Here is a 133071-nt window from a genome sequence, read left to right as displayed (position 1 = left end):
GAGGGGCGGGTTCCCTGTGGTGGAGTTGTGACGGCAACCTTTGATGCACTTGAAATTTACTATTTGCTTCCATTAGAAAAAGAATCAGGCAGCACGGCGACGCAGTGGTTAGCGCATGTGCCGCACAGTTCTAAGGTCTTGGGAATTTCCTGTGTGGGTTCAAATCCAGCTACCGGACTTCCTGCGCAGAGTTTGTATGTTCTCCTCGTGCTTGCATGGGTTTCCTCCGGGCACTCCGCTTTCCTCCCACATTCCAAAGACATGCATTTCAGGTGGATTGGCCGGTGCAAATTGTCCCTAGGTGTGAATCAGCGGGCGAGTTGTCTGTCCCTGTGTGCCCTGCGATTGGCTGGCAACCAGTTCAGGGTGTCCCCTGCCCACTGCCCGATGATTGCTGGGATGGGCTCCAGCACCCCCGCGACCTTACTGAGGATAAGCGGTGCAGCTAATGAGATGAGATGAGAAAAAGAATCGAAATAATAATATGGATCAAGACGAGTTTAGAGCTGGGCTGCGTTTCTTGAGGTGTCCTTCAAAAAGTTAAAAATGTTCTCTATTAATAATGCTGAACCGAGTTCAAAGAGCCCTTATGCTTTATTTTCCACTGTTTCTGTCTGCTTTTATTTTTTTAGCAAAGGTGTTTGGGCTCAACACACAAGGTAGGAGGAATGTTCTGAGGGGAGACATCACGCCGGTGCCACGACCAGAACGGAATCAGGACCCAAATGTGTAGCGTTAACCACAAGTTTAGCGATAGAAAGAGGAAGGGCAGCGCCCACGATCCGGTGCTCGCTGGACGTGGGAAGCAAGGAGCTCACCCAATCGGATCGTGATCCGAATACGGAAGTGGATCTTCCGAAGCGTGAGTCAAGGACGGAAAAACAGGTCGATAGCTGGGACAGGAGAGCAAAAACGTGGTCGGGATCAAAAACGGGTCGTAAGCCGGGACGAGAGAGCAAACGTGGTCGGGATCAAAAACAGATCAGAGCCAGAGACGGGTAGATCAGGAACAGACGGGTGGAAAAACGGGCGCAGAAACGGGACAGGCGGGAGTCCTGGTCAAAATACTTGCCTTGTCACAACAGAGGTTCGCTGACGGACTGACAACCGGAGAGTGACAGGACTGGTCTTAAAAAAGGACAGGGAACCAATCAGGTAGCCCGCAGCGGCTGGCGCCAAATGAGCGGGCACAGGTTATACTAATCAGTAATCATGACAGCCGGTCCCTGTGTTTTTTTTGTTTTTGTTTTGATTCGTTAGCGTTGCATGAAAATGGTGGAAGTAAGAGGAGGCTACTTCAAGTAAAGTCCAAATCCTTACCAGAACCCAAAGAACCAAAAAGTCTAAGGAATGCACGTACTTGCACGCACATCATAAATGAGCTGACTGGGGCTGCAATGATAACGCAAGACAGGAGATGGCGGCAGCGAGGAAAAAGTTCCAAATTCCGTACAGCTCCTATCATTTCTCTTCCCATTCCCTGTGTTTCCAACAGTTGCAAATTTCATCTTTAGCTGTACACAAACAAAGAAAAGCCAACAAGATTTGCACTTTCGGTTTCTCATGCGGAAAACAGACAAGCTGTTTTATTTTGGGTACAAATTGCAAGAAAAGGATACTTAAGTACTGAAAAGTAGTGTCAGTTGTTGGCTGTTTGTATTAAAGCAAATAAATATGTGCATTAATTTTGTTGATTATTCCAACAGTCAAAGCAGTAGTTCTGGTAAAATATTGTAATATGTCCTGTTATCATTATTTAATTAAATTCAGTACAAATAAATTCAATTCAGTTCAGTTCAGTTCAGTTCAGTCCAGTCCAGTCCAGTTCAATTTAGTTCAATTTAATTTAGTTCAGTTCAGTCCAGTCCAGTTCAGTCCAGTCAATTTAATTTAGTTCAATTTAGTTCAATTTAATTTAGTTCAATTTAATTTAGTTCAATTTAGTTAAGTCAAGTCAAGTTTATTTAATCTAATAACTGATTTATTTAAAAATATTGTAATATGTCCTGTTATCATTATTTAATTAATTTCAGTTTAGTTCAATTCAATTCAGTTCAGTTCAGTTCAGTTCAGTTCAGTTCAGTTCAGTCCAGTCCAGTCCAGTCCAGTCCAATTTAGTTTAGTTCAATTTAGTTCAATTTAATTCAAATCAGTTCAGTTCAGTCAAGTCCAGTCCAATTTAATTTAGTTCAGTTTAATTCAATTCAATTTAGTCAAGTCAAGTCAAGTTTATTTGTAACTATGTTTGTTTTAAAGCAAATAAATACGTGCATTAATTTTGTTGATTGTTCCAACAGTCAAAGCAGTAATTCTGGTAAAATATTGTAATATGTCCTGTTATCATTATTTAATTAATTTCAGTTCAGTTCAGTCCAGTCCAGTCCAATTTAGTTTAGTTTAATTTAGTTCAATTTAATTTAGTTCAATTCAATTCAGTTCAGTTCAGTTCAGTTCAGTCCAGTCCAATTTAATTCAGTTCAATTTAATTTAGTTAAATTCAATTCAGTTCAGTGCAGTTCAGTTCAGTTCAGTCCAGTCCAGTCCAATTTAATTTAGTTCAATTTAATTTAGTTCAATTTAATTCAAATCAATTTAGTCAAGTCAAGTTTATTTGTAACTATGTTTGTTTTAAAGCAAATAAATATGTGCATTAATTTTGTTGATTGTTCCAACAGTCAAAGCAGTAGTTCTGGTAAAATATTGTAATATGTCCTGTTATCATTATTTAATTAATTTCAGTTCAGTTAAATTCAATTCAATTCAATTCTTTCCAATTCAATTCAATTCAATTCAATTCAGTCCAGTCTAGTCCAGTCCAGTCCAGTCCAGTCCAGTCCAGTCCAATTTAATTTATTTCAATTTAGTTCAATTTAATTTAGTTCAATTTAATTCAATTCAATTCGGTCTGGTCCGGTCCAGTCCAGTCCAGTCCAGTCTGGTCCAATTTAGTCCAGTTCAATTTAGTCCAGTCCAGTCAGGTTCAATTCAATTCAGTTCAGTTCAGTCCAGTCCAGTCCAGTCCAGTTCAATTAAGTTCAATTAAATTCAATTCAATTAAATTCAAATCAATTAATTGGTCCCTTTAGGAAATTATTTTTCACCGACTTGTATACATTGTCAAGATAATAGTTATATATAATTATGAAATGATTATTAATACCATGCATTTATTAAAAAAGATTTATGCTAGCTCTCTTTTCAATCAGGTTGCAATTTTTACCTACAAATTTGCTCACAATATTCTATATATATAATATGCTTTTAGGTGCCTAATTATTTTAGTACATAAATATACTTTTTGGAGGTGACTGGCAGGCAATCAGTTCAGGGTGTCCCCTGCACACTACCTGGAGACAGCTGAGATGGGCTCCATCACGCCTGCGACCCTACTGAGGATAAGCGGTGCAGGAAATGGATGGATGGATGGATTTGATGGAGGTTAGAGAATAAGACTGTGAACAGGATATACACTGTTCTAAATTTCGACCCGTTTTTATAAACCAGTAAATGAAGAAAGTGATAAATAAAAAAATGACTAAATAAATACCCGAATAAACGAACCAACACGAAGAAAATATAAATTTAAAAAAATGTGTGTTTAAAGTGTGTCACTGCTCGTCAGCCTTACCACAAGAGAAAAAAAAATAATTCACCTTTTGAAGACAGCGACCTCTAGTGGCTCAAAATCCAATGACACTTTGATTTGGTTAAAGTAGAAAATGTTACACCAACAACAAACATTTTCTTCTTTTTCCCCAAAAAAGTTTTAAGTTTTTCACGAATGACTTAGAACTGGTTTACTACATTCGTTTATCTCCAAACCGTCCTTTTCGTTGAAGTTGTAGATTAAGTCTCCGGGCGGATGTCGAAATGAAACGAATATTTTATTTTTCTTCTCAATGATGGACTAATTTTATTGTTGTATCCAAAAAAATGTATGAATATTTTTCTATTTCCCTATTCAATACATACAATACTACATACAAATTCGGTTTTTTATTGTAATTTTTGTGAATGGCATTGTCCCACGGAACTAATCTTGGCGGAACCTTGAAATTACAATTTCCCAGGAGGATCTGTTTTTGTGTAACAAACAACACGAGTACTACAGCGTAAGTAAGTTTTCTCCAGCCTAAATTGTTTTTGTTTAGTTTTATTTATAGGCAAGAAAATGAAAAGCAACATACCTTAGTACTAAATATGAAAACATACCGATTCTAAGCTTGTGTATTACTTGCGAAAAGGGACACAAAAGCTCCCGTTCTATACTCGCCCTTCACTAGCATTAGCATTAGCTTTGTTGAGTTCGAAACTCGATTAAACGTAAACCTCAGAAGTATTCAAATTAATGTGAAAAATATCCTAAATAATTAAGCGTTGGGTGTTTTCTTGTTTCTTTTGAGCGTCTAACTATATATTTAAAATAATAAAACATTTTGTGCACCTACGTGTCAAATACTTGCGCATAAGCACACCCACTTTCATCTTCCAAGATAATTAAATTCTTGCTCCGTGCTTCCCTTCTTTCTTAAAGTAAATTATACGTGCTGGTTCGAACGTTATGGACCTTAAACAAGTTATTTTTCGCATTTTTAGATCGTTGTATCAAAATGTACATTCACATTTTCTTATTCTTATCTCATCTCATCAGCTCCAACACTTATCCTCAGTAGGGTCGCGGGGGTGCTGGAGCCCATCCCGGCAATCATCGGGCAGTGGGCAGGGGACACCCTGAACTGGTTGCCAGCCAATCGCAGGGCTCACAGGGACAGACAACTCGCTCGCTCATTCACACCTAGGGACAATTTGCACCGGCCAATCCACGTGAAATGCATGTCTTTGGAATGTGGGAGGAAACCGGAGTGCCCGGAGGAAACCCACGCAAGCACGGGGAGAACATACAAACTCCGCACAGGAAGTCCGGTAGCTGGATTTGAACCCACACAGGAGGTTCCAAAGACTTCTTATTCTTATATTTTGCAAAATGTTGCTGCAAATTTCATAGAACCATTTTCAATGCACTATAAATATTTCCTATCTTAATATTATTTTTTACATGTTTTTTTATGCTGTTTTACTACATGTTTGTAACCTCTAATCTCGTATACAATGTTCACCATGTTGTTATCAATGGCAATAAAGACCATTCGAATTCTAAGTTCGTTACCTTAATAATAGATTTGATTCTCTACATCAAATTGTGCATCTTTCTTCCTCTATCGAAAAGCTACAAACACCGTGTTTTTCCTAATTGTTGTATTTACTTTACCAACTTTAATTTACCAACATGTTTGTATCAAATTGATTTTATTTTGACCGTCTTGTTTATTATGTGAAATTCATTTTTTTTTTCTTTGGGTTTGACAGTCAACAACTACAAGTGGCCACAACCATCTTGAAAAAACTTCATTCTCGTTTTTTGAAGACTGGGCTCAAACACATGACCAAACTGGAGAACAGGTTGGGGGATGTGAGCGCATCAATTACAATGATAGGTCCGAGCTGATGACATCATGGAGTTAACTGCTCCCACGAGATTATGTTATCAGAGGTTTGCACGAATATAACCTAAAACAAGAGTAACACGTTTTTTGGCCCTATTCTCACAGTTGAGCTGGCTTCTGATAGATTACTACTTGCACACACCATGCAAATCTTTCAAGGTTAGAATTTATTGAAAATAGAAGAGATACCGGGATAATGTTAGCAAAGTTAGATAGGTTGAAACAAAACAATTTATTTCCTTTGCAGAACTTTTAAATGTAATTCATCAAATGCAATAGACATAGGAAATACTCATATTTGGTAAATGTTGAACAATTCTTGTGTAGAATGAAGACACTTTAGGTGTTTCTACTAATGCTATTGAACCAGGTCAGGTCCTTAACATTTTTTTAGAACCACTATATATCATTTTTTTCATTGGTGCGATTGAGTTCTCATGGTGAAGTACATCCACCTGAGAGTCTTCTAGCCCATAATCATGAGTGGCTCTAAGCCGGACATCTTATGGTCGCCCCACCACCCAGACCGCTATGTCATCTGTGACTCGGAGCTGGGCCTGTACCGCATCGGTCCTGCGGGGGCCGCCGATCTCAAGGCCGGGACCCAACCCCTCTCGGGAGAGACGGCTGCCACCTTGCTTGCCATCAATTCGGACACGCCTTATATGAAGTGCGTGGCATGGTACCCCAAACAGGAGCCCGAGTGCCTGCTCGCCGTGGGCCAAGCCAATGGCAGGGTGGTGCTCACCAGCCTGGGTCAGAGCCATAATTCAGCGTGCAGGGAGTTGGTGGGCAAGGAGTTTGTGCCCAAGCACGCCCGCCAATGCAACACGTTGGCCTGGAACCCGGTGGACAGCAACCTACTGGCGGCCGGCTTGGATAAACACCGGGCTGACTTTTCGGTGCTCATCTGGGACATCAGCAGCAAGTTCTCCGCGGAACCCAGCGCCTCAGCCGAGAAGATCCGCTTGTCATCCTCGGACACGGACCCAAGCTCGGTGGTGACCAAGTCGCTTTACGAACTGGGCCAGAATGACGCTTGTTTGTCCCTCTCATGGCTCCTCCGAGACCCAAAGCTTCTCTTGGCTGGCATGCACCGCAACTTGGCGGTTTTTGACCTGAGAAACACCAGCCAGAAGACGTTTGTCAACACAAAAGCCATCCAGGGTGTGACGGTGGATCCCCACTTCCCAGATCGTGTTGCCTCCTTCTTCGAGGGTCAGGTGGCCATTTGGGACCTGAGAAAGTTCGAGAAGCCTGTTCTCACACTCACTGAGCAGCCCAAGCCTCTGACCAAGGTATGGTTATGTCTGGAAATTAATGCAGGTTTTCGTTTGTGACCAAAATTAATGTATTGTTGTTTTTTTGTTTTGTTTTCTAGTAAATACACAAGCTAGGTGGTGTATATAATTAATATGAGCACAGTACTCTTTGCCTCCTCCAGTACTAGGAAGTGTAGAATCTCTCACTTAATAAACCTGTTAAATTTGTAATTTTTACCGTAATTTTACAGACTATAAGCCACGCCTGACCATAAGCCGCACCCAATGATTTTTATTTTTATTTTGCGGTCTTCAATTTACGTCCCGCGGGTCTAATTTGGCCCACCTCCACATTTAGTCCGGCCCCCTGAACAAAACCAGAAAGCATTTAGACAGTTTTTTTTACATAAAAAAAAAAGAACTCTGTCTGTGTGCACATTTATTGTCATAACAGGATTCAAACACTGGGTTGCTGTGCACAGGACAACAGAATTTCTTTTTCAGTGAAGAACTATTTATTTCATGAATAGTGTTATTATATATTTTCTGACTTGCGTTCTGTGAAGACTAGGATTGTTTGATACTGGCTTTCTGGAAAATAACACACTTTTACATTTAAGCATTTGCAGTCGTCACAATTCCTTTTGTTGAAACCGACCCCGGCCCCTCATCAGTAAAGGGAGAAGTTATGTGGCCCCCACAGAAAAAGGATTGGGGACCCCTTCTTTAAGCAATACCCAAAGCTTACCAAAGAACAATACATGATCGCAGGGGATCAATGAATGTATTAAGATGTTGACTGCAGTTTACCTGAAATGTTTTGTTACATTTAAAAAAAAAACTTAACATCAGTTCTTTACTCAACTTGGTCAGGTGGCATGGTGCCCGACTCGCACAGGCCTGCTGGCCACGCTCACCCGCGACAGCAACATCATCCGCCTGTATGATATGCAGCACACGCCAACGCCCATCGGAGATGAGACTGAGCCTACCATCATCGAGCGCAGCGTGCAACCCTGCGACAGCCTTATCGGCACATTTGCCTGGCACCCGTCCAGGCAGAACCGCATGGTTGTGGTGTCGGCCGCCAACCGCGCCATGACCGATTTCACCGTCTTTGAACGCATCTCGCTGGCGTGGAGCTCCACCACCTCCCTCATGTGGGCGTGCGGACGACACCTGTACGAGTGTGCAGAGGACGGGCCCGATGGTGCCCAGGCCGTACTGGAGCAGGACATCGCCACTAAGATGAGGCAGAGGGCGCAGTCCAAGTATGGACATGACACCGTGCAAGTGTGGAGAAACCACCTTCTGGCAGGTGGCAACGATTCCCAGCTGAAGTCCCTGTGGTTTGATCTCTTCTATATCCTTTTTTTAGGTATTGTTACATGATTACAATTCTGTGTCCTATATTGACCAAAAACTACATCTCATTAGCTACATCCGAGTGAGCCTGCTTCTTGGTGACCCAAACTCTACAGCAGGGGTCAGGAACTTATGGCTCTTTTCACGAGGACATCTGTCACGGAGATTAAATTGTGCATGACTATTTCAGTACATGCAAAGCCAAGGTGGCACTGGTAATATCGACAGTTCAGTATATAAAGTGCATAGTCTCACCTACAGTTTACACTTTCTGTGTTACACAAACAGACCCCTTTTTGGCTGTATGGTGCTAAAGAATCCTTTATATGGATGCTCAGTAAACAGTTTGTACACTATTGAGACACTTCATGATGAAACGCCAAGAACAAACTGTAAAGACCCAAAAATTCTGGCAAAGCACTCAGCAATTTGAGTGGGTGAGTAGAAAGGATGGGCGGGGCTATGCATGGTTTCCCTTATGAAGAATTGGCTTTTGTCTGGACGCAGGTTTGGTGGTATTGTTAAATTTTGTCTCAAGATATATGCTGTGGCTCTCAAAATCAAAATATTTTGCTTTCATGGCTGTTTGGCTCGAAAAGGTTCCCAACCCCTGCTCTCTACTGTATGAGCTGATGATGATTCCTATATAAAGATCACATATGAAGCAGTGCTCCGAGGACGTCGAACTGAAGCTACAGGGTAATAAACAGGCTGTCGTCTACTCGGGCATCAAGAACATTGTCAAGACCAGTTCAGGTAAGAAATCCAGCATCTTGATCTTTAATAACTTTCATTGCTTAAACTTGCCTATTTTATTATGGAATTTTCCGGCATGATAAGTGTGCAGTTTTAGTAACGCTTAATGTTAGATGCCACAGAATTAAAATGCGTTATAAGATATTTCAGACAGGGGGTCCCCAAACTTTTAACTTAAATTACAGAACATTTCTCTGTTTGGAAGCATTAACAAGTCTGGGTGGGCGGTCACTGAAATAGGTTAAGTTTGTTTCATTTGTGTTTTTAAAACATTTTTTTCTTATCTCAACCAAAGAGCTTTGCGCTAGTTTTGGGTGCTTGGATGAGCAGAAATTTTGGCAAATAGTTCACGGTTTCCGGCTCTTTTAACCGCATGCATGGGTCATAAGGGAACCACTTCCTGTGGTGTGTCTTGAGCAAGTACGGCCTGGTGGTTTGCATCGCTCTTGATGCGTTTTTTTAGGTTGGAATTTGTGTGAAACACGTAGTACTGGTTTAGATAGTTACCAGTATGAGGAGAACCCTCCTAAATTGTCTCGGATACAGCACCTTCATAATATGGTCGCGGTTAGTTTTGGTGTAAACTCCCCCTCCCTCTTCAAAGATTAACGAGACCCCGGCATTGACGGGCAGCTGCCAAAGAAGATATATCTGCTGCAGCCCATCGCAGCGTGCGTTCCCCCCAAAGCCTTCTGGTGTGTGCGTGACATTACAGATAGTACACTGGCTTAAGGGACTGTGCCAAATAGAATAGTCTGAATAGAATATAATTTACTTTTATTGTCATTCTTTGTAACCATGCACACAGAACGAAATGTCGATATACCTGACCCGTACAGTTAAACTCTAGCGAGCCGATGCAGCCGAACAGGGCGCTGCCATTTTAGACCCAACTGCTGTGTTGGGAATCATTAGGTGACCAAACCCCCCAATTCCAACCCTTAATGCCGAGCGCCAAGCAGGGAGGCAATGAGTACCAATGTTGTAAGTCTCAGGTATGACTCGGCCGAGGCTTGAACCAGCGACCTCCCAGTCTCGGAGCGGGCGCCCTACTATCTAGAGCTGGGTAAAATGTGAAAGCAGGTTGTATTCATCCCACGGGCTGTAGTTTGTTCTGCCATGAAACCTGTGCAAGAATGTTCTGAAAAATGTCAAAATGCAAGTAATAATATTTTGGTACATAATAAAAATGTTTGTTTGAGGGAAACCTAATGCATTATAACAAGGTACGTGTCTCTGGGGACCACCAGGCATCACCGAGAGCCGAAAGTGCTGGAGCGGCTCGGAGCGCCAGACGGAAGCGACGCGGTACCACAGCGAAGAGCGCGGCCTGGCTCTCCGCCTTTGCGGCTGGACGGGCCGTTCGTCTGACATGGACGTGGAGCCTTTCCTGCGGTCTCTGGAGCAGGAGCGCGAATGGGAGCGAGCCGCCGCCGTGGCCCTCTTCAACCTCGACATCCGCAGAGCCATTCAGATTCTGAACAGGGGAGCCATGACAGAGAAGGGTGAGGAAACTACTGTATTTTCCGCATTACAAGACGCAGCCCTAAAAAAAACACTATTTTATACAAATAATTTTTTTTTTTAATTCAAGGCGCACCAGACTATACGGTGCATGGAATTAAAACTGTAGGAACCCTGATCTCATTTCATTTTGATTTTGTTGGTTTTATTTCCTTTTCCTGCCCATACTAATGGGTCGCAAGAATGTTGGTGATAATAGCAATAAAAAGTGGATAGCAGTGACAACATTGATTGAGTCGAAGAAGGAAATTATTGCGAAATACAAAAATGATGTATGAATGTGTGCCATTGAAGCACTCCTGGAAGGTTCAGTAAACTGTTTAGAAGTGTTATTTTTAGCTTTTACCAGCATACTTATCTTTATTAACTACATAATTAAATAATAATTGATTTTTTTTTTTGTTCACGCTTTATAATTTGGATGTGGCTACTGTATTTTAAAGCAGTTTTAGGATGGGTTGCTTAGATGCGATGTCAGCTCATATGCGAATATCTACGGTACTTGAAGTCGTTTTGGTTTTGCTGGAAATTTTGTGAGAAAAAAAGGTGAACATATATTCTACTGTCTCCCTCTGCTTCTAATTTTGCTTTAAACTGCACTATTATTTCATTGGATACATTTGAGAAGTGGAAATGATAAGGGTGAAATGGTGAGTCCTGAAGTCAAACCAGTTGAGAACCAGTGCTCTAGTAGGTAGGATTCTATGCTCTTCCCATTGCATTTGATGTTGTGCAGTTGTGATCAACTATCCATGTCCCCAGTAGCCTGGTGGTTAGGATTTGGTGTTCTTGCAATCGGTATCCTTTTAAATCCTTGTTACCGGCATCACCGACTGATCAATAAGTGCACAAATATGGTTATGCATGTCCAGTTTTGTGCGGATATAATGCGCAACCGGATTATATCGTGCTCGTTCAAATTTCTGGCCAATTTGGGGTTTTTAGGTGCAACTTATAGTCCAGAAAATAAGGTACCATCTATTTCTTTTTTCACTCTCTCAAGGAAGCATAAACAAATAAGACAGAAAGTGTCATTTCGCTGCAGGCATATTTACGTCCCTGGCCCCAGCCATGAGATGCTCTAGTAATTTTTTTGTGTGGAATGAAGTAGCTAGTCATTGTACTATTTCCTTAGCTGTCTGCCCTTGTAGCCACACTTGAAACCACCATCTATAAATAAATGGCCTCTCTTATACCCGAACGCCAAGCAATTGTATTGCTATATCCTGCTGTTTTCGAAGGAAATTGGGCAACTTGCTTTAAACTCCCTCCCCTCCTTGTTGTTGTCAATGTAGGCATGTGAAACAGATTGGCTCAGGACGCGCCCCCATAAATATCCCCCAAAATGCTCAAAATTCAATGAAACGAAGCGCCCGAGGAATGTGTCAAACGCGGCAACACAACAACACTCCATCTGGCCGCATGCTGAGCTGTAATGAAAAATATCGCTCGCTGTCGCTGTGCTTGACTTGCAAACATTTCTGCCATGTGGGTCAGATATTTTTTCTGCTGTGTGCGCTAATAAGCGTTTCCTGAAAGCGGCCGGCAGTCTGCTTCATTAGATAAGACCTGTTAACTTTCGCAGTCTTAAAAGCCTTATTGAATTGTACGTCAGTTTGTTCTCTGTTAGAGCTGGGCTATTAATCTAATTCATTTGATTAATTTGTTAGTGTTGAAAATCATTCATTGGGAAATTTGCTGAATGGTAAAATGAAGAGTAGGAGTTTGATTTGAAATACTCATAGCTGGATTTCCAAACAGAAGTTAGTACCTAGGTGATGGTCATTAGCTCTAGATGATTTGAATCTTTACTTATTGTTAAAACTGAAAGACAATTATTCTTTTTAGAACATATAGCCACGATTTAGTTTTTATTGAAGCTAATGTCTTTAAGAAAATGTTTATCAAGTGAGTTTTATTTAATATTATCGATTACATTTGTAATAGTCCATACTGGAGAGCATATTGGCATTCGTCATCACTGTGTAGTGTGCTGGGTGCAAGGCAGCAGAAAGGAGTCATCAACACAGCCCAGAAAATCTTCAGCTCTCTGCCTTACCTGGAGGACATTTCCGGCGCACTTTCAGACCGATATCAATAAACAAATCTTGGGTAGCCATCAATACCACATACCATTATTATATAAAAATGTTTTGAAGTATGCTAAGCAGCAGGCAGGAGAACCTTACAGAGTCAACATAGCTCAGAAAATCATCGGTTGATATCTGCCCAGTCAAGAGGACATTGCTGGCTCGCTATACCACAGCAGAGCCAATAAAATTAGTGTGGACTCTTCTGACTCATCACCTCTTTGACTGACTGCCCTCTGGCATACGCTACAGGCCCCTATTTTTCCAACAACTATGTATGGAATCATTAATATTCATATTTGTTTTCCTTTTTCATATTTTGTTGTTTTTCTAGTGCAGTCTACAAACACTACCATGTTAATATTGCCTATTTATGAAAATATTATATATTTTTTTAAATTTTAAGTCTTTTATTACATGTTCATCCTAGAGTGCCTTAAAGATTTCTTGTAAACAATAAACATTTGTCACAAAAAATGACAATAAAGACTATTCTATAATCATGATTTTATCTTAGAGGGCCCTATGAACCAGCCCTAATATATATATGGATAAACAAAACACATAACTGAGGATCATGTGATCATTGTTCTCGTAAAAGTCAGTCATTGCCCTCAACATATCACTCTGCAGACAGGCAATTTGCAGATATTTTCCCTTTTCAAATTTTTCTTCCCCCTTGTCAATCCCAGGTGACCTGAACTTGAACGTGGTGGCCATGGCTCTGTCGGGATACACGGACGAAAAGGCATCTCTGTGGCGGGAAATGTGCAGTTCGCTAAGGCTGCAACTCAACAATCCCTACCTCTGCGTTATGTTCGCCTTTCTCACCAGCGAGCCGGGAACTTACGACGGCGTGCTGGTACCCTAATTTAATCATAACTTATAACTTGATTTAAGTTAAGGTTGTTTTTCTGTGCTACATTAAAAACTGTATGGAGTTTGAAGTAAACTTTACAACAAACTGAAGATTACTGCACCAGCTGTTTTTTAAAAATTTCATTTGATTTATTAAACCATTTCAAACTAGATTATTCTGGCATAGAAAATCATGTTTGAAATTTTGTTTACTGCCATTCGGATCACAAGTTCATTTTGTTTTCTAGTAATCCATTAGACAGGGATGTCGAACTCAGTTTGGCTCTGGGGTCAGATCCAGACTTTATGTTCTGAGGTGGGGCAGATCAGTAAAAGAATATCAACCTCAAGGTTTTGGCTTTGTTTTATAGTATTATGATTAATTATTCAGCCTACATTAGAAACCTATCCGACGTATTATAATCACAGATGACCGGGGATGTTTTCTAAACAAATGTATTCACTAACAATGGATATACAAAGATTTTAATGTTTGTCATTTAATGTGTTAACTGGTCAATTTTAAAAGTTGAGGAAATGCAGTTTGACACATGAACCAACTCACCTCACCCTACAAACTAGGCAGTACCCTAAAGCAGCCATAGAAAGCATTTGGTTTGCATTTATTTGAAACAAAATCATAATATTTTTCAGAAATGACCTAAAGAATTTGCTTCTTTTATTGACCTACTTAGAAATGTATGGCTGTATCCAGCCCGGGGTCCATATTTTTTACATTTACGCTCCAATAGCTAAACAAAAGGCCATATAATTGTTGCATTAATGCCAATTAAAAGACATCATGTATTATTTATCGCCTCCCAATGCTTAAAAAACAATATGCAACAATGCATGAACTATCATATGAACATGCATTTTTTTTCAAAACTCGTAGGTCAAGGAATTTTCATTTACCGTATATTCCAGACTGTAAAGCTCACATAAAAACCCCAGAATTTTGAAAGTGTGCCTGATAACACAGTGCGCCTTACAGACCAGGAATACGGTAAATAACATTGGAAATACATAATTACAATGAAATATTTCTACATAGGGTAACCATGAATGGTTCAAGTTGAACTAGTTGTGAACCCAGATTTACGATTATTTATGTGCAATAAAATAATTATTTGTTTTCATTTTCTGATGTTTTTAAATGAAACCCTTGCTTGAACTTTAGTTCGTCTGGAATATACAGTATTTTGCATGAAATGAGGCTCACACTGAGGGAGCTCACACGATTGTCCATGATTGCTGCTACAGGTACCAGCAAAAACCAAAAGGCTGGTTAAGGCTGGGTAAAAAAAAATAAGCTTGTATTATTTTCAGGTGCTTTGTAGCATTCCTTTTCAGTTGCACTACACAATACGAGACGTCTAGTGGCCCTTAAAGCCGAACTAATAAAATCTTCTCTTTTTTTTATTTCCAGTACGAAAACAGTGTGGCGGTGCGCGACCGAATCGCCTTTGCTTGCATGTTTCTCAACGATTCTCAGGTAACATTCCGAAAGTTTCTGTTATTGTGGAGCAGGTTTTAATTTGATGTTTTGTAATTTGGGGGATCTTTGGGGGCAGCTCCCTCGCTATGTTGACAAGCTGACCAATGAAATGAAAGAGGCAGGCAACTTGGAGGGCATCTTGTTGACGGGCCTGACCAAGGATGGCGTTGACCTGATGGAGAGCTATGTGGATCGGACTGGAGACGTCCAAACGGCCAGTTTTTGCATGCTGAAGGTACTGTCCCTCTGTTTAATTATAAACCATCGTTTTAATGTTCACAGCAATTTTGCAAGCCCATATTTGGAGACCTTTAGTCTACTGATTTGGTTTAAATGGAACACAATGCTATCGGTCAAGGTCTTGGAGCATGTAAAATTGTAGGTTTCTCTTGCAGGGTTCTCCAGGTGAGGTCTTGAAGGACCCCAGAGTCCAATGCTGGATAGAAAACTACCGCAATCTGCTGGACGCGTGGAGGTTCTGGCACAAGCGGGCCGAGTTTGACATCCATCGAGGGAAACTCGACCCCACCTCCAAACCTCTTGCGCAGGTGAATCCTTTAAAATAAAGTTATTTATAATTTTTTAACTCCCAATAAGTATTATCCATATTTGCTTTGTTGCTTTATTTATTAACAATAAACACATCTGTCTCTAATCTTAAAAAAATGTGATTTTATTTTGGAATTTGGTTGCTGCTAAATGTTATTGCACTATTTTTCATTGCACTATTCTTACAATGCACTTAGGTCAGTCTCCAATTTATGCATATTTATCCTGGCATTATTTTGATCATATATTTATTTTTTAATATTTGTTGCGTGTTAATCCTTAAGTGCCATGTCTAATCTCCGTGAAAACGGTCTTCAGTAAAAAGACAATTTTAATTCTATTTAAGAAGTGGTTCAGAGAATACAATTTTTGTGAATCACCTTTCCCTTTTAAGAAATAAGACATGTAAAAAATTCCCCATCCAATAGCTGAGCAGCCTGAAAGAATAAAATGAAAGTGGAAATGTTCTAAAATGATTGTGTCCTAACCAGGACTTTTCACTATTGTTTTGTCCTTTCTCATAACTTTTCCCAACTTCTCCTTCCTACCAGAAAACCTTCTAGCTAGTTTCACTTCCTATTCAGAAATATTCGAGTCTTGAATTTGTTGGTTTCGAGCACTAACGGTGAACATATTTCCACATTTCTCCCCAATGTCCATTCAAGGGATCTGCAACTATGGCAATTTAACAGAAACAAACGCAAATAAAATCTTTTTTCAAAAAAATATTTTTCCTTTTTATCATTGGAAATCTAGAATTGCATTCAAATGCATAAAGTTATGTAAAATATACACCAGTATTCTATCACTGTTGTGACCATTTTGGTCAGCAATATACATGGTATTCTCATAAAATATTTTCCTGAAAAATATAATTGTCATTATTCCACTGTAATTTTTTGTTGTTGAAAACTATTATTTTCATGAATATCTTTGCAGCCTAAAAGCACAACACGATTCCAAACCATCAAGCCAACATTACCCTCTAAAACCAGTTTCTTTATTTTCCATTTCTTTTGTTATGTTTTATGCAATACCTCATTGGCACTTCTAGATTAAAGCTCCGCTGCAGCTTCTTTTATGGGACATTACCTTGTAGCCCGTCATAACATCGCTCTACGACAATTACTATTGCGCAGCGGTTAGGATTATGGCAGGATTATCTCCTCCTTATCTATCCTTGGGGCAAAACGTACGCCGGCTGGCCTGCTTGTTGCTCCCTTTCCACCATTCCCCTTATCTCCATGACCTTTGTGTCCCTGCGCAGGTGTTTGTAAGCTGCAACTTCTGCGGCAAGTCCATCTCGTACAGCTGCGCCGCCATGCCCCACCAGGGCCGTGGCTTCAGCCAGTACGGCGTGAGCGGCTCACCCACCAAATCCAAAGTCACAAGCTGCCCGGGATGCCGCAAGCCCCTGCCACGCTGCGCCCTCTGCCTTATGAACATGGGCACGCCAGTTTCCAGCTGCGCCGGTGACCACCGCAGGCACGAACCGGCGGTCGTAGGCCTTGCTGTCATTGTTGACACTGCTTGTGTGTTTGTGTTTTTTCTTTTTTTGGAAGGAACTGGGAAGTCCGACGATAAGGTCGACCTGACAAGGGAAAACAAACTTGCTCAGTTCAACAACTGGTTCACCTGGTGTCATAACTGCCGTCACGGTGGACATGCGGGACACATGCTCAGCTGGTTCAGGTAAATATTACAAAGGTTTTTTTTTTGTATCTGAAGTCTGCATGTCTCACAAAATAGACAAAAAAATGTTCAGTTTAAGAAATGTTACAAAACAAACAAACAAATGAGCCATCGTTATAAAGGTCACCGGCAAGAAAAATCAGTATGTCTACAATATCAAGCTTTAATGCTGCTCTGTGACAGGTCAAGGTGTTCCTACCTGTAGGTATAAGCAGATAGCACCTCACTAGTTTAGCCGTTTGTTGCTCTCTGGCGTGGTGCTTTCTGAACGTCCGCTAGCACTCACTTGGGACTGAATTGCTTTCCCTTCAGCATATTCTACCAGGAGATAATGTTTTAAATGGTGGAATAAGTTTGTCGTGTTGCCAGTCTTGGTTGGCACATGTTGTCGGCAAAGTTTTCTTTTTAATCAGACTCTTGAGTAACCAAAATACAACTAAAATAACTGAAGATGGGGGGGCTCTCTTGTCCATGACCCTTTCAGCATGCTTTGAGTGCTGTGTGTCCTTTATCTCTTTATTGCTTATTTTGACCGCGTTGTCGTCCTTATGGTTACCGCTATTCCTGCAAAATGATTGGCTGGCTGGTCCATGTTACCTTAATTGTTGATATGGAACTTGCATTTTCATTGCATGAGTTCCCCCATTTCTCCAGTGGTCAGGTGATAAGTACGGATTAAATTATTGGCTTTTATCGAACGTTTTTATGATTTATTGCGGGGAAAAAATACATGACGATAATGATTATTGTTTTATTTGTCCAGGCCATATCTAAGGTCCTCATGGAAAAAGATGGTAGTATACAAGCGTTGATTAGATTTTTTAAATTGGAATCTAGCAAGCACGCCACAACAGCTACATATATATGAGGTCAGAACTTTAAATGAATGTTATTTGATTTTTTTAGATAATAACTTTTCCTCTTTGAATATTAAAAGGTAGAGTGCGTCATTTGAGGTGTCCTTTAAAAGTTGAAAGAAGAATATTTTCTCTATTAAGTACTTGTTAATTCCCAACTGAGTTCAAAGAGCCTTTATAATTATTTCCCCGCCGCGCCTCTTCGCTTTTATCCTTTACCAGCAGTGTTCAGTACACGCAATATACTAGGAAGAAGGAAAGGGGTAGGCAGAATGAGGGGTGGAGAGTGATTACATGCTCGTCATCACTATTTTTTTCTTAGCGTAGCGTGAAAATGGCAAAAGTAAGAAAATATCTTTTTCAACTACAGTCCAAACACCAACTCAAAGCCCCAAAAAGATGAAAACAAGTAGAATTCATTCAAGCCTGTCTTAGAAATGCACGTACTCGATGTATAAGCTGCATTCACACGTTTAAGCCAGAAAACGGCAGCAGAGTTAACACATTTTCAAATTCCGGACAGCACCTTTAAAGGTGCAGTGTGACGTTTGACGTGCCGTTAAAAAAAGTTGAACGTTACATGTCCAACTGAAATCACATAGCCTTTATGCTTTTTTTCTCACGCTCCTCTCTACTTTTATTTTACTTTCAGCAAAGCTATTGGGTGCAGAACCAATAGATAAGAGGAATGGGGGAGTCCAGAATGACGTCATTCTCATCCTTTTGTTTTTTTTTGTGTGTTTCTCTTTGTTGGTGAATGATATTACTTGTTCTACATTCGCTTGAGAGATAAGGTATTTTATTACATTAAGCACTAGAAAATAACAAAACACCAATCTGTTAGATAGAAAGGTAGCATTGGCAGTTGTGTACAGTTTAGCAGTTTGGAGTAGAAAAACAATAATTTACTGAAAAACAATATGGCTTCCCCAGATATTTAATTGCTGTAACCACTGCCTAAACGCACATATATGCCAGCACTGCAGTTAGACGTGCATAATTATAATTATTACTCTTGTTATTATTTTGGTGTGCGCACCAATGGCACCGAGCAAAAGTCACACAAAAAAGGGATTTCTTATCAAGAATAGCATTTCCCTTTATTTTTGTGACGAGATATCCTTTAAATTTGCCCCGCTTAATTCCAACTGGCCCTCTAACTCGGTATCAATCCTGCAAGTTACCCAAACGTATCCACAACCATCCCAAGATTCATCAGGTAGCTTCGGACGAAGCCTTTGTCAATTTACCAGATCAATGCATGTTTGGTTGGGCAAGCCAGTCTCACTGTTGCTTTTATTATGATACAAATCCCTCTTTAAGGCATCATCTTTGTGCTCTCACATCCAAGTTTTGTTTTGTTTTTCAATCGGGCTCAAGTGTGTCGATATGCACGATCTTGCTCGCTTGACAGAGGCTGCAATCATGACACAGGTCAGAGGAGACGGTCACAGTTAAAAAGTTCCCAATTCCGTTCAGCTTCTTTAACTCATTCAGTGCCAATTGTGGCTACGGAAGACATTAATTTTTTTCCTGGGCTGCCCCAAAAAATTTACATTGTTAGGACCAAGTATACTCTCTAGTATAGTAAAATATTTCAATTTTTTTTAGAGAAAGTGAGCCTAACCATCTACTTTAAGACAAAATCCATCAAAACTGCTAAACCCTCTCTCCGGACAAAAGCTAATTTTTTAGTGCATTTATTTTCTCTGTGTGACATTAGATGATTTGATCAAATTTATGAAATGATAATAATGCCAGAGCCTGTGTCCCATATCAACAAGTTATCTCCCTACCACTTCATTTGTGTGTGTAAATAATGGTTTCAAAACAAGGTGCAAGCAGCCTTCCTTTGTAAATATGTCACAAAAAATGTAAACAAAGGGTTATGAATGTATTTCCCATCAGTGCAGTGGGCGCATGTGAGAGAGCGCCCACCCCTCCCGCTCACCCAATCAAATTGTTCTGTGTGCTTGGCTAGTGTTTTTGGGTATTTACAGTTTTTTAAGTGGGTTTTTATCAAAGTGTCACAACAGTGAACATACATTATTTAATGAGCTTCCGTATAAAGGATTATAATTATTGTACAGCCAAATCGGGGTCTGTTGGTGTGACACCTTGAGTGTAAACTTTAGGTAAAACTTTGCCCTTTATATAATGGACCGAACAGTCCACATTATTGACATTATTAGCTTTGGCTAGAACACACCAACTTGACATTGAGCATATTAGAATTGGAACACTGCAGATGAAAATTGCACAAGTAGCATTTTATCACCGAGCCATCTTTGACGGGTAAACTGTCCTTCATTACTTTCACATTCATTCTAGTGGGGAAAGATGGACCGGAAAAAAATAAACCTGTATTGACTAAATCCTTTTTTGCTAAAACAACACTCTTCCTTTATTGCAGGGACCACACGGAGTGCCCTGTGTCGGCGTGCACGTGTAAATGCATGCAGCTGGACACTACGGGCAACTCGGACCCCTCGGACAGCAGCTGAAACCCGACCGGCCTTGTCAGCTGTCCGCGATCAAGAAGGGAAAACCAGAGATGCTGCTAGATTGGTCGAGCTCTCAGGACAATCAAGAAACAGGCCGAAACGTGCCTCTCGCAATATAACCTGAATCAGGCTTCATTTAAGAACTTCATATTATTCAAGGTGCCAAATATAATTTTTGAGATTGTTAAGTAATTCATAAATCACAGAAGGTTACATGTAAAATGGCATTTTGCGCCATGAAAAGATTATTTCTTTGAGATCAAAATCATTTTGTAAGTCTTAAGAGGCTATTTCACAGATTTTGCCGTTTAAGCCAATGTGAAAAATATGTGATAGTTTCCCATTAAAACACTATTTGACCACAAAAAGTCTACTTTAGTCGTTTGCTAGTGATTAGTTTAGATATGAAAAACGATCAAAGAAGCCATTTTTTTAGCCTTATTCATAAGGCTTCATCTTAACTTTACATACACTACCATTCAAATGTTTGGGGTCGCTTAGAAATATCCTTATTATAGAGGAAAATCACTGTTTTTTCAATTAATATAACATGAAACTAATCTGAAATACACCACATCCATTTATGATGGTAAATGCCGATTTTACCTGCAAATGTCAGCTTTTTAAAAAAATGTATTTGTATGGGTATATAGAGGCCCCAGCAAACAGCATTGCATTCTCAGGACATTATACATAATATACTATACATTGTGTGAGAAGGCTAAAGGGTGGTTAGAAAACCATTGTGCAATGTTTTTATCACAACCGAAAACAGTTGATCTGGTTTGAGAAGCTGTAAAACTGACCTTCTTCGAGCGGGTCGAGGATCTGAAACATTATATCTGTGGGTGTGATTAAACTATCAGAATAGCCAGAAAAAGAGAACTTTTGTGTTGAACTTGACAGTGTTTTCTTGTTCTAAGAAATGAAGGCTATTCCATGCAAGAAATTAAGAAACTGAAGCCATCTGACAACGGTGTGTACTATTCCCTTTCAGAGAATAACACAAACAGCCTCTAACCAGACTGGAAAAAGAAGTGGCCAGCTGACCAGTACATTAGAGTCTGTAGTTTGAGAAAGTTTGCAGAAGTAAATGGAAGGAGACCAAGAGGAAGGATGGACGTGGATGGATGGTGTTATGGGTGCACTGCAGGAAAGAGGTCTAAATCTAGTGGTTGCTAGAGCTCTTGTTGGTGATAGGAATGAGTGGAGAGGTGCTGTAAAAGGATAATGGGGTTTTTGGACGCGTTCTAAGGGATGAGCAGGGCACCTGTATGATGCGGCAGGGGTAAACCAGTGAAAGCTATCGGGCCCTGCTGTTGAACAGAAGAGTGTGTTGTGTCACCCTGACCCGAGTGCCATGCCGCTTTCTTGTGTGCCGTTTCATCTGGAGGGACGGAAGAGTGACCGACTCGGGTGCCGAGGTGCCTAAATTGTTTGGGTGTTTGGGCATTTGTGTTCGCAATGGTCCAAAAATGTTTGTGTGTGTATTTTGCTATTTTTTGTTTCGTTGTTATTGTGTGTGTTTGTCTTGCTGTCTGTCACCACTCTCGAGGGATATGGCCAAGGTAGATAGATAGATAGATGGATAGATAGTTTGAGAAATAGATGCCTTAAAGGTCTAGTTGAAGAAACTTGGTTTAATAGTAGCCGCAAAACACCAAGTCAACATCTACAGTGAAGAGGCGAGCGACTCCAGGATGCATAGTGATAAAGAAAAAGCCATAACTCAGACTGGCCAACACAAGGAATACATTTATATGGGTAAAATAACACAGACATTAGACAACTGATTAATATAAGTGTGACTTTTTTTAATACAAAACTCTGATTTGTGGGTGACCCCAAAACTTTTGAGCGGTAGTGTATTTTCTCTTGGAAAGATCTTGTAAATGCGAGCATTGTTGGCCCTGAGGATGGTACCCCAGGTGAAGCTCACTTTTATTACTTTATTTAGCATTCTGAACATTTTCCAGGGAGGCTTGTGGGCCTGTTAGGGGGGTGGGTGGGCGCATTAAGCAGCCCACTCCAGGCTTGCGCTCCATGAAAAGAATCTCCTCAGAAAACAGCAGCTGCTCGGCACTCGGACAAGAAGATTGCCCCCCCACTACTTAATACAGAAGCTCAGCTGCCCATTGAGTGAAAAAAAAACCCAATCCTACACTCTCTCTTTCTTTCACACTCTCTCCGATGCCCACATTGCCCCCAGAAAATATGCATCATCAATTCGAGGACGGAGACCGTCTGCTCTGGCATTGTAGCATGTTTTTTTTTTCTCTCTGAAACCAAATCCCAAGCAGGCCAATACTGGATAAATCACTTTAGTCACGGACATGCGGATATTGGGGGTTTCATATCACCGCGTGGCCTTAGCTGAGCGTATTTAGGCCGAAGTAGTTGACAAATAGGCTTTGAAGAGCAACTACTGGTCTGTCACAACCTTTTGTTTTTGAGGGTTGTCACACACTTGCTCTTTTTGATAAATGCAGAAACGTTTTTTTGTGGTTTATCTCGAGTTTAATAATGTGAAACGGATTCAAACGCAAATGAACCACATTAAGGCTGGAATAATGAAGATAGACAAAAGAGGACGATTATAGATATTTTTATAGGCCTCGAACTGATTCTTTGTGTGTTTAACTCACATCACTTTTCTGTATATATATTACAGGACATTTTTACCCATTGTGGCATATATTTATGCGTAAAAATTAGGCTATCACAGTTCATTGATCCTTTAACCACCAGGGTAGTGTGGTGTGTCTTGAGCAAGTGAAGCTTGACTGTACCTATCCCTTTCCATGCCAGTTTTTTGGGGTAAGGGGTTTGCTCCCCCACATGAAACAGATGGTACTTACTGGTTTCCATGATTACAAGCAGGAGAAGCCTCTTGATCTGCCTCAGATACATCTCCTTCATCTGGTTGCCATTGTTTTGCGGCTTAGAGCTTCATCCTGCTCTTCAGAGAGGTGCTGGACCTTGGTATTTAACACGGGGCCTTTAATATATATATTGTCACCAAACATGTGTTTAGTGAGTAGTATACCCAAAAAGGTGGATCTACATAACATTTATTTGTACAGCCCTTATTCACAAAATGTTTCAAAGAACTGCACAGGCCACTATTACACCAGTCCCTGATCTAGAGCCGGCATGAGGGCAAGTAAAAACTCAAAACCTCATGCTGCAAATCTCATTTCATAGCTCCGGGGTCCGAATGGAGAACACTCTCCACCCTTCAGATTTCTTCTTGGCTCTTGGAGTCGTAAGTAAACCAGCATTTTCTGAGCGGAGGTTTCGAACAAGATCTTAGGGGAAATCAAATCAGAGAGACAAGAGGGGGCAAGCCCATTCAAAATTTTTCAAAAAACCTCAAATTTGTCAATGAAAGCTTTACATTTGGTCAATTCTGAATGAAATGTATGACAAAATAAAGCACTAACATGATGACAGGATCATACAATTCTATACTCTCCCTAAAACTGTGTTCAGGATTATATATGTCATACATTGAAGGAAATTGTTAACCAAAATGTTTTTGTGCTGTAAAAATGTAGATACTTTAAGTGTGGATGGTGGAGGGGTGAATTTTAGCAGAGACATGGTATATTTGCCTCATATTTTGTCACAAAAGTGGGATGTTTCCCTAGGGAATCAAATAATTGGCACTACATGCAGTCGACCACCAAAAATGTTAGATCAGGTCTGTGGTTTGCAATAATCTGTAGTCTGTGCAGCCCTTTGAGACTCTGTGATTAAGGGCTGTACAAATAAACATGACTTCACTTTTCATTTATGATTATAACGCTTTTCTACTCCCCAGTATTTTGTCAAAAAAAGGTGGAAAAAGCCCCCCCTAAACGGTCGATCAAATTTATCTTAACCACCAAGTATTTTGTCCCTTATCTGGCTCGATTGTGATATATTTAGCAAAAGAACTGTTTGCTTACAGAGTGTTTAAATAACATCTGCGTGACCAAAGCTATATTTGTAATCGACATTAAAACCAAAAGTTAAACATTTTCCATCGCCCAGACAAGAACAACAGCACTTTACTCGTCGTTAAAACTGTATCCCTATCCGTGATGCCATTGGCTACTTCCACGATCAATAGATAGGCTTAGACCAATCCGCGCCTTTACTGTACATCCTTGTCGTCCAATTGCAAGGCGAGTTTACACTTAGGCCCGCCCCCACCTCACGTCATCTAGTAGTCTCTTTGAAACAAGTCATTTTTAGCAGAGTGGCAGAGATGAACGCCACGCATCTGCAATAGTCTCCCCTAGGCTTTTTAAATAAGTTATGAATACTATTTTAAGATAGTTATGTTATAATTAAAGTTGGAATTTGCTTTTTGAGTAACTTAAAGGTAAGTTTTGTATAAACAGACATCTCTTTGTTGCTGTTATTCTTCGACCGCAAGAGTCGAGTACACACGCACGCGCACTAAAAGAGGAAGCTAATTGTTGTGCTAACTCTTCCTCCACTCCACCAGCTGCTGCCGGTGGCCGCACGTTTTCCAGCCCCTTCCTCGCTCTTAAAAGTCGGCCTTTCGGGGGTAAAACATGTCCGTCCCCGGCAACTCGCTGCAGCAGCCCCGGGTGAGGCGCAGCAATGCTGGCTCTCCCGGTTCTTTCGGCAACAGCGGATGCCGCCTGCACCCTCTCCGCGCCACTGTGCCCTACCAGCTGCTACGAGGCGGCCAGGGCAGCCCGACGCGGCCGCCGCACAGCCTCCACACCACCGCGGGCAGCCGAGGCTCCAGCCCCCCCTCCAGTCCCACTCTACTCATCCCGGGAAGTAAGCAGGGGCTGTCGCCCGAAAACAAAGACGCCTGCTGCCCTCCGGACTCGCCCGTTTCCAGAGGTAAACAACACTCTGCAAAGTATGTCACGCCACGTTGTAAACTCTTTTGTTATGCGGAAAAGTGCAGAATAAGTTAAGGAAATGATGTGAAATGTACAAAAATGGGAAATTATACATCTTATGAAGACTCGGAAAGTGTAAATATTTACTGAAGTAATTCGGTTACTTTAAATCTAGGGATGGGCGAGTACTCTTGTTATTCGTGCCAATAAGCACTTTTTAAAGGGACAGTATTTAATATTTAGTGCCCCCTAGTGGTATAATAACTTTCATTCAGTAAAAAAAACAAATGATTCATTTTAGTATACAAACGACTTGAACTATCGTACCAATGTTACTTTTTTAAATAAAATCATAGGTCGAGAAAAGAATGTCTTTTACACAGTGCAATCCCAATTTAGGTCACTGCCATGTTTGCCCTGTAGGCAGGGTTAGGTAGGGTTACTTTAACTGGATTACTTTCAATTACTTTTGGATTACTCCAATACCAAATATGCTAATAAAAGACAAAATAAATTAAATATGAATAAAATGACTAAATTGTGTGCAGGCTTGGGGAGTAATGGAATACATGGAACGGCAAAAATGATGTTGGCAAGCTGTTTGGCTTTATTTTCGTTTTGTTTCTGTCGCATTTTATGTTAGTTTTGCCAGAGATCAAAGAGATCAAAGCCAGGAGAGAAAGCTTACCACATGTTGTGAGTCATAATTTTATTCATATTTAGGTTCTTATGTCCTTTATTAGCATATTTGGTATTGGAATAATCCAAAAGTAATTGAAAGTAATCCAGTTAAAGTAACCCTACCCAACCCTGCCTGTAGGATGCCGCCACACTGCTCTGAAGGCACTGGCCCCCTGCTGGCACCAGACAACACAGTGCCATCTAGTGGTCAAATATTACACATTGGGGCTTTAAGGTATCAGTACTTGCAATGATAGGCGATACTACAAATGACTTCATTTTAGAAGCAATTTAAAGGGTTACTGTGTATTTTTTGACCCCTAAATGTTGCTGTATTGTGTAGTGCATACAAGTGCAAAAAAAGTACACTGAAGAAGACTTGGTGACCAAACCACATCGTTTTTTTTCTGGGAGTTTTTCAACACTTGTTACAAGTTTTTTTGTTTTCTTTGGGCATGATCGACAATTATGTGAGCTTCCTCTAGGTGAGGCTGAGGGATCCCTTAACCACCAGGGTCATAGGGGCACAACCTCCTGTGGTGTGCCTTTGGCAAGTACAGCCCGGCTGTTCTCATCCTTCTCCAGGCTCATGTTATGTAAAATGAAAGCAAAATTTCTACCTCAAGTATTTAAAAAAGTTTTGATGAGAGTTTGTGTATTTTTGCATGTTTTTAAAACTAATATAAATATTTTAATGAAGTTTTTTTAACCACTAGGTGGCGCTAAATAAAACTCAACTTTCCTTTAAGAATCAGGAACCGTAAATTGAATGAATGACACATCGCCATTAAATAATAAAATGGAATGGAATTGTCTTAATTGTCATTTATTACAGCGTAGTGTACAATGCTGACAAGCCTAGATGGTAGGGCGCCCGCTCCGAGACTGGGAGGTCGCTGGTTCAAGCCTCGGCCGAGTCATACTAAGACTTACAACATTGGTACTCAATGACTCCCAACACAGCAGTTGGGTCTAAAATGGCTGCGCCCTGTTTGGCTGCGGCTGCATCGGCTCGCTACAGTTTATCTGTACGGGTCAGGTGTGTCGACATTTCGTTCTGTGTGCATGGTTACAAAGAATGACAATAAAAGTAAATTCTATTCTATTTCTATTCTAACAAGACTAGATGAGCACATGAACTTTAAAAAAAAAGCTTTTTTGTCTACATAAATTAGGACTGGGTTATATGGCCTGTAAAGTAAAATCACAATTTTAGAATAGAGTAGAATGGAATATTCTTCAAAGTCAGTGTTTTCAACAAATGCATATTGTTGACAAAATTAGACGTGACACTGCTGGATAAACATGTGATAGTAGACTTGGAGGATCTTGAGGTATTGTTGCCATTCTGTGATGTTTCCTTAGTTTTTTAATTTTATTATTGTGCGTCTCTTATGTTGTTTTGTTTTTATGTTATACGGTCACCTAGTATGCTGTGATATTATTGTACATGCCTAAATAGTTTGGTGTTTGTATCCCATGTGACCAAAAGTCAAATTAAGTTTCGGGATTGTCTTGTGACATGCTTGGATAAACATGTAATAGAAAACTTAAAATATTAGAATAAGATGAAAGAAAAATATTTGGATAGATAAGTAATATACACATGGTAGTGGTTGTAGATAGCCCTAAATTGTATGTACATCAGAAAATGGTGCAAAAATTATGACCGTAAATATTTCGTTTCATAGGAGTTATATAAACAGGGAGCTTTAACGCCTACCAGAGGGTAGAAGGTCAAAGAGGTGGTGAGAGAAATCCTTAATAATGTCGTCGACCCTACTGTGGTAGCGTGAGCCGGCAATGTCTTGACTGGGTAGAGATCTGCCAATGATTTTTCCGAGATGTGTTTATGACACTCTCTAAAGTTCTCTCATTTGGTACCTTCTACGTAGCGTAACGGAGATTTGTTTATTGACAAGATAGAAGATGGGATTCGGCTGCTTGGAGTGATCTGAGTTGCAGTAGATAGTTTGGCCGCGAGAGGCTGTTAGAGACCACACAAAAGCAGATGCTTATCCATGTTTTTGGTATTAGTTGATGGTCGCTTGACACAAAACCTAGCTAAAGATACTCGCGGAGGCCTAAAGTACGACGGTGTAAATTTTCACAAAAATCAATTCAGCCGTTTCGGAACCTATAAATCACATACAAACACACGTACACAAATAGGGATTTATAAGGTAATTTAGATTCGGTTTTGTAGATTGAATAGATTTCGGTCTGAAAAAAGTGATTTTGGTTCTTCCAAGTAAAAACTAGTGAGGAAAAATGATTGGGTTTAAATAAAAGACATATGCTGTTATTATTGTTTTCTTTCTTATAAAAATCCCTCGTTAAAACAAAAAAGTTAAAAGAGGGATATACTTACATAGAAAAGTTCGGCCAAGATTTCTGGGAAAATGGACCTTTAAATTTAGAAGTTTCAACATCATCAAAAAAGGCTTGTATCACAACAATGTGGTGACGCAGACGTCAAACAACATGAAGTTCAGTCAAGATATTTGGGAGAAGATGCATGTTGAGATCATCACCACAAAAACAAAAGTGTAATTAAAGCCTCCAAAACTCACAAGTCGGTTTCAGTGAATTGGAAGTTCTAACTATGAACACCCTTGAGAAAAGTGACAAATATGTACCTCAACATTGCAAGACTTAAGACCATATCCACCATTACATTTTTGATAGGACCTGAAACCCCGAGTTAATATTTTGTCAATAACAGCATGAAACAACTCTCCGTAATGACTTCCTGCCTTTGATGACGAATCAGTGTTGGAGCTTTCTGGCTATGTATGGAGCGGTTCATGTTGCTGACCTGATTTCCTTTGTAGTGATGGCAGTACAACACATTTCGCTTAGTAAATCAGTTATGACACTTGTGTCAGGATGTTGGCAATGTATTATTTCACGTAAGTGGCAAGTTTCCTCCCGCTTTGCTTTGGCTCCGCTGCATGATTTGGAGGCACCAAGACTGTGGCTATGTCCCATCGTCTTCCTGCCAGGTTTATGAAATATAATAAAGGGCTTTTAGAAAAGTACCGTAAATTCCGGACTATAAGCCGCTACTTTTTCCCCAAATGTTCGGCTTATTCAGTGAAGCGGCTCATTTATGGAATTTTTCTAACGGCCACCAGCGGCGCTGGAGTATAAAAGGTAAGATTAAGACCAGTAGAATATGTGCGCCAAGTAAGACTGCAACCTCTAAGTTTAAGCATACATTGTCTGTAATGTTAAAGTATATTCCGATAATAAGGAAGACGCCCTTGATGGCTATAATTATGAGGAGGAAGTTGAGGACGATCTTCCGTGAATTTCACAATTACGATTTGCTTTATTTTAACAGGCACGTGTGATACACTGTATATTTTTGTAATGTATTTATTTTAGAGATTTATTCTGTTATGTTTTCCACGAACCAACCAAAAAGGGGCGGAGCAAACGCGGGCTGATGGGAATTGGGGTAAAGCCAAGTTACCGGTAGCTCTGTCTGTTGTCGCAGCGGACAATAGTGGAAATATATTTTTCCCAACCTTAACTTTAGAAATATACATTTTGTTTTCTTGGATTACTTTCAACGGGACCCGGACTTTACAAGTCTGCATCATACGTTAATTACGGGTTATTATTTCCCATATATGATACCTACTGCCATTCCAGATTTGTGCACTATCTATGTGTTTACAATCATGAAACCTACAGCCTGTACTGAGTTAAGCGTGTGATTGAGTCAAAAGAATTGATGCGGGCGTACGCGGCTTATACATGGGTGCGGCTTATACATGGGTGCGGCTTGTGTAAGTACAAAATTGGCAAATCACATTAAAAGTAGTGGGTCCGGCTTATAATCAGGTGCGCTCTATAGTCCGGAATTTACGGTAGTTGTTCACATTGCTGACTCCGTCTTCTGTTATGGTTTGTTCTCAATGCTGGATTCACAGAGGGGATGGTGATGAGAAGCACCGCCTGACCCCCCTTTTTTTTTTTTTTTTTTAGAAATTCTGCGAATGAATGGATCAGATAAGATCAGTGTCGAGTTTTCGGCATTTTAAAACAATTCTGCGAATTAATAAATCGATCGGAGAACTTAAGGGAAACTGTTTTAAGCAGTAAAAATGATGAGTTGACTTCACATAGTAGTTTCAAGTCCCATTGGTTTGGCTCGTGAGTTTGCCACATAATTGGTTGACAGAACAGTGATAGACACAGTCAGTCTCACGGAATTGATTTATGATAGATGTGGATGGTTATTGGCAAGGCAGTTCTCCATATAAATGACTCAATTCCCACTGGTTTAGCATCTATTTCCGCTACTGGGTTTATATGCAAAATACCTATTGCAGTGCATCATATGTTGGACACCTTTGTTGAACTGTTGGCAGTATTCTGTTTCACATCTGCTAGTGTATCTTGCGTTTTCCCTTTAGGATTTATAACTAGTCGTTTTAACTGTGTGGCACCCTTTTTCTGTTATCTTAGGTCAGGGATAGGCAAACTACAGGGCCACATGTGGCCCAGCAGGCTTGTTAATCCGGCACACCGGACGAAAATGGTGAAAATCTAATGACAATACAATTAATGGTATATAAAGTAGTACTAATAATGTTTCCACTCTTAAAATGGAATGATCTGCATTTATATAGCGCTTTTCAAGTCAAGACTTCCCAAAGCGCTTTACAGTGTGCTTCACATTTCGGCTGTGCAGCCATGTAAGGCGCTAACCTGCTTATTGGGGGCATTAGGGGTTCAGTGTCTTACCCAAGGACACTTCGACCTGTAACACGGAGGAGCCGGGATTCGAACTGCGATCTCTTGATCCCAAGACGAGCGCTCTACCTCCTGAGCCACTGCCGCCCTCTTGTCAGCAGTGTCCCTTTGTTTTTTCTTCAAGTATTGCTGAGGTATCGGATTCGAGAATATGTACTGTCAGATACAAAGGTTGTGTAGTTTTTCCACATAGCTCACTTATATCTCATTGGTTTGAGGATTTATTTTTCCAAATGGGATGTTTACTAGATAACAGCTGGACATTTGAGTGCATGGGTGTCAAACTCGTTTTGTTTCTGAGGTCTCATGGTAAAAAAAATACTCTTGCGGAGGGCTGTACTCATAAGAGATTCAAGATTGTCTTTATTGTCATTAACATAAATTGCCAATACATTTTGTTTTTACAGCCTCAGTTTACAGTGTTTACAAAGGGAGTTCAAATCTGCCTTAGCGGTAGGGTTGGGGATCTTTTTAGAGGCTCACAATTGATAGATTATTCAGGTATCTAAGATTTAAAGAACATTTTTTTTCCTCCTCTTCTAATGTTTTTAAACTATGCATTTGTAAAAAAAAACCCCAACAACAATCAAATTAATTTCCAGAATGGTTTATTTAATCCGGGGAAACTCATGTGAGCTGCAAAGTGACGAAAATAGCAATCAAACACTAATTTTATATGCAAATTATTCGGTTGGTTGATCCCTTAACCACTAGGACTGTAGGGGCACTATCTACTGTGGTGTGTCATGAGCAAGTACAGCCTGGTGGTGCCCATCTCTCTCCAGGCCAACATATGTTTTAAAAATCTTTGTTTTTAATGTGTTATATCCAAATATTTGTACCTGCTGCTTCAAATGTTCTCCGGTTGATAAATGATAGTCAGCAAACACAGCTAAAGGGGGTAGTTTATTTTGCAAGTGGTGCTAAGGTTTGGCAACATCCAGTGGACCTATTTAGAACTGCAGGTCATTGTTTGACGTGACGTGGCTCATTTTTCTCTCGTGCTTCTCTCAGCATTATCTCGTGAGCCGGACTCGTCCATTGGCGGGCCTGATCTGACTGGGCTACAGTTTGATTCCCATAACAAAGACGGACGTCACCCATATTGTAGTGAAACTTGTTCATTGGGGTCTTCGGTTACATATCGGTTCACTTAGCTGACTTGGATCAAAATGTAGTGTGACAACCATTAACAGGTCAGTGGTTAACCTATCTGGCTCGTAGTCAGGTGATCAGGGTTTCAAATCATGCTTTCAGTCAGGCGCTCAGCAAAAAATATTAAGAAAGCTCCCTGCATTCCTCTGAACCGAGACAGCAAAACTACCTTGATCAGTGTAGCGTGCGCGGCAGGAAATGAGAAGGGCTCTTGTCTTCTCCTTCCACAACAGGGCGTCCATTTCCCGGCCTGACCGCATGCCGAGCATACCTCGGTCTTCGGAGAGCAGCGACCTCTCACCTCCCGGTTGGCGTGGCGTATCGGCGCCACCTTTTTGTCAAAACACACTCCAGGGGCCGATAATGTCGTTCACATGCATGCTACCGTTAGCTTAGCCCGTGGCCCTCTTTGCTGCAGCTGTTCTCCATTTTCTAAATTGTGCATGGTTTTTTTTTCAGTGTACCGCTGCAACAAAAGCAAGTCTGTTTTGGAACTGAAAACCAAACAGCTCCCCAAAAAGGGAAATGGGTGCCATATTCCGCATGTCGCCGGCACTTCAACTTAGGCGGATGCACTTTTTCGCTGAAACAAAAAGCGTCAACAAAGAGCCAGCTGTGCTGAAAGGCTCACGATTCAATGTACCTCGAAACTGCACAGTTGGCAAATGTGAAAAGGGCAGTCACCAGCTTAAAAAACAGGAGTTTTAAAAATATATATAACATTTTACACGCGATAAAGCGCACAGGATTATAAGGTGCATCCCAGGGATGCACGATTTTGGGGAAAGAACCTAATTGCGAATTTTTAATGTGATATTTTTTATCTGAAAGAAGTACACTTTAAGTACTTAATCATAGTTCATGCTTTAACCTGCCTCTGATTGGCCGGCCCCGTTAAAACCTAAACCTGTTGTCTACACCAGTGTTTTTCAAACTTTTTTGAGCCAGGGCACGGTTTTTTGCATTGGAAAAATTTTGCGGCACACCACTAACCAAAATGTTATAAAATGACACTGAACAGTATGTTTAATTTGAATATAATTTATAATACCCCCAGTTTTTACAGCACAGACACTTGACAATGACATAATATTTGCAGAAAATGATTCATAAATGTTTGGTAAAATTTTAAAAAGTGACATTGGATAATTTCTCATGGCAAACCTGAAGATCTCTCACGGCACACTAGTGTGTCACTGCACAGTAGTTGAAAATCACTGGGCTACACTATATCGCCCTATACCAAAGGGGAAAAAACACGAACGCGAATCTAAAAAATGAAAAAAAAGCGCTATTGCGCTACGTTACAATGCAATATCGATTAGATCTCAGTTGATTGTGAGGCCCTGGTGCATCCCCAAAAATCGTCTTTTGTGATACATTTATCATACTTAAGGCACACCGGACTATAAGGCGCATGAAATTGAGACTACAGTAAAAGCTACCTTATGCTTAAGTTATATAGTAATGCGTATATCGATCAGTAGAAGACTGTCACTGACCAAAATCGTAAAACATTGTATGCAACTGGAATTAAACCTGTGTTATGACGGTGAGAGCGTCAACACTTTACCACGAGACAACAAGTGGTACAGAAGACACAGATGGATGTTAAAGAATGGAGAAAACAGTCTTTCAGCAAAATACTATACAAGCTCTTTTACATATGTATACACATTAAACCACAACCACAATATTGATATACATGTAAAGAAGTGGAAATACTGTTTACCCAATCAGAATGCATTGTACAAATCAGTGTTTCTGGCACCGTGGGACTAATTGTGTGATGATGAGATAATGTCTAATGCCTTTTTGTACGTCATGTGACCTGTTAAACCGTTATGCCAACTTTAGGACGTCTGGTCTCAGGAAGCTAAGCAGGGTTTAGTACTTGGATGTGAGAATACCAGGTGCTGTGGGTTCAAGATCTGCTCCGACAGCACTGACTGTATCCCCCCAGGTAGAGTCCCTCCGAGGGGACCAAACAAATTAAATGATTACATCTGGACCACTGGTGGTTTAGTGGTAATGTGTCAGCGCTGTCACCGCCACTACTTGGGTTCAATTCCTGTTGCATACAATGTTTTGCGATTTAGGTCGGCAATGTCAATCGATGGTCCCTTGTGTCTCAGATACGTTGGTATACCGTAAGACCCTGTATAGTTATGCATATCTACAATTATATATGTACCACAGCCATATCCCCCTAGTGGGAGCTGGCTAGAGTCATTTCGGACTCTTTTTGGGAGATTGATTCAGAGGAGGGGATTCCCAGCCCCCTCGCCCAACCCAACTGAGGTGTTGGGAGTCATTAGGTGACCAAACCCCCCAATTCCAACCCCTAATGCTGAACGCCAAGCAGGGAGGCACAGGTACCAATGTTTAAGTCTTAGGTATGACTCGGCCGAGGCTTGAACCACAACCTCCCAGTCTCGGGGCGGGCGCCATACCCCCAAGGCCACCGAGCTGTACTGTATGAATTTCAAATCTTAGCCACTGTCTTCTGTGGAATATAAAGATCACAGGGTTATCAGGCACACTTCTTTCTGTCCGGATTGGGGTTTTTAGGTGCGTCTTATAGTCTGGAAATTACGGTATATACACCAATTTTTGTTAGCACACCTTTGTTTTTTTGTTTTCTTCATTCAGTGACCGGTGCACACTCACTTGTTTTGTCTTGGGTAAACTTGTGCAACCTTGCTAACAGTGCTAACAAAGTTAGCCGGCTGTTTCCTGACATATGCTGAAGCTCTCTCTCATGGCGGCTGCCAAGTTAAACAATCGGCTCGTCCTTTGTCTTTCGTTTTACATCTTGCGCAGTTTTCAAATTCAGAACCGACTTTATTGGGCCAAACAGGAATTCTATTTTCCTATAAATGGTTGCACCTCTGTAACGAGACCCAAAGTAGTTTTTGTGCATTGATATTCCAAAGGATTTCGAAATAAAGTCTTCAAATAAGAACCACACCCTCACATAAATGAAAAATAATTTCATGACACCAGCTATTGTTGTGCCAATTTTCGGGGTTTTGGCTTGTTAGCTAAAATTTAAGCAGTAAGAGCCAAAAGGCGACAATTTACAAAAGCAGCATGTTTGCAGACGAACTATTAAAATAAAAAAACATCGTTCAATTTTTTTTATCAAACTATTCAAAAAGACTGCCAAAATAAACATAAAATAAACTGAAGTGAGCCTCATGTTTTTTAAATGACTTTATAAAATAATAAACCTGCATCTTATTCCTTATTTTAACTAAATATACCAGTAATTTGATTACCGTATTTTGCGGATTTTAAGTCTCTCCAGAGTATAAGTCGCACCAGCCCAAAAATGCATAATTAACAAGGAAAACACACATATGTTTCGCATTTTTGGGTAAAATTTATTCGATAAAATCCAACACCTAAAACGTGCATGTCATCTTGAAAGGCAATTTAAATAAAAAATAAATGAGAACACAGTATATTAATCTTACATGTGCGTGCCCATATTGGACACGCTCAAATACATCAGTCACAAAGTATCTTATTAATATTCAGGTAACTGTAGCATAAATGACAAGTTTACCAAACCCTCAACTTCACTCTAAATACTATGCAGGTATATCAACTCATTACATTGGGTATTTATGTATTATATTCCCTTTCCTTTATTATTGTTTTATTTTCAACACAAGGATACTGCTGGAAGTGTGAATTTCCCTACGGGGATGAATAAAGTATCTATCTAAATTCAATGAAATCGTAATCATCTGTGTAACTTTTACTGGTAAATGTACTGTAGATGATAAGCCGGCTTCCTCCTTCCGCTTTTACGTCGCGGTCAAGGTGGTAATTATCAACACAGGCCTAGAGAGCCTTCTTGCGATTTAGTGTGAAAATAACATGTGAAGTGATATACAGTACTAGTAATAAAAGTTTAAAACTCAATGGTAAAAAATGTGTTAATAATTTCACCTAAGTCGCACCCCAGGCCAAACTATGAAAAAAAACTGACTTCTAGTCCGGAAAATACTTATTATTTTTCTGTAACTGTAACGGAATACAATTACTTTTTAGGTATTTTAACTATGTAACGCAGTTACATGTATTCCGTTATTCTCCAAGCATGCAATCGGGAGAGATGACTTGAGATTCGATTGAGTTTTGTGATGGACCGCATTGAAATCTCAAATGGACGCCATGTGCTATTTTTCTAATGAATCTGCATGATACTTCTTTGTTTTGCTGATTGGCAACAGTTTAATTTGTTTCACTTTTTGCTCCCCAGTTAATAAACCACTCGCCACCTTGGAAACACGAGTATGACTAATTCCCTATGTCCACTAAAGGGAAAGTTTTATTACATCCCCAGCCCGAAAATAATCACCCATCATCCCCCAAACATCGAGACGCTTTGATCGTCTTGGCCTGAGCTCACCAGGGGGAGATTATTCTGGTCTGGCAAGTGCGGAGACGGTGGAAAATAACCACAATCCCCTGCTCCGAGAGGCCTGGCCTGTATCAATATTGATGGAAATGTAGCCTGCTGTCTTTGTTAGGGGAATTGCACTGTAGCTCAGTCAGCTTACTTAGGCCATACCTTCGGCTGGACGGGCCTGTATGTTCTACCAACAATGGCTGCTTGTGTGTAGGCGACAGAGAACGAGTGGGAAAGGCCTAACGTTTAGGGGATGTGTTTGTGTATACAACGTGTGTACAAAGCAGGGACAGAATGTACAGCCTCTTAACAGTCATTATGAATGTTGTAGTTCAAACATGGCAACCATAATGCTGTACTTGTTGCTAATGTACATTTGTGCAAGCACTGTGTAAATTGTGTCTTTGTCCGTGTGTTTGAACTGTGATCGGCGAGAATATTACACAGTGAGTTTGAAAAAAACATTTGAAATACTTGGTAAAACAACACACTGGGGAAAATTCTTACACCATCGGGCAAAGTGTGGCCCTAGGATGCCGGAAAAACATGGAGCATACTTAAGTGTGGATTTCTCCCTGAAAACAAAAAGGATTCTCGACGCGTTTTTTTTTAAATAAAAATGGTATGATAGTTAATCTATTTTTGCCTAGTATTCAAATATATTTTTTAAAATATTACACACTGTCCCTTTAAGTATTTTAAGATATTCTTAATTCGGTTGTTTGACTCCAAACACAATCAAGTCATAAATAATCCAACTTTCCCCTTTGTTGTTTTGCAGAAATGGACATAAAAAAAAATTTTGTACAAAACAATTCTGTCAAGAATGTTTTTGGTAAAAATGACATCCCTCAAAATTGTTGGATTTTAATCATTCTCTGTTATTCAGTTTAGGACACCGATGTAAAACTCATTTTGGCTTTGGGGCCCGATCCAGACTTTCTGTTCAAGTTAAGTCGAGTCACATTTATTTGTGACGCCCTTAATCACAAAATGTCTCATAGGACTGCACAGGTTACAGCTACACCATCCCTTGATCTTAAAACCAGGCAGGCCGGATCCGTAAAAGAATGTGAACTGCAAATTTTGATCTTTGTTTTTCAGTATCAGGCTTTATACTTCAGCCGACATTAGTAACCTACTCTACATACATATTATAATCACAGTAAGTAACCCCTTTTTTTTCTATTATGCCAAAAGTTGTGGACAATTTGTAGTAGGGCTTGCTTTAAAACGATACCCAACACATTTTGCTTTGTACATAGGTCTCTTCCTTTTCATGTTGAGTTTTTTGAGTTTTTCCTTCCTCTTATGTAGGTTTTAGGTCAGGGGATGGTATAATAATAGTCCGTAGTTAGCAATAATCTGTGGTCTGTGCTGCCGTTTTGATACTCCTTGTGATAGAGGGCTATACAAATTAACTTGACTTGACAGAAAACAAGGGAACCTTGTGAAACACATTTATTCACAAACGATGTACAAAAAATATTTTCATGTTCTAATGTTTTGCATTTTATATAGCGATTTTCAAGTCAATGAAGACCTCCCAAAGCACTTTACAATGTGCTTCACACTTCCCCTTTTACACACACTAACTAAGCGAGAGCAGTGTCAGCCATGCAAGGCAAGTACCTGCTTGCTCAAGGACACTTCGACATATAACACGGAGGAGCCGGGAAATGACTTGATATTGAATGTGTTAACTGGTTTATTCTACCTGTTGAATAAATGCCGTTTTAACTGAACCAACTCACCATGCTACACACACACACACTCAAAATTGCCCCCTAGTGGCCAGATGGAGCATTTGGTGTGCATTTGACATATACAGAAATCCTCCAACGGGCCGGATCTGGCCTGCGGGCCATATGTTTGACATGACGGGTTAAGAACAATCAAAAAAGGGATTAAAATAGGCCTATTTATTTGGTTGGTGCCTATTGTTTTTGTACAGCCCTGAAATTATCAGGCTTGAAATACAACTGTCTACTATAGCAGGTGGCAGATGTTTCGCCATTTTAAGTATTTTTTTTTATCATGTAGAAAATGTTTTTTTCAAATGACAATTATGATCTACCTGCTTCCACGGGTGTGGACAAAACCTTTGAGTCGCGGGCCCCATTGGGTAGACCTATGATTTATTTCTCGATTGCATTTATAGTTAATATACATGCGGACATCTGCATTTGCATTTTATATAGCGCTTTTCAAGTCAATGACTTCCCAAAGCGCTTTACAATGTGCTCCACATTTCCCAATAGCGGCCTTGCAGCCATGTAAAGCGCTAACCTGCTTATTGGGGGTATTAGGGGTTCAGTGTCTTACCCAAGGACACTTCGACATGTAAAACGGGCGAGCAGGGATTCGAACTGGGATCCCTTGATCCCAAGACGAGCGATCTACCTGCTTCCACGGGTGTGGGCAAAACCTTTGAGTCGCGGGCCTCATTGGGTAGACCTATGATGTATTTCTCGATTGCATTTATAATTAATATATATGCGGGCATTTGCATTTTATAAAGCGCTTTTCAAGTCAATGACTTCCCAAAGCGCTTTACAATGTGCTCCACATTTCCCAACAGCGGCTTGCAGCCATGTAAGGCGCTAACCTGCTTATTGGGGGTATTAGGGGTTCAGTGTCTTACCCAAGGACACTTCGACATGTAACACGGGCGAGCCGGGATTCGAACTGGGATCCCTTGATCCTAAGACGAGCTCTACCTCCTGAGCTACTGCCGCCCCTCTACATCTACATCTACATAGACATGTTATTTTTAATTTTATATCTGTTTATCGATCGATTAACTCATCATATTGGTTTTAAAACACTGAATTATTGCAAGGTAATGTTTCATGCCCCTGTTTTTAAGCACTGAACTAGATATTACGCATTACAAAAATCAAAAGGCTAATAAGGTCAGCTCAGAAACTATAAGAGATATTGCAAATACAAAAACATTTAGCCAGCTATTTAAATGTTAGACGTAACTTGTACAACTTTATGAGATTTTTTTTATGGCATGCACAAAGGGACACTGGGGACAAAACTTGCACCAATTAAACTTTTTCTTTATTAGTAGTACTTTTTTGAACATTTTTTTTTATATATTTTGTATAATATTATATTTTTACCATTTTTATGTGGCGGGCCGGATTAAGAAGACTGACGGGCAGCATGTGGGACGCGGGCTGTAGTTTGCATACCCATACATTGAGTTGATTGTGATTTTGCGAGAGAAAGAAGTTGAAAATTCGAAAAAAGTTTTCTCCCAATGAGGTAAGCATTGATCGCATTGCGTACATGATTAAAAATGGACATTTGTTAGAATACTTGGCAAATTCATCTTTTTGAGATTAACTATCCTTTGATCACTAGCCTCTGGCCCACTTGACCAAAACAATTCTAATGAAAAATTAATACAAAAAAAAGCCCAGAAGTAGTTAATGAAAAATTCTCCAAGTAAGTTTGTCTATTCCAACTCAGACCAGCCTAATGCACTTTTTATTGACGGGCTAATGTCCATGTGCACATGCAGTATTAATAATGCACATTGCGCTTATGAGCTCTGATGCGGTTGGCATGACATCATGGAACCGCTTTGGCCTGCCTGTTTGCTTTATGCGAGCGTCATTGCTCAACAGGGTTCTCGGTCCGCGTTGAACTTTGCCGTTTTGTTGCAACGCCAAAACCAAAACTTTGCTCTCTGTGATTGTGTTGCTAAAGATGGCGTGGGAATTTTCGTTGTTTAAATATACTATTTATGAATGCATTTCTACACCGAGGCCTTTGCATGTTTTCATTTTGCAACTTGCAAGACAAATTCCTGCTATGGCTAGAATGAATTGGGGAAAAATTGAGCAATTCGGGTTGTGCGAGGACAAAAGAGATCATTTGCTTTAAGTGGTGCAAAGTCATTTGCAGATTTTTATTAGGTGCTGCTGCAGGCCACAGCTCACCGTGACATGCTCTCATGCAAAATGTAGTCAGTTTTGCGATAAGATTGAACTAAAATACAGTTTTATTGAGTTCTCTTTTGCATGTGTCTTTCAGAAAGGTCCAAGTTGCAGGTGCGGAGCTCCAGTGCTATCCGACGGACGTCTTCCCTAGACGCCATCACCGGGCCCTACCTCACCGGACAGTGGCCCCGGGATGCTCACGGACCCTACCCCTATTGCATGAAAGACAAATCCACTCAGGTATACAGCAACACACATTTCATATCGGTTTTATTGACCTGAATGTTTTCAACATAGAATTCATTTGTATTGTTTTATTTGAGGTGCAGATTTCAGATTAGGAATAAAAGTTGCATTTAAGGTGCAGTGGTTAGCACATTCGCCTAACACGCGAAAGGTCCCTGGTTTGAGACCGGATGGAAACATATGTTGGCCTCGAGGTGGATGGGCGCCACCAGGCGGTACTTTCCCAAGACACACCACAGGAAATGGTGCCCCTATAACCCTAGTGGTTAAGGGATCCAACCAACCATATACATAGTATATAGGTATTTACAAGATATATATTGTAGATTCAGGGTAACCAACCTTTTTGAAGATGAGAAATACTTGTTTGTTATTGATTAGCTCAAAGGGCTACCAGTTTGATACGCATTTCTTTTTTCCTTTCATGACTATATTAAGAAGTCAAGTTAAAACGGGCTCAGTCAACCACAAAAACATTTGCCTCGTATAAGGGCACCGAGTCTCATCTCATCTCATTATCTGCACCGCTTATCCTCAGTAGGGTCGCAGGGGTGCTGGAGCCCATCCCAGCAATCATCGGGCAGTGGGCAGGGGACACCCTGAACTGGTTGCCAGCCAATTGCGGGGCGGGCACCGAGTGATTATAGGCTAATTTAAAAAAATAATTTTGGAAGAAATGATCGTGCCAGTTAAACATCAAAATTCCTGGTAAACTGTTTTCAAAACCGGTCTACAGGCTTCAAGAATCCTACACTAGCTTCCCAAATGACATGTTAAGTATTGTGAATTTAATAGTGCTCTTACTCTTGATATTTCGGCAGGACATATTCCATTGTGTGACGTCATTACGCATTGATTGTACTGTGTTATTGTAGATGGCTGTCGTGTTAGGTTGAATGAGAGCTGTGTTCACGTTGGCGTGTTTTTGGTGAATAAATATGTCAAAAGGCTTTTACTAGAGAAAGTAAAGCAACGTTTTGACCATCAGTAACGGTAACAGCGTTGTAACGGTAGAAACAATAATTAGATTACCCGTTAGGTAACAGCGTTATTTATAATGGTACACTGGTACACATACAATTAATATCACCTTTATAAATCCTTAATAGTAAAATCAAGTCATGTTTATTTGTATAGCTCTTCATCACAAGAAGTCTCAAAGGGCTTCACAGATTGCAGATTATTGCAAATCACAGATGATTATTACACCATCCCCTCATCTAAAACCTACATGAGGGCATGGGAAAACTCAAAACCTCAACGTGAGGTAAATAAACAAACCTTGAAAAGGGACCGCATATGAGGTCATGCCCCTTCCAGGATGACCAGACTGCAATGGATGTTGCAATAACAAATAATACATGTATATCGTCGATATAGGTCAATCATAAGATATAGAATATAAGTGTGTTTTAAGCCTAGATTTGAACTGTTCCACTGAGGTTGCAGATCAAATCTCAGTGGGCAGAGTATTCCACAGCACCGGGCCCGAATGGAGAACGCTCTCAAACCTGCGGATCTCCTTTTGGCTCACTAGTAGACCAGCTTTTTCAGAGCGAAGGCTCCGGACCGGAACATAGGGGGAAATTAAATCCGAAAGATATGTGGGAACAAGTACTTACAGTTATAGGGAATTTTTTCAGAAAAATAAATTGATATATTTAATTTAAAATCTATAGTACTTTATTTTTCAAAAAAAACAATAAAATTGATTAATAATTTTAAAATATATATTTTAAAATGAAGGATTCTTTTGAAGTCTACTTGAAAATTTGCATTTCAGAACCACCTTCCCCTGATATTATTGGAGGATTTGTGAGGCAGTAAACATTTTTATGTAAAGTTTGAACTGTTTTATTGGAAAGTGTAAATGGGTTCTTTGTTGTGTGACTGTATCTGGGAACATGAGTGAGCAGGTTTTATACCAGGGGTGGAGGTGTTTTCAGGGTGTACAAAAGCTTCAGATAGCAAAACAGGACTCTATATAAAACTGAAACAGTTTGGCCGGTTTTTACACCCTTTATTATGCAAACTGTGCTTCTTGAGTGTACTTTTTGTGACTCCTGAACACACCTTTACTCCTGAATTGTGAACTCTGGTTGACAAGCGAACGATCCTGTCGACAATCCTTTAGTAAATAAGCGTACAAACTTCCCCTCCACAATCAGTAGAAGACCACTTCCTGATAACTGTTCACAAAAAAAAGGACTTATGTCTCCCTTTCAATGCCCCTGAGCTATGCTTGTGGTTTGCACCTGTCCCCCAGGGTGAGGACAAATCCCCCTGCTCACCACCTGGCCCTCCTGGGCCTGCGAAACGCCTCCCTTTTGTGCAACAGAGGGCCCATAGACATGCTAATAGCCCCCAGGCGCAACACACAACGTCTTTATGAACATGAGGAACCGCCACACAAAGGCGGACTCATCAAACGACTTTGCTTTTTTTATTTTCTGTCCCTGACACCCAATTAAAAGGTTCGACGACTAAGCCTCGCTGAGGAAATCACAGGTTCAAGAGATGCAAGTGAAATAGGAAAACAATCCCCCAGTACATTCCTCAAATATGAAGGTATCATGCACTTCCTTGCTTAAAGGAAGATCTCGCGTGTAAAAATAGATGTACACCTCATTATAAAACTGCTACTATGAAATCACATATAATCTGAAAGTTCCACAGCTAAGACTCAACATCTGGGGTTACATTCATGCCCATTATCAAACACTGTATAACAGGTTTGCACCTTGCAACTAATATTATAACGTAAAATGTAACAGCTGGTTTGATAAGTTTCCCCTCTTATTTTGCAAGGATCGTACGGCTGCTCGAAATCCTCGAAAATGCTTCAATTTTTCATGTTGTGTTTTCAAGGATTGAAAAGTGCTTGAATTTTGGGTGATGTGCTTGTAAATTCCTGAAAATGTCACCATATTTTTTGACACGTCTGCTTAAAAACGACACCCACACTGCTCTCTGATGGCTTCAGTTTAACATTGCATTTCTTTTTCCCTTGTGAATAACTGCATTTGGCATTAGTTTGTATGGCATTGTCCTATTAAGCGTCATCACCCCATACGGGTTGCGCCCAAAAGGACAGGTGCATGCCTCACTCAAACAGGGAACAATCAATGCGTATTAATGCAAGGATTATATATCAACTGTTGATATTTATCATGGGATATGCAAAAAAATTATAGTGTTTCCCAGTGGTAAATTGTAGAGGTTGACCGATTATCAGTGAACTGATTATCGGCACCAATATTTGGGAATTTTACGGATATCTGTATCTGCATTGTTATTCATTCAACGGGCCAATTATTTAGGCTCAGATGCAACCAAGCCTCTCCCTTTCTTTCCTTCCCTCTGTCTTAAATGCTACCCACCCTGCGCCTTCTGATAAGATAAGCAACTGGGGGCGGAGCCATTGAAGCAGGAAGAATATTGTTTGAGCTAAGTAGACAGCAGCAACACCGCTAACATGCCTGTGAATCAAGACCGCAAATTCTACTGAGGTTTTTGAGTATATTGAGTCCATGATAGAAAAGCGCGTGTGTGATTTAGGGATAGCGTAAAAAGTGTAGTTAACTTGTTTGAAGGAACCACGCTCAGGTTGAGACTGCTATATTAGCTTTTATCATAACATTAGTTCAGCAATCAAGTGTTTGTGATTGAAAAAGAGCAGAAAAAGCATGCTTAAGTGGGAGGCTGAGTGATAAGCTGTTACCATACCATTCGTTTGTCAGTCTGGCTCTTAAACAGGGAGTGCCCACACTTTTCAATCCGAGAGTTCTGTGAAATTTCGACAATCTTATTTGTTTATTCATTTATTTATTTATTACTCAGTAGCCTAGATGGTAAGGCGCCCGCTTTGAGACTGGGAGGTCGCTGGTTCGCGCCTCGGCGGAGTCATTCCTAAGACTTAAAAAGTGGTTGGCGGCGCCCTCTGTTGGCTGCGGCTGCATCGGCTCGCTACAACGGGTCAGATGTAATCGACATTTCGTTCTGTGTACATTGTTACACAGAATGACAATACAAGGAAATTATTTTTATTATTATTATTATTATTGTAGATAGAATTGGGGCGCTATTTAAGTTTTTTTTCTTCCTGCACTGTTGGGTTTGGTTTAGGGTAAAAGCATGGGCGTAACCAGCCCATTTTTGAGGCTGCTCAAACAGGGTCAGGGTAGGCCCCAAACCTAAAATCTCACCTGAGTGATAGATTAGTCATGTTAGTCGTGTTGAAATACCAAATTATTTTCTGTAAAATGTTTCAGAGAGCTTTTAAAGTTTTACTTGAATTTCTAACAAATATTGTTTGTTTCTTTTCGCACTATTAAAAATGTCTTGGGCCAGTTTTTAAGCTTTCACAGCAAAATAAATATTGGCTCCAAGTTTCGGTCGATCATTAGTACATTGTAATAGGAAGAACTTCCTGTAACTGAAAATGAAAGCTACATATTACTGTCATTTGTACAGAACACGTATGTGGGAAGAGATTTGTCTCAAAATATTTATCCATGTATTGTTCAGATAAATGCACTCACGAGATTGAAAATCCCATGGACAAGTCACAGATCGTTTTGTGGCTCTGCATAATACATGAGTTACACCTTCTTTTATGGTAATGGAGAAATTGGAAAAATGGCTTTAAAAGTGCTTGAATTTGGCCACGAAAAAGGTGTACGCACCTTGCTTATCGGAAGAGCTTGCGTGTAAATAATTCTCATTATAAAACAGCCTCTGTGAAATATGAGCACACCTAATCTAAAAGCTTCACAGCTAAGACACAACATCTGGAGTCAGATTCTTCATGTCCTTTATCAAGCACCACAGATTTGCACCATGTTTGCAACTAATATTAAAATCTTACATGCAACAGCTGGTTTAAGTTACCCTCGTATACGCAACTAATACCGAAGCACATTCACTCTTAATTCAAAAACCTGGTCAGACCACATTCACAACTAATACTACATTTGATATAAAACTGGTTTACACCTGGTGATTATGCCCAAACACAAGTAGTATGAAACCTTTTACAGTTTTAGCATAGGGAGGATTATGTTCACACATGGTTATATAATCATCACACCCTGTACTTTTTGATCCAGTACATTTTCACCTGATATTGAACACCTGTACGTCTAATACAGAATCAAATGTATTTCTATTTATATATAAAACACGGTCACAACTGGTTAATTGTACTTTAGATCTAAAATAATTCATATCCACTCCTGGTTATACACGAAACATGTTCAAACCAGGAAACTTTTTGACGCTTATACGGAGCATGCTGACTTCTGCTTTGTTTAAAATCGTTCAATATAGATATGCTCACGCCTGGTTTAACGCCTTTACACCTCATATAATGGGTATTTTTATATGTCAATTTCCAGGCCAGAGGGCTAAATGGGGTCCACGAGGTTTTCTACAGCTTCTGAGAGGATCTTCATTTTTATTGTATCCCATACCAAGAATCGTTGTGTAGTTTTTGTTCTCTGTCCTCGACCAAAGTGTGGTTTTTGGTTAATAGATTTGTTGCACTCCATTCTATTGTATTTCACTCCAATTAAATGTTTAAAATATTTCAGTTAAGTGACTGATAGACACTTGCCATTATTATTTGTGCCTTGTTATTTGGTCACAGCATTAAAAATACATCAACCACTAATTAAGAAACAACAAAAGATTTGCAGAAAAATAGCTACAGTGCCATGAAAAGTATTTGCCCCCTCTTCCTGATTTCTGCATTTTTTTTTGCATATTTCTCACTCACAAAGATTTCAGATGATCACACCAATTTTTATAGCATTCAGAGAGAATCCAAGGCATTACAAAACAGTTTTGAAATGTCAATTCCAATTCTAAAGGCACATAAAAAAAATCAAAACCTATGTGAAAAAGTAATTGACCCCTGAACCTAATAGCGAGGACAACTTTCGGCAGCAATACAATAAATCAAACGTTTACATTTTTACCTTTTGGCACAATACCTCCAAAAACGTATTCATATGTTATTGTGTTGAATGAGTACCGTATTTTCCGCACTATAAGGCGCACCTAAAAGTCTTAATTTTTTTCAAAAGCTGACCATGCGCCTTATAACACAGTGCGCCTTATATATGGCTCAATATTAAATTCGCAAGGTCTCGCAACTTACTCAACAGCCGCCGACTCGATTTTGACCCGAACGTGGAGTAGTCCGCGGTGTATGCTGGGATTTATATACCGGCGTTTCATTGGCTAACCAATGTGTCAATCATCATTTGAATCGATCACTATTGGCTGAAGTCATTCGGAGCCTAGGATTGGCTAGATGGCCAAAACAAACCCTGCAATCGGCCCAGTTTAGCAATGGCGTAGAAAGTCCGCGGTGTATGCTGGGATTTATATACCGGCGTTTCATTGGCTAACCAATGTGTCAATCATCATTTGAATCGATCACTATTGGCTGAAGTTATTCGGAGCCTCGGATTGGCTAGATGGCCAAAACAAACCCTGCAATTGGCCGAAAAAGATGTGTCAATCATCAGTTAAATCGATCGCTACTGGCTGAAGTTATTCAGAGCCTCCGATAGGCTAGATGGCCAAAACAAACCCTGCAATTGGCCGAGTTTAGCAATGGCGTAGCAAGCTTAGCAAGCTTGCTAAAGTACACCATAGAGAAACATGTTTTATTAGTCTGTATTTGCAAATAATTTACTCTCCTGGATTTACTTCACTAACGGTTGTAAGAAGACCATGATTGCGTATCATTATTGAACGTGAGAACTTAGGTGAGTTATGCGGCTTTATATTTTCCCGGTATCTTGTTTTAGAACGATCTTGATGTTGCTGTGATGAGTTGAGTGAATTCAACTCAATTCCAAGTGTTTATTGTCATATGCACAGTAAAGTTGTGAGCGAAAAAGAAAATAGAAACATAGAAATGTTTGGCATTTCTTGAATCCCAAGACTTCAACCTTCCGAATGATATTTGAAATGACGCATTTAAGTGACATCGTACGGACACCGCATCCGCACGTGTCTACGACACGTATTTGCTTCTTTGCAAGCTTTGGGGATGTTAAGGGGGTAATCAGTTTGACTGAATCATCTGACTGTTTTGTCGACGTTCCCATTGTAGCGCCTTATAATCCGGTGCGCCTTATCTATGGAAGATATAGGACCAAAAACTATTTTTTGGGGGTGCGCCCTATAACCCGGTGCGCCCTATAGTGCGGAAAATACGGTAATACACACTTTCGCTTAATAGGCTACTGATGGTGCCTGGATATCAGTCTTCATTCATTTTAATGTTCACGTTAATGTGATTTTTATATCATTGACATTTTTTGTCCCTGTTAAAAATGCAAGCTAACTGAAGGAGCCATCATAAAATATTAGTTTATTTATCTGATCAAATATCTGTGCATTATTTGTTATTGCAACATCCGTTGAAGCCTGGTCATCTTGGAAGAGGGATGATCTCAGGTGCGGTCCTTTCTTAAGGTTTCTTCATCCGCCTCATGTTGAAGTTTTTGAATTTTTCCTTGCCCTCATGTAGGTTTTAGATCAGGGGATGGTGTAGTAATAGTCTGTCGTCTTTGAGATTCCTTGTGATTTGGGCGGCATTAGCTCAGATGTAGAGCGCCCGTCTTGGGATCAAGAGGTCGCAGGTTCGATTCCCGGCTCCTCAGTGTTATATATCGGAGTGTCCTTGGGCAAGACACTGAATTCCTAATGCCCCCGATAGTTGCCTTGCATGGCTGACCCTGCTATCGGCTAGTTACTGTGTAAAAACGGAAATATGTGAAGCAAATTGTAAAGCGCTTTGGGAGGTCTTCATTGACTTGAAAAGTGCTAGATAAATGCAGACCATTTACAATTTACATTTAAGGGTGTCACAAATAAACATGACTTGGAATATATCTGTTAAATTTTCAGCAGGTTTAATTGGGTTAACGAAACTATATGCGCCATTTTCAACAATTTTAACACTCGATCACTCCAGCCTCAGGCTTATCCGTCTCTCCGTCTATTTGACTTTAACACCTGATATGAATCACTCATGCTAAAACACATCCATTGAAAGTCTACATATACATAATCACAAATGTTTGGACCTAAAATAACACTTCATATTTCACACATGTTCACACAAGGACTTATAATTGTTTACACCAAACACAGAACATAATGACACCTAGTGTGTAGTATGTATACTGAATGCATATCATTAATTGGAGACAAAAACATTAAAGCCTAATTCAAAACAAGTCCATGTGTAATGATTTCTATATTTATAAACTACATTCACATCTGGTATGAAACAAAAACTCCCTTTTCTCATTTCTGAATATCAGTCCAGATGTTAGCGTACCCTGAGAAACGCTTCTGTTCTTTTTATTTACGTTGAACTCGTACACTTACTCCGATGGGGTTAGAAACGAGACCTCCCACAGGCAAACCAAACGGACCCGGTTTTCGACCCCTGTCGTACGGTGGATATGCTCGCAGGTTTTCAGACACGGGCTAGCGATGTGCATGTCCCGGCGTGCAATCCAAACAATCTGAATTCCACTTTGGAAAAAAAAGACTGTGTTGATTTCCTGCTTTGGATTCTTGAGGATGTCGCCTGTGTGCTGCTTTCAGGGTGGGATCGGTCACGGGAAGCCATTATCTGCGTTTTGGCTCGCTATCTGACTCCTGTTTCGCTGCTTTGGGCTAAAATAGCAAACAAAATGTGATGTTGGAAATTTAAAGTGACGTTGTGTCGTATTTAGCGTCCCCTAGTGGTAAAAAAAAACTGAATTCATCAAAAAAACTATATATATTGTAATAATAATCAAAAATAAAGTAACCTGTGGTTTTTTTGTGGGGGTTGCATTCCGAAGACATCACGCTATAGTCAAAACCTATGAATTACAAAATTCATCTCATTTCATCTCATCTCATTAGCTGCACCGCTTATCCTCAGTAGGGTCGCGGGGGTGCTGGAGCCCATCCCAGCCATCTATGGGCAGTGGGCAGGGGACACCCTGAACTGGTTGCCAGCCAATCGCAGGGCACACAGGGACAGACAACTCGCTCGCTCATTCACACCTAGGGACAATTTGGACCGGCAATCCACCTGAAATGCATGTCTTTGGAATGTGGAAGGAAACCGGAGTGCAAGCACGGGGAGAACATACAAACTCCGGTAGCTGGATTTGAACCCACACAGGAGGTTCCCAAGACTCGCTCATTTGCACCTAGGGACAATTTGGACTCGCTCATTCGCACCTAGGGACAATTTGGACCGGCCAATTCACCTGAAATGCATGTTTTTGGAATGTGGGAGGAAACCGGATTGCCCGGAGGAAACCCACGCAAGCACGGGGAGAACATACAAACTCCGCACAGGAAGTGTGGAGCTGGATTTGAACCCACGCAGGAGGTTCCCAAGACATGAACTGTGCCGCAAATGCGCTAACCACTGCGCCGCCGTGCTGCCCGAATCACAAAATTTTATTTATTTGTTACTCAGGAAAAAACTCAATTTACTGGGTCTTGTATTTGTTTGAATATTGTTGACAATATTGCTGTTTTATTGCATAACTGTATGGATTAAGGATCCACTCTACATGATACTTTGCCACCATCATGTAGAAATTACACCAAACTGCATTTACCTTCCGGATAGTTTTTCTGTAGTACAGTGGTTGGCATATTCTCATAACACACTAAAGGTCCCTGATTCGAGACCTGGTAAAACTTTTGTTGGCCTGGAAAGGGATGCCAAAAGACTGTACTTGCCCAAGACACACCACAGGAAATGGTGCCCCTACTACCATAGTGGTTAAGGGATCCACCCACTCACCCACCACAGTCCTACAGAAATTATTCTTTTTTTTTATTATCAAAAAGCGCCATTAAGCTACTAGGCAGTGCAGAGCAAGTTTAGCAGGTGGAGAGGTTTGACTTTGTTGGCGATAGAAAGCATCTCCCTCTGATTAGCCATTAAATTAAACGCATTATTAAAATTCAAGAAATGGCAAAACTGCAATAAGTAAACTACAGTACAGCAAGCAAATACTGTACATGATATTTCTAGGTCGAGAACATTTTATTTATTTTATGAGGCTCGCCTAAAGGGAGCTTCATAATCAGGGCTCCCGCTGATCCTTGAAAAGTCTGAAAAGGGATTGAATTTGTTATTCTAAAAATAAGGCATTACTGGGCATTAAAAAAAGTCTTAAATATGAACACATTAATACAATTTACATTTAATTGAACTAAAGCTTTTTTTAAATAAATCACCGATTTACTTTCGTGGCAACATCAGGTGACCACAATAACAGAACTATGAAAACGGCGATGTGCATTCAGTCGGGACTTTTGGAGCAGTCACATTTCTTGGATCTACCCACAGTACACATAGCAACTTCGGACAGAGATGTTTACTTTTAATATTACACAGTGTCCCTTTAAGACCTTCGATTACTGTTGCATTTTTGTCTTCTGTGCCACTCTCTCTATGAACACTCTCATGTGAAAATATCAGTGCTCCAATTAAACCGTGAGCTCTTCTATATAGAACACCCCAGTTATGTTTGTTGTTCTCCTCAAAAGATAAAGAATACATGCCTAGGAATCCTGTCATTTTATTCAGTCTGTTGCTTCATTGTGTTCAAATGACATTTTTTAAGAAAATGTTAAAACGCAGCGATTGTAACGCTTTACATGAGAATGATGCTATATGCATTTGTATGCTTAAGCTAATGCAATGTTATCGTGTATTTTTGTGATCGTTTGCTAAGAATGTTTACTACTTTGCAAATTGCTGTTTTTTTTTCAGAAGGAATTTAGCAGTGCTCACTGTTACCATGTATAAGGGAGATGAAAAAAGTAGACAGAAGTTTTTTCATAATAGCTTGTAAGTTGGGACACTCGCATCTCAAGGCAAGTGACTGTGGATCTTGATAATGGGTCCAAATAGAATAATAGAATATCATTTTTGGTCAGGGCAGCACGGCAGCGCAGTGGTTGGCGCGTGTGCGGCACAGTTCTGAGGTCATGCGATCGAACCTTCCTGTGTGGAGTTTGCATGTTCTCCCCGTGCTTGCGTGGGTTTCCTCCAGGCACTCCGGTTTACTCCCACTTTTCCAAAAAAACATGCATGTCAGGTTAATTAGCCGGTTTAAATTGTCCCTAGGTATGAATGAGCTAGTGAGTTGTCTGTGTCTGTGTGCCCTGAGAGTGGCTGGGAGAGTGACTCGGTCCTGTTTCCTGTTGGTATTCCCTGTTCGGTATTGTTCCCGTTTATTTTTTTCCTGTTTTATATCGGTTTCCAGTTTCGTTCCTGTCTATTTTTGTCCTGTTTATTATTCTCTCCAGTTTTCGTTTCCGTCTAGTTTGTCCTGTTTATTTTCGATATCCTGTTTCATTATCTATCCTGTCTGTCCCTTTCTGTCCGGTATCGACCACATCTGTCCGATATCAACTCGGGCAATTGATAGCGATCTCGTTGGCCTCTGGCTTCCTATCATTTCACGCCAGACTGCTGCCCAACTTGCATGACTCCCCATTTCCCGTAAAATAAAAGGCTTGTGTGAGTAACGTCACGCGTTTGGGTCCTTTCCTGTTCTGGTTCATGACATGCTTGAATTTGCAAAAACCGAATCATGGAAGCAGCACGGCAGCTGGGTGGTTAGCGCTCTGCCCCACAGTGCAGAGGTCCAAGGTTCAATTTCAGCGACACCAGCCTCCACGTGCGAAGTTTGCATGTTCTCCCTGTGCCTGGGTGGGTGTCCTCTGGACATGCATTTCAGGTTAATTGGCCGGTCCAAATTGTCCCTAGGTGTGAATGAGCAAGTGAGTTGTCTGTCTCTGTGTGCCCTGAAATTGGCTGGAAACCAGTTCAGGGTGTCCCCTGTCCACTGCCTGAAGATGGCAGTGGTTAGGGGACCCCGCGACCCTACTGAGGATAAGCTGTGTAGATGATGGATGGATGGATGGATGGATTTATAGTCATTGTAACATAGCAAAAGTAAAATGCTGATAGTGAAAGATAATCTACAATAAGATAAAATACCATAGTGCAAAATAATAAGTTATGGGTAACAGCATAAAAATAAAGTATTAGTATTAATTGAAAGATGAATAAAAAGAAACATTTTCTTTCAGTTTTCATACAACACAATATTTTCTCAATCAAAAATGGAAAAAAAATCATTGAATTCATTTTGGGTTTCAGACACCAGGTATGTGGATGGACGAGGGAACGGACCAAGGCAGCCCCCATCAGAGGTCTGCCTCCTGGGGCAGTGCCGACCACCTAAAGGAGGTAGATACATGCTCTCACACAAACCCTCAATTTGCATACTCAGTCTATATCTCTCTTTATTCCATTGCTCAGTTATTCTGTCAGTGATTTCATCTCTTGCACACCGTTTTGTGCTCTTTATCAGTCAACTCGCACATTCAGACTCATTTTTACTATGACGCTTTTACTTGAAGTACCTCTCACACCCACACCTGCTCTCAGTTTATTCCCTTGTGAGTCACTTTCTTCTTACTCTCACATGTTCAATCCCTGTCTGATTCCTCACACACAGGCTCACTCTTCTAAACACTCTCACATCCAGCTCCAGTTCACTCATGTAGAGTAGTACACTCTTTGTTTTGTTTCACATTCTCTCACGTCCACGTCTTCTTTCTCTCACATTTAAGATATTTTAGATATCATCAATGCTTAATCATTCCTACTTCTTGCTCTCACACACACACACACGCTTTTACACCATTTTGCAATCTTGGCCCTCTTTAGCTCATTTTAACAGGATCACAATACTTTACAATGCTCTCACACATTCTCTTGTAGAATTGCACACTCAATTTGCGTTTTTGTGTGATCTCACATGCTCATCTCTCTATTGTGTTAGACACCCTCACTTTTATATGCGTCTTCATTCTTACTCACCTCTTTGCTCTCGCAGAAACTAAGTTTAGCACTATTTAAAACTTCTTTAGCCCAATTTTCACTCCAACACTTTCCCCATACTGTTTTTAAGTGTTCTCATTTATTACACTTATTCAGACGTACTTGCTCTATGCCATTTGCACCAACTCTCACATGTCACACACCCCCATTTCAAATTCATTTTAGCTCTCACACATCCTCTCTCAAGTCCTCAGTCACTTTCCCCATACTTTCTCGTACACTCTCACACTTGGTGACTTTCACTCACTCACTTACTTTATTTCACACAAAAATCCTGCTCTTAGTCTCATGCAGGATCGCACCATGTCTCAGTTTTCCTCATTTCCACTCGTTTTACAGGGTTCCGCGGATCCTTGAAAAGTCTTGAAAGACATTGAATTCATTATCCTAAAACTAAGGCCTTAATCAGCATTAAATGTCTGAAAATCAAATTTTCGAAAGACCTATTGTGTTTCAAATGTTGACTTGGTCTTGAATTTGATTTCAAACGGCATAAAAAAATATTTAAAAGTCATTCATTGAACTTAAGCTGTAGGAAACCTGTTTTATCCTTTCACTTGGTCTCATGACACATACAAATCTGAATCTTTATCACAATTATCACCCTATTTTAGTCTCGTGCTCTTTGAAACATGCTCATACTTAATCTTCTCACACAAACTTTTCCTCTTTTGGGGCCATCTAGCTCCCTTTTACACACTCACCTCTTCACTTAACTCTCATGTTTTCATCATCGCATGCACACACTCACACTCTTACATGTTCAGACTTACTGGCTCAATGCCTTCTTTACTCACTCTGACATTATGTCACACACCCCTATCTGAAATTCATTTTAGCACTCACACGTGCTCTCTCTCTCAAACCCTCAGTCATTCTACCCTTATTTTCTCTTGTACTCTCATATTCGCAGACTCCCACTCACTCCTCTTCTTTCACACACAAATCCTGCTCTTACTCTCATGTCGGATCACACGATGTCTGTTTCCCTTATTTCTACTCATTTTATCTCTTCTCATGCTCTGACGGCACATCCAAATCTGATTCTGTTCACATTTACCTTTGTTTAGGCTCCTTTGTTGTTTGACTCACACATACAAGCTTTCTTTACTCTTACTTTTCCACCTTTTTGAGCCATCAAGCTCCCTTTTAGATAGATACATATATAGATAGGTACTGTATAGATCCCAGTAGGGAAATTCACACTTCCAGCAGTATCCTTGTGTTAAAAAATAAAATAAAGATATACTTGCTTTTATTTGTATTCAGCCAATAGAAACCATAATAATAATAATAATTTCCTTTGTATTGTCATTCTTTGTTAGAACGAAATGTCGATACACCTGACCCGTTGTAGCGAGCCGATGCAGCCGCAGCCAACAGAGGGCGCCGCCATTTTACCAATGTTATAAGTCTTAGGTATGACTCGGCCGAGGCGCGAACCAGCGACCTCAAACATGATATATACAAGAAATCATTTGACACGCGGACTCTCAATAATGATAATATAAAAGATGTAAAATAATAGAGTAATAAAGCTATTGTAGTGTATAATACAAGGTAATTATATAGAATAGTTTAAAAAGAAAGAATATGTAACTAATGAGACTAGAGTAGAATAGGTCGGAGGAACGTCGTCGGCATAATAATACTTTACATAATAACCCAATCATTTCTCGTTGAACATGCGAATAGCGAAACGGTAAAAACTCTCTTTAAGACGTGTAGTCTTGCTCCACCCTCAGGCGACCTGATGACCGGTAATCAAAGTACCTGTGAGCAGGGTGACTGGGATCGTCCATAATTTTTAGTGTCCGTTTTCCCGTTCGTTCAATGTAGATACTATGCAGGGACGGGAGGCCAGTACCTATTATTTCCTCTGCCGTCCTCACTACTGATTCCATCTTTGACAAATCTTTCTGATTGACGCGACCAAACCAAACTGTGATTGACCTAGTTAAAATGGACTCAGTGATAGCACAATAAAAATTGACTAGAATGAATTGGCGGATTCCGAATGATTTGAGTTAGAATACAAAAATACCCAATATAACGTTTTGCTATAGAGCAGGGGTGTCAAAATCATTTTAACTCGGGGGCCACACGATAGAACAAACATTCTGTCGGGGGCCGGACTAGTAGATTAAAGAGAGAGAAAGAAATAAGAGAAAGAGGGGGGGGGAAGGAGAAAGGGCGGGACAAAGAAAGAGAGAGAGGGAGAGAGCGTGAGAAACAAAAGAGATAAAAAGAGAAGAAAAGGGGTGGAAAAGAAAGAGAGAGAGAGAGAGAGCATGAGAAACAAGAGATAAAAGTCATGAGAGAGGGGGAAAGAAAGGGAGCGGAAGAAAGAAATCCAAATAGAAATAAAAAGACAGAAAAAGAGAAAAGAAAACGTGAAGAGTAGGAAGAGAGAAAGAGGAAAGAGAGAAAAGGATAGAAGGAAGTTAGAGCAAAATAAGTTAAAAAGACGCAGAGAGAGAAATAGACAAAGAGCAACAAAGGCAGAGAAAAAGAGACACAGAGAGTGAAAGAGACAGACGGAGAGTGAGAAAGAAGGGGTGGAAAAGAAGGAGAGTGAAAGAGAGAGAAAAAGAAATACAAGTACCGTGTCTTTGTTCGAGGCACTTTTCTATGGCAACATCAAGTTGACATATTTCAACCTGCGGCTTGTTTTTCTCTTGTGCTTCTCTGAGCGTTGTCTCGCGGGCCGGATTCAATCCCTTAGCGGGCCTGATCTGTCCCGCGGGCTGCCTGTTCGACACCTGTGCTATAGAGTATTTAAATAGTGCTACGGAAAATACACACTGTAATAAAGATACGGTAATTTACAAATGTGGGGGTGGGGTTTAATTTGGGCTTCTACTCCCCCGGGTGGAGTTAAAGAGCTTCATGGCATGAGGAAGAAATGATCTGCCTGTCCGTGGAACAAGACTATTTTACACACTCACTTCCCAAAATGAGCCTCACTTTTTCACCGTAGCACGCTCACTCATACACTCAAGCTTCCTCACAGACTCTCTGTCCCACTCTCTCGTATATTATTCCCACTGCGAAACCAGCAGCTGCCGCGACACGTGTTTTTGTCATTTTTCCGGACTCTCCCCAAACCCCCTGACCCGACCAATCGCTGCCGTTAGGTGTCCGGTTCGAAATCCAACGTCCTTCTTTCCCTTCCTCAAGTGCGTCGCGGCCTCCGTTCCGACCGGTCCTCGAATGCATTCAAAACGCGGCGCTGCATGTGTGGGAGTTTGGCAGATCAGAAGCGTCTTTGTGGTGGCGAGCGAGTGGCGAAGACCACACCTTTTGTCTGCATAGCACAAGTGCGTCTCTCAGGCTCATAAAGGGCATCCTGTTTTGGTCCGATACCGAAGACGCCACCCCCTCGCTCGGTGAACCCAGTTCATCGGACGTCAATGGCTGACGGACCCGGCGTTGTCACTGAGGCTTTTATGGGTTCAAACAATGTTGATCCGAGCGTGTTTTTGAGATCATGGCGTCATCGTCTGAGGTCGAGGATGACATCATAGTTGGCAATATAGAATATCCACACAATAACTGTGTGACTCGGTGCAGTTTGCAACATGCACGTTTTGATGGGAAATGCTCATAAAGACCTCTCTTCTGATTGTTAGCGATAGGGCTGCAACTTATCACAGGGTTCACACAGGCGCTTGAAATCCTTGAAATTTAATGTTGTGTTTTCAATGAGTGAAAAGTGCCTCAATTTCAAGTGAGGTGCTTGTAAATGCTTGAAACTTTTGCCATTTTTCTCAACAAGTCCCCCTAAAAAGGACGCTGACACTGCACTTTGACAGTGTCGCTTAGCAATTGAATGTCCTTTTCTCTCGTGATTAACAGTAGCTGGCATTAGTTTGTACAGCATTGAGCTTTTAAGTCTCGTCCCTTCCTTCGAGGACTGGTGCAGGCTCCATCTAAACAGAGCGCCATGCAAAAACAAAAGGTAGCGTATCTCAAAGGAAAATTGTAATGGGAAGACTTGCAACTGAAAATGTAAGCTACATATTACTCAATTTTTACCCAACCTCTATTTGGAGAGATTAAAAATTACATTTTAAATTCTCAGTTATAGCTGTGGCTCGGCAAAACACATGATTCACAATGGACTTATTTTTGTGGCACTAGAAAAATTGAAAAATTGGCTTTGAAAGTCCTTATAAAGTGCTTGAATTTAGCATTAAAAAGGTGTCAAAACCCCAATTTTAATAGTCTGTCGCCCACTACCTAAATCATTAGTCAAATAATCGGATACATATTATTTGTATCTTAGATTTTGCATGAAGTTGATCTAATTATGTGGAAAAAAATAATAAACACAAGAAAATTGTTACATCTTCTGTTTTACATACTGCTAATTTATACAAAATGAAATAAAATTAATTAGACGCAGTGCTCGGTTAGACACATAAATCCAAATAAACACCTCTGTCCATTTTTTAGGGACAAGCGTATAAATAATGAATGAAAATAAAGTATACATTTTTTGAATCCCAGTTAACTAAAAACAGCCTCATTAGCAGCAGTATAACAGTAAATAAAACAAATATGTGCATTTTGTACAGTACATTCGGATGTTGATTGCAAAGGCTGTAACAAAATTATTTTACAATTTTTAACAGTTTGAAATCTAACGGTTTTATCAACTGAGGTTTGTTCTTTGGACTGCATGCATTTAATTTGAAATGCGTGTCAGGCACTGTCTGGCATAGCTCTCAAGCAAACATGTAAAATGCATGAGATATAAACCAGATTGCCTTGAACGTTGCTTGAATCTTACCGAGGCTAGTCCGACTGCGTTTCATTCAAATGTCCGACGTGCTCTTTAAATGTTCATGCGTCACTGAGGTATTGCCATGATACTACTACTTTGCAAGTATATTTTTAATTAGCCATATCCAGGCTTAAATTTTCCCAACTGTTACAAGTTTTGGTACGCGTAGTTGATGTTGACACCACCATTTCAGCATGGTTGTTACCGCTCGGGAAGCTATTGCGCACGTGCAACCCTCAGGAGAGTTTATATTCCTGTAGAGATACCTCATTGGAATTTGTTGTTGACAATTTCTATTTTTTGGTTTGAACAATTTTATTGACGCTTTTAACAGCAATTAAACACATTCACAATTTCACCATATCATATTCTAACAAGGTTTCTGGAGGTAAAGTGAAAGTTTGACATTCTGCCAAAGCTTTTAGTTCTTGTTTGTTCGCGTCCTTCTTTCATCACAGTGCTCCCCTTTATGATGAGTCGAGGGTTGTTTATTAAAATGGCCACCCCATCGTCATGGTCCTCACCCAAGCCACTACACAATGAAGGGCACGGCCAAATCTCTTCCCACTGTTCATAACCTTCCAAAAAGGGGGTGCAGCATTCATTGATAGTAGAGACGGTAAAGTTCATAGGTGTTGTTGAAGTATACAAATTATCAAAACCGGGGGGTCCGAGTCCATTCTCTGGGGGTCATTGAGAGCGTTACCTGTGTCTGACTCCGGTATCTCATTTGGAGACCCACTGGAGAAAACTCTGGAGTCCTCTGACTCTCTTTCTGTGATTCCAGGCCTTCCCCCCTTTTTTTTGGGTTAGGTGGGTGACCAGAGGACCTGTCGAGGGCAAGTCTCTTGTTTCCTTGCCCACAAGAAGAAGGAATCAGATTTTTTTCTTCCCCCGCTTCCTTCGGCTCAACTTCATACAATTCCCTTGTGTTTTTTTATCGGCAATCGGTTTTCCTCTAAATCTCTATCGACTCATCGTTGCGGCCCTAGTGAGCGAAAGAAACAAAGCCTTTATGTCATCATATTAGGTCGGAGTTGTCGACACGATTACCTTTGAATCCCTTGCCTTGTTACCGACTACTCATGCCGTGCAAATGAATGTGTTCCATCATGCCCTTCTTCCAGCAGATTGCCAAGTTGAGGCTGCAGCTCCAGCGCAGCAAGCAAGGGAGTCGGCAGAGCAAAGAGCGCGACGCCGCGTCCGGAACCTCGCATGCACAGCACGCCACCACTTCCTGTCCCTCACAGGTTGCTCCAACACACTCGCTCGTATATAACCCGCAACTCGAGTTTCCGGACCCGTCCCCGGAGTAGAATCATTGCAGTCGGACCATATGTTAAACGTTCCCTCACACATGGTTCATATAAACACACTTGAACTTAGTATCACACCAATATTTTTTAAGGATTTACCATAAATTACGGAATACGGAGCGCACCTGATTAAAAGCCACATGCTCAAATTTAAGAGAACTCCATTTTATCTTTGTACCCGATTAAAAGCTGCAGGGTAGATAAAATCGCACAATTGACACAGTTTTCAGTTGCGTCGTTTTTAAGTTCTACCCCAGGGTGTTTACAGCACCGGTTTTCGGGTTATGTGACCATGTGATATTCGAGATGGCGAGCACAAAGTCGAGCACATTTAAAAAAAAAACTGATAATAAGGGATGCGTCGCCTAAAATGTGTGAGCCCTGTGTTCACAACAATGCACCGTGGAGAATAGTGCCAGATTGCATTGGAATTGGTGTTTTCTGCGGTACCGGCCCAAAATTCATTCACAGAAACCTGAAGGGCCTGACATTAAAACCAATGATGAGGAAGGAGAAGTGTGGCGTTTTTAAAAGATAACTGCTGCTGGTCAATACAGATGTATGAGATAGGAACTTGATTCGTGGGTGAGAAGGTTAAAATTTTGTAAGTACGTTGAAAAAAAAATGAAAAAAGTACTGTTAAACTTCTCATTTTGCTCCTGTTATGTGTTATATGAATAATGTTGGCAAAACATTGATTAATTTCTCTTCATAAAAAGGTTGTCATAAATATTTTCAGACGTCTCCCCTGTGTTATCTATTAAGAGCGCATGCTTTGTGGAAAAGAGCAGCTTGCTATTTTTCTCTGGCACAAAAAAAAGAATAAGCCGCGGTGTTTAAAATGTTGCAAAAACTAGCGGCTTGTAGTCTGAAATTTATGGTAATTCCAAATTGGGGTTTTCTTTTTGGGTGGTCATCGACGGCATTAGACGTCAATCCATTTATGTTAGCTGATGGTTCTCCAAGTATGTTTCAAGGTATATGATCATACTCGTGGGATGCAAAATACATATTTTTATCATGTAGTTTCAAAGCTAAAATGTTTACTGTTTTTCTTTCCTTCCCATTTCTTCACAGCCTAAGGCAGCTACTTGTTCTCTGCCCACAAAATCGCCGATCTGTCGAGTGCCGAGCAGCGTGGAGGCCATCAACCACGAGCTGGAAAATGTCTTCATCAAACACGATTGGGAGCACGGCATGCAGGTCAGGCATATAGATAACCTCATTGGAGTGTTTATGAAACAATATGTTACTCAAAATGTATTTGTAAGCCACTCAAAGTACTGTATAAAGACATTCAGTGTATAGCAAGACTATAATACTGATGCTCTCTTAGGGAGATTTTTCTCCTGTAAACATTTTGACTGTTTAAACCCTCAACTGTTGACGTGATTTCACATTCTCATCAGTCACTGAAATACGTGATGTCACACATCATTGGAAAGCTTAAACTCTTGTGATTTAAGACCATTTCAAAATGTACTTACAGAAACATCACGATCAATCTGATACGCGTTCCACGAAAACTATAGAGCTTACCAGTTATGTCCTTTTAGTCAGCTCATGAGATGATTGTCTTCAAATATGGACTTGTTACCTCAAGGATTCTCCGGTGAATCCAACCGTGTAAAAGACCTACTCCAAAACACATGATAATGCCGACAGATGTATAAAAAATGTATAAAACACATCATTGGAGGTATCTTATTGCAGCGTGTCTGTTTTGCCATGTAATTCCCATTGACAAATAAATAGACTGGTAAAATTATTTCCAATATGGCCGTCAGCCTGTGAACTTTTGATCGACACCACTCGGCCAATTGAAGGCTTTTTTTACGGTCCACAGCCAGCATTAGGACCTGTATTGATATTTTATTAGCTTCAAATATCTTTAGCCAGTCGTAACCAAATCAAATGATGATTGCCATATTGGTAAGCTAATGAAATTTTGAAAACGACAGAATTCAAATTAGACCCCAAAATGAATTTGCAAAACAGTTTCCGTGTTTCATTTTTACGCACCAATATTCCTCGCAAGTATGCACAACAGTGATAGTCGCGGAAAGAGAAGTCAAACATTAACAATTCTATCAAAATGTCTAAAAAATTGGCCGAAGTAAAATATACAGTTGCAAAGGTTTTAGTGCTGTAAACTGGTCTTCTCCGAATTGCCACTTTTGGAAACAGCTAAACCTACCCGTAGCAAAATGTTCAAAATACAATGTTTAGTTTTTCAGATGGTGGTCAAATTTGAGGCTTCATGCTTTTGTCTCACCTGTTTTCCAGCTAAGACACTCATGTTACAGTCACCTGCAGGCATTTAACTGCAAAGAAATTAGGCGAGAATAAAAAGTCGCACTTGCAGTGATTATTTCAGTTTGGGACAAAGTCAGTGTGTTACTTTTCAAGAGACCAAAACCATCTATATTGTCCAAACAGTTCAAGAACAGCTTTCAATTTACTTGGGGCTACGTCTTGGATTGGGATCTTCAGGAAATTTTTCAGGAACGTAAAGTTTAAAAACTTTTATTTTATTTTTTCCCTGATGAAAATCGGATTTATTATTGAAAATTGTTAAGGAGTGACTTCTATTCAAGGGGTCACAAACGCTGGCCCGTGGCCATTAGGTAGCCCCCTCGGCTTTCCTGAGTTTCTCCTGAACCGGTTCTAAGAATAGTTATTGCCATTTTCTAGGAGACTTGATTTCTAACTGGGATAGCAAGTCATTGACGTGATCGGTGTCTTTTAAGACATGGCCAATTCTTCCCAAATTACTCAAATTAGCCTTTTATTTACACATTGATATCGCTCAGTGCCCTTAATCGGGGTAGGCATTATAGTGGTTGAATGAGCCTATTTTCAGATTCAGTTTCAGATTTACTTTATTGTCATTCTTGTACACGTGTATACAGAACGAAATGTCGATACATCTGACCCGCACAGTTTCCTTAAGATTCAGATTCAGATTCAGATTCAGATCTACTTTATTGTCATTCTAGTACACGTGTATACAGAACGAAATGTACAGATATAAATAAAATGTTGTATTGAGTTGGAGTATTGAAGTACTAATAATATACTAAATAATTATATGTATAGTATTATACAGTAGTGCAAAGAGTGCAAGAGGAGCAGCTAACCAGATGTGCAAAATGGGCAGTCAGGTAAACAAGTCACTATACAATAACCCCTTTCCTAATCATTAACAACATGTTATTAGCATTATAATAACATAACCGCAGTTACCAGGTACCCTCCTTAAGGACATCTCAGTAGCCCAAGGGCTGATTCGCAAAATAGCTCAGAAGTGTCGGTTTTAGGGGATAACTATCTATCTATCTAACTATTTATCCCTAATTCAGATTACCACCTGCTAATTACACAATATTGTAGTAACAAAATAGCCAAGTCATGATAAATGTGTTATTTTAGAAATGCATATCAAATTGATAGCCCTTCACACTAATCAGTAACAAAAAAAAGTAGGCTCTCGGCTGCAAAAAGGTTGCTATTCAAATCTGGAAACCGATACATTTTTAAGAAGCATTTTCCAAGGGGGACCAGTGTTTTTCAAACACTGTGCTGGGGTCGCTGCGGCACACTAATCGTTGTACTTTGCTGTGAGGATTTATCTTATTTTTTGTGCCTGTGCGGTCTAGCGGAAGCTATCTTTTATTTGTATTTACTTATTTGTCGGGCTGGGCTAACAGCTAGGCTAAAGGCTAAACCCTGCAAAACGCCTCTCCCATCCATTTTCCTCTCCAACGTTCGCTCTCTGGACAATAACCTGGACCATTTAACAACTGGAAGTGGCATCGAACCGCGAGATGACGAACTGCTGCGCTAAAATTCTGACGAACACATGGTTAATCTTATCGATCCCGGCTGACGTTCAGAGAAACTGTGCGGGTCAGATGTATCGATATTTCGTTCTGTATACACGTGTACACGAATGACAATAAAGTAAATCTGAATCTGATAAGGGCACTGACTGGTGTTCCGCAGGTATTTTTTTCAACGAAAGTAATGTGCTTTCGCCTAAAACAGTTTGAAAAACACTGCCTTGGACAATCCAAACTGTTGAAAGCGCCATATTGGATTTTTAAGAATGTTTGTCTCATGTTTGGCCTTTTACAGACACCTTATTATTTTCCATTATCAAACATGTTTTAAAAAGCGTCAAGGAGCGACTCCAAAGCCGCTTGTTGCCGACCCCCACCTTCGACCTATAGAGTTCAAGTATTTTGTCTTCCCAACAGGCCACAGACGCAGCAGACGGCCGCCGGGCTCCTTTCCCCCATCAGCGGTACATCAACAGCGGGGAAACACGGGACACGGACACCCAGGCCCCCTCCAGTGGGGAATCCAGCCCCTCACCCAGACCCCGAAGCCCCCTCAGCCCTCAGAACATCCACTCCCCGGACGGAAGCCCCTCGTCCTCTGCAGATGACAAAGGTTTGTTATTGACTGTAATGTGGAAAGATTTAAAAGCATTGTTTGTTTTTATTTTTTTTTGATGGTTTGGTTTTCGCAGAGGGTTCGTGCGGCTCTCCACTGCCCAAGTTCGCCACCTCGCCCAAACCCAACAACAGCTACATGTTCAAACGAGAGCCGCCAGAAGGTTGCGAGAGGGTGAAAGTCTTCGACGAGATGCTGTAAGTTGGCCTGTGTTGTCGGATAATCGGGGATCCTTGAAAAGTCTTAAAAGGCATTGAATTCATGATTCTAAAAATAAGGCCTAAGTTGGCGTTAGTGTCTTAAATTAATGTGAACACATTACCGTAAATTCCAAACTATAGAGCACACCTGATTATAAGCCGCAACCACCACATTTTAAGAGGAAAACCAATTTTGTACGTACGCAAGCCGCACCTGTATATAAGCCGCATGCGCCCACATTAAAAAAAATGTAACTAACCCAGACCTGACTTTAAGTACCGCGATTGTAACTGAATATCCTTCATTTTAAGTACACAGTCCAAAAATCACAGCCGGCAAAATGAACGGAAAATGATACCGGTACTTAAGGTTTGATGCAGACCTGCAGAGTCCGGGTCCCGTTGAAAGTAATCCAAGGAAAAAAGTGTATATTTCCAAAGTTAAGGGTGGGAAAAATATATATCCCCTATTGTCCACCGCGTCCACAAACAGGTATGTCTGTTCCTCACCTTTGCCGGTCCCCACTGCCCGCCACCCCGCGTTTGTTCCGCCCCTCCTTTTTCATTCGCCCGTGCAAAACATATCAGAATAAGTGTCTAAAATAAATACATTACAAAAATATACAGTTGCAAATACATATTATACATGGGTTACACATATTTACAAAGAAAGACGGTACACCGAGAGAGTTTTCAAAGCTCTAATAATAATAATATAACTTTCATCCCAAACGGTGCCTGTGACAGGGCAGTTAATGGTAGCAACACGCTAGCTACACGCTCGCAACACAGTAAACGAGTCTGTTAAAAAACATACCATATTTGTAGAAATCACGGTAAACCGTCCTCATCTTCGTCCTTAGAACTGAAGCCATCAAAGTCGTCTTCCTCAGTGTCGGAAAGGAACTGTCATGTAGATGTCGTCCCACCCCCCTTATTCAAAAACACGCTAGCAACACGCTCACTCCTTCTTTATCGGACTGCTCGATTTTTTTTAGCTTGAAAGCTGCTTCATGTGCCTTTCTTTTTGCATTTTGCATGATGAGGGTATGTTTACGCTAATTTAATTTATGCACAAGCCAAGAAGTTGCAGTCTTCTTTGGCGCATATATTCAAAATTACATAAATTGGCCGCATTGCTGAATAAGCCGCAGGGTTAAAAGTTTGGGGAAAAAAGTAGCGGCTTATAGTCCGGAATTTACGGTAGTAAAATTTATATTTGTGTCAACTTAAAAGATTTAGTAGAATTTATCAATGGTCTTCTTTTAATAATTCACCGATACTTTAATGGTAAGTGGAGACGAGACAAAGCAACATAGCTGGGCCACAATAACGGAACTATCAAAACGGTAATGTGGTTTCAGTCGGTCTTTTCAGAGCATAAAACATGTCTTAGGTCGACTCACAATACACATAGCAACTTTGGACAGAGACCTTTACTTTGGCCGTAAAGTGTACGGACGCTGCCCTACTTAGGAACGAGATTGTTTTGTACTAAAAAATAAAACTTTCATAAAATAATATGCTCTAGAAAGATAAATAAAGTTGAGTTTAACTTACTTTGGGAAGATGCGCTTTAAGAGGTCCTCATCCGTGGTCAAAAGTGGCCAAAACAAAAGCGTTCCGACCATTTTCTCAACCGCATCTAGCATTCTTGTTCCACTTTCATTTTAAAAGATACGGCTCGCCTCTTCTTTACACTTTACACCAACCGTACTTTATGAAATTGTACTTTATTCTAGGAGAGTTAAAAAAAAAAAAAAATTCTGAGTGTCAAACATGACCCCATTTAAGGAATGTTCCTGTGATTTAGGTGCGGCCAATCCAAGGGCTTCCCGCTCTTCTCCTGCCCCGACAAAAACAAGGTGAACTTCATCCCCCGGGGTTCGGCTTTCTGCCCCGTCAAGCTGCTCTGCTCCTCCCTATTCCCGCCCGTGCCCCGCACCAACGAAGAAGACGCCGGCGAATCGCAGGACACGCCCGACTCACCCGACAAACAGGAAGTCGACGCGATCGTCGGCAGTTCGTCTACAGGAATATAAAAAAACGTTGCCGCGTTGCGATGCCAGAAAACAAAAGCTTTGCACTCCATCGATCCCGGATCAGTATCGTCTCCACACACTCGTTCCTGTTTTTCTCGTTTTTTTTTTCCGCATAATTTCATACCTTTCTTTCAATCGAGTCAACACGAGCACAGCGGCCTCAGCTGAGGTGAGATAATCATCAAACGCGCCGTTTACCATCTAGTTTTACCGAAAATGGGACTCACTAACCAGTATTTTTTTCCTTTACACGTTGACTGACCTAAATGTAGATTTGTGTTGCGTGGGTAACGTCATTATCTTCTATTAGGTTTCCCGTTTTTTTCTTCTCTGTGCCGGCCAATCAGCTTCTTCGTAGATAACAATGCTGCTCTCGTAACGGGATGAGTATTTTTGTCCCGGTTCTACTTTTTTTTTTTAAAGGACAATTTCATCTTTTGTTTTAAAGCGAGCGACCAAATGAATTTGTTTCCAGAATTTTTTACGTCGACGCATTCCACCGTGGTTATTGAGCATCATGGGAAACGATGGACGCCTCATTTAAGTGACATGGTAAACGGACCAAAGTACGACAAAACAAATGTATGAGGTGTGATGGCACGTTTGTGTGTCTGTGTTTCGGATTAAAAAAATAATAAAAACTATGCCCCGATGAGGAGTTCTTCCCCTTTTTTGTACTTGGTTGGAATTTAGGTTAGATGGAATAATGGCACCTTCCTGTGTGGAGTTTGCATGTTCTCCCCATGCTTGCGTGGGTTTCCGGTTCCCTCCCACATTCCAAATACACGTGTCAGGTAAATTGGTGGGTCCGAATTGTCCCTAGGTGTGAATGAGCGAGCGAATTGTCTGTCCCTGTGTCCCCTGCCCACTCCCTGTCGTTGGCTGGGATGGGCTCCAGCAACCCCGCGACCCTACTGAGGATAACCGGTGCAGATAATGGATGGATGGCATAACAGCTTGTTCAATTGAGGCAGACCACCGTATTTATTTGTGTTACCGCAAACTGGTGTAGAATATCCACTCCTAATTTTTAACTCAAAATCAGCATAACATTTAGAATCACTCTCAGTTCAAACTGCATTTTAAGTGACAATGTTGAATACATGCGGTCATGATTATGTCATGTTTATTCGTGACGCCCTTAATCAAAGAGCTTTACAGACCAAAGATTATTGCAAACTAGATAGATATAGTTAGATAGATGGATAGATACTTAATTCACCCCTGTGGGGAAATTCACACTTCCAGCAGTATCCTTGTGTTGAAAAATAACATAATAAAATAAAATAAATAGATAAAAAAAAACCACAATAACGTTTCACGATGGAGTATTTAAATAGTGCTACGGAAAATACACACAAAAATAGGGTAATATACAAATGTGGTGGTGGGGTTAATGTGGGCTTTTACTCCCCCAGGTGGAGTTAAAGAGCCTCATGGCATGAAGAAGAAATGATCTCAGTCTTAATATTACTACAGACTATTATGACACCATCCCATGATCTAAAACCGACATGAGGGCAAGGAAAAACTCAAAAACCTCAACATGAGAAAAAATGCAATGGATGTTGCGTTAACAATAAAATTAAAATAATTACGTCTAAAATTAAATAATAATAATAATAATAATAATAATTTCCTTGTATTGTCATTCTGTGTAACAATGTACACAGAACGAAATGTCGATTGCACCTGACCCGTTGTAGCGGGCCGATGCAGCCGCAGCCAACAGAGGGCGCCGCCGACCACTTTTTAAGTCTTAGGAATGACTCGGCCGGGGCGCGAACCACCGACCTCCCAGTCTCAAAGCGGGCGCCTTACCATCTAGGCTACTGAGCTGGTATATGTGTCATTAATCATTAATTAATTGTATATGAAGATTTTCAAAAAACATTCATTTCTGGGTAGCACGGCGGCGCAGTGGTTAGCGCGTGTGCGGCACAGTTCTAAGGTCTTGGGAACCTCCTGTGTGGGTTCAAATCCAGCTACCCGACTTCCTGTGCAGAGTTTGTATGTTCTCCCCGTGCTTGCGTGGGTTTCCTCCCACATTCCAAAGACATGCATTTCAGGTGGATTGGCCGGTCCAAATTGTCCCTAGGTGTGAATGAGCGAGTGAGTTGTCTGTCCCCGTGTGCCCTGCGATTGGCTGGCAACCAGTTCAGGGTGTCTCCTGCCCACTGCCCAATGATTGCTGGGATGGGCTCCAGCACTCCCGCGACCCTACTGAGGATAAGCGGTGCAGCTAATGAGATGAGAGATGAGGTATTCATTTCTATAATAATGTATTAAATTATATGTATACTTTTACTGTTTATTATTTCAACAACTGATTCGTTAATCACAGTAACTCATGATCCACAAATATATTTTAACCTAAATTTGTACATTTTTTTAAAAGGAAACTCATTTAAAACCTTCCTAGATTGATATTTCGCTGTTTGTATCTAGCACATGAAGCTATGAATGTTGCGAAGAAATTAAAACTGAGATTAAATGCATTTTCTGGTAATTAATCATAATTAATCACGGATATAAAAATGGAGGGGGAAAAAAATTAATATTTTCTCAGTTATTGTAACTCATAATGAATCACATATGTATCTGTATTAAATGCTAATGATCAATTATTATAGACAACTCAATCACCAATGTAAAAAATATCAAGATTGATTAAAATCATTTATCGACTAGAAGTAAACTCTGAAGACAATACCAACAACAAATTTACACTATTTCATGTCCTTCAAAGTCCGATTTGTGATCATATACATCGAAGAATTGTTTCCCTTGTCGTGCTTTTTTTGGGTTTATATCTTTTCGGACAACATTCTGTTTCCTCCATTTGCCTCCGGTACAGTGGATAATAATAGTGTGATCATGAGATTAAATTGAATGCCTTTTCGTATGTCATCTATATCACAAGGATGTCTAGTGCAGTGTTTTTTAACCCTTTTGAATCAAGGTACACTTTTATTTATAAAAAAGTTCGGAGGCACACTAGATGTTTGAAAATGAAGTTGTCAAATATTTCACTGAACTACCTCAGAAGCAGATAATTAGTATATAAAAAGAAAATATTTTTAAAAAATTAGTGATGTGTGCTTTATTTATGTTTTTATTTTTTACAAGTCAAGTCATTTTTTTTGTACAGCCCTTAATCACAAAGAGTCTCAAAGGGCTGCACAGGTTATTGCACAGACTATTATTACACCATCCCCTGATCTGGAACCAACATGAGGGCAAGGAAAAACTGTCCCTTTAATTATCTTCTAGTTTCAACCTTTTAAGGACACATCGCCCTATCTTTATAAGAAATTAGAAATAAAAATCATGTATATAAATTATTTTTCATATATTTTTGACAAAGGGTGTGCTTTAAGATAATCTAATGTAAAAAGATTGAGAAACAGTGCAATCTTAAACTGCTTTGTTAAACAAATTAAGTTATTTAATGTACTGTGCTACCTCATGAGCAGATAATTAGTCACGAAAAAGTATGTAAAATCTACTGCCACCTACTGATATGGATGACTATTACAGTTCCTCGTCTGAAGATAGCAAAAATACTGAAGAACGGCCTGCTTTTTTTTTTGGAAAGATAAAATGGGAAACATTCCAGCGGCAGACTAGACAAGGTCTCACGACACACTGGTTGAAAAACACTGGTCTAGTGGATTCGGCACTCTCGCTGCCGTGACACCGGTTCAAATTTCACACAAATCCGGTAATATACGACGTAAAACCTCACAAATGATGCGCACCAAAACGGAGTTCTTCAAGGTAATTTTCTTTTGATAAATTATGTTTTAAATAAGGGCAGCACGGCGGCGCAGTGGTTAGCGCTTGTGCGGCACAGTTCATGTCATGGGAACCAGTCGTGGGTTCAAATCCAGCTCCAGACTTCCTGTGCGGAGTTTGTATGTTCTCCCTGTGCTTGCGTGGGTTTCCTCCGGGCACTCCGGTTTCCTCCCACGTTCCAAAGACATGCATTTCAGGTAAATTGGCCGGTCCAAATTGTCCCTAGGTGTGAATGAGCGAATGAGTTGTCTGTCCCTTTGTGCCCTGCGATTGGCTGGCAACCAGTTTAGGGTGTCCCCTGCCCACTGCCCGATGATTGCTGGGATGGGCTCCAGCACCCCCGCGACCCTACTAAGGATAAGCGGTACGGCTAATGAGAGATGAGATGTTTTAAATATTATAGATATTTTTTAATGTTTCCAGAATCTCTGGGGGAGAAAAGCAATTCACATCCTTAACAGAATGGTTTCCCCACCACGAAAATTGCACTATTTCAGCAGTTCGGAATAAACAACTTCTTGAAGTGGCAGCGGGCCAGTGTGTACAGCATCCAAGAGGCAATCAAGTGTAATTATGTTGTTTTCCCCTACAAAGGAGGACTGTAAATGCCAGATGAATGATGCAATTTCAAAAAGAAAAAAAACTTACTGGCTAGTGCTCAGTTTGCCTCCCTCAATTCAAATCTGTCAAACCTGATTACAAGCATAGAAACCCCATTTATGAGACACAAACCATGCAAAAAAAAGAATGGTCATGATATGTTTAATTCATTTACAATATTACAGCTTTAACCCCGGAGTGCATCGTCGTCTTTGGCTTGGATCCGTTTTATAGCACTTTTCTAACCGAGACACTGAAACGCAGGCGAAATCCCTTGAACGTTAGCTTGTAGCTGTCTAGTATGATTTGCTACAACGCTAGCTAAGCGTTGTGAAGTTGTTGCTCGGCATGGCTTTTGCCCACCGCATCGGGGTTGGCCAGGGGGTCCAAGTCGGCAAAGAGGTTGAACCAAGTGGAGAGGTCCTTGGATGGCTTGGAACAGCTTGCTGCTTCGGAGAAAAGAGAAAACCTTGGATCAGGGGTGGGCAAACCCGGTCCTTGCTTTCGGAGGTTTCTTTGAAAAGTTGCCTGCCCTATTTTTCACAACTTGAAACACAATAAGACGACTCATCGCAAAAAAAACCCCAACAACATTGTTGCAAAGTATTAAGGAATACATAACAGAACAGCACTTTCAAATTAAGTTTAATATAATAGTACTTATAACATTAATTGCATGGATATGACATCGCTGTTTTCCGTCCGCCACCTGTATTTACTCATCTTCATTCATGCAATGTTTGCTACAAGCCACGTGAACTCTTTCCATGATGCTTTTACTGTACGTTTACGTTTTGTAGCGTCGTAAATTTTGTTAGCTTCTTTTGAATATTCTGGGGCTGAGGTTTTGAAATGAAATGAAATGATTTGCATTTATATAGCGCTTTTCAAGTCAATGACTTCCCAAAGCGCTTTACAGTGTGCTTCACATTTCCCAATAGCGGCCGTGATCTGTGCAGCCATGTAAGGCGCTAACCTGGTTAGTAGGGGTATTGGGGGTTCAATGTCTTACCCAAGGACACTTCGGCATGTAACACGGACAAGCCCCGGCTTCGAACTGGGATCCCTTAATCCTAAAACGATCGCTCTACCTCCTGAGCTACTGCCGCCCCCGTTTTGGCTTGATTCCTAACCACTTTCTTGTGTTCTGTGCGTCTAATTTGGAAAATGATATGCAAATGCACGACCTTATAACGCTCGGGAAAGTCCGGAAGCACGAAGTGATTCGATGCAGGCTTCCGATTGGCTGCCGAGTATGCAAATTGCCAAACGAACCGAAATTCCGAAATTTCCAAACCGAACGAAGATTTCGAAATCGGAATAAAGCAAACGTTTGATTTGATTTTTTTATTAAATAAAATAAGTAAAAACGAAAGATTTGTTTTTTTTTCTTTCTTAATAAAGCTGCTTCTAGCTGTAAACCAACTAAAAAATGACAAAAACAAAAAGATTACATTGTAAATAGCTTGTTCTCCAAACATATATTTAATAAAAGCAGGGCTTTTACCCCTTAGTCCACTTACTTCCTTGGTGGGCTTCAGTCGCTTTGTCGACATGCTCCGATGTGGTCCCAACTTTATCTGAGGGTCAAATAATCTTACATTTATACTTCTTCTCATTTTTTAGCCTTTGGGCTTTCTCACACTCACCCGTGACTTCCGCAGTAGATAGCAGTGTTTCAAAATCGTGGTCCAGGAGCTGCGACGGTAGAAAGAGCGAGTGGGAGGCCTTTGTTGCAGCGGTTCCGTCCCTGGGATCTCCAAAAACCGGACTCCAAGGCCGGGACGAGGGGACGGAGTCTCGGAGGGACACGGTTCCCAGGATCTCCTCCAGCAAAGCCGTGCCGTCCTTGTCCTCTTCCGGAAGCTCCGTTAATGATTGAATAGTGTCTTCGTTCCCCAGGGAGACCAGTCTATGAAATAAAAAGGCTTTTTTTTTTCTTTTATACAAAAAAAATAATGAGTTTGATTGCTAATTTACTAGAATAAATCATGCCTAATGTCATTTGTGTAGCTTATTATTCAAATCAATATTGTTCTTTAATGGGACAGTGTTATATTTAGCGCCACCCAGTGGCAAAAATAAGAATTCATTCATTACAAAAAACAATAAAGGTTTGAATAATAGGTAAAAATAAATGACCTCTAACATAAACATGTATTTTTGATACTCCTAGGTCCAGAAATTTGCATTTATTTGGACTAGGCTCACCTAAAGGGAGTTGGCATCATTGTTGTTTTCTTTATTTTCTCACTCTGATCTTTCTTCTTATTTTTGTTTTTCTTTATTCTTTCCTTTTGCTTCAGTTTCTCTTCTTTCACATTTTTTCTCTTCCCTTGATTTCTATCCTTGCCTTTTTCGTTTTCTCTTTTTTGTCCGTTTTACTTTTCCTTTTTCATCTTTTTGTACCGTTTTTCTTTATCCTTCACCCTCATTTTTCTTTTCTTTCCTATCTTTTCTTTCTTACAGTTTCCTTTTTTCTCATTTCTTGTCTTCCTGCAATGCTAGTCAAAAAAATGAGTCTCTATAATTTGGATTCTTGTGTTTTTTAGCACTCGTTTCACTACACAATAGAATAGAATAGAATATGCCTTTGTTGTCATTGTTACAACATGGGATATGCTGTGACAACGAAATTGGACGACTCCAATACAGTGACATCTTGTGGATAATATTACACACTGTCCCATTAAGGCAGTGCCACTCAATTATTTTCTGTCATGCCTACACTCTGAAGGAGACATCCTATTGCACCCCCCTAAAAAACACTCAAGTGACAGCTTAATTCATTTGGCTTCATGCTATCCGCTGCCAACATTTTTTACATAACAAGCTGATCTTTATACTTTTTGTGGACAATATCTCTTATATCTTATTTGTAATTGCAACATCCTTTGCTGTCTGGTAATCCTGAAAGGGGGATGCCACACGTGCGGTCCCTTCTCAAGGTTTCTTCATTTTCCTCATGTTGGGGTTTTTCCTTGCCCTCATGTTGGTTCCAGATCAGGGGATGGTGTCACAATAGTCTGTGGCTTGCAATAGTCTTTGATCTCTGCAGCCCTTTGAGACTCTTTGTGATTAAGAGCGTCACAAATAAAAATGACTTGACTTGACTTTACTCGTCTCCCTCAGTCGTTGCAATGATGTGCAATGTACGCTTCATCAAACTTCTCTGTCTTAGCTTTCGGTAGTAGACCTGTGTTAAGTCTCTTTACCCCGTCTCTTCGCCTGTCTCTGCATCCATGTCAAAGATTTTTTCTTTATGGGGTCACTTAAGCAGTGTTCATTTGACCTGTGAAAAGTGATGGGTCCCGGGGACTCGCATGCTCAAAAATCTATGGGTCCCAACAGAGATCTATGGGTCCCCAAAATTTAGTGTTGTCGAGGTTGAAATCGTAAATCGGCGACAAATATATAATACAAACCTATAAATTCATTCAGTTTTAATCATCAAATTATTAATTCATTTCTGCATCAAATTATTGTTGGTAATCTACCGATAACCACAAACCTGTCTTTTTTTATTTTCTACTTTTATACTTCCTTTTTTTCTTAACTTCTTTATACAACATAATTTGTAATATCAATCATCAAGGCAAGTGAGCCGTTTGAGAGCCGGCTCTTTTTAATGAGTTGAGCCAAAAAAGCCGGTTCTCTAAAGAAAGACGGACTTCCTTTCACCCCACAATGAGATCTCGTTGGTCGAGATCGGCGTGCAGACGAACCGCGAGACCAAAACGAAAATGCCTGACGAAAAGTTTGGAGTGCAGTAAATCTTTGTTAAAAAAAGTAATCGGGTAATAATGACAATTTAGTGGCAAAAAGGTTGCGTCCTGGGGACGCACGTGATTTGAGACGATGCGTCCCCAGCAAAAATGATGCGTCTAGGGCACAGGGACCCGGGCAAACGAGAACACTGCTTAAGGGTCTGTTACACTTTGTGTCAACACTTCATACTCAATGCTAATACTCTGTGCTTAATGCACTGCATGGGGTTTAATGTGAACAAAACACTGTGCCTGAGAACGCCACTACCCCCTAGTGTAGTGGAGGTGCAATTGCACTTTATTCTGAGAAAGTTAAAAAAAAAAAAAAAAAAAGGCCCCAATGTAAAACGCACGCTCCCCACTATTTGAGAACCCCTGCATTTACGCGACTTACTCTTCATGTGCTGCTGTCTGGTCTTCATCTTTTTTCTCCCCTTTACTTTTCTTCCTCCTCTTTTTCTTCTCTCTGGATGACTCCTGCCATCAATTATCAAACGCAAGAATACATTTGAAATATTGACACAAAATCTAAATAAACTAAGTCGTGTGTGTGTTGGTTAGGACCTCATAGTGAGGACTGCCCTTGAAGTTCTCATGGATGGCTTTCATGGTGCGGGACGTCTTCTCCCAAAAGTGTAACAAGGTGGTCTGGGAAGGGAAGACACCAGGATGGTCCTTCACTGACATTGTTAACACGACAGGTAACTAGTATTACTAGTGGTACCTGGTAAGTGGCAAGGACATGTGAGAGCAGGTTGCAGCGACTGGCTCCCAGCATGTCCACTTTCTGGCACACGTCCATCTTCTGCTGGTCGAAACTTTGCTTGCTGCTGCGAACTTCCGCTTGAACCTGACACCACACACAGAACAAGGAATCCACTCAATAAATATCACGGAAGATAATCTAGCTTGGATGAAACCCTTCGGTTGGGGAAGGGCGCCCTCTAGTGGACACGCCTGAACGTAGAGTAAACCCAGATCTTTGTTTAAAACCCTAACAAGTCCAATATCATTGATAACCCGTTTTTGAAACAGTAAATTGAAAATGTCTCTTCTTTTGGAAAAACTGAATCTTGAAAAACTATCTTAAAATAAAAAACCTACCATGAAAGAACAACTTCAAATATCAGGATCCTGGCTTGAAACCCGACCTTGTCTTGAGATCCTCATTTCAAACATTCAGCTCTTTCTTGGATTTGCTCTTTGACTCCATCTTAATAATTGAATCTAAGAACTTACCCATACCTTAAATGAAGGAAATGCTTGTTCAAACCCTACTTTCAAACTATAGATCTGTACAAACAACCTTGCTACAAACCCTAACATCTCCTGAAACCCTAATGGTTCAATTTTAAAACCTAAATTTCAAACATTGAATTTAAGTACTTAACCTGTACTTGAACAGAACTAAATGTCTAACCATTGTTCAAACCCTACCTTCAAACAATAGATCTGTACAAAATACCTTATTACAAACCCTGAAACCCTAATAGTTCCATTAAAAAAAAAACTACATTTTAAACATTGAATTTATGTACTTAACATTTACTTGAACAGAACTAAATGTCTACTCATCAAACCTACTTTGAAACCATAACTCCAATTTGAAACCCTATCAAAAATCCCAAACATCTCCTGAAACCCTACATCAAATCCCTAAACTTTCTTGATAGCTCCATTTCAAACCTTCACCTAGGCCCTGAAACCATACTTTTAATCCCATCTTGATATCTGAATTTAAGTACTAACCTGTACTTGAACTGGATTGAATGCCTAACCATTGTTCAAACCCTACTTCAAAACCTTAGCTCCAACTTGAGACCCTTTTAAGAAAAAATCCTCAATGCCAAATTTGGAAACCCTTCTCCAGGTTCAAATCTGTATAAGAAACCCAAACCACCCGCTATTAAATCCCTATCTCAAACCTTCACTCAGGCATAGCATCCTTCCTTGAAAACTTAACCATGAAATGATCGAAGCTATAAAAATAAACAACAATCATAACTTATAACCGCAACTGTTGAAGTCTTTGTTCCAAACTCCAAATTCCCAATGAATTGCCCACCCTTGTTTCAGAACAGAAACCAGAATTCACACCTTACTTTGAAAGTCTTGGATTGAAACCTTGAAAACTTGAAAAAGAAGGGAACTATGGGAAACATAAATGTGATTATTCCTTTAGGCTTATATCGTGGTTTAAAAAGCATGGATTTTAAAACTGGGTCTTTGTTTACCTTCCACAATATGAATTGTGTACATTGATTTCATTGGCGAGCAGCACGGCGCCGCAGTGGTTAGCGCATGTGCGGCACAGTTCATGTCTTGGGAACCTCCTGCGTGGGTTCAAATCCAGCTCCAGACTTCCTGTGCGGAGTTTGTATGTTCTCCCCGTGCTTGTGTGGGTTTGCTCCGGGCACTCCGGTTTCCTCCCACATTCCAAAAACATGCATGTCAGGTGAATTGGCCGGTCCAAATTGTCCCTAGGTGTGAATGAGCGAGTGAGATGTCTGTCCCCGTGTGCCCTGCGATTGGCTGGCAACCAGTTCAGGGTGTCCCCTGCCCACTGATTGCTGGGATGGGCTCCAGCACCCCCGCGACCCTACTGAGGATAAGCGGTGTAGCTAATGAGATGAGATTTCATTAGCAGTTAAGTAAAATTATGTTTTAAAAAAAATCAAATACATAATAATAACTTTTCATTTTGATAATCATAATTTAAATCAGTGCTTCCCAAAGTGGGCGGTATCGCCCCCCTGGGGGCCGTGAGGAAGAAGGGGGCATTAGTGGGGCGGTAGTCCGAAGTCGAAGTCAGAAGTTTGTACGTTTGTTTGACGATTTGTACACAACATGTTAGGACAGGGGCAGCACGGCGGCGCAGTGGTTAGCGCGTGTGCGGCACATTTCTGAGGTCTTGGGAACCTCCTGTGTGGGTTCAAATCCAGCTACCGGAGTTTGTATGTTCTCCCCGTGCTTGCACTCCGGTTTCCTTCCACATTCCAAAGACATGCATTTCAGGTGGATTGCCGGTCCAAATTGTCCCTAGGTGTGAATGAGCGAGCGAGTTGTCTGTCCCTGTGTGCCCTGCGATTGGCTGGCAACCAGTTCAGGGTGTCTCCTGCCCACTGCCCGATGATTGCTGGGATGGGCTCCAGCAGCCCCACGACCCTACTGAGGATAAGCAGTGCAGCTAATGAGATGAGATGTTAGGGCAGCACGATTAACCGTGCTTGGTGTTGGGGGGGCGCTAGGAATTCACTGGGGAGCCAAGGGGGCGCCACCCTGCAAAAATTTGGACAACCATTGATCTAAATGAATGGTGAGAAATCTACTGGCTGCAAACCGGTACTGGGCCTGGGGTCCTTTGGTACTGGGCTGCACAGAAATAAATAAAAGTTGTCATATTATAGAAAAAAGTGACCTTATTTTTTGATTATTCTATATATAAAACACATTTTCCTACCCACAAAATAACTCAAAAAGATGGGTGCGCATTTACATGAGGTTTCATGATAGTATATTACCATATTTGAGCAATGATTGATCATCCGAAAAATATCGCGGACCACATTTTGCACAACAATGAGAATTCTGTTTCACAATATCAGAAAATGATCAAACAATGTCAAGACATGTGAAGTAAATTCTTTGTTTTAAGTCAATCACATAGATATGTTATCTGACTGATACTGGTGGAATGTGAGGTTGCATTTGCGCATTAAATGTTGCCGTGACAACCCCACCACAGGGGGTCCGCCCCTCCAAGTAGACTGGAACCCAAACCTGGTTCACGTCTCACCTTGCAAGGGCAGTCTGAATTTGGCCAGCAAGAAGGTAAGAGGGCATATCCTGGGGCTGGGAATCCCCTCCTCTGTATCAATCTCCCAGAAAGAGTCAGAAAAAGACTCTAGCCACCTCCCACTAGGGGGACATGGCTCCGGTATATAACTCTCGGGTTTACCTTGCGGAATTTGTCCATCTGCTTGTGTGTGTCCGGGTCCAACTCGGCAGAGACGTCCTTCATCCACAGCAGAGTCCCCCTGTAATGAGTGCGACTCTGCTCCATACGCTTGACCGTCAGCCACGTGTCCGAGATAGCCTGGAAACGGAACGTCTCCACTTCCTGGTACAGCCGGCACAGCGGCTTCCTCAGGGCCAGTCTACAGGAGGAAGAAAACGATATCCTGAGAATCGTATTGGCGCTAGTGACGATCAGTGCTAGTGTGAGCGACCTTTGCTGGGAGGAAAAGCAAAGCGATTTCCCCGTAGCTTGCATGATTTTTCCCGCCCGGCTTTTGTCCTGATGGCCCTGAGAGCGCAGGAAGCGACCTAGCTCGTCCTCCTCCTGGGACAGAACTGAAGGAAAAAGTAGATTGGGAATAAGGAAAGCTTCAAGGTGTATTTTGCATGTAAACTGAATACCGCACTTTCCAGACTATAAGATGCACCTAAAAACCACAAATTGACCAGAAATTTGAAAGTGTGCACCTTATATATTGGAAAATTCCATGGTAAAAAATGGAACTGCATGGGAAATGATACTGCATTTGGCAACTATTCTGCCTTTGAGAAACATTTAGAGTGGTCTTCGAGTGCCTTCTTCATACCGGTTACATTTCAACCAATGATGGAATGAGTTCTAAAAATAACCAAACTTCAACAATAATAATTATCTTCTATGTAATTTTCAGGTCTCGGTCAATTATTTGAGAGCTTTTCATCCGATGTTTTGTGTATTTTATAATACTGTATGTTTAATCAAATAGATACAAATAATGGTTTGTTCACAATTATTTGTGTCAGTGTGATGTCACTGTTCTGTCTTTGAAAAACAAATAAGAGTGGTTTTGAAGCGCCCATAGAGGCATGATCTGATCAAGCGTCCCTGGTCCATATATAAAGAGGAACTGATCGATAGTTTGTTCTCTTTTCTACTGGCTCTTGTCTATTGCCCCACATGGCAGGTGCTTGTTGTGGCCGTGCAGGCCTACCCTGAGTTCAGCACGTGCGCCACACGTTGCGACCAACCAGAGCACGAAACCAAATCTCTCTGCAACAACAAGTAAGAGGACAGTTTCAAATTTAACTCCATGTTTGCTGGTTTTGGGAAATGAGCATTATCGACAAGCATTATAGCGGGAAATTTTCGTTTTGTGCTACTTTCAGCGGTCGAAAACTCCCATAACCTCCAGCGACCTCCCCCTTTTCCCCCTATCATTATTTCTATGTGTTAATAGATAGATAGATACTTTATTCATCCCCGAAGGGAAATTCACATTTCCAGCAGCATCCCTGAGCTGAGAACAATACAATAATAAAGCAAAAAGAATACAATATACAAATACCCAGTGTGACGTGCAAATACCCACTGTAGCGTGTTATATAGAATAACTAAATAGTGCTACACAGAATATATATTGCAACAAGATTCGGTAATATGCAATGTAGGTGGTGTGGTTTACTGTGGGCTTTTACTCTGCCGGGTAGAGTTAAAGAGCCTCATGGCATGAGGAAGAAAAGATCTCTTCAGTCTGTCCGTAGTACAAGAGAGTGACAGCAGTCTGCCGCTGAAACTGCTCTTCTGTCTGGAGATAATGCTGTGTAGTGGATGCGATGGATTGTCCATGATTGACCGCAGCTTTTTCAGTGCCCGTCTCTCAGCTACTGTTGTTAGGCTGTCCAGCTCTTTGCCCACAACAGAGCTCGCTTTCCTAGCCAGTTTATTGAGACGAGAGGCATCCTTCTTCTTGATGCTGCCTCCCCAACACGCTGCCGCATAGAAGAGGGCGCTTAAATCGTGCGTGGTATTTCCATCGGCCTGGTTCATTGATTCCATTTTCTTGAGATTTGAATTCATATCAGAACTCAAAAGAACTCAAGTAATAACAATTTAATTTGATCAGTGAAGGAAATTCTAGCATGCTTCAGCAAAATAAAAAGATTTACGGTGGAGCACAAACAACACCTAGAGGCAAATTTGTTTACTGATTGCAGTAAAGAATAATTCATTTCCATCTTAACTTTTTTCAAAATGAAAGCTAGAAAAAAATCCCTACAGTGGCAAAAACAGATGTCATAATGTTAATTTATGTTTAACGGAAAAAAAACCATTTTATTTTAAATGTATTTATCTAATTTTAATGCAACCCTCACTCTTACACTAGTTTTAATCCTCTGTGCCTTATATATGAAAAATATTTTACAAAAAACTATTTTTTGCAGGTGCGTCTTATAATCCGATCCGCCCCAAAAGTGGGAAATACGGTACTTTCTGCTAATGCTAACACAAAAATAAAATAGCAAGGACGGGCTAACTAAACTAGCAACAATCTACCAACGGAGAATCAAACAAAAGTTGCAGTAACATTACAAAGTCCACTGTATAAAAAAACCTGCAAGCCTTAGAAGATGACAGTGATGTTGCAGTGACACGTACCGGAGATCCTCTTCTGGTACTGTTCGATCACTTTTAGCAATTCCATGCACGTCCTCTGGATGGATTGAAACACCTGACACGAAATAGAAAGCCACGACAAGAACAAAGTTAAGTCACAAATTTAAGAATTGAAAATCAAATCTTTCCCAATACATTTTTAGGATAATGACACAATGACAAATGGAAACCGGTATGGAATACAGTGGTCACCAATGTTTTAGACCAGGGGTCGGGAACCTTTTTGACTCAAAGAGCCATAAAAGCAAAAAATATTAATTTTATTTTGGGAAAGAGTCACACCACATATTATGAGACAAATTTACTAAATTGCTAAACCCGCGCCCCAGACAAAAGCTTAGTCTTCAGCACATTTATTTTTGATGATTTGATAAAAATGATGAAAAGAGAATAATGCCAGAGCCCCTGTCCCAAAATCAACAAACATACCACTTTAAACTTGTCTCTTTCTTGCAATGACTCAATATCGGTTAAACTCCTTTTGACCCTTTTTTATCATACATATTGGTTTCAAAACCAGATGCAAGCATTTATTTTGTAAAAACGTCACAACATTCTGAGAATAGGGAGCCTTATGTGCTTACTTTTGGCGAGAGATGGGTGGGAATGCTTGTACTTTTTGCATAGCTCCACCCATCCCTCCCACTCACCCAATCAAATGACTAAGTTCTCTTCCGGTGTTTTGGCGTATTTACAGTTCTGTGGATTCATCATAAGGTATCTGAACACTGAACACAGATTACATAGTGAACTTTTAAATAAAGGATTCTTTAGCGTTGTACAGCTAAAACGAGTTTTTTTTTTCCCATTTTTTTTGTGTGACACCTTGACTGTAAATTGTAGTGAAAAACGTGCCATATATATACTGCGAAGTAATCGTTCACCAATGAGTTTCGGTTTGGCTTTGCGTGTAACTTAACAGGATAGACAAATTAAGTTTTGGACAAGATGGAAACATTTTGCATGCAATCAAATCTGTCTCTGAGCCACAGATGCTCGTAGAAAGAGCCATATATGGCTCGCGAGCCATAGGTTCCCGACCCCTGTTTTAGACGCTATGAGCTTATTTTTTGTTCCTGATAAGTGCAAAGAGCTATTCGTTTGTTTCTTTGATTATATTATGTTAGCTCCATGTTTTACTTACCAGAAGTAGGGTAAAAAATGCTCAAACAGTAAAACATCATGCCAATTACAAATCAAATTTCCTAGGAAAGACATTTTCAGAACCAGACCAGGAGCTGCTCAGATGTTCTTAGGGGGCTACTCTGGTGACCCTTGATCTACAGCCTCTTTCGATTCTAACCAGAACAAAGTTTTAAAACCCTAACTTAAAATGTGCAAACCGAATAAAAATATAAACCAGAGATAAGATTTTACCTTAAAACCTTGATCAGATCAATGAATTGCATCTAATACAGTGGCTTAAAACCAGTTTTGGAAATTACAGTATACTTATCTTGACCTTCCAAAATTTGAAAACCAAACATTACTACCAAATTTTTAGAATGAAATAAACAGATTCTACTTTAAATAGTTGATCCATTATAACACTTTAAATTGGAACCTAATCCAAATCAAAAGCCTGACTTGAAACCCAAAAGTAAACCATACAAACAAATTGCTTGAGACTTTCACTAGATACCCCAAAAACTCTGTTTCTAATCAACAAGTTAAATAGTTAAATTCTGCTTGTGACACCTGATCCCTTTTATCACCTTAATTTGGAACTTAATCCAAACAAAAAGCCAGAGTTTAAATCCAAATCAATACCTTAACTTAAAACCCTAACTTAATGCAAACTCTTGTTGAGATTTTCATCTAACGCTCCAAATATCTATTTTTAAACAACAGTTTCTACTCTATAGCATATGAATAACCTATACTTTTCTTGGACAATAATTCTGTATTATTTGTGATTGCAATATCCTTTGCTGTCTGGTAATCCCGAAAGGGGGATGCCACATGTGCGGTCCCTTCTCAAGGTTTCTTCATTTTCCTCATGTTGAGGTTTTTGAGTTTTACCTTGCCCTCATGTTGGTTCCAGATCAGGGGATGGTGTAATAATAGTCTGAAAAAATAGTCCGTGTAATAACCTGTGAAGCCCTTTGAGACTCTTTGTGATTAAGGGCTATACAAATAAAAATGACTTGACTTGACTTTTTGCCTTCAAAACTTTTCGACTCCTTAATTTGGAACTTAATCCAAATCAAAAGCCTGAGTTGAAACCCAAATTACGACCACCTTAACATAAAAACCATATTACTTCTTGAGACTTTCGTTTAACACCCCGAACCTCTTGTTAAAAAAAGAGAGAAATAAAAACACACATTTGAAACATAATCTTTTTTGAAAACCACAACTCATGGTTCGTAAAAAACATTGAAACTCTAAACCGGATTTAATAGAATAAATTAAAACCCTAATAAAGAAGAGCGCTCGACCTCCTGAGAAACTGAAGCCCCAATAAACAATAAATAAACGAGTAAATAAATGAATAACATCAAACAGAACTTCAGACCCTAACCACTTCAACATATGTCAAATGCAAAATTGAAATCTTCGATCCAGCCTGAGCCACATGCTTCTGTAAAGCGTGAGTAGCCGACCTCCAGCTTGGCGTCCAGTTCCGCGTCAGAAGCCACCACGTGCTGGTCCTCCTTCTGGCCGCTCACCCTGATGAGAGTCTGCTTGGTTTTCCAGTAGCGCTGCTGGAAGCGGCTCACCACCGAACGAGAGTCCTGGCCCAGGAACATGCCTTCCACATAATCACTATGAGGAAAAACACATATCAGAACATCAGATATCTGTCAACCAACAATATGAACTAGGATAAGGATGAGATGTACTCACAGGCTCCTGCCTTCCATCTTCTAGAATAACCTGTGAGGAGATGGAAATATGATCCAGGTTTGAGACTCAAACATTTCAATCTATCCATCTACGGTTGTCATATCCCTCAAGAGGGGTGACCGACAGCAAGACAAACACACCCAATAACAAAGAAAATAAAAAAGGGGAAAAAATAGCAAAAACACACACACAAACATTGTTGGACCATGGCCAACACAAATGCCCAAACACCCAAACAAGTTAGGCACCTCAGCACCTAAGTTGGCATCTTTTTGCCCTGTGGTGAGGGGGCCCTCTCCTCATGAGAGGTAAGAGAATTCTCCCACCGTGGTCCGCTGCGTGTCGTAAGAGGCGACTAAAGTGGAGGGAGCGAGGGAATTGGGGATCCTCTCCTCTCTATCTCTACTCCCTAAGAGACAGCAAGGCAAAGAAAGGGGGACGGGAGACTGAAAGGTCTTGCAAACCCTAGTTATAGGGTAACTAAATGTGAGAGGATGTGGAAGTAAAGCGACTGAGTGGAAGAAAGAGGAGATCGGAAGGATGATGACTAAAAGAAAGGTTGATGTGTTAGCCTTGGGTGAAACAAAGATAAAAGGAAAGGGTGAATTACAGCTTGGAGGTATGTATAGTAGAAAGTCTGGAGTTACAGGTGGACGAGCTCGAGAAGGAGAGGCTGTGCTTGTAAATGGGAAAGCAAAGGGAAAAACTGGTGGAGTGGAAAGACTCAAACATAGGATTGAAATATGGACATTGGAAAGAAACTCACTTTTTAATGGGTTGAATTGTCAAACGTTAAAATATATGATGCACCATAAAAACAAAAACCAGAATGTCTAACAGCCACACCCACAACTACATTTTTTTGCAGTTTTCTTACCTGTCATACATGTAGCCAATTCTGTCCTAAAACGTCATAAAACCACATATGTCCCATTTTAACTACTATATATTATAAAAAAAAGAAATGCTAAAATACAAAAAACAAACTACCCGTATTTTATTTAAATACCTGTAATATTACTGCTTACTGGCTCAAGAAGTAACAACAAACACTTAAACCAAAAACACTTTTCCAGCGTGAGACAATTAATTTAAAATTAAAGACGTTATTCGATAAGTTTACAAAAATATCACTGGCCTAAAATTACTTTACAAAACACGCTAAATGTTTTTTTTTTGATAATAAATCGAAAGTCAGGAAGTAAACAGGAAGAAAAGTGAGAGTTCTTCTTCGACGGTTATATGCTAATTGTTGACGTGTTGTCGCCCTCTAGATGTTTAGAAGGGCCATTAAAATGCAAGTGTATTGTACATTTCGGATATTTCATTACATTTCAATGTACAATCAGGGTTGGGTAGGGTTACTTTAACTGGATTACTTTCAATTACTTTTGGATTACTCCAATACCAAATATGGTAATAAAAGACCAAAGAAACTAAATATGAATAAAATGATGACTCACAACACGCGGTAAGCTTTCTCTCCTGGCTTTGATCTCTTTGATCTCCGGCAAAACTAACATAAAATGTGACAGAAACAAAATGAAAATAAATCCAAACAGCTTGCCGACATCATTTTTGCCGTTCCGTGTATTCCGTTACTCCCCAAGCCTGCACAAAATTTAGTCGTTTTATTCATATTTAGTTTCTTTTGTCTTTTATTAGCATATTTGCTATTGGAGTCATCCAAAAGTAATTGAAAGTAATCCAGTTAAAGTAACCCTACCCAACCCTGTGTACAATGTATATTACAAGGGCAAATTGTAAGGCAGTTAAATTCATATGAGAAACGATAGTTAAAAGTTTAAAAAATGGCATCGTCTGATTTTTATGTTGCAAAATAACTGAATTTTGTTATTATCAATCTGTTTTTAATGTTTTTTTAAATCGAGCATTGCATTATTACGGACAAAATTGTCATAAAAACGTTTAAAACTTTTAAGGGAACATAAAGCGATGAAGGGATACAGAAGAGAAAAAAACAGAAAAATAAATAAATAAAATTAAGTAAAAAGAAACACATTAGTTATGACACAAAGAGTAGATTTGTACGAATATTATACATCATTTGCACAGTTGGAATGTTTATCATATTCAAAGATTTAAAAAAATATATGCAGATATATTGAAAAAAACCTTAAAAAGTGGCTTTTCATTTTTGATATTCTACTCGGATTTCCTTTTTCTGTTACACATGAAATGTAAGGTATTGTTTATTTATCATGCTAGTTTTGGATGATACGTGCAAATATGCTACTGTATTAACTTTGGATAAGGTGGTAGGAATGGAAGGAGTGATCTAGAGCTAAATATCAGGGCCATCACCACACTAAACAAGAGCACAAAACTGTAAAATCACATCTTGCAACATTTTTTTTTCTCTTTTTGTTGATGCCAAATTAAATTGTGAAAACAACTAATGAGAATATATACTATTGCACAAAACTGTGAAAAAAAACGTGATTACGTTTTATACTGGAGTGCCATTTCTAATCTCGTTGCATACAATGTTTCACAACTTTGATATCAATGACAAGAAAGACGATTCTATTCTATTCTCATCTTATCTCATCTCATCAGCTGCACCGCTTATCCTCAGTAGAGTCGCGGGGGTGCAGGAGCCCATCCCAGCAATCATCGGGCAGTGGGCAGTGGACACCCTGAACTGGTTGCCAGCCAATCGCAGGGAACACAGGGACAGACAACTCGCTCGTTCATTCACACCTAGGGACAATTTGGACCGGCCGATTCACCTGAAATGCATGTCTTTGGAATGTGGGAGGAAACCGGAGTGCCCGGAGGAAACCCACGCAAGCACGGGGAGAACATACAAACTCCGTACAGTAAGTCTGGTAGCTGGATTTGAACCCGCACAGGAGGTTCCCAAGACCTTAGAACTGTGCCGCACATGCGCTAACCACTGCGCCGCCGTGCTGCCCCTATTCTATTCTATTCTATTTTATTCTATTCTCAGGGTTGGGTAGGGTTACTTTAACTTGATTACTTTCAATTACTTTTGGATTACTCCAATACCAAATATGCTCATAAAAGACAAAAGAAACTAAATATGAATAAAATGATGACTCACAACACGTGGTAAGCTTTCTCTCCTGGCTTTGATCTCTAGTAAAACTAACATAAAATGCGAAATAAATCCAAACAGCTTGCCAACATCATTTTTGCCGTTTCATGTATTCCGTTACTCCCCAAGCCTGCACAAAATGTAGTCATTTTATTCACATTTAGTTTCTTTTGTCTTTTATTAGCATATTTGGTATTGGAGTAATCCAAAAGTCATTGAAAGTAATCCAGTTAAAGTAACCCTACCCAACCCTGTCTGTTGTATTCTATTTGTTGATGTACAGTCGCCCTCTAGAGGTTTGTCAGGGCCATTACATGATTATTAAATTGAAATTACAATTTTATTTTACATGGGCCTGTTGTAATTTATGCACGATGAGAACGAATACACATAGGTTTAATCGATGTAAGATATATTTTCTGCAGGGCAGAACAGAAACAAAATATATACATTTAGCGTAATTTACAGATTTGTCCACGAGCGCCCCCTGGAGTGCAGTACTGTGTTGAAAAATGATGTATTAAGTGTTGAAACGCTGTGAATACAATCACATTCAATATTTTTTTTTTAAAACGTTCAGTAAACAAAATTATTGCCAAATTAATAAAACAATAAAAAAAAGGAAATTCACACATTTGTTATTAAGTGCTGCAGCGCATTTGTCACGAATCGGTTACGATCATCTGCACGGCCAGGGAGTGAATAACAAAACAGCACGGATTAATTTAAGATTATCTTAATTTAAAAGACCATTTTTGCTTTAAAATCGAGGAGCGACTGCGGGATCGATGACACCTATCGAGCACGCGGAAGCCAGCATTAGCCTGGAATACTATTTACATTTTTTCCCCCTCATATTTATAAAAAATACCTAAAATACAAGGTATATACACGCACCTTGGTCTTTTCTCTTTAAATTGTCACGATCATCTCTATTTTCCTCCTCCTCGTCTTAAACAACGCCGCATCATTTTTTTCCTCCCCTTCTCCGATGACGTCACCAAGTCTTATCCTCTTCTGATTGGACGTTCCCGCTCACTGTTTATCTTGCGTAAACAAACATGAAATGAGAATAAACTTCATAAAAAGCCAATTGTCTGCATTTGTCCGAAAACTGGTTCGACGGCAACAATTGTGGGCATAGATAAGATGAATATGTTTCAGTTGTGACCAATGTTCCCTCTAATTTTCCTCACGGGTCTGAGCGTTCACACAAAGTCGGTGAGCAGCGCTTGAAACAACAGTGAGCAACAGCAATCCCAAGTGTGGCAAGATAATTCATGATCAAACATGTCCAAAACTTGACATCAAGTTACATTTTGCCGAGTTTCCGGCAATGTAAAATTATTTTTCTCTTTTGAATGAATTGACTCATGTACTATTGCAAAGGTTGTACGGCCTACAAACATCGTTTGTTCTTACAATTCTTTCACAAGATAGCCATTTCTTTTTATTTCCTGATATATTTTGTCAAGTAATATTAACATTTTTGGGGGCTTTTTTAGTCGGCTGTAAGATATAGAACTGTACTTAATCACATTTTTTAGTGGAAGTACAATGTTGGCAACAAGATTCACTTGATATAATTGGAAATTATTTGAATGCAACACAAACTTTTTCTTCTTTTTTTCTGTGTTTTTTTTCTACTTTTTAAAAAAATTCCTTTAAAAAAATCTCATTGTGTTTATTTTTTCCGAGCTGTTACCTTTTTTTGGTTCTCTATTTATTTTTTTCCTACATTTCTTTTATTTTTTTCTGGCTTTTTTTCTAAATTTTTCCTTCTTTTTTCTCTTCCTTTTGTTTCTTTTTTTCTCAGAATAATCAGGGTTGGGTAGGGTTACTTTAACTGGATTACTTTCAATTACTTTTGGATTAATCCAGTACCAAATATGCTAATAAAAGACAAAAGAAACTAAATATGAATAAAATGATGACTCACAACACGTGGCAAGCTTTCTCTCCTGGCTTTGATCTCTTTGATCTCCAGCTAAAGTAACATAAAATGCGACAGAAACAAAATGAAAATGAATCCAAACAGCTTGCCAACATCATTTTTGCCGTTCCGTGTATTTTTGCCGTTCCGTTACTCCCCAAGCCTGCACAAAATTTAGTCATTTTATTCATATTCAGTTTCTTTTGTCTTTTATTAGCATATTTGGTAGTGGAGTCATCCAAAAGTAATTGAAAGTAATCAAGTTAAAGTAACTTTACCCAACCCTGTTTATAATTAAGGAGATATGGGGACTTCAAATGAAACCAAGACTTTTGGAAAATCCTGAATTTTTATGTGGAAGTTATCCCCTAAGGTGCAGTTCATCACATCTCCAAACGATGGAACCAGAGCACAAAGCAAGTACTGGTACATCCACATTGATTGCCCGTAAAGCCCCTCATCCTCCTCTCTTCTCCTTTCTGGGACCCACTCCCCCTCTTCCTGGGGCCCCACAGCTTTATTCCATCCCATCGCAGTGCAGCTGATCTAATAGCGTGCAGGTTTTGTTGTCACCTGAAGGCGCTTTTGTTGTCACGCCCTAAATGGATGAAGCAGTTTTGGAGAGTTCACACCATTTTGCAGCTCAGCACACCTTCGCATTCCGTGTGAGCCCCCCAAATTGATTCCATCCTCGTGTGCGTGAAGCCCCTTGATCCTCCAACCTCCTCGCCGGTCGCCCTTCGCTGTTAGCGCCTCGTAAATTAGCGAGGCGTTTTGCATCTCGGCCTTAAACGAGAACCCTGAACCCCTTCGCCTCATTTCCCATGATGTCCATCTTGAAGATTCCCCAAGGTCGGTGTCCTTCAACCCTGTCTTGGGGTCAGCTCGATAGAGAGGGCCGATCCTGTCAAATTTAGAAATCATTTTTAAATAATTCAAAACCTGATATATGCCATGTAAATAAATGAACACATAGCACCTGATGCCTAAATGTATGACATACATTTCTTTATGTACCGTATTTTCCGCACTATAAGGCGCACCGGGTTATAGGGCGCACCCCTCAAAAATAGTCTTTTGTCCGATATTTTCCATACATAAGGCGCACCGGATTATAAGGCGCTACAATGGGAACGTCGACAAAACAGTCAGATAGTTCAGTCCAACTTATTAACCCCTTAACATTCCGAAAGCTTGCAAAGAAGCAAATACGTGTCGAGAACACGTGCGATGTCACCAAACAAACATTTCTTAGTTTCCATTTTATTTTTTTGCTGGACACTGTGTGGACAGCAAAGTAAGAATTTTATTGTGCAGGGAAACGGGGTTCTTTACTGCGCATATGACAATAAACACTTTGAATTGAATTGGGTTTAAAAATACACTCATCACGGAAACTTCAAGATCGTTCTAAAACAAGATATCGGGAAAATATAAATCCGCATAGCTCACCTAAGTTCTCTTGCAGCCATCACGTTCATTAATGATACATAACCATGGTCCTCTTACAACCGTTAGTGTAATAAATCCAGGTGAGTAAAATATTTACAAATGCAGAATAGTAAAACATGTTTTCTCTATGCCCTAGTGAAACCCCAACTGTGTGATTCACATTCATCTTTTTCGGCCAATTGCAGGCTTCGTTTCGCCCCTTTAGCCTATGCGAGCCTGTAAATGATAAAAAGGATCCGCCCCCTTTACCTCCGAATAACTTTAGCCAATAGTGACTGATTCAAATGATGATTGACACATTGGTTAGGAAATGAAACGCCGGTATATACATCCCAGCATACACCGCGGACTACTTGGCGTTCGAGGTGAAATCTAGACGGCGGCTGCTTGCCTTAGTTGCAAGACTTTGCGACTTAATATTGATCCATATATAAGGCGCACTGTATTATAAGGCGCATGGTCAGCTTTTGGAAAAAATAAACGCTTTTAGGTGCGCCATATAGTGCGGAAAATACGGTATTTTGTCATTTACCTATGTAACGAGGTGGGGACCGGACCAGAAAAGAGGCAGGAGGCAGGAAGGGAGAACTCAATTGCGGTGACGATCAAAGCTTTTATTTAACAAAATAAAAGTCGTCCAAAACTCCGGGACAAAACAGAACAAAAACATTCTTACACTCAGAATGGTCAAGTACAGGTTTCCTCCGACTCAAACTAAACAGGACAGGGCATAACAGAAAGGAAAATGTGTAATGAGCCAACACCCGCAATACCCACAACCCAACCTTAAGTAGCACACACGCAATTAGCAGATCTGCTTCAGCTGGTGCCCAGGGGGCGGGGCAGACCGGTCGCCACGGCGACCATGCTGGCCATGACAACCTATATCTGTATGTATTTTGTCATGAATTATGTAGTAGATGTTGTGGAGTAGGGCGTAAAATTTGATATGTATTTGATGGTGTATTTTTGTGTTATTTGTCATTTACAGTGGAACCTCGGTTCTCGACCATAATCCGTTCCAGAACCCTGTTCGAAAAGCGATTTGTTCGAACACAGAAATAATTTTTCCCATTACAAATTATGTAAATCATTTTAATCCGTTCCAGCACCCTGAATGTTTACCTTTGTTTACCTTTAAGACACAAATAACATAAATGTAACCCAGGCTAATCGTACGTTCGTGTTAGCGTAATCTTCCATACGAAAGATTACGCTAACATCTCATCTCATCTCATTAGCTACACCGCTTATCCTCAGTAGGGTCGCGGGGGTGCAGGAACCCATCCCAGCAATCATCGGGCAGTGGGCAGGGGACACCCTGAACTGGTTGCCAGCCAATTGCACGACACACGGAGACAGACAACTCACTCGCTCATTTACACCTAGGGACAATTTGGACCAGCCAATTAACCTGACATGCATGTTTTTGGAATGTGGGAGGAAACCGGAGTGCCCGGAGGAAACCCACGCAAGCACGGGGAGAACATACAAACTCCGCACAGGAAGTCTGGAGCTGGATTTGAAACCACGCAGGAGGTTCCCAAGACATGAACTGTGCCGCACATGCGCTAACCACTGCGCTGCCGTGCTGCCTTACGCTAACATGAACGTGTAAAAATAAAAAAAAAAGGATAAAGAAATGAATTACGAATAGGATTTTTTACCTTTGTGGTGGTCAGCAGAAGGCGCAGGTGGACGGTGGAGAGGGACAGAGGAGGAAAGAAAATTATTGTTTGGAAGGCCAGTACCCTTCCATAAAAATTTCAGGGTGCTCTTCTGTCTGAGGGGTGCTCACAGGTTCAAATCTCTTTGCTACGGATGACTCGACTGCAGGATGTTCTTTTCTCTTAAAATATCTATCCAATGACACTTGCTTCTGCCTTCTTTTTAGCACTTTTCGGAAGTGGTTCATGACAGTGTCGTTGAAGTCATTGATGACTCTGGTGGCTGCAGCTTCATCGGGGTGTTGGAATTCGACGAAATTCTGTAACTCGGCCCATTTGCTACACATTTGTTTCATCTCGGACGTCCCCTAGTGTATTGGAGGTGCAATTGCACTTGAGAAAATTAAAAGAAGTAAAAAAATGTGATGTGAAACATTCACCCCGGCGTTCGAACTCCGATTTTTGTTCGAACAACGAAGCAAGAATTTCTCGAATTTTTTGGTCGGACTCCGATTTGTTCAAACTCAGAAGCGTTCGAAAACCGAGGTTCCACTGTATTTGTTTGCACTTGTGCGTCAAACATTGTTTACCTAACTTAACAGAGACTGAACGTGCTTTTATTACGTTTCCTCATGTTATGAACTGCTTAATTTACAAAGCCAAATACATGATATGGTTGTGATCACCCCCGTTGCCATGGGTCGGTACTTTGCTTTTTTCCATCTTAGCAACATTGCTAAAATTCGCCCTATGCTGTCTCAGTCGGATGCGGAGATTATAATTCACGCGTTTGTTACTTCCCGTCTCGATGACTGTAATGCACTACTCTCCGGTCTCCCGGAGTCCAAAATCAAGAGCCTTCAGCTAGTACAAAATGCTGAAAAGTCCGATCACATGACCCCGATTTTAGCCAACCTGCATTGGCTCCCTGTTAGCTTAAGATGTGATTTTAAGGTTCTGTTGGTAGTATACAAAATCATGCATGGACTTGCTCCCTCATATCTTTCAGATATAATCTCCCCCTATGTTCCGGTCCAGAGCCTTCGCTCTGAAAATTTTGGTCTACTAGTGATCCCAAGAGCCAAGAAGAGATCCGCAGGTTCAAGAGCGTTTTCCATTCGGGCCCCGGTGCTGTGGAAGACTTTTCCCCCTGAGATTTGATCCGCAACCGCAGTGGAAATGTTTAAATCTAAGCTTAAAACACACTTCTATTCTATAGCATGGGAATAACCTATATTTTATGTTGACAAAATCTGTTTATGATTTGTTATTGCAACATCCATTGCAGCCTGGTCATCCTGGAAGGGGGATTACCTCATGTACGGTCCCTTCTCAAGGTTTCATCATTTGCCTCATGTTGAGGTTTTTTAATTTTTCATTGCCCTCATGTCAGTTTTAGATCAGGGGGTGGTGTCATAATAGACTGTGGTTTGCAATAATCTGTAGTCTGTGCAGCCCTTTGAGACTCTTTGTGATTAAGGGCGTCACAAATAAACATGACTTGACTTGACATGTATTTTGTCGTGTATATTTTCGAGTATTATATCTTGTTATGTATGTTTCTTTTCTATATTTTGTCACGTATTTTGTCACTTATTTTTGTGTGCATATAATAATAATAAAATGTTATTCAAACAAGGAGGCCCAATTGCCCGAGGTTTTTAACCTCTTGATCAAAAACTAATTGGCTACTAATCTCTTGCTTCCCTAGTCAAGTCATATTTATTTATGACGCCCTTAATCACAAAAAAGTCTTAACGGGCTGTCCAGACTATTGACTACTATTACATTATATATTTATCGATTATTATATTGTCAAAAGTGGTGCAGAAAATCCGGAAATCATATTATTTTGCTCTATTTTTCAACTTAAAGCTCAATTAAACACGAAACGATAAACACAATTTAAAGAGCATTTATGTTTGTCACGTTTACATTTGGCGCCAACTGCCTAAGACTCTGATTGGCTCCCGGTCATAACTTGTACCAACTCCTGTCTGTCCCTTTTTGTCAGTCCGTCTGCGAACCTCAGTGAACACTAGGCAAGCCTTTTTTGACCCTGACTCCCACCTGTCACGTTTTTGCTCCTGTCTGTCCCCCGGCTTCGACCCGTTTTTGATCCTGACCACGTCTACTCTCCCGTCCCGGCTTTCGACCTCTTTTTATCCCCGACCACGTCTACTCTCCTTTCTTGGCTTATGAGTCGCTTCCAAACCCCGACCACGTATTTGCTCTCCTGTCCCGGCTACTGATCCGTTTTCCGTGCCCGACACCGCCATCGCTCGCCACGGAAGTTCCACTTCCGCATTCAGAGCAACCCTTTCCCTTTCTTCCAATATTTATTCTTCCAAAATTTCTGAGAGACGAGCACTGAAAAAGCTGCGGTCAATCATGGACAATTCATCACATACACTACACAGCATCATCTCCAAACGGAAGAGCAGCTTCAGCGACAGACTGCTGTCACAGTCTTGTTCCACGGACAGACTGAGGAGATCATTTCTTCCTCATTCCATGAGGCCCTTTAACTTCACCCGGGTGAGTAAAAGCCCACATTAAACCACACTCCACAAATATTAACCAATTTTTATTACAGTGTGTATTTTATGTAGCACTACTCTATATCAACACGCTACATTGGGTATTTATGTATTATATTCCTTTTACTTATTATTGTTTATTTTCAACACAAGGATACTGCTGGGAGTGTGAATTTCCCTACGAGGATTAATAAAGTATCTATCTATCTATCTATCTATCTATCTATTTATCTATCTATCTATCTATCTATCTATCTATCTATCTATCTATCTATCTATCTATCTATCTATCTATCTATCTATCTATCTATCTATCTATCTATCTATCTATCTATCTATCTATCTATCTAATAATAATAATAATAATTTCCTTTGTATTGTCATTCTTTGTAACAATGTACACAGAACGAAATGTCGATACACCTGACCCGTTGTAGCGAGCCGATGCAGCCGCAGCCAACAGAGGGCGCCGCCATTTTACCAATGTTATAAGTCTTAGGTATGACTCGGCCGAGGCGCGAACCAGCGACCTCCCAGTCTCAAAGCGGGCGCCTATCTATCTATCTATCTATCTATCTATCTATCTATCTATCTATCTATCTATCTATCTATCTATCTATCTATCTATCTATCTATCTATCTATCTATCTATCTATCTATCTATCTATCTATCAATAAAACTTGTGAGAAACGCAACGCAAGTGGGTCCTGTCTCCTTTCTGGTCTTGACAATGTTAATTTGACAATTTATTATTTTGGGATGCATTTATGAGTTTTATATATTTGTATGGAATATATTTGTTGCGGGGCAGCACGGCGGCGCAGTGGTTAGCGCTTGTGTGGCACAGTTCATGTCATGGGAACCTGTCGTGGGTTCAAATCCAGCTCCGGACTTACTGTGCGGAGTTTGTATGTTCTCCCCATGCTTGCGTGGGTTTTCTCCGGGCACTCCGGTTTCCTCCCACATTCCAAAAACATGCATTTCAGGTCAATTGGCCGGTCCAAATTGTCCCTAGGTGTGAATGAGCGAATGAGTTGTCTGTCCCTGTGTGCCCTGCGATTGGCTGGCAACCAGTTGAGGGTGTCCCCTGCCCACTGCCCGGAGATGGCTGGGATGGGCTCCAGCCCCCCGCGACCCTAATGAGGATAAGCGGTACGGCTAATGAGATGAGATATTTGTTGCTTTTTATATATACATTTATTTCTACTTATGACGGGATTGGTCCTCCTTAGCTCGATTGCTATCGGAGTATGTCGAACTTCGTAATTGAGATCGGGAGAAATTGTTGCATCACTGCGTTAACGGAATATAGATCAGGAAGTGTCTGTCACTTCTGCTTTATCCTGACGTTGTGTTCTTCTCGGTCGGGTTCGCTCGGTGAAGTTCTCCACTTTGGGATCAATGAAGTCATCTTCTTCTTGAGCTCTGGCTTCAAGTCCCGCTCAAGTCTTAAAGCTAGCATCCCTTCTTCTCGACTTACTGGGGACCCTTAAGACTCTTAATGCCAAGGGTGTCAAATTCATTTCCATCACAGGCCACGTGGTGCTAAGAAATGAGTTTGACATTTCTACAGTACTTAAAATACAAAACCCCCGCGGGCCTTTAAGTAAAAAGTGTTTTGCTGGCGTGTAGCTCGCTCGTGCGCTCGCTGCTGTCGTGCCGGATGACTTTGTTATCATCCGACTGTGTCAAGTCATTTGGCGCCGCTAGCAGGCATGTGTGTGACCGACAAAAGCGCTATTTGCCGGCTCCGTTAGAGGAGATTACCGAGTCGGCGGGGAAAACCTGCGGCTAGAGAGGGAAAAATTAGGCTTCATGAAGCATCGTGAAGCATCATGAAGCGTTTGGGGTTTTCTATTTTCTTTTTGTAGATGGTGCTCTTAATTTAAATATAAATGCCGGATCCGTTAGAGAATATTACAAAGCCGTAGGAGTTGGAAACGTGCGGCGAGTGTGGGGAAATTAATCCTTCATCAGTGTTCATTTTACCTCCGAAAAGTGCTCAAAAATCTATGGGTCCCAACAGAGATCTATGGGTCCCCAAAATTTAGTGTTATCGAGGTTGAAATCGTAAATCGGCGACAAATATATAATATAAACATATATATTCATTCAGGCAGTACGGCGGCGCAGTGGTTAGCACTTGTGCGACACAGTTCATGTCATAGGAACCTGTCGTGGGTTCAAATCCATCTCCAGACTTCCTGTGCTGAGTTTGTATGTTCTCCCCGTGCTTACGTGGGTTTCCTCCGGGCACTCCGGTTTCCTCCCACGTTCCAAAAATCACATCTTAAGCTAACAGGGAGCCAATGCAGGTTAGCTAAATCGGGGTCATGTGATCAAACTCTCTTGTCTTAGTTAAAAGCCTGGCTGCAGCATTTTGTACGAACTGAAGGCTCTTGATTTTGGACTTCGGGAGACCGGAGAGTAGTGCATTACAGTAATCGAGACAGAAGGTAAAAGAAAACAAACACTTCAAAGATAGATTATTACTTGATTACTTCCCACAAGTGTCAGAATTTGAACTCATCGCCAAGTGGATTGCCTCTCCAAATGACACACAGGAAAGCCTGACATTTACGCCAATGCAAACAGGTCACGCAATCAGAAGCAAATGCCTACCCCAGGAGGACAGAAAGTTGTCGCCTGGTCCAAAAGATGTGCCCCCCCCCTTTCCACCTACCCTCGGTCCCCTCAGCCTGTTTTCCCTTCAATCGCCACTAAACCCGGCGGAACACATTTAGATCTCGTGCAACTCTTGGGTGCCCACTCATCACTCGGCGCTGCGTTTGAAGATTACGGCGCTCTGCAACATCCTCGCCGGGCACCCGGGCGGCTTAGAGGGCCGCAATCCGTAATCCCTTACCCTTCTCGGGGAATTCTCCACGCGCTGAAATACGGCGGCCCCTCAACGCTCCCCGGGAACTATCGGCGCCTCGGGCCCAGATAGATGGACGACGCGTCGCCCCGAATGCGGCAGGGAAGTGGAGGCCGTTAAATTTCAAAGTATTTTCCACACGGCTCAGCAATCCTGTTGGTCGACGCTCGCACACGGGCCCTGTCGACGTTTAGGACGATCGAAAATGATTTCTCTCGCGGCTGTTTTACAAAATGCTTTTGAAATGCATAGTCAGTGTTTATACAAATCAAGTTTTTTTGGGTTGAAGAAATGTATTGACACTAATAACAGCAAACAGATTCAGATTCAGATTCAGATTCAGATCTACTTTATTGTCATTCTAGTACACGTGTATACAGAACGAAATGTCGATACATCTGACCCGCACAGTTTCCTTGAATGTACAGATATAAATAAAATGTTGTATTGAGTTGTAGTATTGAGTGCTAATAATATACTAAATAATTATGGCTATGTATAGTATTTTACAGTAGCGCAAATAGTGCAAGAGGAGTAGCTAACCAGATGTGCAAAATGTGCAGTCAGGTAAACAAGTCAGGTAAACAGAACAATAACACTGTAACAATAACGCTGTAAGTACAATAGTGCAGAGAAACAGATGTGCAAGGAGTGGCTAGCTATAAAGAACTCCCAGTAGTGCAAAAAGTCAAACAAAACCCACAGATGTACAGATTAGCAGCAGTTTAGATTTACTATGTGTTTGAGTGACCATTTAACAGTCTAATGGCCAGGGGGACAAGACTATTGTGGAACCTGGTGGTCCTGCACCGCACACTGCAGTACCTCTTCCCAGAGGCTAGCAGAGTGAACAGTCCATGATGTGGGTGAGAGGGGTCCCTGATAATGTTCTTAGCTTGGGATAGGCAGCGCTTCTGGCCAATGTCCTGAATGGAGGGAAGAGAAGTCCCGATGATTTTCTCTGCTGTCCTCGTTACCCTCCTCACACTACCCCAGTCGGTAGCGCTGCAGCCTCCACACCACACAGAGATACAGCTGGTCAGGATACTCTCTATGGTGCCCCTGTAGAATGTGATGAGGGAGGGTGGGGGCAGGCGGGCTCTCAAACAATGTGAGGTTTGAACAACCCTTCTCGACAATCTTAACAGCAATCGAGGATACGTATTCACAATTTCGTTATGTCTGTGTAGCGACCCTCGTTCATGCACGACACAAGGTTTCACAATCTCTGGTTTATTGCCTGCATTCAGTAAATAAAACAATACAAAAGTCAGGGGTCTCTGTTCTCGACTGCAATTATCTTCAACGCTTACAAAAATCACTTAAGCTACGGCAAGCGCTGAAGCCCATAAAGTGCCAAACGAAAAAAACAGTCGCAGACGCCCATGACTTAACAACTGAATGAGGTACCGGAATATTAACAGTAATACAACAAAAACACAGATTTTGTGAGAATTCAAAAAAACATTCAAAACAATCAAATTTCAACTCTGTTACACCCACCCCCACCGAATTATGGACAAAATCTCACACTTGGTTATAAAATCAAAATCAATATATAACAGTAGACATTGGGTCACACATATTAGGACCGACTTGAGAAGTATCCTTTAAGGATGCAGTGGCCAGAGAAAATTCTCTGAACCAGCCACCGGCTATAGAATGCCTTACACATTCCACATTCACCCAAGACATATACAAGACATAAATGAGCACAAAACATTCTCTCCAAAACCAAGTTATTTCAGAAGAATTTTAAAGGGAAAAATTGTCATGCCCCAAGAGCTCGAACTACTGTGTTACGCATAGTCTAAACATTACACTGTAGGTGTCTGGTGACATCTTGTCTAGCCATAGTGTGAAGAAGCCTGTTGACTGGTCGTATAACACGACCCAGGCGTGTAGTGCGGTGTGGTGCAGACTCTGGTTGATCAGTGTGGCTAACGTTACCTCCAGAGACAGCAGCCACTACAGATTGAACATGATCATGCTCACTAAGAGTCGAAATGTCATCCCTAACAGCAGTGTCGTGAGTATGAGTGGTCAAGGAATGACCAGAGTGATCAGAACTTTCAGAGTTCAGCCCATGCACCCACTCTCTGGTTCTCTCCCCAGATGCAGGTGTGAGATCTGTGTAGTTGTCAAGGCCTGAGATGCTTACAAGACTCTGCGCATCATCTGCCGCACATCCAGACCGGTTTAGCTGAGCAGGCACTCGAGCATGAGACTCTTCGGAGACAGTGGGACTGGTCATTGAAGAACAAACAGAGGCAGATGATTGTGCAGAGGACAAAGACAAATCAGACTGGGGAGAGGGCTGGTCTTGAACTGGGAGAAAGTTAACCAACATCAGCAGGTTACGGTGAACAACCTTCTCATTCCCTGTGATGGTGTCTTGAATTCTGAATGTGTGTGTTTGAGGGTTCATCTCAATAACAGTGTAGATGATAGACTCCCACCTATCAGACAATTTTCGCTTGCCCCTCTCATTTTTGTTCGCCACAAGGACTCTATCTCCAACTTCAATTGACGGCCCTTTTGCTGCCCTGTTATAGAGTCGAGTCTGTCTGCCCTGTTCCTTTTTTGCATGTTCCTGAGCAATTGACATAGCCTCCTTCAGGTCTTCAGACAGTTTTGCAACATATCTGCCGTAGGTGGTAATGTCAGGGTCAGACAAAATGTTCCCAAACAGAGTGTCAACTGGGAGGCGAGGAACTCTCCCAAACATCAAGTAAAATGGTGCATATCCAGTAGTTTCATGAGCAGTGCAATTGTACATGAATGTGAGTGTTTGTAAACGTCTTGGCCAGTCCTGCTTTGATTCAGGGGGCAGAGCTCTGATCATATTGCCCAAAGTACGATTAAAACGCTCAACACTCCCATTTCCCATCGGATGGTACGGGGTAGTATGTGACTTACGCACCCCAGATAATTGTAAAAGTTCTGCGACCAAATTGCTCTCAAAGCTTGGGCCTTGATCACTGTGGATCCTCTCCGGAAAGCCATAAACACAAAAATACTTTTCCCATAGAACTTTAGCTACTTGCCTGGCTGACTGGTCTCTACATGGAAAAGCTTGTGCTAATCTGGTGAAATGGTCTGTTATGACTAGTACGTCAACAGATTTGTTGTGTGAATCTTCAGCGGACCAGAAATCAATACAAACAAGTTGCAATGGGCGGGAAGTGGCAATGCTTTCCAGAGGGGCCCTCCCTGCAGGCTCAGTGACTTTGCTGACTATGCAACGCTGACATTGACGAACATGCATCCTCACATCTCTGTCCATATGCAACCAAAAGAATCTCTGTCTGGCGATGCTCAGGGTTCTTGACTGGCCTTGATGGCCCGCACTGTCATGCACCCCTTTTAAAACTTCGGCCTTCAGGCAATCAGGGACCACTAACTGATGGCGTTTTGCATTTGAAATCTGATTACGGGATACTCTGTACAAAACATCATCACTCAGAACAAACTTCTCCCAGTGCTTCAGGAGGCCCAGAACTTGACTTGTCTCGTGTGCCCTTTCACGTCTAGACGGTCTTCGAGACCGTTCCACATAAAACCGAAGACGAGACAAAACTCTGTCCCTGGACTGAGCCTCCCGCAGGTCATCCATGGAGAAAGCAGGCAGACTGGGTAGTGTATCTGGGATAAGGTGGGGCATGTGGCTTATCAGTTGAGCTGCACGAGTTCTCGCACCGGAGGCCCATTCAGTGTGTGACTGGACAACAGCAGCAACTTCTTGATTGGATACAGTCTGGGCCGACACGAGTAATGACTGGACATTTGTAGCTAAAGAATGGGACAGCTTCTCTGCCATGACAGGCTGATCGGTAGAGTCTCTGAAAGTCTGTTGGACGGCTGTATCAGACAAAACCGCAGCTTCCGCAGTGAGATCATGAAGAGGTTCACTGACTAGTCTGTGGCCAACATTCTGACAAAAAGGGACACGGCTGAGAGCGTCAGCAACCGTGTTTTTGGGACCAGGCACATATTTGATTTCAAAGTTGTAACTGGCCAGCTTTGACACCCATCTTTGCTCACAACAGTCCAATTTGGGTTTAGTCATAATGTGTGTAAGTGGATTATTGTCAGTCCAGACGGTAAACTCATGGCCTTTCAACCAATGGCTAAACTTCTCACACACAGCCCACTTCAGTGCAAGAAATTCCAAACGGTGAGCTGGGTAGTTCTTCTGTGACCGGGTCAAAGACTTGCTAGCGAACGCAATTGGCCTAGCCACTGTGTCACCTTCACGTACCTGGGACAAAACGGCTCCAAGGCCATCCAGTGAGGCGTCAGTCGACAGCAAAAATGGATAAGGGCCTTTTTGAGGTCTGTAAATGCCTGGTCGTGGTCAGCAGTCCAGTCACCTGATTTCAGTTTGCGGCCCACTACAGTGCATTTGGGCTTTCTGCCTTTCTTCTGTTTCTGGCCAGCCAGCAGATAAAACAAGGGCTTTGCGAGTGTTGAATACCCCGGAATGAAGTGTTGATAAAAATTTAACATGCCCAAGAAAGACCGTACACGTTTCACAGAAGGTGTCGCTCCATCCGACTCCATCAAGTCCGCCACAGTCATTTTGCTTATACTTTCAACTTTTTCTGGATCGGTTGACACTCCATGTTCATCAATAATGTGCCCCAAGAATTTTACAGATTTCCTTAAAAAGTGACATTTCCTGGGGGCCAGTTTCAGATTGTGGGCACGGAGTTTGCTGAACACCATTTCAAGACGTCTGAGTGCAGAACTTTCATCAGGGGCAAAAACTAAAATGTCGTCCAAGTAGCATAGCAGACTTAAATAGTTTTGGTCCCCGAAAATGGATGTCATCATCCTCATGAAACTCCCTGGGCTATTACAGAGCCCCTGTGGCAACCTGTTGTACTCATAAAGCCCCATAGGCGTAGTGAACGCTGAGTACTTCCTATCATCTTCGTGTAAAGGCATGTTGTAAAACCCAGACGTCAAGTCCATTGTACTGAAGAAGGAGTTGCCACCAAGTGCTGCTAAGCAATCAGCCTGATGTGGCAGAGGATGAGCGTCTTTCAGAGTCCTCTTGTTCAACCACCTAAAGTCAGTGCACACACGCATATCACCATTCTTCTTCCAGATGAGAACTAAAGGTGAAGCATATTCACTTGTCGACTTTCGAATGATCTCTTTCTCTTCCATTTCATTCAAAACTTGGCGTAATTTTTGATACTGACTCGGTGGCACACGTCTAAAAGGGAGTCTGAACGGCTTTTGGTCAACCAGATGGGTTCTGTGAACAAAGTCCTTCGCCTTTCCGCAGTCAAGGTGATTACGCGAGAAGATGTCTTGGTAGTGAATGATCAGCTCTGACAACTTGTCTTTACACTCAGACGATGCATCACAACAGCCAACATCTAGTTCACCCAGGCCAATAGACTGTAGCTTCTCCTCAGCATTACTTACATCAGAGCAGACAGGGGGCAATTGCACAACGGAAGTACTCTGATGGCCACTGACCAGGTCTAGATCCTCCAAAGCAACACAAGGCACCAAGTCAGCCAGCTTTGCATTGCGTCTCAAAAACAGCGGATATTCTGTGACATTCATGACTTTCAGTGGAACCCATCCATCTGCCCACAGAGGTGTGACGATTCTGGCGACCATTAGACCCTTGGGGGCAGATCGTGCCGACGTAGGTTCTGTCATCGCTGCGCTCCCAGGAGATACTCGTGCAGTTTTTGACAGCTTCCCCCACAAGAGGTACTCACGGCCAGGCTCAAGGCATGTGGCTGAATTGCAGAGCACTGTGCCTATCTTCTCGGGCATTTCACCACCACTCCATCTATGCAAGCCAGCTAGCAATGAAAGAAATTGCTCAGTTTCAGCATTAGTGGATGATGGAGCAGAGATTGCTGTCCAGTACGCACCAAACTTCTTTGACTCATGCAATATGTTTCTGATAACATTAGTTCCAATGATTAGGTCATCAGGTTGCCCCTCAACAACAATTGTTGGCACAATCATTTTACAATTATTGATTTCCATTTCGATGTTGAAAGCTGACTTTGGGCACACTCGTCGACCCCCAACACCAATGAGTGTCACGTTGGTGGAAAATTCGTCTTCTGTACGTACTGCTCCAACAGAGAGCATCTTACGCAGAGCAGTCTCACTCACGGTACAGGCCATGGAGCCACTATCCAACATCGCCCCCAAAGTCATACTGCTCCCCACTCTAACTGGTACATAAAACAAACTATCGCGGCCCCCTACAGTATGTGTGTTTTGATAAACAATATTAGGCAACTGAGATTGTGTGAACGTGTCAGAATTAAAAACTGAATTGAAATTGAGATCAAATGGGTGGGAGAACTCATTTTGACCTGTACGGCCTCCCTCTGAATACAGGTCAGCTAGTTTCCCGAAACTAAACTGATTTGGGGAGAAACTTTGTCGGGGCAATGCTGCTTAGAGTGACCAGGGGCTAGGCACTTGAAACACAGATTATTCAATTTGCAATGATATAAAGTGGAGTGATCAGCGCCACCACACACTTTACATGGAGGAGAGTTGAAAGGACTTAGGCGCCTCTGAATACGCTCAGGATTCCGTGGCTCCACTCTAGACAAAACTCTCTCTAGCATGCTCATCATTCGGCCAAGGACATCACTGTCATCTTTCTGAGCAGGCTGTGGGACATACTGTGGTGGGACATGCTGTGGTGGGACATGCTGTGATGGGACACGGACAGGCGGTGAGACATGCTGTGGGCGCTGGGCATGCTGTCGAACACACGAAAAATGTGTATATGGATCGGGGTTAACATGGTGGGGACAAATGGACTGGAGACCCGTCTCTATAGAGCCAGAGTAGGAACAACAAGGAGATTCACTGTCAAGCACTGCAGTCGGGTAATTCTTCAGTGGAGGGACACTGCAAGACCTAGTTGACGCCCCTGATTCCCTTTGATACTCATCTATCCTGAGTTGAACGTCCTTAGAAGTCCACTCATTAACAGGCTTGCATCTGAAAATGTTTGATAGCTGTGGATCAGGACAGTACTTTGCAAACATTTGTGCCACTTCCCCGCCAAGGTTTTCCATTTTTCTGCCCAAGCGACGCAAACCCTCATCAGCAGTGTCTGCTGCTTTGTTTAGTCTGATCCAGTAGTCAACTGGATTTTCCTTTGGCGTGGGTAGCGTGGTGTAAAAATCTTGCAACGGGAGAGTTGACGAGGAATGACTAAAGTATCGTATTAGAATGTCATAAATGATATCTGGGTCTTGCCTCACATCAAGTGCCTCATCACTCCTGAGAGCTACTCTGACAACGTCTCTTGCCCTCCCTAAAAGCCTGCTTAGTATCTCATCTGCTTTCTCAGCTGTTGTATATGACTGTTTCCGAAGCTGGGCTTTAGTCATGGTGATCCATTCTTGAATTGAACACTTGTCAGAACCATTTCCCCTGAAAGTCACAATTTCACGTTCAGTCTTGACATGGACAATTACCGGTGTAGTGTTTTCCTGCGTTGTGTTATGTGGTCTAGGGTCGTCTTTAGTCATAACAGTCGCTGCTTTTCCAGTCATTGGTGTGTCATGTGCATGTGTGCGATCAATGAAACCAGAAGAGAGCAGACTAGCCAATACTGAGTTGCCTATCTGTTCTCCAATTCGGCCTACCATGTCAGTCAAGTGTTGCAGGGCAATATTATCACTCATTTGGGTTGAAGTCTGTGCATTCTCCCTCAAGAACTGTTCACTTGGAGACCAGTTTGGGCTCATACCACGCCCCCTGTCCCTCCCATCACTAACATGTTCTTGGAGACCACCTACACCTTTACTTCCATACCCACTAGTAAGTGTGTTTGCATTCAAACCATTAAAATGGACACCCCTGCCAATAGAAAAGCCCTGAAAATCGTCATTTTGACTACTATATCCTTCAGCCATTATACTTTTGATAATACAAAGAATAGAAAATAAAACAGGAAAAATAAAAACCAGAAATTAACTAATAATTAACGTATTGATAGCAAATGCACAGTGGCACAAATACATAAAACAAAATCAAAGCGCCAATGCAGTACAACAGTACCCTCTAGTGGACACAAGAAGAATATGCAGCAACGCTGGGATCTGCTCAGAGGCTGATCGAAATGATCCAGTTGCGTAGTCACGGCACCAGTGTAGCGACCCTCGTTCATGCACGACACAAGGTTTCACAATCTCTGGTTTATTGCCTGCATTCAGTAAATAAAACAATACAAAAGTCAGGGGTCTCTGTTCTCGACTGCAATTATCTTCAACGCTTACAAAAATCACTTAAGCTACGGCAAGCGCTGAAGCCCATAAAGTGCCAAACGAAAAAAACAGTCGCAGACGCCCATGACTTAACAACTGAATGAGGTACCGGAATATTAACAGTAATACAACAAAAACACAGATTTTGTGAGAATTCAAAAAAACATTCAAAACAATCAAATTTCAACTCTGTTACACCTGGCAATATAACGTTTTAACATTTTTTTCTGACATTTTTAACATCTTTGTTAGTGTCAATAGATCTGTCCATGTCACGAAAGGTGGGTGACCGGACCAGAACGGAGGCAGGAGGCAGGAAGGGAGAACTCAATTGCGTAGACAATCATAACTTTTATTTAACAAAATAAAAGTCGTCCAAAAACTCCGGGACAAAACAGAACAAAAACATTCTTACACTCAGAATGGTCAAGTACAGGTTTCCTCCGACTTAAACTAAACAGGACAGGGCATAAGAGAACAGAAAAGGTGTAATGAGCCGACCACCCGCAATACCCACAACCCAACCTTAAGTAGCAGCCACGCAATTAGCTGATCTGCTTCAGCTGGTGCCCAGGGGGCGGGGCAGACCGATCGCCACGGCGACCATGACAGTCCAGGCCAAAGTCCCGCGATTGCTTTTTGGACTGAACAAATCCATTGACACCAACAGCGGTACACAAACATTGTGAGGTTCGAACGAGCCCTCTCGACAATCTCAACAGCAATCAAGCATATTCACAATTTTGTTATATCTGACAATATGACGTTTTAACATTTTTTTTCTCACATTTTCAACATCAATTAAGCAATTTCAGAGTTAATATCGACACTTTTAACATTCACTATTTCCTTATATCAAGTAGCCTTATCCAAAAAGCCACATGGAAAAAACACACAGAAAAAGGCAATCAATATACCAATCAATAAACCGAACCCTAACCCCTAGTGCAGTGGTGTCAAACTCATTTTAACTCGGGGGCCACACAATAGAACAAACATTCTGTCGGGGGCCGGACTAGTAGATTAGAGAGAAAGAAAAAGAGAGAGAAAGAAATAAGAGAGAGAATGTGAGAAACAAAAGAGATAAAAAATAGTGAGAGAGAGGGAAAAAAGAGAGTGAAGGAAATCCTAAGAAATATAGTAAGAGAGAAAGAGAGGAGAGAAAGAAAGGGAGAAACAGAGAAGGGAAAAACAAATGAAAGAGAGAGAAAAGAGAAAAGGAAAAAGGAAGAGAGAGCAAAATAAGGTATAACGACACACAGAGAGAAAGACACAGAGGAACAAAGAAAGAGACAGAGAGAGACAGAGACAGACATAGTGAGAGAGAGAGAGAGAGAGAGAGAGAGAGAGAGAGAGAGAGAGAGAGAGAGAGAGAGAGAGAGAGAGTACAAGTACAGCGTTGGTGAGAGGCACCTGGCTTTGGCAACATCACGTGGACCTATTTCAACTCGCAGCTCATTTTTCTCTTGCGCTTCCCTCAGCGTTGCTTCGCGGGCCAGATACAATCCCTTGGCGGGCCTGATCCGGCCCGCGGGCCGCCTGTTTGACACCTGTGCCCTAGTGGAAGGTGGCTAGAGTCAAAAACACACTTGCATTGACCAAATATTCATGTCCCTTTGCTCTTCCCAACCTGACACTGAACAATAAGCCTACAAAGGGTGAGTTGCTGTGCCATAGAGCCTGTCCACAATGCTCTTACTTCTCTAGTGCCTTCAATACCATACAGCCTCTGCTACTGAGTAGGAAATTGACAGAGATGGGAGTTAGCTCACACCTTGTAGAATGGATTACTGACTACCTGACAGGCAGACCGCAGTATGTGAAACAGGGGGGCTGTACATCGGACACTGTGGTTAGCAGCACAGGATCTCCGCAGGGGACCGTTCTCTCTCCGTTCCTATTCATTCTATATACATCGGACTTTAAGTACAACTCTGAGTCCTGCCATGTGCAAAAGTTTGCAGATGACACTGCGATCGTGGGATGTATCAGAAACGGGCAGGTGGAGGAGTACAGGAAATTGATTCAGGACTTTGTCCGATGGAGCGACGCAAACCACCTGCACCTAAACACCACCAAGACCAGAGAAATGGTGGTGGACTTCAGGAGAACCAGATCTCATCCGGTTCCTGTAACCATCAAGGGAGAATGTGTAGAATTTGTCCAGACCTACAAATACCTGGGTGTGCAGCTGGACAACAAACTGGACTGGACTGCCAACACAGAAGCTCTATGTAGGAAAGGGCAAAGCCGACTTTACTTCCTCAGAAGGCTGGCCTCCTTCAACATCTGCAAAAAGCTCCTGAAAATATTCTATGAGACAGTAGTGGCAAGCGCCCTCTTCTATGCGGCAGCGTGTTGGGGAGGCAGCGTCAAGAAGAAGGATGCCTCTCGTCTCAATAAACTGGCTAGGAAAGCGAGCTCTGTTGTGGGCAAAGAGCTGGACAGCCTAACAACAGTAGCTGAGAGACAGGCACTGAAAAAGCTGAGGTCAATCATGGACAATCCATCGCATCCGCTTCACAGCATTATCTCCGGACAGAAGAGCAGTTTCAGTGACAGACTGCTGTCACTGTCTTGTACTACGGACAGACTGAAGAGATCTTTTCTTCCTCATGCCATGAGGCTCTTTAACTCCACCCGGCAGAGTAAAGGCCCACATTAAACCACACCACCTACATTGGATATTACTGAATCTTACTGCATTATGTGTTCTGTGTAGCACTATTTGGTTACTCTATATAACATGCTAAAGTGGGCATTTGCACGTCACACTGGGTATTTGTATATTGTATTCTTTTGGCTTTATTATTGTACTGTTCTCAGCTCAGGGATGCTGCTGGAAATGTGAATTTCCCTTAGGGGATGAATAAAGTATCTATCTATCTATCTATCTATCTATCTTTACGTTTTGTAGCGTCATCAATTTTGTTAGCTTCTTTTGAATCTTTCTTCTGGGGCTTTCTTCAGGTTTTGGCTTGATTCCTGGTAAGGATATGATAGAGTGTGCAGTTTCCTCATGCGTGAGAAGATAAGCAGGACATTGTGGTTCAGCCTTTAAGCATATTTATTCCTCAACAGCAAACAAACAACAACACGGCTCCATTCAATACAACATGGCGATCAACAATTAGCTCAACCAAAAATGGTGCGTGCGTAATGACGTCACACAATGGAAAACGTCTTACCGCAATACCACGAGTAAGAGCGCTATTAAATTGACAAATCTTAACAATTCCGCACCACTTATCCATTTTTCTTCTTTTCTCAGCTCGTCTACTGTCCATGATGCTTTTAATGTGAATTTACGTTTTGTGGCGTCATAGATTTTGTTAGCTTCTTTTGAATCTTTCTTCTGGGGCTGAGGTTTTGGCTTGATTCCTAACCACTTCACCATTTTTCTTGTGTTCTCCGTGCGTCTACTTTGGAAAATGATATGCAAATGCACGACCTTATAACGCTCGGGAAAGTCCGGAAGCACAAAGTTATTCGATGCAGGCTTCCGATTGGCTGCCGAGTATGCAAATTGCCAAACGAACCCAAATTCCGAAATTTCCAAACGAACAGAAATTCCGAAATGTCCAAAAAGAACAAAGATTTCTGAATATAATGTTTTATTTGTTTAAAAAACAAATAATTAAAAAATATATATATTATGTTTTATATTATATTATTATATTATATATAATATATTTTAGCCTCACCAGCTCAGTAGCCTAGATGGTAAGGCGCCCGCTTTGAGACTGGGAGGTCGCTGGTTCGCGCCTCGGCCGAGTCATACCTAAGACTTATAACATGGGTAAATGGCGGCGCACTCTGTTGGCTGCGGCTGTATCGGCTCGCTACAACGGGTCAGGTGTAATCGACATTTCGTTCTGCGTACATTGTGACACAGAATGACAATACAAGGAAATTATATAATTATATTATAATTATATATTATATTATATATTATATTATATTATATTATATAATTATATTATTTTATTTTTTTCCCATGAAAAAGTTGTCGGCCACCCGGGCGGGGACGTTTTGGAAGTTGTACGCCCGACGTAAAAGATGCACGCCCCGGGTATCAGGGCAGACTTTATTTCAAACACTGGTATTAGAACAATAAAGTAAAACAATGATATTTCATTGTAACTTCATGATGTAGTGACTGTAAAAACCTTAATTATTCCAGAGAGCTTGACTTATCTTATGATGGGGAATAATGGTTTATTATCACGTTCTGCATTTATGTCACAGCAAGGGATCCCCATATAACAAGCCGAAACAACGAAAGACTGCGGCTTTCCGTGAATAACGTTCGCCAGACTGAAGGTGAGCCCGGCTCGACAGAGACGGACGACGAGCGTCGTGCTGACAACCGAGAGAAGGATGATGCCGTGTTTTTCACTTTTTTTTTGCGCGTTGTAAAAAATGCATGGACGAGCGACCTTGAGCGGGACGGGCTGGGGCCGACGCCAGCCTGATGACACGTTTTGTGGACCATGCCACCACGCATGCCAAGCAGCCTGGGAGCTAGCTTACCTACCGCTGGATGAGGGACCAAATCCTTACCGGTCAAGGACGTGCCAGGAGATCAAAACGTAAAACCTATGTATGGACGCGCTGAGGAGGACGCTTGAAAACTGCAAGTTTCTGCAAAAATTTATAGGTGGTTTCGGTAAATTCGAAATACAGTGGCTTGCGAAACTATTTGCCCGACTTGAACTCCTTGGTATGTTTAAAGCTTGAGAAATCTTTTTGTATCCAAATCTAGCTTTAATCTTCTCCACAACAGTATCTCGGACCTGCCTGGTGTGTTCCTCGTTCTTCATCATGCTCTCTGTGCTTTAAACAGACCTCTGAGACGATCACAGTGCAGGTGCATTTATGCAGAGACTTGATTACACACAGGTGGATTCCGTTTATCATCGATAGTCTTTTAGATCAACATTGAATCATTCAGAGATCCTCACTGAACGTTTGCTCCACTGAAAGTAAAGGGGCTGAATAATTTTGCACACCCAGTTTTTCGTTTTTTATTTGTTAAAAAATATCCAACAAACCAAACAGGGCGGGACTTTATGATTGTGTTCCACTTATTTTTGATACTTCACAAGAAATTACGGTTTTATTTCTTGATATTTGAAGTCTGAAATGTGGGAAAAGGTTACAAAGTTCAAGGGGGCCAAATAGTTTCGCAAGCCACTGTATATTGTACTTGTTCACGCCATCTTCTGGGGGAAATCATCATTGCAGCCTCCGTCAAGCTGCTTCTGTTGCGCGTCCAAGTATGTGTCTCTTAGATGTGCTCAAACAACTCTTGTTTTATCATCTTTTTGGAGATCTGTGTTGACATTTGGACTCTATTTGAAACAGTCCTTTTCTTGCTTTCACCATTTTCATCTTGACAGGAAATTAAAGCTTCAGGTTTATTTCGGCCTTGTTTTTCAAATCAATCAACAATCCGCCGGGTTCGGATTTATATACCCAGCTCTATTTTTTAAAGTCCAAATAAATATCACATGATTCAATGTGGGCACATGCGGCTTATAGTCAGGTGCAGGTTATGTATTTTCAAAATATTTTTTACTTTAAAAATGTTTAGTGTAGAGCAAATAAGCCCAGCACAAAAATGTCTTCAAACTTTTTTGTTTCAAATAACTCACTTTGGAATGGATGGAATGGCGGCATCCATTTTTGTACAGTTCCCAGACATACCAATTCAAGATGTATAGTAATGAAATCTGATAACATTAAAATCCAAGGCAATGTATTGATAAAATAATGTTGTCACAGTACGTAATTATGTCGATTGGAGGGACATTCTCAAGTGCAGAACATTCCGCAAATTTCTCACTTCTTTGGCTTTCTAAAATGTTTAGCAACTTCAAACACCGTCATCCGATCCTGGTGGTCTCAGATAGATGAGACAACGCCCAAAGAGGCATGATCTGGTCAAGCGTCCCTGGACCATATAAAAAGAAGAGCTGATCGATAGGTCGTCCTCTTTTCTTCTGCCTGGCTAGTTCGTCAGCACGTGGGCCATATGTTGCGACCATTCTGAGCACGGAACCAAATCTCTCCACAACAACAAGTAAGGTGACGGATATAAATTTAACTCCATGTTTGCTGGTTCTAGGGAATAAGCATTTTTTTTCTGTACAAGGGAATCTCCCCAAATTCTTTTTGTGCTAGTAACTTCTAGACTTTCAGTGGTCAAAAACCATAATCTCCGGCGCTTCCCCTCACCTTTTTTTTTCCCAATAATTAATTCTCTGTGTTAATAAATTGAGTGTACTTTTCAATCTGCCTCGTTCAATGAATCAATTTTCTTGGGATTAGTAATTCATGTCAGAACTCAAAGTAATAAAATAATTTAATTTTCGTATCAGGGCAGCACGACGGCGCAGTGGTTAGCGCGTGTGCGGCACAGTTCTAAGGTCTTGGGAACCTCCTGTGTGGGTTCAAATCCAGCTACCGGACTTCATGTGCGGAGTTTGTATGTTCTCCCCGTGCTTGCGTGGGTTTCCTCCGGGCACTCCGGTTTCCTCCCACATTCCAAAGACATGCATTTCAGGTGGATTGGCCGGTCCAAATCGTCCCTAGGTGTGAATGAGCGAGCGAGTTGTCCGTCCCCGTGTGCCCTGCGATTGGCTGGCAACCAGTTCAGGGTGTCCCCTGCCCACTGCCCAATGATTGCTGGGATGGGTTCCAGCACCCCGCGACCCAACTGAGGATAAGTGGTGCAGCTAATGAGATGAGATGAGAATTTTCGTATCAGTGTAGGAAATTCTAGCATCCTTCAGAAAAAAAAAGATTTATGGTGGAGCACAAGCATTCGTTTACCGATTGCAGTAAAGAATAAATAGTTTTTCGATTTTCAAAATTAAAGCCAGAAAAATCCCTACATACATAGATATTATTCATACAATTACTATATAATGTGTTAGTGTGCTCATTGAGTGAGGCGTGCAATTCTGTTGCCTCATGGCAGAGGGAGATAGTGAGACTAAGGGTTCTGGTGCCCACCGTCACTTGTGATGAATAAGATTTTGGTTCATTTATTTGTTAATCTGACCTTAATTTGAACCTCACCACACGTCAATGCTTTTAGTGTTACTGTTTATTCTGATATGAATCTGTAGATTAAGAATATACGGTCTTATTTTGTTATAAGGTATACCGTATTTTCCGCACTATAGGGCGCACCCCCAAAAAATAGTTTTTGGTCCTATATTTTCCATACATAAGGCGCATCCGATTATAAGGCGCTACAATGGGAACGTCGACTAAACAGTCAGATAGTTCAGTCAAACTTATTACCCCCTTAACATTCCTAAAGCTTGCAAAGAAGCAAATACGTTTAAAGTCTTGGGATTCAAGAAATGCCAACCATTCCTTAGTTTCTATTTTCTTTTTCGCTTACAACTTTACTGTGCATATGACAATAAACACTTGGAATTGAGTTGAATTCACTCAACTCATCACAGCAACATCAAGATAGTTCTAAAACAAGATACCGGGAAAATATAAAGCCGCGTAGCTCACCTAAGTTCTCACGTTCAATAATGATACGTAACCATGGTCTTCTTACAACCGTGAGTGAAGTAAATCCAGGAGAGTAAAATATTTACAAATACAGACTAATGAAACACGTTTCTTTATGGCGTACTTTAGCAAGCTTGCTACTCACAGTCATCTTTTTCGGCCAATTGCAGGGTTTGTTTTGGCCCTCTAGCCTATCCGAGGCTCCGAATAACTTCAGCCAATAGCGATCGATTTAACTGATGATTGACACATCGTTTTCGGCCGATTGCAGGGTTTGTTTTGGCCCTCTAGCCTATCCGAGGCTCCGGATAACTTTAGCCAATAGCGATCGATTCAAATAATGATTGACACATTGGTTAGCCAATGAAACGCAGATATATAAATCCCAGCATACACCGCGGACTACTCCACGTTCGGGGGAAAATCGAGTCGGCGGCTGTTGCGTAAATTGCGAGACCTTGCGACTTAATATTGAGCCATATATAAGGCGCACTGTATTATAAGGCGCATGGTGGGGCGGCAGTAGCTCTGGAGGTAGAGCACTCGTCTTGGGATCAAGGAATCCCAGTTCGAATCCCGGCTCGTTCGTGTTACACGTCGAAGTATCCTTGGGTAAGACACTGAACCCCTGATACCCCTAATAAGCAGGTTAGCGCCTTACATGGCTGCAAGGCTGCCATTGGGAAATGTGGAGCACATTGTAAAGCGCTTTGGGAAGTCATTGACTTGGAAATCGCTATATAAATGCAAATCATTTCATTTCATTTCATGGTCAGCTTTTGAAAGAAATTAAGACTTAGGTGCGCCTTATAGTGCGGAAAATACGGTATCTTATATTCCATATTATCATACCTAGACCTGTAGCGATACCCAAAAGAAACCTCCCAGTTTTTTTATTTTAATAACAGAACTCCCCTACCTCCAACACCCCCTCCACTTCTATTTTAAAGAGACTTTTCTGGAAAACAAGATTAAAGGAGAACCTTTTCTACCGTATCTCGAATCCTTGGTAATCTTCACATATTATTGTAACCGCGGTGTACCTGTCCCACCAAAGATCCACATTCACGCTGGACTGGATGATGAGGTTTTTATTATAGTTGCTGCAAATGAATGAGTCAAACACGTAATTAGCTTCTCTGCTGGCTTTGATCTCTTTGATCTCGTTGGGAGCTCGTTGTAGACTGCCCCAAAACATAGCAAAGAGCTTTCTTTTCAATAATATATTTTAGAATATCAACCATCACAATACATTTTTACATCCATTTTACCAAGATACTTTTAACAAGAGATCGTATAGTGGTTTTTGAACGTTTACAATGAATTCAACATATTTTTCTCTAGTCTGAATTTTAACCAACATCATCCTTTTTAAAAAATAGAAATAATAACAATAACGAGTATAAAAACGGGTACAATACTTGCAAATGAATGAGTCACAACACAACACGTGGTAAGCTTCTCTGTTGCCTTTGATCTCTACAAGGGGAATTAGCATTTTAGCACAACATGCAACGTCCGGGGTAGCACGGCGGCGCAGTGGTTAGCACTTGTGCGGCACAGTTCTGAGGTCGTGGGAACCTCCTGCGTGGGTTCAAATCCAGCCACCGGCCTTACTGTGCGGAGTTTGTATGTTCTCCCCGTGCTTGCGTGGATTTCCTCTGGGCACTCCGGTTTCCTCCCACATTCCAAAGACATTCATTTCAGGTGAATTGGCCGGACCAAATTGTCCCTAGGTGTGACTGAGCGAGTGAGTTGTCTGTCCCCGTGTGCCCTGCGATTGGCTGGCAACCAGTTCAGGGTGTCCCCTGCCCACTGCCCGGTGATTGCTGGGATGGGCTCCAGCCCCCCGCGACCCTAATAAGGATAAGCGGTACAGCTGATGAGATGAGATGAGAGATGCAACGTCCGGCAAAACTAACAAAAAAGGTGACAGAAACAAAACGAAAATAAATCCAAACAGCTTTACAACATCAATCACATTACTGTGCATGTTGAGAGATTTGTCAGCTGTGGTTTTAATGTTTAAAATTAACTTTTTGCGGAGCACCAAAAGATCGTGTTTTACCGTTGGCAGCACGCTGTTAGACTGCCAACAACTCCCACCTTCCTGTCGCAAAGTCTAAAGCCAAACCAAACCTTACCCCAAACCAGCAGGTGGCACTGTTGGACTCATCATTGCAAGACACTTACCAAAAACTATACAACATATTTCAGCAGGAATTTCAATAAAACAAAAGTTATTATTACACCCGTTACATAAGCATCACGCAGTACGTCCACTGCAAGACACGACGGGTAAATACATATCAAAAAAAGTATTTTGTTTTTGGAACAGTGTGTAATCTGCGTCGAGCCCGGCTAAACTAACCCCAAACTCGCACACGCGTCACGGGGACGGCTGTGCCGCGTCAGCTGCGATGGGGATTAGCGTTAGCTTAGCGTCGAAAGCACACAAATAGCCAGCGGGCCCGACCAGTCGACAGAGCGTGTATCAAAACACTTCCAAATGCCGCTTTTCAAAATTATTTACAGTTTTTTTTAGGGACTTACGCGGTTAGCTACTCCAACTTTTCTTTGGTTACCCCAGCAAACCGCCGAGCTATAAATGAAATTATTTCTAGGACTTTGGGCGATACCCGAATCGTTTATTTTTTATGTTTGAAAGCACAGGTGTCAAGCAGGCGGCCCGCGGGCCGGATCAGGCCCGCTAAGGGATTGAATCCGGCCCGCGAGACAACACTCAGAGAAGCGCAAGAGAAAAACAAGCTGCAGGTGGAAATATGTCAACTTGATGTTGCCAAAGCCAGGTGCCTCGAACAAAGACACTGTACTTGTATTTCTTACTCTCTCTCTCTCTCTCTCTCTCTCTCTCTCTCTCTTTTTTTTTCCACCCTTTTTCTCCCACTCTCTGTCTCGGTTCTTTCACTCTCTGTGTCTTTCTTTTTCTCTTCCTTTGTTGCTCTTTGTCTCTTTTTCTCTCCGTGTCTTTTTTCCTTTTCTCTCTTTTCTCTTTCTTTCTTCCTACCCTTTGCGCTTTCTTTTCTCTTTGGACTTCTTTCTTCCTCTCCCTTTCTTTTCCCACTCTCTCACGCCTTTTTATCTCTTTTGTTTCTCAAGCTCTCTCCCTCTCACTCTTTTTCTTTCTTTGTCCCGCCCTCTCTCCTTTTCCCTCCCTCTTTCTCTTATTTCTTTATCTCTCTTTTTCTTTCTCTTTAATCTACTAGTCCGGCCCCCGACAGAATGTTTGTTCGATCGTGTGGCCCCCGAGTCAAAATGAGTTTGACACCCCTGTTTTAAAGGGACAGTGTGTATTATTTAGCGCAATGGGTCTCAAACTCCATTGAGTTGGGGGCTGTTGAAGCTAGGTTTCGGGTCAGGTTGGGCTATATGGGTTTTTTTCCACAAAAACAGCGCTGATAAAATCATTCCACTGTTCTTAAAGGGAGAGTGTTTTATATTTGTCCACTAGATGTCGCTGTAATGTGTGGTGCAACCAAAAAAGAGTCAGAAGAAGACTATTAACTACAAAGACTGAAAGTAAGCAGAAAAAAAATGTTTTTCCTCCAATTTTTACCCAGCCATTCTCAGAGAAAGACAAAAGAAGGGGAAAATATTAATATTTTAAAAAAGAATAAAAAATAGAGAAGAAGAAATAAAAAAGAGGGAAAAAAAAGAAAACGGGAATAAAATAAAAGTATGGGAAAAGAAAACAAAAAAAGAAAATGAAGTAAAAGAAAGAAAAAAGGAAAGAAAGAAAAATTAGAGAGAAAAATGACAAAAACAAAATAAATGCAATTTACTCTCTTTTTTCTTTTTCTTTTTTTATGGTTTCATTTTTCATTTCCTTTTTGCTCTGGTTTCACTTTATGTCTTTTCCCCCATTCCCCCCTTTTATCTTTTATTTTTTGGTTCTTTTTTATTTTTGACATTTCTTTTTCTATTTTCGTATTTTTCTTCTTTTCAAAAGTAGTAGTAGTTTTGGTCACTTAGAGTCTCCGTTTTTTGTCTTCCGCTGTGCTTTTAGCACTCGTTTTCAATGGCATGACAGAACACAGCGAAATTTAGTGTGAAAATAATACACTTAACTCTCATGTTAAGGCAAACTATAACTACTTCTTGTGTTCATGCGCATGACTGCCCCGTTCCCGGAAAACAAAGCTTGTGTGAAAACGTTACGCGTCTGGGTCCACTGTCTGCTCAGGTTCTGACAGCATTTTGATGTTCTTTTTAAAAAAAAAATACTCGTAAGATGAATTATTTGTGTTTGTTTTACATAAACCTCACACGCTAACAGAATCATCCGCCATCTTGCTGCTACAGGTACTAAAAAGCTTGTGAAATGCTTTGCAAAAAAATTTGAAGAAAAAACGATGCTGTTTGGTTACTGAGTTTGTATTCTCCCTTGTGCTTTTTGGCACTCGTTCTTGATAGCAGGACACAACACGGCGACATCTGGTGGTCAAACAATACACACTGTGGCTTTAAGCTGGAAAACGTAAAGGAAAAATGGCGTGACATGAACAATGAGGATTAACGTTTTCAAGTTACTTAATTTCATTGGAGTAAACCATCTTTTTGCTTTTAAATTTGAACTCATTGACTTCATTATCATCTGCCAATGTCGAATAAATCGTTTTTTTCCCCCATATGTTATTTGTTGTGACATTTCAAAGCTAGCGTCTCATCTCCTCTTGCTAGCGGAACTCATTAACTGATAATGGGAATTCACGTTGACCATCAACGCTATTCAAATATTCTTTGGAATCAACTCGCAAAGCTCCACCATGTGTGGGAATATCGGAACATATTTGAACTATTCTAAAATACATGAAATCGATAAATATTAGAAAAAAAATCATTTCATCAATGGCGTTTTTAGGTATATATACCGTATTTTCCGCACTATAAGGCGCACCTAAAAGCCTTAATTTTTTTCAAAAGCTGACCATGCGCCTTATAATACCGTGCGCCTTATTTATGGATCAATTTTAAAATTGCAAAGTTTTCCAACTAACTTGCAGCCGCCGACTAGATTTTGCCCCGAACGCCAAGTAGTACGCGGTGTATGCTGGGATTTATTTACCGGCGTTTCATTGGCTAACCAATGTGTCAATCATCATTTGAATTGATCACTATTGGCTAAAGTTATTCGGAGGTCAAGCGGCGGATCCTTTTTATCATTTACAGGCTGCCATTGGCTCAAACGGCAAACACAGCCTGCAATTGGCCGAAAAAGATGTGTCAATCATCAGTTGAATCGATCACTATTGGCTAAAGTTATTCGGAGGTCAAGCGGCGGATCCTTTTTATCATTTACAGGCTGCCATTGGCTCAAACGGCAAACAAAGCCTGCAATTGGCCGAAAAAGACGTGTCAATCATCAGTTGAATCGATCACTATTGGCTAAAGTTATTCGGAGGTCAAGAGGCGGATCCTTTTTATCATTTACAGGCTGCCATTGGCTCAAACGGCAAACAAAGCCTGCAATTGGCCGAAAAAGACGTGTCAATCATCAGTTGAATCGATCACTATTGGCTAAAGTTATTCGGAGGTCAAGAGGCGGATCCTTTTTATCATTTACAGGCTGCCATTGGCTTAAACGGCGAAACAAAGCCTGCAATTGGCCGAAAAAGATGAATGCGTATAGCACGTGGCTGACGGCATACAGAAAGCATTTTTTTCTATTCTGTATTTGTAAATATTGTATTCTCCTGGATTTACTACCCTCACGGATATAAGAGGACATTGCCTGCACATTATTATTAACATACCGACTTCGGTGAGCTTACTCCGGGTTTTATATTGTCCCTGTATCTTGTTTCAGACTGAACTCGATGTTTCTGTGATAAGCGGTGCAGATAATGGATGGAATGGAGTGTCTATTTTTAAATTAAACTCAATTCCAGGTGTTTATTGTCATATGCACAGTAAAGTTGCGAGCGAAAAGGAAAACAGATACTAAGGATTGTTAGCATTTCTTGAATCCCAAGACTTTAACCCTCCGAATGATGGAACGATGCATTTGAGTGACATCTTACGGACACCGCATCCGCACGTGTTCTCGACACGTATTTGCTTCTTTGCAAGCTTTCGGAATGTTAAGGGGGTAATAAGTTGGACTGAACCATCTGACTGTTTTGTCGACGTTCCCATTGTAGCGCCTTATAATCCGGTGCGTCTTATGTATGTCAAAAATAGGACCAAGAACTATTTTTCAAATAGCATCCTTCAGAAAAAAAAAGATTTATGGTGGAGCACAAGCATTCGTTTACCGATTGCAGTAAAGAATAAATCGTTTTTCGATTTTCAAATTTAAAGCCAGAAAAATCCCTTCATACATAGATATTATTCATACAATTACTATATAATGTGTTAGTGTGCTCATTGAGTGAGGCATGCAATTCTCTTGCCTCATGGCAGAGGGCGATAGTGAGACTAAGGGTTCTGGTACCCACCGTCACCCCAAACGGGCCAATTTACTTGTGATGAATAAGATTTTGGTTCATGTATTTGTTAATCTGATCCTTAATTTGAACCTCACCACACGTCAATGCTTTTAGTGTCACTGTTTATTCCCATATGAATCTGTAGATTAAGAATGTACGGTTTTATTTTGTTATAAGGTATACCGTATTTTCCGCACTATAGGGCGCACCGGGTTATAGGGCGCACCCCCAAAAAATAGTTTTTGGTCCTATATTTTCCATACATAAGGCGCATCCGATTATAAGGCGCTACAATGGGAACGTCAACGTAACAGTCAGATAGTTCAGTCGAACTGATTACCCCCTTAACATTCCTAAAGCTTGCAAAGAAGCAAATACGTGTCGTAGACACGTGCGGATGCGGTGTCCGTACGATGTCACTCAAATGCATCATTTCAAATATCATTCGGAAGGTTAAAGTCTTGGAATTCAAAAAATGCCAACCATTCCTTACTTTCTATTTTCTTTTTCGCTCGCAACTTTACTGTATATATGACAATAATCACTTGGAATTGAGTTTAATTCAAAAAAAGACCCATCACAGAAACATCGAAACATCATCAGGATAGTTCTAAAACAAGATACCGGGAAAATATAAAGCCGCGTAGCTCACCTAAGTTCTCACGTTCAATAATGATACGTAACCATGGTCTTCTTACAACCGTGAGTGAAGTAAATCCAGGAGAGTAAAATGTTTACAAATACAGACTAATGAAACATGTTTCTTTATGGCGTACTTTAGCAAGCTTGCTATTCAGTCATCTTTTTCGGCCAATTGCAGGGTTTGTTTTGGCCCTCTAGCCAATCCGAGGCTCCGAATAACTTTAGCCAATAGCGATCGATTCAAATAATGATTGACACATTGGTTAGCCAATGAAACGCCAGTATATAAATCACGGCATACACCCCGGACTACTCCACGTTCGGGGGAAAATCGAGTCGGCGGCTGTTGCGTAAGTTGCGAGACCTTGCGACTTAATATTGAGCCATATATTGAGCCAGTTGGTGGGCTGGTGCAGGGACAACAGCCTGGTCCTGAATGTTGACAAAACTAAAGAGATCATTGTCGACTTTAGGAAAAACCAGCCCAACCATGCCCCACTTTGCATAAACAACAAGGCTGTGGAGGTTGTCAGCAGTATCAAGTTCCTAGGGGTGCACATTACAAACAAACTCACCTGGTCCGTGAACACTGCATCACTGGTTAAGAGGGCACAGCAGCGCCTGTACTTCCTGCGGAGGATGAGGAGAGCCCACCTGCCCCGACCTTCCCTCATCGCATTCTACAGGGGCACCATAGAGAGTATCCTGACCAGCTGTATCTCTGTGTGGTGTGGAGGCTGCAGCGCTACCGACTGGGGTAGTGTGAGGAGGGTAACGAGGACAGCAGAGAAAATAATCGGGACTACACTTCCCTCCATTCAGGACATTGGCCAGAAGCGCTGCCTATCCCATGCTAAGAACATTATCGGGGACCCCTCTCACCCCCATCATGGACTGTTCACTCTGCTAGCCTCTGGGAAGAGGTACTGCAGTGTGCGGTGCAGGACCACCAGGTTCCGCAGTAGTCTAGTCCCCCTGGCCATTAGACTGTTAAATGGTAAATCTAACATATAGTTAACCTAAATCTAAACGGCTGCTAATCTGACTTTTTGCACTACTGGCAGTTTTTTTATAGCTTGCCACTCCTTGCACATTTGCTCTCTGCACTATTGTACTTACAGCGTTATTGTTACAGTGTTAATGTTACTGTTTACCTGACTTGTTAACCCGACTGCCCATTTTGCACATCTGGTTAGCTACTCCTCTTGCACTATCGGCACTATGGTAAAATACTATACGTAGCCATAATACAATACAACTTTTACTTATATCTGTACATTCAAGGAAACTGTGCGGGTCAGATGTATCGACATTTCGTTCTGTATACACGTGTACTAGAATGACAATAAAGTAGATCTGAATCTGAATCTGAATATAAGGCGCACTGTATTATAAGGCGCATGGTCAGCTTTTGAAAAAAATTAAGACTTTTAGGTGCGCCTTATAGTGCGGAAAATACGGTATATATAAATTGAGTATACTGTAGTGCAGTACATTGAAACCTCGGTTTTCAAACGCCTCTCAGTACGAACAAATCGGAGTCCGACCAAAAATTTTGAGAAATTCTTGATTCGCTGTTCGGTCAAAAAATCGGAGTTCGAACGCCGGTAATGCGTGAGTGCGTACGCTAGGGTGCGATGCTGAGCGGCGTCCGGGTGTTTTAGCCCCTAATTATGCCTCCGAAGAAAGTCAGTGCACGCAGCAAAGTTGCTACAGGTGAAAAAGGAAAAGTAGTGCGTACAACTATTGCATTTAAGAAAGTAATAATAGCAAAATATGAAGGAGGTGTGCGAGTGTCTGATCTTGCTAGGGAATACAGCATGGCTAAATCTACTATCAGTACGATACTAAAGAATAAGGAGGCTGTGAAATCTAGTGATGTGGCTAAGGGAGTGAGTGCTATAAGCAAGTAACGGCCGTCCACCTGCGCCTTCTGCTGACCACCACAAAGGTAAGAAATCCTATCCATAATTCTTTTCTTTATCCTTTTTTTTATTTTTACACGTTCATGTTAGCATAATCTTTCGTACGGAAGATTACGATAACGCGAACGTACGATTAGCCTGGGTTAGCTTTATGTTTACGTTAAACATTCAAGGTAAACATTCAGGGTGTTGGACCGGATTAAAATGATTTATATTATTTTTAATGGGAAAAATGATTTCGGTGATCGAACAAATCGGTTTTCGAACAGGGTTTTGGAACGGATTATGGTCGAGAACCGAGGGTCCTCTGTAATTTAAAGGCCATTGTGGATTACTATTTAGCGCCTCTTGCTGGTAAAATGAAAAACTGCATTTATTAAAAAACTATTGATTTGAATCAAACGCAAATACTTGTCAACTATCAGGTACCGGGTTTTTCCATCCCCTAACAACCCCCCCACACCCAAAAGTGTGCATTATAATCCGCTTTATAGAAAATGCATAGTTACAACTAAATCCTTTTACAAAGAAACCAAATATGAATAAAAATTACAAAATTTTGTGCAGGCTTGGGGAGTAACGAAATACATGGAACGGCAAAATTGATGTTGGCAAGCTGTTTGGATTTATTTTCATTTTGTTTCTGTCGCATTTGATTTTCGTTTTGCCGGAGATCAAAGAGATCAAAGCCAGGAGAGAAAGCTTACCACGTGTTGTGAGTCATCATTTTATTCATATTTAGTTTCTTTGGTCTTTTATTAGCATATTTGGTATTGGAGTCATCCAAAGGTAATTGGAAGTAATCAAGTTAAAGCAGGGGTGTCAAACTCATTTTAACTCGCGGGCCACACGATCAAAAGAACATTCGCTCGGGGGCCGGACTAGTCGATTGAGGAGAAAGAAAAAAGAGAGAAAGAAATAAGAGAAAGAGAGGAAGAGAAAAAGAGAGAATGTGGGAGAAGGAAAGAGAGAAATGGAGAAAGAGAGAGAGAGAGAGAGAGAGAGAGAGAGAGAACAAGACAGAGAGAACATGAGAAACAAAAGAGATACAAAGAGAAATAGAAAGAGAGAAGGAGAGAAAAGAAAAGGAGAGAAATAGAGAAGGGGAAATCAAGAGAGAAAGAGAGAGAAGAGGAAAAAAGCAAAAGAGGAAAAAGAAGGCAAAAAGAGACAGAGAGAAATAGACAAAGAGGAACAAAGAAAGAGAACAGAGACAGATGGTGAAAGAGAGAGAGAAAGAGAGTGAGAGAAATAGGGAAGAAGAGAGAGAGGGAGAAATAAATACAAGTACAGCGTTTGTGAGAGGCACCTGGCTTTGACAACACCGGTTGGACATAGTCCAACCCGCAGCTCGTTTTCCTCTTGCGCTTCCTTCAGCATTGTCTAGCGGGCCGGATTCAATCCCTTAGCGGGCCTGATCTGGCCCAACCCTGTTTATATATCACCCAGGCCAGATTCAGTCTGTTGGTGGGCCTGATCCGGCCCACGGGCTGCACGTTTGAAACCCTGACTTAATAGATAAAAGCTAAAACTGCAATTGCAAATGTTTTTGGAGAGGTTTGTTTCCTCAGCAAGAACACTGTGCGCGTTAATGACGTTGTAATGTGTTTTTACCCTTTGATAAGATGTTTGTGGGTGTGTGTGTGTGTGCGCGCAGCAGGGATGCCCCCAAAGCAATAAAGATGACAAAGGTTAATGAATTCCGCAATTTTACACGATTTGAGTGGAAGGTGCCAATTACTTCAATTAATTAAAAAAAAAAAAAAAAAAAAGGCCTGGCAACGAGTACACACACGATGTCCTACGGTGTTCCTCAACCTTTTTTTCAGGCACTCTATTTTTCTATTGAAATAAAACCGAGGAATGAAGGAAAAAACATTACAGTAGTCATCTCATCTCATTAGCCGTACCGCTTATCCTCATTAGGGTCGCGGGGGGCTGGAGCCCATCCCAGCCATGTCCAGGCAGTGGGCAGGGGACACCCTGAACTGGTTGCCAGCCAATCGCAGGGCACACAGGGACAGACAACTCATTCGCTCATTCACACCTAGGGACAATTTGGACCGGCCAATTCACCTGAAATGCATGTTTTTTGGAACGTGGGAGGAAACCGGAGAAACCCACGCAAGCACGGGGAGAACATACAAACTCCGCACAGGAAGTCTGGAGCTGGATTTGAACCCAAAACAGGTTCCCATGACATGAACTGTGCCGCACAAGCGCTAACCACTGCGCCGCCGTGCTGCCCTACAGTAGTCAAGTCACATTTATTTGTATATCCCTTAATCTTAAAATGTCTCAAAGGATTGCTAAGGCCACAATGACACTATCCCCTGATCTGAAACCGACATGCAGGCAAGGAAAAACTCAACATGAGGAAAATAAGAAACGTAGCCTCACAACTGGTAATCCCCCTTCCTTACATTTTGCTTTGAGTATCGATAAACAAAACAGAGAACATCAAATATCTCCATTTTTTATTCAAATTGCTTTTTTTTACACATTTTTAATTCAATATTTTCTCATTTTAGTATAATTTAGTGGGCAGTCCGGCGGCGCAGTGGTTAGTGCGTGTGCGGCACACTTCTGAGGTCATGGGAACCTCCTGCGTGGGTTTAAATCCAACTACCGGCCTTACTGTGCGGAGTTTGTATGTTCTCCCCGTGCTTGCGTGGGTTTCCTCCCACGTTCCAAAAAACATGCATTTCAGGTGAATTGGCCGGTCCAAATTGTCCCTAGGTGTGACTGAGCGAGTGAGTTGTCTGTCCCCGTGTGCCCTGCGATTGGCTGGCAGCCGGTTCAGGGTGTCCCCTGCCCACTGCCCGGAGATGGCTGGGATGGGCTCCAGCCCCCCCGTGACCCTAATAAGGATAAGTGGTACAGCTAATGAGATGAGATGAGATGAGGTATAATTTAGTGCCTCCTAGTGGCAAAAACCCGTCATTCATTGAAAACAAAAATATAAAGTTAAAAAATAATAGCCCATTGCCCTCACTTGGGCCTGCTCGTTTGGTGCCAGCTGTTGCTTGTTGCCTTATTGGCTCCCCTCCTATTTAAACTCAGTGCTCACATTCACTACTTGTCAGTCCGTCAACGAACCTCTGCACTTGCAAGACTTCTATTTTGACTCTGTCCGGTATCCTGCTTGTGTATCCAGTATCCAGTATCTATCCCGCCCATCCCGTTCTGTCCGGTATCTCGCTCCAGTCTCCAGTATCCGGTATCGATCCCGTCTGTCTCGTCCTGTCCGGTGTCTTGCTCCGGTATCCAGTATCTGGTATCGATCTCGCATGTCCCGTCCTGTCCAGTATCCTACTCGTGCAACCAGTATCCGGTATCGATCACGTCTGGCTCGACCTGTCCAGTATCTTGCTGTTGAATCGATCCAGTCTGTCCCATCCTGTGCTGGTCCCATCCTGTGCTGGTCCCATCACCATACGTCCTTTTCTTTCATTTCACCACCAGCCAGCCAGGCAGCTCGCAAGGACAGGTAAAGAAAAGTATGAGGTGGCAATCAATTATAAGCTATTTGTAAGTAGGCCCAATATAAACCAAGCCTAATATATGTAGGGAAGGACACAGTTATCGTAGGTAAGAGTTCTATTGGAGCTGATGCTGTTGCGGGGCGGATATCCCGGCTGGTAAGACCTGCACGATGAATACAGAGGCATTACACCTCTTTGTCGTCTATAGCCTGTCTATGGCAGGCTAACTCTAACAGATCTTTCATTTCTAAAAGTGTCAAAATGAAATGAAATGAAATGAAATGATCTGCATCTTATATAGCGCTTTTCAAGTCAATGAATTCTCAAAGAGCTTTACAATGTGCTCCACATTTCCCAATAGCGGCCTTGCAGCCATGTAAGGCGCTAACCTGCTTATTGGGGGTATTAGGGGTTCAGTGTCTTACCCAAGGACACTTCGACATGTAACACAGAAGAGCCGGGATTCGAACTGGGATCCCTTGATCCCAAGACGAGCGCTCTACCTCCTGAGCTACTGCCGCCCCTGAAAATGTAGCCTAGCTAGAATGGATCTTTGATATTTAAATGTTTTAACGGTAGCCTACAGTATGTTACAATAGTGAGTGCACCCCTCACATTTCTGCAGATATTTCATTTTAATGTTTGATAGAACATCACTGAAGAAACAATGATAAGTGGTCTATCAACACAGGCCATGGCTAACTGGAGAGATATCTTCTGGTCTGAAGAGACAAAGATTAGTTTATTTGGCTCAGATAGTGTGAAGCATGTGTGGAAGTAGGTGAGGAGTACAAACATGTCTGTGACGTTCCTAAAGTAAAGCATGGTGTTGGGAATGTCATGGTCTGGGGATGCATGGGTGCAACTGAAATTTTGGGAGTTACATTTCATTAAGGGAAACACAAACTCAGGATTCTTTTACGAAATATTGGAGCAGTTGCAAGGCAATGTTCTAGCCTGACAATGACCCCCAAAAAATCTTCTATAATAACCAAGGCTTCTTTAAAGCGGCTATGAGTAAAGGAGATGCTTTAGCCAAGCATGTCTCCAGATCTAAATCCAATAAAACATCTTGGAGAAGCACAGGCTCTTGAATATCATGTTATCATGGAGGCGTGGAAGAGCATTCCAGTGGCAATTTGTGAATCTCCGGTAAAATCCATGGCCAGGAGGATTAAAGTGGTTCCACAAAATCAGGGTGGCTACACAAAATCTTCAACTTCAGGGACTTTTACTAAAGGGTGCACTCACTTTTACCAGGGATTTCGCTACTAACGGCTATATTTTGAGTTTTTGAGGGAGGGAATAAATTTACACTGCTTTATACGTTTTAAACAGACTACCTTTCATTGTGTCAAAGTGATGCTTCTTCAGGGTTGTTCTATTATGATGAAATCTCTGGAGAACTCACCATTGTGACATATTGTAGCTAGAATGGATCTGTGATGACAAAGACAGCCTAGCTAATATGCATCTATGACATCTATATCTGTCAAATGGCAGGCTAACTAATTCAGATCTTTGACATCTACATTCATCCATAGCTTCAAAGGTGAAAGAGTTGGCCCCGAGGTTTGAAGCCTAGCAACCTCTAACACCAGAACCGAAGAACTTCTTCTAATCCCACTAAATGTCATCGCGTACCCACCTTCATTGCCTACTGCGGCCGAAAGGCCAATGCTAAGTCATCTGTTAGCTCCCTCAAGCTGCTGCCACGTCAACACACGATTCCCGCGACACTCTCTGCCATTTCTGACACCTCCGGTCCAAGCTGACATCAAATAAGAGATGACGTGGAAGAAAAACTCGGCCTAAACCTCGGAAAACTTGACCGGAATTCTCACTCTAATGCAGTTGGAGAAGTGTTGGATGAGAGGTGGGAAAACTACGGCCTGTGGGCCACATCCTTTTTTTTTTCAACCAAAAATGGTTAAAATATAATGACAAAATGAATAGGTTTTACTACTAAAAACTGTTTTTGTGCCAACTTGGTCCAGGTTGTTCTTTTATGTATCTACAATAAAAATACTACAACAGACTAAAAAAAATTACAAAATTGTCACGGTTGCCATGGCGCCCAATTGGCCCCGCCCGTGTGGTGCCAGCTGCAGCTTGTTGACAGATTGGCTCCCTGTCAGTATTTAAACTCCGTCCTGTCAGTCCCCTTTTGTCGGTCCGTCTGTGAATCTCTGTTTTACACAGCAAGCCCTTTTTCGTCTATCCCTTGTTTTTTCCATCCTACCCTCACCTGTGAACAAGACCCCAAAATACTTGAACTCCACTTGGGGCAGGATCTCATCCCCAACCCGGAAGGAGCATGCCACCCTTTTCCTGCTTAAAACCATGGTCTTTGACTTGGAGTGTCATGATTACTGATGTGAGTCAGCTGTGCCTGCTCATTTGGCACCAACTGCCGCAGAATCTGATTGGCTCCCTGTCACTATTTGAACTCAGTCCTGTCTGTTCCCTTTTGTCAGTCCGTCTGCAAACCTCAGTGTAAGCCTTTTTCGACTCTGACTCCCACCTGTCCGGTTTTTGCTCCAGTCTGTCTACGGCTACGACCCGTTTTGATCCTGACCAAGTCTGCTCTCCCGTCCCGGCTTACGACCCGTTTTCAATCCCGACCGCGTCTGCTCTCCTGTCCCGGCTATCGACTATCGTTTTTCTGTCCCTGACACTGCCATCGCACGCTACGCAAGATCCACTTCCGTGTTCGGATCACAATCCGAGTACGAGAGGGTTTTGCTTCCTGCTCCTAGCAAACGCCGCATCGTGGGCGCAGCCCTTCCTCTTTTCTTTAATATAACTTGTGAGAAACCTAACGCAATTGGGTCCTGTTTCCATTCTGGTCCTGACATGGAGAGCATTTTAAACTCGAAAGATATATTTTTCGGGGTTTGGTATGAGGCTAAAATGAGCTAGCTAACTATAAAGGACACTGTAGGTAAAAGGCTATACAAGCTAACAGCGTTGATGTTTTGGACAAAACTCAGTCAGTTTTTGAAAATGGAATTAAAATATGCCTTTTTTGGGGGGTTGATGGATTTTTTCATTTTATCTAATTGACTATAAGGGATTTAATATAATACAAATTAAATTTTGTTGAATACAGTGGGGATTTTTCACAGAAGGCTGAAGGTCGCGCTGTTCGAAGTGTAGAGTGTTTTGGCTGGGGAATTTTGATAGCGGGGCGCTGACGAGGGAATTGGGCCTTGTTTGATAAACGCTTGGCATTGCTTTGAGCTGATAAGCTTTCTTGTTTTGAGCCCTCCACACATGGCGGCGTCTTGTCTTTCGGCGAGGAGGTGGCGACTGGGTGGAGGCCATGTGAGGAGCCTTCCGGCGAGGAGGAGGTGACGTTGGCACCTGGCCCGCCCCAGGGGAGGAGTCGGCACGCCCCACGGGAGGGGCCGATGCCCAGACGCGTCAAAAAGTCGAACACGGAAGAGACAAGACAGACAGACAGGAGCAGAGACGGACAGGATCGAAGAACGGGAGATGGGAGGCTCGACAAAACTAATTAGACTAATTCGACAATAATTCGGCAAAATAGGATGGAATTCACTTAAGAAATAATTTAAGAAAATGGTCAAAATTGTCTCTAGGTGTGAATGAGCGAGCGAGTTGTCTGTCCCTGTGTGCCCTGCGATCGGCTGGCAACCAGTTCAGGGTGTCCCCTGCCCACTGCCCGATGATTGCTGGGATGGGCTCCAGCACCCCCGCGACCCTACTGAGGATAAGCTGAGAAATCTGCCCTGTGTGGAAAAGCCTGTCTCTTGTCAATATGTTTCCCTAAATTAAGAAAACGAGCATGCATTTGTTAGGAGAATAAATTTCGTGTTTGGTTAATGGAGTCAGATTACTAATCCGAACAATTTGGTAAACGCTAAATTCATATTATAGTTTAATTCCTAACAGGGTCCATCAAAGACACTTCTCTTAGAGATTCCTCTAAGACATATAAAAGTAAGGTACCGTATTTTCCGCACTATAAGGCGCACCTAAAAGTCTTAATTTTTTTCAAAAGCTGACCATGCGCCTTATAATACAGTGCGCCTTATATATGGATCAATATTAAGTCGCAAAGTCTTGCAACTAATGCAAAAGCAGCCGCCGACTAGATTTTCCCCCGAACGCGAAGTAGTCCGCGGTGTTTGCTGGGATTTATATACCGGCGTTTCATTGGCTAACCAATGTGTCAATCATCAGTTGAATCGATCACTATTGGCTAAAGTTATTCGGAGGTAAAGGGGGCGGATCCTTTTTATCATTTACAGGCTCGCATAGGCTAAGGGGGCAAAACAAAGCCTGCAATTGGCTGAAAAAGATGTGTCAATCATCAGTTGAATCGATCACTATTGGCTAAAGTTATTCGGAGGTAAAGGGGGCGGATCCTTTTTAATCATTTACAGGCTTTGCATAGGCTAAAGGGACAAAACAAAGCCTGCAATTGGCCGAAAAAGATGAATGTGAATAGCATGTTCGGTAGAATTACGGCATAGAGTAAACAGTATTTTACTTTTCTGTACTGTATTTGTAAATATTTTACTCTCCTGGATTTACTACCCTCACGGATATGAGAGGACATTGGTTGCACATTATTATTAAACGCAACGACTTCGGTGAACTACTCCGGCTATATATTTTTCCAGTATCTTGTTTCAGAGTGATATCAATGTTTCTGTGATGGGTCTTTTTTTAAATTAAACTCAATTCCAAGTGTTTATTATCATATGCACAGTAAAGTTGCGAGCGAAAAAGAAAATAGAAACTAAGGAATGGTTGGCATCTCTTGAATCCCAAGACTTTAACCTTCCGAATGATATTTGGAACGATGCATTTGAGTGACATCGTACGGACACCGCATCCGCACGTGTCTACGACACGTATTTGCTTCTTTGCAAGCTTTCGGAATGTTAAGGGGGTAATAAATTGTCCACGTTCCCATTGTGGCGCCTTATAATCCGGTGCGCCTTATGTATGGAAGATATGGGACCAAAAGCTATTTTTTGGGGGTGCGCCCTATAATGCGGAAAATACGGTACCTACAACAGCAATTTTTTCCTAATTCAAAACTTTCCTCACTGCGAACGAGCTTGCCCAAACCGTAATGACTCTGGCTTTAATTGGATTTAACATTGAAGCGAACTTCAAAAAAACACAACCCCGAAAAAAAATAACAACAACGATGATTGACGGGTGTAATCAAAGCGTCAAGGCAAAGTTGCACTAATTGATTTTAGGGAAGCCGAAAAGAAACGCTGCCTCATTAACATGAAAACTTATTTGAGCAGCAGGCTGGAGGCAAAGTGGAAATTCATTTTTATCACCCTGACCTTTTTTTCATGTCACTGGCGCAAGTTTGTCATCGTTAAGTTTGAAGAGTTTGCAGACTCCGAAAGCCAACAACTGAAAAAAAAGGCTGAAATGTGGCGCAAGTGATAATTGTCTCCCAAAGGTGCGCTCTGTCAGCCAGGTACTTTGTCTTATTTATTGCCGTCGTCTCTGTCCTGCGTGGACCGTTTGGACCTTTTTAACACTACCGAGCAAAAAAATTTGGAAAAGTTTTGTCGGGAAATAGATTGAAAAAAGGCTGGCTGGACAAATTTCAACATGTTAGCTATTGTTCTCTTTTATTGATGTTCACTATGTTTGTGTATAGATAGATAGATAGATAGATAGATAGATAGATAGATAGATAGATAGATAGATAGATAGATAGATAGATAGATAGATAGATGTCTAGATGTCTAGATAGATAGATGGATAGATGTCTAGATAGCTAGATAGCTGGATAGATAGATGTCTCGATAGATGTCTAGATAGATAGATAGATGTCTAGATAGATTTCTAGATAGATAGATGTCTAGATAGATGTCTAGATAGATGTCTAGATAGATAGATAGATAGATAGATAGATAGATAGATAGATAGATAGATAGATAGATAGATGTCTAGATAGATAGATGGATAGATGTCTAGATAGATAGATAGCTGGATAGATAGATGTCTCGATAGATGTCTAGATAGATAGATGTCTAGATAGATAGATAGATAGATAGATAGATGTCTAGATAGATAGATGGATAGATGTCTAGATAGCTAGATAGCTGGATAGATAGATGTCTAGATAGATGCCTGGATAGATTGATGGATAGTAGATAGATGTCTAGATAGATAGATATATTGATGTCTAGATAGATAGATAGATACTTCATTCATCCCCGTAGGGAAATTCACACTTCCAGCAGTATCCTTTTGTTGTTTATTAACAGATTAACAGGATGCAGAGTGGATGACATCACACGCTAGGCCAAAAGTTCGACGTCCCTGACTTCGACCCATTTTTGATCCTGATCACATCTGCTCTCCCGTCCTGGCTTTCGACCTCTTTTTGTCCCCAACTACGTCCACTCTCCTATTCTGGCTTACGACTCGCTTCCGACCCCGACCACGTTTCTGCTCTCCTGTCCCGGCTACCGACCCGCTTTATCCGTCGGAGCACAACCCGAGTACCGGAGAGACTTGCTTCCCGCCTCCAGCGAACACCGGATCGAGAAACGCAATGCAAGTGGGTCCTGTCTCCGTTCTTGTCTTGACAAAACCTTTTAAAAGATATATACATTCCTCATTTAGAACCTGTTTTTTATTTCAGTAACACATTTCATCTATTTATTCGTAATCAATGCAATTCAAAGGTCATTCATGGATTTTAATGTAATTTTTCACGTTCATATAACTACTTGGCGTCTTGACATCATTTGGTTTTGGCGGGAGAGAAAATGGTAAACCTCAACTTTTACTCTCTTCTTACTTTTTATTTTATATTAATGAGTTGTATTTGTATCATGCCCTCCTAGGGTCTAGGGCAAATTATGGAAAATGAGTACAATTTCTTAAAAAAACAACAGATTTAGTCATTAAAGTTTCGCTATTCTCTTGAAAGTTAGCAAGCTAAAAGTTGATCAGCTGCCCACTGCCCGAAGATAGCTGGGATGGGCTCCAGCACCCCCGCGACCCTACTGGGGATAAGTGGTGCAGAAAATGGATGGATAATGGATGATCTAACAATAGTATGATAATAATATTAACAAATTATAGCATAAAATGCTGTATGTAAGAACTAAACATTATTCAAAACGAAGTTTTATTGGTAAAATTATTTAACGTTTGACAGGAAACGTCAGCAGCACAGAGCTTCAGCGTCAGTATAGGGCAAAGCGTGATGCCGACCCAGAACGGAGAGTGCAGAACCTGCAGAAAGAAAAAAAAAAAAATGGCAGACAGACAGACAGGGAGACAGGAAAGGAGAAATGGATTTCAGACCCTACAGAGTAAGAAAAGCGTGCCCTGAGGAAAAAGTGGAGGGAAAGAAAGAGATGAAAAAAAGGTAAAAGGCCAGGGCAGAGATT

General features: G+C 41.2%; 3 protein-coding genes across 7 annotated transcripts; 2 read left to right on the top strand and 1 right to left on the bottom strand.

Moving 5' to 3' along the window:
* The first annotated feature begins 4061 nt into the window (after positions 1 to 4061).
* On the top strand, positions 4062 to 21344 carry mios (missing oocyte, meiosis regulator, homolog (Drosophila)). 2 transcript variants are annotated; one of them, XM_088327491.1, is made up of 12 exons: positions 4062 to 4112; positions 5368 to 6802; positions 7640 to 8133; positions 8793 to 8887; positions 10138 to 10392; positions 13194 to 13363; positions 14789 to 14854; positions 14934 to 15092; positions 15253 to 15405; positions 16674 to 16878; positions 16969 to 17098; positions 20369 to 21344. In XM_088327491.1, exons 2-12 carry the CDS (start codon positions 5984 to 5986, stop codon positions 20457 to 20459), a joined length of 2637 nt encoding a protein of 878 aa, XP_088183617.1. In that variant the 5' UTR covers positions 4062 to 4112; positions 5368 to 5983; the 3' UTR covers positions 20460 to 21344. The 2 variants fall into 2 exon arrangements, with proteins under 2 accessions (XP_088183617.1, XP_088183618.1); XM_088327492.1 differs by having other exon boundaries at positions 4077 to 4116.
* Positions 21345 to 24680: 3336 nt separating this feature from the next.
* glcci1b (glucocorticoid induced 1b) lies at positions 24681 to 66695 on the top strand. 2 transcript variants are annotated; one of them, XM_088327489.1, is made up of 9 exons: positions 24681 to 24828; positions 24955 to 25325; positions 40404 to 40549; positions 52773 to 52862; positions 59439 to 59558; positions 60702 to 60827; positions 63884 to 64079; positions 64159 to 64279; positions 66096 to 66695. In XM_088327489.1, the coding sequence occupies exons 2-9, from the start codon at positions 25025 to 25027 to the stop codon at positions 66322 to 66324; spliced, it is 1329 nt and encodes a 442-aa protein (XP_088183615.1). In that variant the 5' UTR covers positions 24681 to 24828; positions 24955 to 25024; the 3' UTR covers positions 66325 to 66695. The 2 variants fall into 2 exon arrangements, with proteins under 2 accessions (XP_088183615.1, XP_088183614.1); XM_088327488.1 differs by having other exon boundaries at positions 59436 to 59558.
* A 4172-nt stretch (positions 66696 to 70867) lies between these two features.
* ica1 (islet cell autoantigen 1) lies at positions 70868 to 87874 on the bottom strand. Of its 3 annotated transcripts, none has more exons than XM_088327485.1 (12): positions 87770 to 87874; positions 83791 to 83820; positions 83547 to 83709; positions 80923 to 80995; positions 78719 to 78842; positions 78448 to 78646; positions 75214 to 75339; positions 75054 to 75137; positions 74884 to 74966; positions 72372 to 72634; positions 72246 to 72302; positions 70868 to 71171 (listed from the first exon to the last, which is right to left on the bottom strand). In XM_088327485.1, exons 2-12 carry the CDS (start codon positions 83805 to 83807, stop codon positions 71044 to 71046), a joined length of 1317 nt encoding a protein of 438 aa, XP_088183611.1. In that variant the 5' UTR covers positions 83808 to 83820; positions 87770 to 87874; the 3' UTR covers positions 70868 to 71043. The 3 variants fall into 3 exon arrangements, with proteins under 3 accessions (XP_088183611.1, XP_088183613.1, XP_088183612.1); XM_088327487.1 differs by having other exon boundaries at positions 70868 to 71168; XM_088327486.1 differs by lacking the exon at positions 87770 to 87874 and adding an exon at positions 84668 to 85045.
* Positions 87875 to 133071: the final 45197 nt, after the last annotated feature.

Source organism: Urocampus carinirostris, chromosome 2 (assembly GCF_059441175.1).
Source record: "Urocampus carinirostris isolate Australia breed hairy pipefish chromosome 2, RoL_Ucar_1.0, whole genome shotgun sequence".
Classification (NCBI taxonomy): domain Eukaryota; kingdom Metazoa; phylum Chordata; class Actinopteri; order Syngnathiformes; family Syngnathidae; genus Urocampus; species Urocampus carinirostris.
This window is presented reverse-complemented; position numbering and strand designations above follow the sequence as displayed.

Excerpts from the sequence above, each read along its gene's own strand:
- mios (XM_088327491.1), top strand. The coding sequence starts at position 5,984 with ATGAGTGGCTCTAAGCCGGACATCTTATGGTCGCCCCACCACCCAGAC. Across the intron at positions 13,364-14,788 it reads GAACTTACGACGGCGTGCTG|TACGAAAACAGTGTGGCGGT; the intron begins GTACCCTAATTT and ends TTTTATTTCCAG. Across the intron at positions 17,099-20,368 it reads CACATGCTCAGCTGGTTCAG|GGACCACACGGAGTGCCCTG; the intron begins GTAAATATTACA and ends CCTTTATTGCAG.
- glcci1b (XM_088327488.1), top strand. The coding sequence starts at position 25,025 with ATGTCCGTCCCCGGCAACTCGCTGCAGCAGCCCCGGGTGAGGCGCAGC. Across the intron at positions 40,550-52,772 it reads TGAAAGACAAATCCACTCAG|ACACCAGGTATGTGGATGGA; the intron begins GTATACAGCAAC and ends TTTGGGTTTCAG. Across the intron at positions 64,080-64,158 it reads GTCCTCTGCAGATGACAAAG|AGGGTTCGTGCGGCTCTCCA; the intron begins GTTTGTTATTGA and ends TGGTTTTCGCAG.
- ica1 (XM_088327485.1), bottom strand. Across the intron at positions 75,138-75,213 it reads ATGTCCTTGCCACTTACCAG|ACCACCTTGTTACACTTTTG; the intron begins GTACCACTAGTA and ends TTCCCTTCCCAG. Across the intron at positions 71,172-72,245 it reads GACTGAAGCCCACCAAGGAA|CAGCAAGCTGTTCCAAGCCA; the intron begins GTAAGTGGACTA and ends TTTTCTCCGAAG.